This window comes from Merops nubicus, unplaced genomic scaffold (genome assembly GCF_000691845.1).
Source record: "Merops nubicus isolate BGI_N331 unplaced genomic scaffold, ASM69184v1 scaffold384, whole genome shotgun sequence".
NCBI classification, from domain to species: domain Eukaryota; kingdom Metazoa; phylum Chordata; class Aves; order Coraciiformes; family Meropidae; genus Merops; species Merops nubicus.
In genome coordinates, this window is record NW_008603331.1 from 700 (window position 1) to 110,578 (window position 109,879).

Sequence of the window (109,879 nt, forward strand, 5' to 3'; positions counted from 1 at the left end):
AAAAGGTCTCTGTCTGCCGCATGGTGGGAAAATAGGTCAGGCTGTAAAGGTTGTTGCCAAGGTGCTGCTTTTTCCTGCTATGGAAAATGTTTGGGCAGCTTACCTAAAGATACAGGTAGCAGTCCCCCCAGTCATGACCCCTTTTACTATTCCAACCAGTAAATGACACTCTACCACAGACATGATCAGTTTCTTCATTGTGTGAAATTACTTTTACATAAGTTAATAAATTATAGCTTAGCTTAATTAAATCACAGCATGTGTGCCTTTTTTTCCTGTTCTTAAATGGTCAGGAGAGAAGGATTTTCTACTGCCTTTTGAAATGAATGAGAAAATGTTGATTTCTGTTAAAATATGATTTTGTTTAAGGTGTTGGACCAGGCCGTTGACAACAGTGAGCTTGTAGAAATATTAACTGTCACAAAAGAGAAGGACGTGGACGTTGACATGGACAATTTTTTAACACTATGAATGAATCTTGGAAACACTCATTAATGTTAGACTGTTTTAATGAAATGGTACTCATCTCTGTAGCTAAATGAGCTTATTCAGATTTTATAAACATAAATTCTTTGCATCGGAGCTGTCATGGCTTTATGTAGAGCTTCATACTGTTTACAATCTGTAGTAAGAGTTCCTAGGCATTGCTGCAGTACAAGCATTATTCATTTCTTCCTTTCAACAGAAAAAAAAAAAAAAAAAAGGTGGGAAAAATTCTTCTTACAAGAGCAGTTTTGTAGAGAATACAAAAAAAGTTTTAAAAGCTGCAAGGTTCTTGTAGCTGGCTTCAAGAGCGTGAATTTCAAGTCTGATCTGCCTTCCTTAAAAGAAATGCATTTTAGTTTTCTCCCTGGATCCTGTTGTGCAGGGAAGTGTGTACCTTTTCCTGCTTTTAGTTTTGACATGTGGTGAAACATGGATGAAAAGCTTAAAGAAATCCCCAACAACAAAAACAATTATCCCATAAAGACCAATGGTCATATCACAGAAACATTTAGGCACCTTTTGAGGAATTAGATGATTAAGTTCAGCTTTTAGCCAGAGCAAAAATTGAACAATCTGTGCCTGATTTCTCCCCTCCCCCCATGTTCGTTGTGTGTTAGAGTTATAACTTGGTATGTATAGGATATTGATTAAATCAAAAGGTGAGATACATAGAATTAATTTGCAGTGACTTTTTGTATTTTATGTTAACAGCATTCTTTAGATACCTTCATATGGAATTGGATCAGTAGCATTTTAAACTGGTAATGTTTATTCCTGATATGAGTTTATATATTAAACTTTTGTAAATATATTTTCTTTTATTAATAGATTTGATTGAAGCAAAGTTAATAGGTGTACTGGATATTTTGGATGAAGAAAATCGTCTTCCTCAGCCAAGCGACCAGCATTTTACATCAGTTGTGCACCAAAAACACAAAGACCATTTCAGGCTCTCTGTAGGTTTATTTTTGCTGTCTGTCTTGTTTTAATAAAACCGTTCTTGGAGCAGTTGATAGTAACACTTCAGCTTAATGAAAACCTTTCCTAAGAAGTCTTGGACCACACCAGTCTGCGCAATCTGTATTCTTTTGTTAAGGACAAGTTTGGTTATTAGGTTTGTTGGAAAGTTCACTGAAGTCTTAAGTCTTCTAGCAGTTCTAATATCCTGCTGTAACTGAAGCCATATTCTTCACTTACATTTGATGTTTGTAAACAAGTAATGCAGGAAAAGGGTATAAAAACACATTTTAATTTAGATTATTTCATATCAGATGACCTATTTTGTCACTCCTTTCAAAAAACTGCTTGCTTTGGAGTATGTTTGACACATATGCAATGTCTAGCTAGCACTTTAGAGTTGAAAGTGGGGAACAGACAAGGAAAAACTTTTGGTTGTTAATTTTTTAACATGCAGCGCTCTGTGGGATATTAATGCAAGTTATTGCAATTTATATACATGATATGAATGAATGAAAAAAAAAATTAGTTTCCGGCTGAAGAAATGCAAGCAGAGAAAGGCAAATAAAGCTGTCATCCTTTTACCTGCCATTAGATTTCTATTCAGTCTTACTTAACTGGATTGCTCTGCAGTGAAACATTTTTGTTGGTATGTGTGCAATCAGCTTGGTGTTTGCCTTTTAAAATATACCATCTAAAAACGTATTTTAAGCCTCTGTCTAATCCTATTCATATGTTAAGGCCATTCATCAGCTGTGGAATGAAAGGTATAGAAATTGTTGATTAAAAGCAAGAAGAAAATTAACTAACAGGTGTTAGCAATCCTGATGACTTTATTTTGAATGTGAGGTAACTAAGGGTGTAAATGGGAGTGAAAATAGTTTTTTGGAATATGTTGGTTTGAATGGGAATGATGTGGTTGTTATCACAATTGTACTGCAGAAAGTACCATTTTTCACACTTAAGACTTCTGAAAGAGTCATGATGATATTTTAAGAATAAATTTTTTTTTCTTACTCTCCAGTGTAATTTTTCTTTGTAATTCAACTTTTTAATTCCAGATTCCCAGGAAGTCTAAACTGGCTGTTCACAGAAATATCAGAGATGATGAAGGCTTTATTATCCGACATTTTGCAGGAGCAGTTTGCTATGAGACGGTAATTTTACTTAGACAAAACTATTTTTCTTAATGCTTTGTAGTAGTTTCATAGTTTTCAGTGTGTATAGGTTAAACAATATTTCCTTTCATCAGAAGAGAATTTCAGGAGTTGATATGTCTTAGTCTTGTTTGTATGTGACAGAGTCAACAGTTTCTTTTAATTTCTCAGATTACAGACTGTTTTGGTGACATACATTTTGTGTAAGAGTTTGTTACAAATCTGTAGGTAATGGTGTCAATATTAAATATATTGATTTGTGATTTGCAAATCTTAAATCAACACGTTGTTATCTTGAGGAGAGGAATATGCTGCATGATAAAAAGGTTTTATTAGACTAAAGAGTAGCTTTTTGGAAGCATACCTATCCTTGTATGCAATCACTATTTATGTTCTCTTAAAAATTGCATTTTATACTTTTGGTTTTCCATTTCTACTGGTAATAGTCATTTTTGTAGGAATACAGAATACCTGAAATTACTATCCTCAAGATACTTTCCAGATTCTTGTGGTTTTTTGACTATTCATCATACAAAACCACTGAAACACCTGAAGCCAGTATCTAAACCCTAATTTTTATAAAAATATGAGTTTAGGATAAACAGAAAATCCGTAATGCTTTGTTGTTCTGGTCTGTAACTGCAGTGTGTAAGAGCACTGATAGTTCCAAAGATGTATCTTTGTCATTTGAAAATGTGTACTTTAAGGGCTTGTTCTTAGTTACTTCAAAATACTCCAAGAATGATAACAATTGTTATCCTTTTTTGAAGTAGACATATTGTGTAGGTCATTTTACAAATAAGAAAATTGAAGTCTGTGTGTTACCCACCTGAATTTTCTGAGGTCACTCAGGGAATCAATATTAAAAAAACACATGAAATAGAAACAGGTTTGTTCCAAGTGCTCTATATTTAGCTGTGTGCCTCACCATGGTATGTTAATAATACCTTAGAATGTTTTCAGGAACAGAGGAGGCAGATATAAGTGCATAAGTTCTGCTGACAGAGTTAATCAGATATGAGGTAGCTTTTGGTCCAGAAGCTATGCTAATATGCTTGACTTCATTTATCCCTCCCTGAGAGGGACTTGCATAGTCTTAAAAAAAATTTTGGACTATAGTTGTCTTGTACATCACCCATTACTTGTTTCTTCCTCACTGCACTTGTGGCAGTTCTCACAACATGATTTCTGGTAAGGATGCTTGTCTGGCTTCATTCATATTCCAATACTGTATTTTCATAGTCCAAGGGAACTTTGGAGGAATTTTGGAATTTAAGGAATCATAATTCTACTAAAATAATAATTTTTCATGTCATTTTCCAAACTGTACGGATGCACCAATTAAAGTGTGCATGTTAATTCACATTTCACAGTAGATCTTAAGTGATACTGCAAGCAGGGAAGAATTAAGCTTTTCAGAACTCCCAAGTGATGATGTGCTGAGTGCTGGAAGTGGAAACATGGAGAAAAATCACTGACAAAACTACCACTGATCTCTTCAAAGGCACTAAACCTTACCTTAGGTTTATGATTCTAACAAGGTCAATGAGATATTTAAGAATATATTTTCCCTCTGCCATTAGTGTTTTCCATATCCAGTTGAAAAATTGTTTGAAATAATGTATGAATATTTATCCCATATATTCTTGCTGATTTTTTAAGTTAAGTATATAACTTTGTTTTCTTCAGTTTTCCTTAAGACTTAAGTAACTGGAACAGTGAAACAAATGTGGTATTATTTATTGGGTTGTCTTTTTCAGATGCAATTTGTGGAAAAAAACAATGATGCTTTGCACATGTCCCTTGAGTCTCTTATATGTGAATCCAAGGACAAATTTGTTCGACAGCTGTTTGAGTCTAGCACTAACAACAACAAGGATCCCAAACAAAAAGCTGGGAAACTTAGTTTCATCAGTGTAGGAAACAAATTCAAGGTAACATAATATAAAAAAGAATCTGATCTTTTATTGTATGCCACTTTTAAGTTACCTGAAATAAGTAGAACATAAGGTTGGGAGAACTAGTAGTAACTTGAGATTTACACAAAGAAAATTTTTAAAATAGGTGGGTTTTCTGCTGAATTATAAGAAACCAGTATATCCAAGCTACGTGCTAAGCATTTCTGTCAAAAAGATGTTTCAGAATAGTACTTACAGAGATTATACAGTAATTTTGTTAGAATTTTGTGAAGCTACATACAAGTCTTTATTCAAATGGTTTAAAGTCTTGAGATGCAAATTTGGGTTCTGTGGACTTCCAGGGGTTCTAAATCCAACAAAAAAATGTTCTTCCATCCTATCTTAATTGTGCATTCTAGAAGTTATATCAATTGGCTACAGTTTGCCATTCTCAAAATTCAATACCTAACCTAACCACTGTTTTTCCTCTTCTAAAATATAGATAGTCATGGCTTTCACAGAAAGATGTTCCTTGTTTCTCAATACCTGAATCTGATGCTTCTCCTCATTTCTCCTTTCTTCTGCTTGATGTAAAGCTGACCTTCAAACCTTGTCTTCTCCAAATGTTTTCTGCATCCTTTTCTCATTCAGCAATTTTATTTTAGCTGGATTATTCCAGCTCAGGATGGCTAGAAAGAGAGCTATAGGGGAATTAAGAGATGAAAAGCAGGCACAACCGTGGGCTGCAGGTAAATTTTTCAATCTCATGGATTTACTGTTGGTAGAGCTGCTGCAATTTCAGCAAGAGCTCTTCCCAACGCATCTGGGCCAGATCCAATGAAGGATTTGTATGCCTTCAAGTCCAGTGATGTAACATTTTTGGTATGCTGCCCTACCTAGGGCACCTAAAACCCCACTTCTTGTTCCTAGCTAGACTCCTTATGTAGTCCATGGGGAAAGCAGGTATCTCACACAACCCGAGAGCTCTCTTGTAGAGTGGGACACTTCCAATAGCAGAAGAGCATGTCGAGGTTAGGTGCTGAATGAGGACTGCAAGATAAATTCCTTCTTGCATAGTTTTAGCTTGTGGCTTGTGTTTAGAACTGTTCTCTGAAAATGCAGGGACTGAAGAGCAGGAAGTATATGGTAGCAGCAGTTGCTTTTTGTGTGGCAACAGTGTTCTGCTTCAGGTCTATGCTGTATTTGGTGGTTTATGTCTGCTTTATTTCCTATAGTGCCAAGTTATTGGTCAGCCTGACAAAGGGGATTCTCCTTGTGCCCTTCTGTAGCTGGGTTGTTATGTAGCCAGAAATAGAACTTTGATAGGGCCAGGAGAAGTAGGAGACAGAGCCTGACATGTAAGGTCAATAAAACCACAAAAAGTGGTTTTATTATTTAACTGGGAGTTGAGCAGCCTGTTTTCTTGAGTTTAGCTCTGATGATTATTTCCTCCTCCGCCTTATTACATAGTGGTTGTAGAATTAAACTGTAACAATTGGTCCAATATGAAGTGCATGATCAGAAGGCAGACTGAAAAATGCATTTACATACAAGTAAGCCACGTCCTGAGGCAATCCTGCAACCACAAGTCTGTTGTAGGTGAAACTAGAATCCAAATGAAACCAACTGGGATCTTTGAGATGGTTGCCAATTCCTTTCATCTGGGTTTTCAATTCTTCTTTGATTTAGCACCCCACATCCAGTAGATGTGGCCATGTAAATGATACCATTGTTCAAGGAGGGATGAAGTAACAAGGGAAGCATTTTTTAAGTTAAGCAACAATTGAGTGGGGAACTTTTTGGATTGCCTTTTGGACTTTGGTGTTCACCTCTACACCTAGAACATGACTAAAGTCCTCTTTGGATCTGGCCCATCAATCTATAATTCTTTCAGTGTTTTCAAGTTTCATAGCATTTTGAATGTATGTGTTACTTCCAGTAATTCATTTGGTGTTACCTTCCCAGACACAACATGGGCTGCTGATGAACACTAATAGCCTTGAAAATTTCAATTCAGATCACATAAAAATAAGTTCTATTATCTTAGTAGCAATTTAATCTCTTTAAGAATAAGCATTCTTAGTGCATCAGTATGTCAGTCAGTCTCAAATTCCTCTAATTACCTTAATAATTAGATGCTGTTGCAGGGAATTCTGTTTATGAAATCCTTCACACATCCCTTCCTTATAACTAATTAAAATTAATTCTTATAAATCAGTTGAGGAAATAATGATTAATTAGTTCATCAGATCTACTCAAGAATCTTCAGAATTATTTTACCTTACTATGGCAACGATCAGTTAAACTGTAATAATTCAAAGAGCAGTAGACTTAGCAATGTGTTTTATTAATATGATCATTTAATTAGTGAAATTTACCTGAGAATGGCTCTGGCTTATTTCTTGTCAAATGACAGAGTATAAGGAAGGGGTTTTTTTTTCCTCTAGCAGAAATGTATTTTGTTGATGGAAATTAGGCTGTCCCTTCCAAAATTAAGCATTTGTAACTGAAGAAAACATAAAGACTGCATTCGAGTAGAAATATAAAGAGTATGTGTAAGTGAGAACTGAGCAGGAGGTTATTAGTGTTTGTCATGCCTCTTGTGGCACTCCTTTCTTTCTATCCACATCCATGATAAGTTAAAGAAAAAACCCAAATCAATTTTACGCACTGGAAGGACAGCTTGCAGCTGTAGGTGACACACATTGCCTATAGAAATCTGGTTTCTTGGATTCAAAGTAACTGAAAGATCTGGTTAAAAAAAAAAAAAAAGTTCAAAAGTCAGATCCTTTCAATTTTGTTTCCAGTACAGAAAATGAGGAATACATTAGGACATACAGAATTTTGTCTTTCTTCAGGGTATATACTGAAAACTTGCTAGTAATCTAGAAAGGCTGGCACACTAATAATCTATGTGGTAAAACAGACACATCTGTAAGGTAAAAGTACAGCTGTTTTCCTGATGTGGTTCTGGAACATTTCAAGTCCCTACCAATTTCATTTGGTAGCAACTGTAACTCATTTTCCTCGACAGCCTTAAGCTGCTGGTGATTGTTTAAACTTGTCCCCAGAGGGGGCAAATAATCATAGGACCATGGCCCTTTCTCACCACAGTATGTTTAAATCCAGCCTCAGTAAATGTGATTTTAAAATTATAGTCTATCATCATCAACAATTAAAAATTTGGAAGTTTGGAATTTTTTTTTTTTTTTTCTCAAATGAGCTTTCACTTTTTTTGATAACTGCATCATAGTAAGTAACTAGTCCATACAGTGTCTCTGTACAGCTAAACACAAGCAATTTCCTCAGGACCATTCATGCACACTTGCATGATTCTGTCTGTGAACATGTGATTTAATCAGTTCTGTCTGATTTACTAACAATGGACATGCATGCAGTAATGCTGTACCTGTGTATTTCTGTAGCTGTCATGGCAAGACTCTTGAAATATCTGTTTTCTTTTACAGACTCAGTTAAATTTGCTTCTTGAGAAGCTTCACAGTACTGTAAGTATATATACAGATGCAAGTTCATAATTTTCTGACATAAGTCATAATTGATTATCTCAACAATATGGCTTACAATAAATGTGATAAGTAATTGCTTTGGAGTTTGCAGTTATGTGATGCTTTTGAAATGTCTTGCTGTGCAGGTGATGATTATTGAGTTTCTTTTTTGAAAAAAAAAAAAATCACACCACCTTTAGAAAAGTTGTTGTAGAATGAAAGTTACACAATTTGAGTAAACAGTATGAAATCTGTCTGGCCTGCAATCTCCTTTTTTGTCCCTTTTGCTTCCTTCTATTCACTGGTTGTCATTGATGACTAATATGCAGATTTACAGATGTTCTTTAAAAGTAAGGCAGATGATAATTTATTATTAATTACTGTTTTTGGATCCCATAAAGCTGTTAAAAATAAAATGTTTCATTTCACTTTTGTGATAGGCTGTGAATGCACAGATGGTTGAAGAACCTCATTCCCCTAATAAGTTTTACTAATTTAGATGATGTAATTTGATAGTTTGTGAAATTATCATTGTAGTTCAACACACGTTTGAGTTTTTAGAACTTGGTGTTGTAGGAACATATTCCTTTTTCTTGTGGCCACATGTTCTGACTGATTCTAGATATGAGGTTATGTTCTGTCAAAAAAAGAAAAAGGAAGAAAAACATTGGAAACAAACAGGATAGGTTCTGGAGTGTAGCTAACAATCAGATTTTACTGTACTTGTGAGGTCTGAAAGAAAGATGTTCTCTTTCACACAGAATACTCTGCAGCTGAGACCCAGTCCAGGGAAAAAGTGTGGTCAGGCTTCTGCCACTCTGGGCTTAGCTAACCCATGACTAAGGATATATTGTCAGTATAGAGCTCCCTTGGGAGGTGCTCTCTCATTCTCAGCTGAGAGATGTAAAGAAAGAGAAGACACTGCAAACCAGGAGTAATACTGTTTTCTCAGTCCCATTTTTGGTGTAGTATGTAAGGTAGGTTATCATTGGCAGCCACCTGCCATAGGAAAACCTGAATAATTGGGTGGTGTTTTGAAAAATGTCATCATTAATGAATGTGAAACAATCAGAGAAAACAGGAGTCAAACTTGTAGAGATAGCAGGCATGCTGATAAGAGGAGCACAGTGGAAGAACATGAGGGAAAGGAAAGTGAAGCCACAAGCCAAAAAAAAAAAGTAAAAAATAGAAGTTAGAAGAAGGGAAGGTCAGGTTCATCTGGTGTGATTCCAATGTCATGAGACTTGTAGCATGTTTACTCATGTGAACTCTGGAGGCTTGAGGCGTTTAGTTGATGTGACTGTAGAAGATGATGAGCATAGTAGGCTCCTAAATTGTAATTAGACAGTACTAATGTTAAGAACATTTGAGTGAAAACTCAAAAGTTGAGAATTTAATTAATAGCTTGAGTACTGAGATTGGTTACATGGAAACGGAGGCTAGAATGCATTACTGATACATGAGAGAAAAAGAATATCAGCATTTCTCTTCTAGAACACTATTATTTTGTATATTTTTTTCCCCACCCATAGATCTTATATGATTAACTGTGATTTCAGGAGGTTTAAAAATGTGTAGATACTACTAACCTCTTGTTTTGGTAATAGGGATCCAGCTTTATTCGCTGTATCAAACCTAATTTAAAGATGACAAATCACCATTTTGAAGGAGGACAGATCCTCTCTCAGCTTCAGTGTTCAGGTAATATATGCCTCTAATATATTTCCCTCTGTTTATTACTTTGGGCATAATAGATTGACTTAAGTTTGAAATATGTGAGGTGGAAGCAGTATTTCCTTGCTTGAACTGTTGCTTGCTAGGAGGTAGCTTATTTATGCCTTATGAAGAGTTATTTAGATTTTTAGGAACTTAGCTCTCATTTTAATCAATAGGACCCTAGAAATAATTCATCTGAACAGCCATAAAGTCTTCTGTTCACAAGAAGAGTTGATGTAATTTCCATCGACTGTTTTCCCATTGATTATAATGAGAGTTTGGACACGGGGTGCATACATAAGAAGCTGTGTAGCCATATATTGGTACATAAATTTAGATTTCCTGACCCAGAGCTGAATCCTATCACTTTCTATTGCCTACAATGTTAGTAGGGCAGCAGTTCAGAACAATAGAATTCCTTTCAATTACTGTGGCAGTTGCATTAGGAACTCCTGTGTGCATTTAGAGGCAGGGAGTATTGGCTGAGATCTAATAAAAGAAACACACCTGTTTTCTTTGATTTTACAGATACTATTATAGAGTTAATTGTGTTGATGTACTACTTCTAATTTTCTTTATACCACTGTTAATTTGTTTTGGAGCTGAACTTCCAACAAGGGCACTTCAGCATAGTCTTTCCTGTTGCTTTGTATGCTACAGATTGCAGTGCTGCATTTTCATTACTCTTGAAATGGTAGCACTTTCCAATTTTACAGTTATATCTTAAAGAGAGAATATTAACAGTTTTGCTCTTGCCCCACTGAATGGTGGAAGGAACTAGCTTGTTTGGGAATTAGAGTGCTGGTATTGTTGCTCTTCATAGGGTGCTTTTTCATCAAAGTAGTGGTGGGCTGTGTTTTTTTTTTTTTTCCCCTCTCCTTTTCTGCATTTTTGTACGTTAGCTTGTGCTTAATTATTTCTCTTCTTGAAGTCAAGATAATTCCAGATTCTGCAGCAGATATTTTGACAACACCACATGTTTAAAATGTCATGTTATTGTCACAAAAGCTTATCAACTTGTCAGCAACTAGATTTTATTAGCATTATTAATATCAGATTTCTTCAGGTTAATGGCATTTGGCATGTCCAAAAGGAAAAATATAACAAATTAACTCCATCCTGCCCCCAACAATTGTAATGTCTTACAAGCCACTTGAGCAAGAGTAAATGAATATCTCATAAAATAAAGTTCTAACATGTAATATTAAAAGAGCAATATGTAATCCTATACACTAGGTCCTTCCTCCAAAAATATTTTAAACAAATCACATTTCTGTTGAAAGCAAATACACAAAAGATTTAAGTTTAAAGACTACAAGTTAAGGGCTGCCTTACAAACTTAACATGCAAAATCTGTTGATAGGGTTATGTAAAGCAGCAGTCAAAAACTGATGTGGCCTATAATGCTTGAAGTAATTTGAACCTTTTACTGACTTTGTCCTTTACATTTTGGCTGCCACTAGGACATCAGTAGTGTAGTATTTAGGACATTAAAATTACATCTTAGCAGCTGATACCTGGTACTGTAAGTAAAAATGCTCTAGCACGGCATATGAATTTGAACTTGTATCTGCACCACATCTCAAGTATCATTGACATGATGCAAGTAAATGCCTGGTTGGACATTTTTTTTTTTTTAAATGAAAATGTGAAGTCTTCTAAAAAAGAAAAAATATTTAGAAGAAATATTAGAAAAAATTACTCTGTATTGATTAGGTGTTACCTCTGAAACAGAGAAGATTGTCTGGGTGCTTCTCATCTGTACAGTATTAACTTCATGTGAATGATCACTTGATCAAGAAATGTTAGAGGCTGAATCAAAACCCAGCTGAACTTTGTGGTTTAGTCTCTGAGCAAAGTGTTTGAGACTTATGTCATAAACTGCTGGTTATCATAAAAGTCACTGCTTCGTTGGCATTTTACCGATACCAGCATTTGTGCCTGTGTTTCTACGAATTTAGGAATGGTGTCAGTTCTGGATTTGATGCAAGGTGGTTTCCCTTCACGAGCTTCATTTCATGAACTATATAACATGTACAAGAAATACTTGCCTGACAAATTGGCTCGGCTGGATCCTAGGCTCTTTTGCAAGGTAAGAAAGAAATTAATTCTTCTGTACTATCTGGGACAGAAAATATATTTTGATTTTTGAACATATTGTTTGTTTTAAAAATGTGATCCTAACTGTTTTCTGTATTTCAGGCACTATTTAAAGCCTTGGGACTGAATGAAAATGATTACAAATTTGGACTAACCAAAGTGTTTTTTAGACCAGGCAAGGTAATGTTTCTTTTGGAGTTCATGAATGTGAATTTTAGAATAATTTTGGTTGGAAAGGACCTCTGAAAATGAGATTTTTCAGCACATTGGTAATTAAATATGGTTGCCTAGGGTTTTTTTTTTTGTAAATACTGTTCATTTTCTATGAAAAAAAATCAATACTGACATAATTGGTTTCATAGTCTTGTTGCTGATGTTGTTGTATTCTTAATGCAGTGTTTGTGTTCCCAGATGTTCTACCAGTCAGTTAAGACCTATGTTGGATGTTAAAAAGAACAAACCAGAGCAAAGAAAAAGATTTTCTAGTAAAATCTATTTATAGCTGAAATCTCTTTCTGTGATTCTAAGCATTGCTGCTGCTATGCAAAGAAAGGAGATGAAACAGGGAGCTGTTGTGACTAGACAGGAAAATTATTTTAGTCCCATAAGAATGTTCTTACTGTCATAATTACCAAAAAAGAAGTGCAACCAGTAGGACCTTCTGCAAAAAGGTTGCTTTCAGCTGGACTCTTATACAAAGGTTAAAAAGTGAGAAGTACTTTAGGGGTTTTATTTTTTCCCAGATACAGAATTAAAAGTATCTTGAAGTTGTGGAAGGCCAGAGTAATTAGTCTGGATGTAGAGAAACAAATATTTTTTTTAAAATTTGGCAATAAATATTTTTAATGGTTAATAAATGGTTGGATTATTCAAAATGGTGCATTGCCAATCAGTTAAACTAACAAACGAACAAAAAACCCCAGTAGTCATTTCTGTTATCATTAAAGAATAAAGTGATGCCAGACACACCTGCTCACTTGAATTAACTGAAAACTGATCTAATGATGGTATACAGTTTACATTAGAAATATTTTACCTTTTTAACTCCACGTGCTCTTAAGTAATAACATTTAATGCTCTCTATTCTCCTAGTTGGTCAAACGTTTTGGGTTTTTATTATCTAGTTTGCAGAGTTTGATCAGATAATGAAGTCTGACCCGGATCACTTGGCAGAGCTAGTGAAGCGCGTGAATCGCTGGCTGATCTGCAGTCGTTGGAAAAAAGTTCAATGGTGTTCTCTCTCAGTGATTAAATGTGCGTATTTTATGTTTTATTGAGTCAAAAATTTTGTTAAAAAATATTGAAAAACAGTTATTATCACCTCGAAATATGGCCAAGAGTGTGTATAGCAGATGGTTCCATACTAAATTCTGAGTAATTGATTTCAAGGTTGGTGAGATTTTTTTTTTTTTTAGTGCTTTCTGTTAGGTACATAAAGGAGGGTTTTGAGCTGAGTATTTCCTGCTTGCTAGGGCCAGTCACTTTTCACTGAGGTTATTGTTGTCTGTCAGTCTGGGGTGTGTGTGTGGTGTGCACATATATGCTTGATTCTTCCTGTTTGTTTTGGGGGGAAGCCTTTATGGCCTGGCTCAGAATTGAAAATTCTGTTGTCTGCTCTGTCTTATGTGTTGTGGTTCCAGTATAGACCTCGCTCTCAAGCACATGTAGCTAACACGCTGTTTTGAGCCATCAAGTGTGCGAGCAAGGTAGGAGTTGTGTTAAATTGTATACACCATTGATACTCTGTCTCTTCTGTGTGTTTACAGTGAAAAATAAGATAAAATATCGAGCCAGTGCCTGCATTAAAATGCAAAAGACTGTTCGTATGTGGCTTTGCAAGAGAAAGCACAAACCACGGTAAGAGGATGTTCCTTGGCTGAAGGAAACAGATCTTTTTAATAGTATTTTCTTGTGAATGTAAAGAGGAAATTTACTGTGCTTAAGTAAGTACATCTGAAGTCATAGAATAATACTAAGTACAACTGAACGAAACCTGGAGTGGTGCTGTGTTCCTCCTCTCTTGCCCAAAGATGAATAGACTAAATTTAAACCTTTCCACAGATATGTTTATTTAGCTCTTTGTTCATAAAATCCTTCGGTAGTAACCTAGTTACTAGAAATCCAGTCTCTCTAAATGACATCTAAGCTCATTAATTTTTGTCCTTTATCTGTTTACACCTTCCTTTGTAGACCCCCTTTTCTTTTTTATCTTAAAAATAATTGTGTGTCTTGTCTCCTCTTGAAATTAATTCCATTAGGTTTAATCTAACTGTATGGAATACTGATGGAAAAACCACTTCAATCATTAAGCTCTGAAGACACCTTTTTGTTCTTTGATAGTGGGGTTCTTACAAAATGTTTTCTTTTACATCCTTTGATGGCTGTATTTATTTTTGTACCTTAACATTTCTGACCACGGCTCTGTATTTTTAAGCTGTTCTGTACTCATCTTCAATTATTTGACTTAGTTTCTACTTCTTGTGTGTTGTTTTCCTGAATCCTAGTTCAGTGATTTCTTTCTAGGAAAACTGTCTCTACAGACTTTTTAACTTGTATATATGGCCTTGAATAATAATTCTTAAAAAGCTCTGAGTTTTCCTAGATTCTTTTTTTTGGGTCTAACAAAAGTGGGTCTAACAAGTGGGTTCCCTGCTGTGTATTAAATTTTGTCTGGTTCAGTCCCATTATTGCTCTTTGAGTAAGTGGTGAAACTCATCCTTTATCTACTCCAGTCAAAATCATCCCATGGATAGTAATGATTTATTCTTTGAAAAAACCCAAACCCAACAAAACCAACAAACAACCCACATTAATTCTCAAAATAAAAAAGCATTTTTCCATTTGGAGTTGCCATCTGCTTATCAGTTTTAATTATTGTTTGCAAAAGATGCCACTGCTTAGTTACTTCATACAGTAATGTCTGAATTTGAAAAAAAAGAGGGTGAGTTTTATCACAAGGCATAACTTGTCTCCCCTATCCACCTCTTTAATGTGACTGATTAGTGCTGGTTTTAAAAATATCATCTTGTAAAAACAGGTCAAGGTACAAATAAACTGTCTTCCTCCCCAGCATTGATGGCCTGATAAAAGTCCGTACGCTGAAGAAGAGACTCGATAAATTCAATGAAGTAGTGAGTGCTCTGAAGGACGGGAAGGCAGAGACAAGCAAGCAGGTCAAGGAGCTGGAGTATTCTATTGATGCTTCAATGACCAAAATTAAGGTATGGTAATAATTAGAGAAGTAGTTTCTTATTACTGGAGTCTTTTAAAAACTTAATCTAAAGTAGAATGCCAAAGTATTGGTCTTAAGAGAAAATATACTTTAACATAGGGGCCTTAATTTTCAGAGGCACTGGGTAAATCCTGTTTAAAATTTTGAGTGTAACTGAAGTGAATCCTGAAATTGGGTGCATACATCTAGACTTTGGTATTATTATCTGTGTTTCAAAATAGACACTGGAGAATTTAAAATAAAAATGCATGCTGATATTGTGAGACAAGTGTTAATAATTTACTTGTTGTTTTTATTATTGGAACGTGCATATTAGCAATGTTTTGAATTAATCAGGGATGAAATATACATGCATTTATCACAGAGAAAAGAGGTATATATTCCAGTTAAGAGGCTGTGCCAAACAGCATTTCTTTATTGGCTAATTTTATTATGTCTTTTGTGACAACAAACAATAATCCTGTAACACTATCCGTTGGATCTGGGATAGAACTACTATAGAAACTCGTGGAACAGTCTCATCTTGATAAGAGGCAGTATAAAAATGGTTACTTTCATTTTTGGCTGGATTCGCCATCTTGACTTTGCACAGGGACAGTCCAGAGAGCTCCCTTCTCCAATCCCGGGCAAGCAGAGCTTTTGCCTTCCCCTGGGGTTTCAGTGCAGCTAAACGGAGCTACACAGAGCTGTACAGAGCTCTCCAGAGCTAAAAGGGGCTGAGACACCCCAAGCTGAGCCGGCCTGGCCGTATCTCCCCCACCCCGGCTGCTGGGGGTGAAGCTGCAGCTGCCGAGTCCTGCCAGCTGCTGTTGTGACTGTGCACTACATTACCCAGAAGGCAGAAGGCTGCAGCTACCCAGAAGATCCTCGGAATTTCGGTCGGCCATTTTGATGATGTAAAACTACAGACCCCATCATCCTCGGACTTCCTATCGGCGCCATCTGAAGAACTGATCATTTTAAATCTTTGAACTCTCAATCACCAACCAGTGTTAGCCTTTAATAAACCACAAACCCCACATATTGAATATTGGCCTCGATAATAATTCTTGAACGTGACAAAGGACTATTTTCGATCTACCCTGGAGGGACGAACACCACGTGATTGTCTCGACCCCGTCTATAATCCTCTCCAGTCCTGTTGGGCGGAAAGAAAGTCACGAGTATCCTGACCCAGTACCCACTGCTACTGGACCACAACAGAGGCTTTTTCAGACTTCGTAGTTGAGAGAGTTCAGCTTGCTGATTATGCTTCAGGATCTCTAGCTCTCCGTTTCTTACTACAAAGGCAAAATGAAAGCACGCTGGGATTTATTAATATATCAATGTTAGAAGAAACTTAATGTGATGAATTTTTATTTCATGCAATATTATAGCTTTCTTAGGTAGTGTACTATATTAAGATTTTTCTAAAATCATGGTTGGAAAGATGATAAGAGTTAACCTGTCATCTTATCGTTCTTTTTGTCTAATAAAAATAAGATAATATGATTATTAATTGCTATCAATACACCCTTAGAAAAGGTAAACAAACACCCAATATTGCAGTTTTATTAATATACATCAATGTGAGTTGCAAAATGAAGTTAAATTGTATCTGTCAAAGAGGTTTGAAAACATATGTAGCAAAAGCTATTGTTTTAAGCATTTTCAACCTGTTATTTGCTGCTAATACCTTTTAAAAAAAAGTTATTCACAGCACAGTCCAACCCTTTGAGTGCTCACACATAGTTAAAAAAAATCCTATTCTGTGCTATGACATAAAAGGCAGAGCTGTAAATAACCACTATAGCAGCTAAATGCACAACTGCACACAGGAGACCCTTAGTTTTTGTCTTGATGTGGAAAGAATTAGTTTCTGTTGCTTAAAACAGCAAGGTTTAAATATGAAGACATGTTCAATTGCAGTGATAAAATGGAGATTACTTTGTATGGTTTTAGATGAGAGAGGAGAGTATTGGATCCCCAGGATTTTAGGAGGAAAGGGAAGGATGTGTTCAAGCTCCCCTGCCCTGAGGCCTGTCTGTAATTTGGTTGTACTGGTCAACACTCTCATTTCTCTTAATGTTTTTTTTTCAATATACAATTTTAAAAGTGAAGTACAAATGTAAAAGAATATAATTCCTCCTATTTCTTTTTGCAGACCACTATAATGACTAGGGAACAGATACAGAAAGAATATGATGCCCTAGTTAGGAGCTCAGAGCAGCTTCTGAATGCCCTGCAAAAGAAGAAACAGCAAGAGGAGGAAGCAGAGAGGCTACGGCGCATCCAGGAGGAAATGGAAAAAGAAAGGAAGAGACGTGAAGAGGAAGAACAGCAACGAAGGAAGGAAGAAGAAGAAAGACGTCTGTAAGTTGTGAATAAGTTGCTGGTTATAGAATGAGAAGAAAGTAGGAAAGTCACTTTAGTGAGGTTGGCTTTAATACTTGTATGCTTAAAGAGAGGTACTGGGGTTCTGCACCTGGTATGCTATGTAGTGCTAAAGCATTTCTTTTCCCAGTGATTGTAAGGTAAGTGTAGTCAGGATAGAGTATGGAAGAAATGATATGATGCACCTGGAAATACAAATGGACTTGGAAAGTTTAATGACATTGCATGTAGTGTCCTGTCATCAGGACTGTGCTGACTTCTGGATTACCATCCAAGTTTATAGAAGATGCTTTCCTATCTCTTGTTCACTTGCTTCATAATAACATTTTTTCATTTCCTCCTTTTCTTTTGCAATAGGAAATCTGAGATAGAGGCAAAGAGAAAACAGGAAGAGGAAGAGAGGAAAAAGAGAGAAGAGGAAGAAAAGCGCATTCAGGTTAATGTTTCAGCTGCGTAAGGTTTTTTTGGAGGTGGTGGTGGTGTTTGGTGTTTTTTTTCTTAAATTAAAAAAAAAAAAAGTCAACTTTTTCATATCTTAGGTTCTCCACTAGGTCTAATCATTTCATTTTATAAATGTGTGTCTCGGAGTCATTCAGCAATGCTGCTTTAGTAGTAAATGTAAGGCAAAAATCATGATTAGGGCATCCTGAGACAGATCACCTATTTCTAGTTCATGTGCAGGTCTTCTGAAGAGCAGTGAATTTGTTTTTAAAGGGTCTTCAATGTTATTTTAAAATTAAAAATACACTACACTGGAGAATTCTGGTTTAGCCTTTGAAGTTTTTGCAGATATTCTGTGTCAGACAAGTTTGACACACTTTACTAGAAGTCACATCTGGGCTGTCTCTAGTAGCCCCTTTGGCTACATTCATGTAGAATAAATACATGTATTCTGTATTCTCCTGCTTCTCCACTGCTCCCCCTTGATTCCTAACACTTCTTACTGATCCCAGCATGCACTCTCACTCTAAAGTGTGTTTGGCGCCTACACCCTTGTTTTTCTCCTGTCTTGGAGATTGGGTGATGTAGGAGAGCGGTTGCAGAGGGAAAAAGCTTCTCTGTAGGGGAAATTGTAGTAAGTGCAGGACCATGGTCACTGATGTTTACAGACTCTTTTAAGCCATTTCCATGATTATTCAGAAGCAGAATTTTTCTCCTGTATCTTGTTATCCTGGGAGTTAGCCTAGCACTGCTTATCGTCCTTGCATCTGCATGTTTTTCTGTCACCTCATTCTCCTTCTTGACAAACAAGTTAGTGGAACTAACAGAGAAATTATAGCCTAACTTTCATGAAAAATGAATGTTTCGTGTGTTATTTGGCCTGTCACATCTATGAGAATAGTAAGCATTACCAGCTTGCAGAAGTTAAAAATGAAAAGGGTAAGCTGCTATTTGACTTGTGTCTAAATCAGTGTTTGGAGACCATAACAGATGTGCCTGGTGTTTTGTGAGAAATTTGTAGGATAAGTTTCCACTCTGGCACAGTGCAAATGATTAAACTTTGTCCACAGAGGAAGCAAGGTGGCCTGTTGCCAGAAGATTTAGAAACTTGGTCTGGCATCACTGTGAGCATCTCTAGGGATTGTCTTTATTTGTGTGTGGTGTTGGTGTTTTTGTTTTTTTTTTTTTTCGTTAGATGCGGATTTCTACAATGTAGAATGTAATTTACACTTTTACTTAGAAATCCTGCATTTGGATACAAAGCAGATACATAATCTAGTAGGGTATTTCTATAGTTCTACATAGAGTTAATTACTCATTACCTCTCCTCCTAGTGGTTGTTACTATCAGCTAATCTAAAATAGGATTCATAGGGTAAAGTCACTGGTATTGCTGCACTGCTTTAGTGGTGCAAATTCATGGTGATTACTGGGAATTGAATTTTCTCTCCTTTGTTGGCTTCTGGACATCAAGACACACATCGCTAAGACTTGGCATGTATGACTTCCAGAACTGTGAATTGGGTGGTCGGTTTTACTTATTGTGTGTACAACACCCGTTGTTAAATAATGATGGTGAAGTGGAATTAGAGTTTTGCTCTCTAGGGGCAGTATATCTGGATTGCTTCTGGTTTGCAGTAAGTTAGAATTTTACCGTTTGCTGAAATTCAAAGCCAGATCAGGTCCACAGAGGATTCCAGTGTTCGTCTTGAACCCATTTCAAAATGAACCACAGACTTACATGCAACGCAATGCCTGTTGCACAGTGCTGTAATGCCACGTGCAGAAAGTTAGAGGAGTACTGTTAGTGTATCTGTATCATACGAGTTTTAATGAGTCTAAAAACTTTGAAGTCTAATTTTCATAATAGCTAACAAAGCTTCATGTGCGTTTCAAATAAAGAATAATTGTTTGGCCTTTCTAATTTGAAAAGGTAATAAAAGTAGTGGACAATAATGATACAATGAACTATGAAAACTAGGATGCAGTCTGTAGCTGTGTTGTTTTGCTTTGATCAGACCAAATACTGATGCTACCACTGCTTAAATTTTGCATTTTTGGAAAGCTGTAAGTAGACTGCTTGGCATATTTTTCTAATTATTTGCTTATGTAGCATTTTAGCTTTGATTGGATAAGGTTAAAGGTGTGTTTTTATAAAACAGGCTGAAATTGAGGCTCAGCTAGCTAGAGAACGAGAAGAGGAAACTCAGCACCAGGCAGTGCTCGAGCAGGAACGTCGTGACCATGAACTTGCCATGAGAATTGCCCAGAGTGAGGCAGAACTCATCAGTGATGAGGCTCAGCCTGATTTAGGATTGCGCAGGTATGGGATTAAATAGTTACATTTCTCTCTTCTTCTTTTTTTTTTTTTTTTTTTTCCCTTCTTTCTATCCTGATCCCTTTGAGAAGACTTTTTTTTTTTTTTTTGGTTTTTGTATTGATTAATGTTTTTGTATTAATTAAATGGACCTTTTAAGTCAGCGTATTGGAATGTTTTTCAAATTAACATGGGAAATTTGGTAGAAATAGATTGCTTTTACTTAAAGACTTTCTCCATTTTGCATCTTACTACATCAGTAATCTCGTAGGTGCTTTTGAACGTGACTGCAGTTCTTTCACCGAGTTCATATTAGGTAATTTAAATTATGACTTTTATGACTCAAAGCAGTGAATGGGATTTCTTCAGTGGTACAGGTAAGTACATACTCGATGGTTCCAGAAGTATGGTGTCAACTTGTGTGCATGGATTTTTTTAATAAGAAACCCTCTTTGAATGCAGAAATAGTAGTTATTTCTGTGTTATGACTGGTAAGTTCTTTGAAGTGGCATGCATAGATTTAATATAGGTGGGTTTGAAAGTTAAATATTGTCTTAATCGTTTTGTTTTGTGTAAATTTTTTGATGTGTCACAAATAGCACTTGGCTTTGGTATACTGATCCACATTCACTGCAAAGTAAGAGCTCTTCATATGTCAAGGATGATGCCTTAGAAGTAAGTTAGAAGTTCCAGAAAAAAATTATATGATGGTCAAATTGCATAAAGGGACCTATGAACATGTTCACATCATTGGTGACTTCATTAGTGCTAGTCTACCCTGTTGTTGAAAGAAGGGGTGTATGAAAATCCCAAGCGTTCCCATGGAATTTCAAGCTCCCAGACATGTTCTCTTTGTTGTTCAAATTTTATCTAGATGTATTCTTTTTTTGTAATAACTCTATACTTACATGATATAGGTGGATAATCTTTTTGTACCGTACAGTGCTGATTTTTGGACAGTTCCACTAAAATTATTGAGGTTTTGCCCTCAGTTATACTGTTGCAGGTAAGACTAACCTTCTCAATTAAATGTCCAGGTGATTCACAGACAGTGTTCTGGACATTTTTATACTTTCCCTGTTTGGATTTTGGTGCTATACTTTGAAGGTAAACCTGAAATCAATCTAGTGTTTCAACCTGGCAAATTTCTCTCAAATATGAAAGTATGAAGGCAATAGATGTGAAGGGCTCAGAATTCAGTCACTTTTCTGTCAGTGAAGTTCTGATCTGCACAGAGTTTCCTGCTCATGAGTGGTGCAGCTGGTATGCGTCTTCCTTGTGTAGTCCTGGAGTGGATGGTGCACTAACCATCCTGATAGTTATGGCCGCCTGTTTCTCTTCACTGTGTAGCTAGTGGTAGGAGAAGGGAGACTCTTCTGAGTGATTGTAAAGTGCAGAATGGTCTGAACAAGTTCACACAGTGATGGAAATCCTTTCTTGAACAAGATAATATGTAAAACTAGAAAAAAAAAGGTAGCACTGTTCTTCTTATGTGAGATTTTTTTTTAGCTCATTAGCAAATTCTTTCCTTTCTACAGTATACTTCAAAGAATTTTAAGCATGTCCAAAAATTGAAGAAAATGCTTTTATTTTCACCTTAGTTTTGATTTTGTTTTGGTTTATTTGAAAGCAAACTAAACCATTCCCCAGACCCAAATATCTTCTATTGAAATCCAAGGATAGATTTCCTAAGTAACTGCAGCAATCAACTTAAAGGTAGAAGCTGTGGGAATTCTTCTCTGAAATAAAAACTTTATTGTTTTGAAAAAAATCTGTAATTTAATAATTTAAACGTTCTCAGGAGTTATTTTACCTGATACCAATTACACTTTTATTGAAGTCTTAGGAAATTACATTCTGCCATCTTCTGGATTCAAGGCTTCCATTTTACCATATGATACACTCAAATGGCTGTGACTGTTATGTATGTGCATTTCCCTATTCTATTAAATTTAGCTGTGGTAAGTAAGATAAGGCATGTTTCACTCCATGCCAGATACGTGCAATATACTGGTTCTACAGTGTTTTCACACAATTTTGTAAACATTTTGTGCTTACACATTGGCATGAATAAAAGGGTGTTTTCCATTATGCTGTACGAGCTGTGGAGTGAAAATAGTAAGAAAAGTGATTTTTTTTATGTGCTGCTTTGGACTAACTCTTGTTCCTTAAAAATGAGCAAAATACATGTGATGCTTCCATGTTGTTGTATTTGAAAATGGGTAGTCTCTACTCTCTCTCTTTTCTCCTCAATATCTTGCTGCATTCACCATTAGTTTTTGTAGATGTTCAAATGTTCATATGTATTAGTAGTCTCTTTGAAAAATATGCTTGTTGGCTCCTGTCAAAGAACAGTTGTTTGTTCTGGCAGTAGATGCAGCATTTTAATTTGTGCTTATTCTGTGCTGGATATGCTGGACCTGTTCAAGTTTTTTCCAATTTTATTACTCATCCACAATTTGAAACCATGTGTAAAGAAGGATTTACTGCACCTAGGGGTAAATTAGCAGAACTACTTAGCACTCAAATAAAAACTTAAATAATAGGTGTTTTCAACAATGCAATATTTTTAATTTACGTGGCTTATTGAAGCATATAGTTTGGTTTATAGCACCAAAATAAGCTAGCCTCAGGGAAGGTGGTCTGAGTATGTCTGTTCTGAGCACTGCACTGGAACAATCCGAGTAAATTTGAATTTGTAACATATTCAACGCTACATATGTGTACTTGTGGATCTTTAGTAGGACAGGTAGTGTCTTTTCACAGCTTGCATGAAGAAGGTGTCTATTCTGTTCCCAGATTAGCTACATGAGCATTGCTATTATTCGTGATATGTTTACCCAGTCATAAAATACACCACTAGTGTGTACCAAAGTCTTTGATTTTGGAAGGTGGGGGTGGGGGAAGTCTTTGCCGCTACAATGTTTCCAGATTATCTCAATTTAACTTGTAAAAATTATTTTAACACTCATGACTGAATAAGAAAGGTGAAGGAGAAAAGGTATTTATAGTCCTGTTTCTCAGTAACAAAAAAAACCCAAAAACAAACAAACAAACAAAAAAACCCAAACATAAGGTATAAGAGAGCAGTAAATACTATGACCCACCTTTTCTGACTTCAGAATAATAGAAAAGTAACTAGGAAGTAGTCTATCTAACATAAATATCTTCTGTTGCAGAGCCAATGGAACAAAGCTGCAAATGACAGCGTATGGCATTTTTTCCATTTGAATGCTTTAACAGAAAAAAAAGCAACTTATTAATCCAAAGCAAATTGATATTGTCCTCTGGTTTACTAATTCCCCGTAATCACCTTTATTAGCATGCATCTATAAACTTTAAATCAATTTGTAATACTATATATCCATATTTTGCTTATGTCTAATAAACAAGTTAATAATCTAATATACCTAATAATATCTATTTAAAGATGGTTATGTAATTATTGTAACCTTTTTCACATACCATCCATTTTTCACTGCCCTGTGTGATTTATTGTGATTACAGAATCAGGACTGTGTAGATATATATCTGAGTGGAAATTATTATAAATAAGTATCCTTTTTTTTGGTGCACTTGAATTAGCTTCAGTTTGGTTGGCAAGAGACTTTCACAGTTATAAAGGCTGTTGTAAAATTAATATGTTTGGTTTATGCCTATTTATCAATTTTCTTATAGGGAACAAATGGCAACAGAAATGTCAGAAATATTGTCTAGGTAGGTGAGACGACAACATCAAATGAATCATTTTATAAAAAGAAATCACAAATGAAATTATCGATTATGGAATGAAAAATAATGGAATCTGGGGGGGTTTAAGTGCTAAGCAGATCAGTAAATTATTTCTTTCAGGTTCTTTTGTCAACACCTTTCTTCAGCAATTAATTTTCTGCTGTTTTAGTTTATTATATAAAAAAAGAATAAGAATTGTTCACATACCCTGGTATTTTGTGTAATTTTGGTAACATTCCCCCAGCTCTCTTCTCTTTTCACCTTTCTGGTAATGATAACAGAAAACTAGGCTTCACATCTTTAAAATGAGTATTTCTACAGATTCAATACAGACTTAATGCAGGTACTTAATGCTTTTAATAAGAAAATATTCTAGTTATAATTCCCTTCAAATAAAAGCATTTTTGAAAATTATCATGTTAAAAGCATATTAAAACCCTCTCTTAAGACAACAAAACAAAATTCCCTTTGGAGATTTCTTGAAAGCTAACGCAAGATTTTGTGCACAATGCAAAGGGAAAGGAGAATGTTCTACTGGACCAGTCTTGTAACTAGTTTGTGTTAGAATACTAATTATGTGTTGAAAGCAATTGGTGTAATTCCCTCCATATCAGTGAATAGTTAGAAAGAGTTTTATGCAACTTGAGGACAGAAATAACCTGCTGACATTAATTTTCTGAAGCTTACATAAGAAGTGAAATTGCTTTTAAAAGTGAATCTGTTGTTAAACAAACTAATGTGTTGTGTATGTATAGTCTGAAGATGATTGTCTCACATGATTGATGGATTTTATAGTTGTAGTATTGATAATTAGGAATGCAGCTGTTAACTAGATTTGTATCTTGCAGTGGTCTTTTAAGAGTAGGAGTGATCAGCATTGTGTGTAATTAAGTTAGCAAGTGAATTTAAATGGCTGGATTGTATTGCATGTATTGACATAGTTCCAGTAACAGACAGTGACCAATCCTTAGTGTGCAAAAAAACCCCACAAAACTCTGGGGCAAAATTAGAGGCTCTGTGTTTTGGTTGAATTAAAAATGCAATACTTACTGTATGCTTGTTTAGCTAAATATTTTTCACTTTTCTTACACTAGAAACTTTCGAATTGAGATTGATTCTTATTTTTAAGCCTGAAAATACTATTTATGATAGATAACTTTGCCAGATGGAACAGTGAAGAATGTCATACTGACATTGTCCAGTATGATGGTCTTATTGCTGTCAGTGTGTTATGCTTATAGTGTAGAAAACAAAAGAGTGGTGTGCAGAGTGCAGAGTAGTACTGTAATGGTAAAACTAAGCCATTCAATTGGATTAGCATTCTTAAAGATTACTAGTTTAACCAAAGGTCTTACAGCCTAGTTCTGCTGCTCTAAATTATGTAGCAAACTCTTAAAGTGGTGGGTAGTGCTCTAAATAAGGAAAATCCTCAGGATTTGTCAAATTAGATTCAAGAAGGTTAGGCAGTAGGCAGCGGAAATTACATTTAACAGCAATCCTTCAATGTCCTACAGGTGTGACAATGATAAGATATTAAAATATGTATTTTGAAGGAGAGTGTCTAATGATTTGTTTTATGCTTATGAGTAGTACTAAGGGTGAGGAAAAATCCCTATCCCTCAGCTGCGTACTGATTACAAGCCAAAGATGTAATTTTTTTCTGCTAGGCTTCTCACATACCATAACTGGAAGCTGTGTGTTGACTCAGATTAGTAGTATGAGAGGCCATAATTAAGCTGATGCTGCAATAAACAGTAAGATTCTGTAGTCTTAATTACATGTGAAGAGCTGGTTCAGTTGCTGTTAAAAACTTTTGGTTAAACAGATTGTTTTATTTCATGAAACTTAAGTTGTGTTTGTTATCTCTGCTTTCAAAACTGCTCTATCTATGTAGAGAAAATTTTCACAGAAAAATTTATAACCTATTAACTGAAAAGGGAAAATAACATAAAACCACAGTATCACATGAAACCCTTATGAAAACATAAACTTTAAAATAATATTCACTGGATCATAAATAAGGTAAAGGTCCCACAAAGATATTGCTCCATGAACAGAGTTTAAATTAAAAGGCTTGCTTTCTTCTGGTTTTCTGTCTTATGAATTTTTAATGAGACATATTCCATCAAGTACTTTGCCCTGTTTCTTCTGAACAAATCCTCTCAAATCCTGAAAGATAATTCAGTTTGCTTCATATTCTTAGTAATGGGCATTAGCAGAGGTTGTTAAAATCATATTGGCTGTTCTTGAATTCCTTAGTGTTTATAAAGTATTCTGATTGTCACTGAATGTTGGAGTGTTTTGAACTTGGTTTGTATCCAAACAATCCATGGGAAGTTTGCCATTCCTAAGGGGGAGTTCTTCCAGTTCTTATCTGTGTAATTTTTAAGAAAAAAAAATTAAATTTCAGGTTTATATATATATATATATAAAATGTAGTGTTTGGTACATGGATAACCTTATAAACACTGTTAAAGATGAGAGATTTCAGTAGTAATTTCTCACTGGCATTTGCTGTTGACTTTATTGCATACCACCTACATGACAGATACCTTTTGCCTTTGAAAAATGTTTCTTCATGAGTCTTTTTATACTGGTCAGCCTTTCTTCTGAGAGTGGTCTTTTATTGATGATTTGCCCCTCCTCCCTGCATTAAATATTGCTATTCTCAGACAGCTTCTGTACAACTAATACAGAAATAATTTGATTTTTTTCTCTGAAATTAGACTTTCTTCAAAGACGTGGAGTATTTTCTGTAGTCCTGGGACAAGGATTTTCTCCTAATCCAGTTTTAAACAGCAGAGAAACACCTTTTCTTCCTTGTCTACTTTAGAGAAATGTTTTTCCTCGTCTGTTTTTTGAATGGGACTAAAAATATTTATGGCCACTCTTTGTTATCTGTATTCTGCATCTTGACTAATGCTGAGAAAGTCTATATCAGTGTGGGATGAGGTACACATAAAGATAATATGCATGTTTTCACACATAAGCCCTAACTATTAATGACAATTCCTTTTACTCTCAAGGCAACCAATCAGGTTATTATAAGATTTTGGGTGTAAAAGATGCTTTCATTTTCTTTTAATCATTTGAACGTCTTGGAAATAATGCAGTACTTTGCCTTTGAACACAGTCCCTCTGCTGCTGTTTTTCATTGTAATAAGCGTGCTGCAGTGTTGATCATGAGATTCTTTCCATTGTAACAATTCTGATTTCATATGTGAAAAAATACATATATATTTTTTTAAATAATCGTAGGGGTCCTGCAGTTCAAGCCACAAAGTCTGCTGCTGGTACTAAGAAGCACGATCTCACTAAGTGGAAATATGCAGAGCTTCGTGATACAATAAATACATCCTGTGGTAAGTGGTTTCTGGGTTATTTTCCTGATTTGAGAAAGAAGCTGGTTTAGTTGTATGAAAGTTGTTACTTTCTTCCTATGACGAAGATAAAAACTTGCTCATTCATTTTTTTCAGGCATGAATGAATGTCAAATTAAATTTTAAAAGTTCTGTTACCCCAAAGAGAGCAGCAAACTAATCCATTTCCATACTGAGGAAACAGAATTTCCTTTGTTACCTCCTTTACTGATTATACAATTATGATGATAAACTGGTCGGGCCATAAAATACATGTTATAGTTTCTGAATTAAATTTTCTCCATTTTATGTGTTTCCACAAAGGGAATCATAGTGATTATGCTTTACCTACAATTTGTGTGTTCCAAGACAGTTTTTGCTCTCACTTCTTACTGTCACTAAATACAGAAAACGAAATGAGTTATGTAAAGCACAGCGTGAAATAGTTTGTCTTAGATGTTCAGATTATTCTTTAATTTTCAAAATATGTTGCTTCATTAGGGAAGCTCACAGTTGAGACATTAATTACTTTTCCCCCAACATTATGAAGACAGCAAGAGATAAGAATTATTCCTTTATTAAAGATTACTGTTTTTTTCCTGCATCTGACTGAAAGCAATGGGTTAATTTCTGATTTAAGATAATTCAGAATTCCTCCCTGGATGTAGAAACTGGAAAAAAAAACATTTTCTCTAATTGTATTTAAACCCCCAAATGAACTCAAAATTCTAACTCTGTCTGCATTGGTTTTGCATATGCAGGACTGGAGCAATGCTTTCAGCTGTATATGCAGTGCAATAATACATGGTGCTACTGTGGGTTCAGCCCTAGTGAAGCCAGTTTCGATGCTCTTTGGTGTCTAATGAAAAAGCTTTGCAATCATTCAGTCTCTTATTATTCTGAGATTCAGCCAAATCAAAATATATTTAATAAAGGAGAAAAAGAGCCTAGATCTGAGCAGTCAAATTGCCGATTTTCTTTAATTTCAGTTGCAGAAATAAAGTTCAGTGGTGGAATTTTATCAATTCTTGTACTACTTGGCTTATGATAACGTCAAGTGAAAATTTTATTTGTAGCATTTCATTGCTCCAAATCTCTCAGTAGAACAGCCACTTTAGGGACTGCCATTACTTTAAAAGAAAAAAAGGATATATAGCACTCTAGGGGACTTTCCGGGCCATTAAATACAGGCCCTGTTGCTGCAGATCATGAGGGTTCATTAGGATAGAATAGAATAGAATAACATATTAGTGTTACAATGTGATCTAAAATTATTTACCTATTAATATAGAAAAGCATTTAGTAAATAATTTTTCTGATTTTTCTCACTTTTCTCTTCTTTCCTCCTTTTTGAGACAGATATTGAACTGTTGGCGGCTTGCAGAGAAGAGTTTCACAGAAGGCTAAAGGTGTATCATGCTTGGAAATCCAAGAACAAGAAACGCAATGCAGAAACAGAACAGCGTGCTCCCAAATCAGTCACAGACTATGGTGAGGAGAGATAATTCTGTGTTTTGAATAATTTTGGTGACAATATTCTATTAAAAGAGTTAAAAAAAAAAAAAAAATTCTAGAATGAATTTTGGATTTGCTAGGTTGAAGGAAATTCATCTTTCTTTAAAGAGTATTTATTGATTTATGGTAAGTAGTTGGAAAAGATTGGAACTGGTAAATACTTTTCAGGAAGTAGAACACTTTCAGGAGATGCAGATACATGTACTGAATAGCTCTCCCTAAAACTTTCTCATACTGACTCACATCTGCTAAAAATACTCCTTGATTTGCTGTTGGGGTTGCTGACATTTTTGGTAAATGTTCATTGCTGTGCTACTTAAGACTAAAGAAGATCGTTTGCCATATGTGAAACTGTGCTTTGCATTTGGAGACTTTTGAGACTGTTTTTAAGGTTGTTCCTGCTAGTTCTGACCTCTGTATTTACAAATATTATTTTCTGAGAATAGTTAGTGATAGTTCATAACGGAGAGTTATGCTTAAGGATAGATTAGAAGATCATAGAACTGACCTCCCCGTCCCTGCATCCCCTTTCCAGGTAGTTGTAGAGAGTAATAAGGTTTCCCCTGAGCCCCCTTTTCTGCAGGCTACTACAACCTCAGTTCTCTCAGCCACTCCTCATAAGACTTGTCTCTAGACCCTTTACCAGCTTTGTTGCCCTTCTTTGGACACACTTCAGCACCTCAATGTCTTTCTTGTAGTGAGGAACCCAAAACTCAACCCAGTATTTGAGGTGTAGCCTCACCGGTGCTGAGTACAGGGAGACAATCACTTCCCTAGTCCTGCTGGCCACACAGTTGCTGACACAAGCCAGGATGCTGTTGGCCTTGTTGGCCACCTGGGCACACTCCTGGCTCATGTTCAGCCCGCTGTCGACTAACACCCCCAGGTCCTTTTCAACCAGGCAGCATTCCAGGCTTCCCCAAGCCTGCAGCATTGCATGGGGTTGTTGTGACCCAAGGGAAGGAGCCAGCGCTTGGCCTTGGTGAATCTTGTTCCATTGGCCTCAGTCCAGCCTGTCCAGATCTCTCCATAGAGCCTTTCTACCCTCAAGGACATCAACACTGCTGCCCAACTTTGTTCTGTCTGCAATGAGGGTGACCTCAGTCCCCTTCATCAAGATCACTGATAAAGTTATTAAAGAGAGCAGGCACCAATACTGAGCCCTGCGCAACAGCACTTGTGACTGTTCTTCAGAGAACTGCATGTGGCTTGTGTTTGTTGTTATGGTGTGGTGGTGTTTTTTTTTTTTGTGCTATAAAGAGCATGATTGGAAGGAAGATTTCAAGAAGCAAGATTGCTCTATTATGCAATTCAGTATTACATTTGGGGTCCAGACAAAACTAAGTATTACTGATAAGGTTTTTTTCCTCATGCTTTTTCTTTTCATAAAACATAGGTATATGGACATAGACGAAGATACTCTTAAGAGGTGCTAATAATTTCCTCAGTTACATCACTTACTGTGATGTACAGCCTTAGATACTTCAGGGTACATTCACTTTTTTGAAATTTTGTAAGTGTAGATATTGCAGCTTTTGATTATGGGATGATGAATTTTTCATAGTCCCTGCTTTCTTATTAGACTGTTATTCTGCTGATTTCACAGACGAGTGTTTATTGTCAAAACAATGCACTAACGAGAATAACTGACTGCCTTTTAAATTCAACAAGAAGGTTTAGGAGTTACCATATTTAGCACTGACAGACCTGAAAATTAGGTGCCTGGTTACTGGAGTGATATTTCCAGAGCAGATTGTTATTCTTTTCCCCACACCCCACCACCCAAGTCCAGTGATCATCTGTTGCAGAAAGAATCTTAAGAAATTAACAGAATCACAGTGAATGGATGTAATCGTTTAGTCAGGTCTTTCCTGCTGTCTTCTGGTTCTGTGATTCTTGTGTTCCTGACCACACAGCTTATGAGAGAGGCAGAGGAAAAGGAAAATGGGGAGAAGATGGTCTCCCCAAAGTCCCATTAGCCTGGGATTCGAGCATTGTCCTGGGACTTGGGGGATACAGATCCCAGGAAATACAGGTGGCCCTGCTTAGTCCCAGTGTTAGTCCTTATACAGAGGTGTCACCTTCTCCTTGATTAATTTACTGAGTTATGTATTGTTTGAGCATTACTGGAGAATTTGAGCTTTTCAGGCAACTTTGGTACAGATATATGGCAAGTGAAATCTGCCCCCTGGAGAAGATGTTCTCAAAGAATGGGTCCTTGTGGCCATGCCCTCTAATGTGGTTTTAAGTGCTGCAGAAAGCTTATGTTTTAAGGAGCAGGAGAAGGTGTTTGAAGCACTTCTGCAAAGTGGTAAGAGGCTTTGAATTCAAGCTCAAAAATTCTATCCGGAGCTAAATGGTTAAAATAAATATTCATGCACAGTATTGCTGATGGGAAGTATCAAAGAGCAGAAAATCTTACTTATTTGTGCAAATAAAGTTTGGAATATTCATGATCTCATCCCATTTAGGTAGATATTTACAGCATTCTATTCAATGCTTTTCATTGCGTTTTTGTACTTTTCTTGAACTATGGATTCACGTTTGTGAAGGCAAGTTAGAACATTGCAGTTCAGAAGACAGTCACTGACAGTCTTCTGAACTGACAGTCACTTTAGAGACTCTTGTAATGTCAGAAGTAATTCTTCCTATTGCAAATAATTATACTATTTAATATCTTTTTTTATATATGTGTATATATACATATGTGTGTGTGTGTGTTTTATACATATATACATACACACACACACACCTGAGAAGGTAGTAAGGGGGAACTCTGATTTCTTAGATGTTCAAACTGAAAGTCTTTCAGGTGTCAGTGGATGTGTGCTTTGAATTATGCAGTTTTTTCTTTCTATCTTTTCACTGATGTCACACTGTATATGTTCGGTATAGAAGCTAAACTCTAGTTTTTATATTATTACTGGAATAAGCAGGTTTGGAAATTTAGAGGACTGGAAAACTTTTCCTAGCAGAAATGTCAAAAATTAAAAGTACTACGTTAATTAACTAGCAGATTTGTTACAGCAATCTGTGCTTGGCGTGTCCGCGTCTGTGGGTTTATAACAGGCAGCACAGGTCATTGAGGTAATCAAATCCAAAGTTAAACCCTGATGACAACAGAAGCAGTTGGAAATCCATGAAACTTGAGGAGAGGAGACATTTTATATATGTCAGTGAGTGAAAAATGAATAAAACCATTTAGCTCAACATGTGTGTTTATTTTGTAATAGAATTGCCATTTGTCTATCATCAGCATGGGTGAAAATATTGACGTAATGAAACTATAACATAAAGGATCAGCACTTCTATGTTTTGTTCAACATGTAATATTTGTTCACAGATTTTGCACCATTTTTGAGCAACTCACGTAAGTGGGGAGATGGTTACTCTAACCTAGCTTTAAAGAATAGGAACACTTTGAGATCTCTATACTAACATGAATCCAGTGTTTTGCTACACATGTACAATAAACCTAATGGTTAAAAAAAAAAAAATCTGTTATTGAATTGATGGCAATTATACATTCCTTTGGTATGAATGTACTTTACTGCTTATCTTCATGAGATCGTGTCCATGTGAGCAGTCATGAGAAGGGAGAATGAAATAACCTTCCCCCCCATTCCATCCTCACCCCCAAATACTGTGCTTGTTCTCACATTTTTTACTGGCCAAACATGTTGTTTTTGTTGTAGCACAACTCTGGAATCGACTTAACAGCTATTTTCCTAGCACACAAACTAACATTCAGGTGGTGGTTTCTTTTGGATAAAGAACTATGATTCCATAGCTGCGTAAAGTAGAGGCTGTATTGGCTGCTTAGCATTCCTGTCCTCTAGAATTCTTCTTAGGTTTAGGTATGCACAGGGGTAGAAATAAGCCTTAGCAATCAGTGCAAAAAGTGTTTTGACAACACTAAAGCACTGAACTGCTGCAATAGATGTTTAAACTATTTTCAGAATATAGTAATAATATTTCATAAACTGTAAAGTTGTCTCCCTGTAAAATACATCTTTTATCAGAGTTGATGTATAAAAGTAGCATTCATCTATTAAAATCTGTTTTGTTTTTCTTCTTTTCGTTTATGTAGACAGGGAAGAAAAATTGGGGAGTATGATATGTGTAGTACATAGTGGTTTTTTTAAGATTCTACTCTTCACATTTAGAAAAACTATCTGTGGGAGAAATTTAAAAGTGCAGTTGCTAGTCTGTTAATCTTGTTCTCAACTGTAAAAGTACAGTGTTAGAAATTATTGTCATTTGATTTAACATTTTATTAAATGTTAGATCAAAAATGAGATTTGCTGCTTAATAAACAATATACAAAAAAGAATTCACTTTTAATTACTCCCTTTATGCTGAAACATGGAACTGTTAATACTGATTTTCTTTCACAGAGGTGGCATAGATTCACATTCAAATTTTCTTAAACAGTATTTGCTGTTATTTGTAAGCAAGTTTATCTCCAAAGTCTGAAATGTGTGAGACTCTGTGAGAGTCTAAAATTGCACATGGGCAATGTTTGCCAAAAATATAGACGAAGCTTTAAGAGGTTTTGTGTAAATATGACTCTACTAGAAGTTTGGTCTGTTGATCTTAATGGTCTGAAGTAAACATTTTGTTTGAAAAAGGAAACAACCAGAGAGTTCTAATGCTGAAGTTTAACACAGAAATCTAGGCAGAAAGTTGTTTGGTGTGAACTTTTTAATAAGCAGTATATGTTGTCAACGTTTCTATTAACAAATTAGTAATTTCTAACAGTATTACACACACCCTTTTGTGCTGATTGTCAAAAATGTTTAAGTAGTGCTTTGTATTTTTGTAACTGAAAATGCTTCTTTGCACTGTGACCTTGTTTTACAAAGAGGTGGACTGAATTAGAGCAGTTACTGATTAATGTTTCTGGTTGGTAAGAAATTTTATATGGGAAGTTTTACCTTAAATATGATTTAAAGCAGAATGTGTTATTTTACTCACTTTTTTTGGTCTAAAACGTACCTGATGCCATTGAACGACCTATAGAAGAATATGTAGGTACAATATGAGCCTTTCCTCACCACTGTTGTAGCTGTAATGATTAAAAGAGTGCAGATTAAATGAGATGGTAGTCCTTCTCAGGTTTAATGAGACTTTACATGTTCAAAGAGATGTTTCTGTTCAAAAAGAATCTCTCAGGTTTTGGTGGGAGGTGTGGTATATTTTGGGGTTTTGGTTTGGTATTATTTTTTCTTTACTTTGCTGATTAATCAAGCAAGTCATAATATAGTTTTCTTTTTTTATTGTTGTTGGTTGTTTGGTTGGGTTTTTTTTTTATTTTTTTTTTTTTTGTGTGTGATAGCTCAACAGAACCTGGCAACCCAGCTACCAGCCAGACAACAGGAAATTGAAATGAACAGACAGCAGCGCTACTTCCGCATTCCCTTCATCCGTCCTGCGGACCAATACAAAGACCCCCAGAACAAGAAGAAGGGTTGGTGGTATGCACATTTTGATGGGCCATGGATTGCTCGGCAGATGGAACTTCATCCTGACAAGGCACCCATTCTCCTTGTGGCAGGTTGGTATTGAAAGCAAAAATCAAATGCTGAAAAGGTTCAGAGTTGACAACTGAAGGAGAAGCTGATGATACAGGTTTCCCAAGTAGTATCCTCATTTCTTCGTCGGTGGTTCTTGTCTGGGCAGAATTTGAGAATTTGGGAACAAACTGATGGTGGCCAAATCTTATGGAATATCATTTGGAGATGTAACTGGTCCCATCTTGTACTTCTACATGTACTTTAATTTGGGAAATCATAGACAAAGGGGGAATCCAAATGCAACACCCATCCTTGCCTGTTTAGTGTCAAAGCCCACAGCAAAAACTAGCATTGCTGTCATGCATGCCACATCCTCACCTATTAAAAATAAGATTAAAATATAGTGAGTGAGCTACACTCACCATTTCATTAGTGTCAGTCCCATTTGGTAAACACTAATTGTTTAGCATAGGAGGCTGAAATGCTGAAATTTGCAGCTTCCCAAAGCTTGAGAGAGAAATCTAATCGTTGTTAATGGGACTTCTGAATGATGTAAAAGCTTGATAAATATTTTTCCTTTTCCTTTCACCATTTCAGGTAAAGATGACATGGATATGTGTGAGCTTAACCTTGAAGAGACTGGCTTAACTCGCAAGCGGGGTGCTGAAATTTTGCCGAGACAGTTTGAAGAAATTTGGGAGCGCTGTGGAGGTATCCAGTATCTCCAAAATGCAATTGAAAGCAGACAGGCTCGTCCTACGTATGCTACAGCAATGCTGCAGAACCTGTTGAAATAAATGGTCAGTTTTGCACAGCAGCATTCCACATGAGAACCCTTGCCCAAGATACAAAGGGAAGAAGATTTCCTCTGTGCAACAGGGGACGTAAACAGTCTATAATCACATTAGAGATGTTTAATATAAAGTGCACAGATTTTATTAATCATGTGGTTTGTTAATTTGTACTTTATGATGTTTAATTCGTGTAGTGAACTTTACTAGGTATGAGGGCCTTGAAGGAACTTCAGTCAGTGTAGTTTGTTGCATTTTGTTTATATGTTGCATTTTCTTTAACATTTACTGATATAACTCTTAACACTTTGAAGCAATCTGTCTGTACTTGGGTACATATTACAAAGAACTGCATTGCAACCACCTTTTTATAAAATCCTCTCTTTAAAACACTCAAGAGTTGGCTTCAAGTGGTGGCCTAGTAAAGAGGACATGCTATTTCTAATAACTGGAATTGTGAGGCCTTAGCTTTGACTTCTGTTCGGAGAAGTTGGAGTATATTTTTATATAATCTGAGACATTTTATGTCCTGATTTGAAAACTGGTTAGCATCTGTATTTACTGACCTTTTTCAGAAACTGACAAGAAATCTTTCTAAACTTGAGACCCATAAATTCTTATTTAATACATTCTCTGTCTTGTTTGAGGAGAAATGGTTTTCTGTACATTCTGAGAAGACCATTCATATATGTCAATATTACATAATATTGGAGGTACTCAAAGAATGTACTGTTCATTAGGGCTTACACCACATCTCCCTTGGTTTCTTTTTTTCTCTTGAAGTAGAAATTTCCTTTAGGCTTATTTTTCTGACCAAATTGTCATTAGGAATTCTTGGACAGTTTGTTCATCCAGGTAGTGTGATTTCAATACATGAAGCAAAATTGTCCAAGGCTTGTATCTGGAGGCCTATAAGATTAAGGATAGCATAAGGGAAATATGTTCAGCTTTTCGGTGGCAGTGTAACTTAAATGAATACAAACGTCCTGTTTATTTTAATTGTAATGAGATGCACAAGGCCTGTACCTTTTGTTAGATTGAATAAAAATGTGGTCCAATAACATAATGGATCTTAATATACTATCTTAATACTATGTGCTGATGAAACAGCTACCATAGTATACTGGAATATCATAGTGATTTGGACACTGAGCTTTATCTTAATCTCTTCTATCAAGTTTCATAGCTTGTGACAGTTCCCTTACTAAGCCGTTTGTTTTGGGAGTTTTTGTGAGTTGAATTATTAATTTAATACAGTTTTAAGATGTGTTTTGTTCATATGTGTGAACACTGTTTCAACATGCAGGCCATTATTTCAACAAATGAAACTTGGTTATTTATTATCTCTCAGATAGGATTTCAAAATATAAGTAGCTTGATGTCCAATTACTTACTCAACCTGACTTAAAAGTGAAGTCTTGCTCTATGAATTGACAGTTTGCTTACACTATAAAAGAATTTCCTCACTGCTCACTCAGTTTGAAACTTCTTGGAATTTTTTTTTTTTTAAATGCAGAAATATACTTAATTAATACCTTGCAAGAGGTTCAGTTCTGCAGCACAGAGAAAGCTCCTGATGTACCCATCCTTGCTGACCCTAGACTGTGCTTGTGTGCACAGTGGTGTTCTAAATGCACTCCTTACTGTAGTACACGTGGAGGTACTTGAGTAATACATTAACTCTCATTTGAGTTAATCCACTGCATCAGGAAATCTCAGCTTCTGCAGCATACACCCCTCTACTTATTGGTTGTATGACTGCAAGTGAGAAAATGTTTTCATTTTCATAGAATCATAGAATCATAGGGGCTGGAAGGGACCTCGAAAGATCATCTAGTCCAACCCCCCTGCCAGAGCAGGGTCACCTAGAGTACATCACACAGGAAGGCGTCCAGGCGGGTTTTGAATGACTCCAGTGAAGGAGACTCCACAACCTCTCTGGGCAGCCTGTTCCAGTGCTCCGTCACCCTCACAGTAAAAAAATTTTTCCTGATATTCACCTTGAACCTCCTATGCTCCAATTTGCACCCATTTTACCCAAATTCTTCACTGAAGCAATGAATTTTTGGCTGGAAGATGACAGGAGAAGTGCATCAGACTGCTGCCTAGCAAGTCCTGTACAAACCTGCCAAGTGTTGCGTGAATTTAAAGATGCTGTGAAATTTAGATTCCTGGTTTAATGTTGCTGAATTGGAACCTAAGTTTCAGAACTCCAGACTCCAGAAACATAGCACTGCAAGAAGCTGTGATTGTTATTGAGATACAAGGAACTGATACAGGGCTGTGGTGCCCTAACCTGTGTTTATTAGCAACTAGATTTAGCTTCTTGACCTACCACATTGTCTCAATTTTTTTTAATATATATGTATAAAAATGAAAAAAATGTTATGAAACTGAACACGGTAAGCAAAGAACCTCAATACTTAAGTATGTGTGTATGTGGAAGATTAACTTTATTTTTCCAGTCTCTTCCTTTGATTATGCCAGGATTTCCTTGACTGGCATCAGAAAGAAAATTTATTTTCCAGAATGGAATGTATAGGAATTACTGTTAACTAAACGACTAACAAATATGAGCTGTCAGGAATACAAAATTGACTTTGAAATAGTGGAAAATGAACTGGTGGCTGGATGTTCTCAAATAAGGTGTTCCTATCTCTTTGCACAGTCCCAGAAGTATGCCTGAGGCAAGCAGACGGTGCATTCCAAAAATCAGAGTATTGTAGTTTGCACAGTAGCAGGCTTTTTTTATTTCTGCAACAAAGGCAGCATCTGCTTTTAGTTTTACTGATGTTTTTGTACAAAAAACCCCTGTCACTTCATTTCAGATAACTTTTTTTTTTTCTTAAGTTGGGCAATATTCAAGTGCTCACTGGTTGTTTCCGTTGTCCCATCTACTGTGTCAGATAATGATACTGTTGGTTAATTTGGAGAGGAAATAAAAAAGGTGGAGAGGGGATTGATCTGTACGACTGCAGTACTGCCTAATGCCTTTCTGATCTATGATTATAGAGGAAAAAATTAACTTGTTTCTTAAAGCAAAGTGATGAGGTAAACATATTGGCTTGGTTCTGTGTGTTTGATTTAAAACCAAACCAAACCAAACACCAACTTCCTGCCTCTCAGTGAAGCTGCCCATTATAGTTGAGATGTTCTGTATAAAACACTCCACAAAACAAAGGAGGGAAAGTGAATCACCGTGCTGGGCTACATTCTTGAGTAGATGACCCAGGAATATGAATTTTGTAGAGAATGCTACTTTGAAGATCACAAGGTCATTAAATACTTGTCTTTCATACACTGATAAGATTGTTTTTCTTTAGCTAGTCAAATCCTTTGGGTTTTTCTCCAAAATCTTTAAAGTATTTAAATGACCTCCTAACACTGTACTGAAAATAAAAAAATAAATACATTCCATGTTGAAATCTCAGTTGTATCTCTTACCACTTTGTCTTTAAAGATTTAAAGCATAATAAGTAAGGGTAAATTACATTATGAGAAGGATAAAAGAATTTGTGTGCTGGGACTGCCTGAAGCTTTTCTATCAGATGTTTATGATGCTTAAAGCTACTCTAGTAAAGAGTTTGTCTTTACTTTCTGAGGTAAGTGCTCCTGGAAAATAACATTCTGATATTGAATAATTCTGATTCTGTTATCTTTTTATCATACCTCATTTCCCCATTTCTCATTATTTGTTGAAACAAATATCTTTTTACTTCTCTTACTAATTTTTTAACCTTTATTATTATTACTTCAAACGTTTATAATTTTCTATGCTGTATGCTGTTTATATCTTTTTCTGTTTAGACCATGATTATCAGTAACTAGTGAAACCACTTACAATGATTCAACTTTATATGCTGCAGGAAGAGCTTTATGTGCAGGGTGGGGATGTGGTGTTGGATTTTATTTAGTGTCTTAAACCCAGTGTTATCAAACTTTCCTGTCTTAAAGGCCAAAAAAATTTTTTTTTTTAAACTTGAAAACATTGAATTCAGGCTTTGATATCTAGGAGATATAATTTTGTTTCACTATCCTTATGGCCTTCAACTGTAGCTTTACATCAATTTTAAGATAATGTGATGTGTTTTAGTGGGAAATTCAATACCAATTCAATTTCATGTGAAATTTTCAGGTAAATATTTTTATTATATTTTATTGAAATACAAAAGGCTTACATCCAGCAAATATATTTGGTAATTAATAGTTGAGAGCGATAAATACAATCATGAATAATTATTAAAATACACATTTTAAAATTACTTATTTTTTTAATCTGACTAGTGATAACTAGTATGAATTGAAATAGACTAAACACATACAAAAATACATTTGCAATGGAAAAAATTGAATGCTTTCAGCATTCTTAATGTGTTCTTAAGTTACATGAGCAGTAGTGAAAACCTAACATTTCTTGGCAGGGATGACTTCCAGTGCCCTGCAAGAAATATTTTTAAAGTAGAGTTTTATTCTGAAGTTGTTACTGTGTAAAACCCCATTTTAGATTTCTTTTTCTTTGTTTCTCCCCTAGTTAAAGTAAGTAGGTAAAACACTATCTCAGCTGTAGAAACTCAACCTTGTATTCTTGGTGCATTGCCTTCATTTGTACACAGTCACCAGTTTTGCTGGTTTTGGAGGCAAATCTGTGCAGTTAATTGTTTGGAGTTCGTAAACAGTTCTTTTTGCATACATAATAAGTATACATACTAAGGTAAACTAAAACTCGGTCTTTTCCGTGGTAACTGTGGTACAAAGCAAAAAGAATTGTCATTAAAATTGGCTACTGTCCTGAACACATGAAAATAATGTATTTCACTTCTGAAAGAGGAGCTGTGGTCCAGTACAGTCATGAACTTTGCAGAAGCTCAGTTTGAGCTGTAAGTACAACTTCTGGTATGCACCAAGCAGCAGACAGTGCCATTTGCCTGAGCATTGCACAGCACTGATGCAGCATATAATGTAGATATGCTCTAGAAAAACATGTTCAAGGTAAGGTAATGCTCATACTTCCATCAGGATTGTGGCTCCGTAGAGCACAAGTTACTAAACCTATGGAATACTTCATGACTGCCCATCATCTGCTTACATTTCTCCTACAAAAACTAGTAGTGGCCTCTCAAAATTATTTGTGTGTATGCCAAGTTTAAAGTGTATGTGTGACTCTGAAATCGGCTTCCTGCTGGGAGAGTGCTTGTGAATGTAAATCTCATGTTCTGAAAAGATCAAACTGCAGGTATTGTGTCAGCCAAAAGTTTGAAGTCTTGAGATAACCGGGCAGTTTAACTCTCACCAGAAATTAAGCAGTGATATATATATGTACATATGTATACACAAAGTGTTTATTAACAGAAAAGTAGTAATCTGATCCTCATAGGAACCATTAAGAAAAACTAATCCCAACTTCTGCATGATTTGCAGTGTGAGCATTGTAAGGAGAGAATGGAAAAGTTCCCAAACACTTTTAATGTGGCCTTTGGTCATTGGCAGCTCTTATTTTCGTGATTGCCATTTACATTAGTGTATATAAAGAAGGTTAATAAAAGGGTATACAAATGCAATTAAGTTTTATTGACATTTTTACCAGAATGGTTGTGACGTTCGATGTTGAAAATGTCACTTCTCAGCAAAATCTTTCTAGCACTCAGCTCTTAAATGAAAAAAACGGTGTAAGCACTGGATGCTTAATTCATTCATCTTAGCACTGGTGACTTCAGACGAGGCAAGTTTTAGACATCATCAAGTAGCTGGTCAACTTCGTCATGTTTTTATATTTTTTTAATGTGTACTGATTTTAGAGCCAAAACATTATATCTTTAGGAATCCTTGAGTTTTTTTCATATACATAGTCAACCTGAAGTCCAGTCTTGAATAATGCAGGCCTTCTTTTTTGAATACCTGTAAGAGAAAGTCTTATAAGACATTTGAAAAGCATTTTTGAATCTGCAAATGCATTATCTGTGGCTAATAGGTAAGGTGTTGCTAAAATCTGTTGAGATAATCTCCAGTTTATTGTAAGAAGTATTGAGTTAATCATGAAGTTATTTTTTACATACAAATCCATTGAACTCAGAGTAAAATTACTATTTAGAGTAAAATTACTATTTTTCCTTCCTGGTATAACAATGTTGTGTCTCTGTAGGAAATAAGAAAAAAACCCTAGTACCACCACTATTGTAATAATCTGAAGAACATATTTTTGACTGTAAAATAATTAAATACAGTGTGCTACAAAAGACGCTGTATGTAAAGTATCTACAGGGTTCACAGTTACAGGAGACCTGGGATAAAATGACCTTTGGGGCATTCGGCTTCTATGCATTATTCATGTGTAAGAGTGGCAAGTGTGCCAGGCAAACTCATGAATTCATAAAACCTGATACCTCATATTCTTGAGCTAAGAGCACAGAAATTCCATCTCTCTGTGTTATTTTGGGTCTTCTTTCCCCTGTGATTTTTGGGAACAAAATGCGATGTCTCTGATATTGATAGGGGAGACCCAGCAGGCTAACTTGTCTTGTTGTTGTATTATTTTCAATCCCAAATATTGTTTGCTTGATGATCCCTGTGACTGACATGAGGATGAAAAAATAACAGCATTTGAGTTTGCCTCAGATTTAGTTTCAGTCATGTTTCTTGGTGACTGAGAGTCAGTTTTTCAGAGGGTTGTGCTATGTGTCAGTTACTCGTTTTGATGAGCAAATGATGGTGTATTCTACATATTTCTTAAGGACAACCTATAATTACTTTTAGGCTTCATCTAGGTTACGTCAAGTGAAGTGGTATTTGCCCATGCCAATGAGGTTCAGAATTAAGAAACAAATTACCATCTTCTTGTCCAGTGGATTATTTCCAGTGCTGCTGGGCTATTTTGTGTCAAATATTTCTGGATCCTCTAAAGTTTTATCTAAGTCTGTTAAAGCTGATTTTCTGTGGTTTCTGTTGCAGTACAGTTCTTTTGCAAGTTGAGAAAAGTTTGTGAAGACTCTAAACAAAATCCTTTTTCTTTACAAGTGATATCCATTACTGGATTTTGCTGGATAACGCCTTGAAAAAGAAGCCTGCTCAGCCTTGCCATGTATGAGCACAAATAAGGAATGTTTATAAAATAAGATGCATTGGATGAAATGAAGGAGACTTTACCATCAACTTGACATAAGACCCTTACAGCTATAAAGTGCTGTGCTTTTTTTTCTAGCACCTTTTTCGCTGGCCAGAGACTGTCCAGCACAGCCTCTAACAGGGACAGCAGATATTACAAGAGAAAAGTTGCACTTTGAATGAGGTTGTGCCTTCAGCTTTCATCCCAAAGGAGCAGAGAGCAGATGTGTAGGTGAGGCAGGTAGCAGAGAGTCAGGTCAGCTGGATCATTTTTAGAGAACTTGGGCATGTTTGACTCCCAAGCATAGTAGGCCAACTGGCTGTGGACTTCTTGATCTTATGACTCAGTTTGAATGAACTGATCCATTTGAATGTGGAAATTCTAGCTCATTGTCACATTCTGCTTTGGCCCAAAGAAAGATGACTTTCTCATGAGAGAGGAGTCATTCCTCATTGTGCTATTCATAGAGCAAGACACACCAAGTTCCCAGAGACTTAGCCATGTAGAGAGCTATCTGTGGTTTTCAGCTGCTTGCGAGAACTAGTGTTTTCTACTGAGCTCAGAGAGGAGGAGGAGCAAGTTCTTCACCTGGATGTGAAACATGTTTGTTGGTTCCTGGATGACTGATTGGGTAACAACCCAACCAAACCAAACCCGCTCTGGTGGCTAAGTTTTGCAATCATTGTCAGTGTAGAGACCCTGTAACTAAACTGGAGACATTTTTCATGCTTAGGAAGGAATTGAAGGTTATTTCAGTTTCTGCTAGAATTTTATGCTTATTTTCACATACGCATTTATAAATACAGAGCTGTACTTACTATAGCTAATATGTCCTAAAAAGCTGTCACTGCTGTCATTACACATTGCAGAACAGAATTTAAGGACTGGCATTTTCAATTTGGCCTATGAGTTCTAAATATCTACTTCCTTCTGAAAATCAATTCAAGTGCCATATTATGTTTTAAGTCTTAGTCCAAAAGGAGTTTTCTAGATTGTGATGTGGAAGTGGTGCTCTTAGCTTCAGTTAAAGAAAGCTGTGGTCTACATCTAGCTTTCTTCATCAACTTTTTTTCAAATAATTAAAAACATGTTCAACATAAAGGCTTTGATGTAAACACACACTTTGATCTGAAGTAATTGTGAAAAAGTCACCAAACCCACCTAATTTCTTTTCTTAAACATGTGGCTGTTTTGTGGTTGATTCACTTATACCTGAATCAATTTCCTTAACTAGATCTTGAGAAGAGCTTTGTCAATATGCTTTTGACAATTCAGATACAATCTAGATGATACTTTTATTTTGCCATTTGTGTCATTTTATTCCTTTCATAAAATATTTAATGCTTTTATCACTAGTAATTTTAAATAGTTCAGCTGATATGAAAGTTTATTGGTCTGCAGTTACCCACAGTCCCATTTCTTTTAAGATGGGTGTAAAATACTAACTGCATATATCTGTGCTCTTGTTTTTGTCAGCAGTGAAGCCAACTCATTCTTGAGCTTTTCTGAACTGCTGCTCCCTGCTGACTTGTCAATCTCTGTCACTGTGTTCAAATTCCCCCATTGTCAGCTCAGTCCATAACTATGACCTGGATTATGTGAAGAGAACAGACCTGGGTATGATGAAGATCAGTGAAAATGAATTTTTCTATGTGGTATCATTATTTGTTCCCTTATTTACACAACAGTGTACTGGCTTAAGCCAAAGATGGATGTAGGCCCGTATCCTGTCACCTATACTATATATAACTAGTGCCAGTATCTTCTTCCCCAAACATAAAAGAGTTTTCAAGTTGCATATCTTGAAATAATGTTTGATATGAGCAGTATTCTGCTCAGATTGGAATTCCTCTGCTTTCAAACTATACGTAGCTTAAACAGACACAAGATATTTTTAAACGATCTGTTACTGCTCTTCAAAAACTCCCCTTTGATTTGCACTTTGTGTTGCTTTCTCATTTTATTCTTTCTTCCTTCATGCGTTTCATTGACTACCACATTAGCAAATGGGTATACAATGGAACTTCGTTGCAAAAAAGCACTTAAGAAGGGATCGTTGTTGTCCTATCAAGGACAAAAAAAACCAAACCAAACAACCCTGAAAAAAAAAACCCTGAGCTTTTATTTGTATGGAATTAGTACAAAGAGGCTTCCTGGTAACACTGAGAAACAGGAAAATCACGTTTTTTTAAAAGCTCTTGAAAATAGTCACCAACCTTGGTTTTGTCTGTCTGATGCTGGAAACGAAGAATTTTGGAGACTAACTGGTCAGTCTTGGCTTTGTAAACTGGTCTGGTGGCCTACAGCAGTTAAAAAAGAAAAAAAAACAATCAAGAGTGGATTTGATTATTTCACTGAATCACAAAAAGCACTCGGATAGGAAGGACCACCGAAGCCATGCAAGAGAGCTGTAAGAAAAGCAGTTCTACAGTCCTGTTGTGAAACCTACACAGCGTAAATGTGGAAAGCAAATAAATGAGTTAGTATTTTTAGTTCTGAAATTGCCGAGTAAGAGAACAAAATTGGATTTAGTTGAATTAATACACGAAGATGGACCTGTTATTCGAGATAGGGCTGTTTGTTGAGGGGTAAGAAAAGGATTTGCATGCGTTTTACCTCCATGCTGAATTGTGTTTTCAAGCTCATGTAACGCTTCGTGATCAGTGATCTCTGAGGAACTGACACAAGCACTTACACTACAAGTCGTGTGACAAAAGCTAGTAATGGGTTCATCGTGTTCAAAAGCAGGATTAATCCTTACAGTATTTTCTGAATTGCAGCTGTTGAGAGTAGGACTTCTACAATACAGAACATTTTTGTTTAGGTAAGATTTTAAATTGCAAAAGAATGAAAGGAATATTTTGAAATGTGAAAAAAAAAAAAAAAAGATTGTGAGCGGCTTACAGCAAATTAGAATTTCTTTTGCTTTTTCTTCTTAACTTAATAATTAAAATGATGACAAGAAAAACAAGGCTTATTAAGCCAAGAGTGAGAGGTCTAAAAATGAAGGGTTGTTTGGGTTCTGGAGCAAACTTTGCACAGCGCTGTCCTTGGTAAAGCTGGTGTCTACGTGCAGGGCATCTAAAGTAGGGAGAGGAAGAGAAAAATATACAGAACTTGAAGGCAGAAAATACAGAGTACCTCAAATGAAAACAAAGGAAAATCTGCAATTACATATAAGCACAGTATTCCCAATACAAGTCATTGTTATATGTCTGTATGAAATTATGGGATTGATAATAGAGGGAAGATAATATTCTTAGGTTCGTGAGAGTTGAGTGTTAAATAAAAAGACACCTACACATTCTTTGCCAACCTACAGTTTTTAAGGAAATGATGCATTTGGAACATCTCTGACCAATTTCTGGCTCCACAAATGAAGCTGAAATAAGATTTGTGGTTTAGAACCTTAAAAGTTCAGGTGTGTTTTGGGCTAATGTCTAAACACATCTTTGAAGCCTGTGTTGTGTTTATTTGTGTCTGGAATATGAGTTCTATTATAAATAGCTCCCTTTAAAGCAAGGGAGAAGATTGCTTTATTTTATACGAGAATGCAGGGGTTCCAGTTAGTGGAAAAACTAGGTGTGGTTCAGAGTAAATTCACAAGCAAAACCAGCACTTACCCAAAGCTAATAATAAGCCATAGTTTTCTCTGTGTTGACTATACAAGTTTTCACAAGTTGTCAGTCTGAAACTGGTGGTAAATTTGTAACTTACTATAATTCACAAAAATAAAAAATCATTTATTTTAATACTGCTATCATTACAAATGATGGTCTGGTTATTACTGTACTGGTCAGGGCTTTTCTGAAATAGAAACGTATCATATTCCCTCGTGTGTTGGTCTTGGAGGAGCAGGCTGTACGCTCTGCTACTGCGATAAATTTTTGAAGAGGACCTCTAGCTCACAGGCTGATTTCTAGTACAAAATACTGCAGACGCAGTACTGTAGCTCCACAAGTCATGAGCTTAGCAGTAACTGCAGCAAATTCAATATAATCTATTATAGTTTCTGTGACGCCCACCGCAGAAGATGAATTATGGCAGTTAAGTTGTTACAGTGAAATTGTGGTATGAATAATTTGCATGGTAGTCTTATTTTTTGACATTTTTCCTAAGTACTCTAAAAGACATAGCATTAACCTGGTAAAGTCAATATTAAGAGGGAATAAACAAATGCAAGAACTGTAACTTGTGTCTTGTTTATACATGTGGCTGGCCAACTCCTGTGAGCCAGTCTATTATAGTTTCACGTAACACTCTGGATAGTGCAGTCTTGCAATGAGATGAACTTTGATACTTTTAAAAGAGAATTAATACATTCAAGTACTATGGTAGTTCTCAATATTGGCTTAACATGATCTTGTGTAAAAATCCTTACGTAATATATTTGCAGTTAGGAGGAGCTGCTAATTTTCAAGTCTTTCCCAGGAAGTTCTGAAAGCAGCCTCAGCCTTTGTATGCTTTATTGGGTGGTCTGGAATGAAAATGATGCTCACAGGTGTGTTTATAACTATAAAATTTCCCTTTTTAATACACAATAGAAAATTATACTTTCTTAAAATACTACATTAATAGCAAAAATGGGAATGTGCTATTTCATTTTTACAAGATGTCTTTGGAAACCTGAAAATAATGCGTGGTTTTGTATGTCTTCTCTATCAGTGATACTGAATTTCTAATAAATTTCTAAAGCATCTCTAAAAAATAACTAATCTGATGTTCTGCATTTACTAACATGTAGAAATGGATTTATCCATAGTGAGTCTGTGTTGAAGAAGGGTATTACAATGTAGCTTAAAGTGTCTGAATGTTGATGTCTGGGCTTATTAGCATAGTTTGTACTGTTGAGAAGTATATACTCAGCCCTGCTTGTTCACACAATAGACTTATAGGGGTCTGTTAACAGAATGCTTGTTAATCCCCATTTATTTACCTGCAGACAGCTCCTCTTCCTGGAACTAACTCGCATTTCCCACCATTGGTGCAGAGATGTGGTTCCAGCTCGCAGAGGCTCCGGCAGGGTGACCCGTCTTGGCTGGCGTAGCCGGGTTTACAGAGGCAGTCGGCCTCTTTTGTCCACTCGTTCGTTATGCATTCAGAGAACTCATCACACGCCATGAATTTGCATGGGTCTGCCTGATCAGCTGTAAAGGATGGGCAAATCATTAATTGATGTGTTACCCCAGAGTAACTCGGCAGGCTTTGTGGCAGCTAGAGACAACAGTTCACATTCACTGGCCTGCTACTCATGTGCCTTAATAGGAAGGTGTAGTCAGGCATAAAAGGACACGCATCCATCTTGCTGTAGATGACAAAACAAGCATGCAAGCTTATGTTTACTTCCACATTTGTTTACCTCATTATTATTAAGCTGTGATTTTATTTTCACCTCACTTACAAGGATTTTCACATTTGGATACTTTTATCCTTTTTATTTTTATTTTTATTTTTTTTACTGTAAGAGCATGGATAATATGTTACAACCATGCATATGTTTAAGAAATAATTTTGGCTGTAATGATCTTAAACATATAACTCAGAACATGACAAGGGAGGGAAATAGGTTATTGAATATTGCACAGTACTACAAGGACTACAACCTAGAAATATTAACAGCCTAGTGAAAACACATGCTTGCAGGTTTTGTTTTGTTTTGGTTTTTTTAAATGATGTGTTAGCATTACATTAGGAAAACATGATGGGTTTTGTTTGGTTGGTTTTGATTTCTAAATAATAGTAAGGAATGGCTCTGGGAGATTAAAGGAAAATGAGCCTGCTGATGTTCATAAGAAGGCCAAAATGAGGGACAACTTAAAGTTATAACTCCAGCTGTCACACAAGTCTACTTCTCCTGTCCTGTTCTTTGTTTCTTACTGGAAATGAAAATAGACCCAGAAGGAGTCCTTTCAAACCACTGCCCTGCTCAGTTTGTGCTGATAAGGCAAAGAGGAGCAGGGCTGCATCTTGTCTCATGGAGGCAGTTTCCTGGATACTATGGGGTAAGGCCCTTAAAAGGCAAAAGATGAGAAGCAGGCCTGGGGGTACAAACAGTTTCAATAAGATGTGTGAATTCGAAAGGCAAAACGCCCAATATGTGCAAAAATGAGAAAAGAAAGCGCAGAGAAGGAAATGAGAGCAGATACACAGATATGAGGTGGGATTTGTGGGCCTTTTTAGTTATGTCCTGGCTTGTATTAGAAACAGAGTGGCCTGCAGGACTAGGGAAGGGATTGTTCCCCTCTACTCAGCACTGGTGAGGCCACACCTCAAATTCTGGGTTCAGTTTTGGGTCCTTCACTACAAGAAAGTCATTGAGGTGTTGGAGGTGTCCAAAGAAGGGCAATAAACCTGGTGAAGGGCCCAGAGCACAAGCCTCATGAAGAGTGGCTGAACTGAAAGGAGAACGGGGGTTGTGGTAGCCTGCACAAAAGGGGGCTCGGGGGAGACCTTACCACTCTCTACAACTGCCTGGAAGGAGGATGTAGCGAGGTGGGGGCTGCTCTCTTCTCACAAGTAACAACTGATAGGACAAGAAGAAAAAGGCCTCAATCTGTGCCAGGGAAGGTTTACGTTTGATAATATTAGGAAAAAATTTTTAATTGAAAGAGTTGTGGAGCGCTGGAACAGGCTGCCCAGGGAAGTGATGGAGTCATTATCCCTAGTGGTATTTAAAAGACAGGTAGATGAATTGCTGAAGAATGTGGTTTAGTAGTGACCAGGCAGTGCTGGGTTAACAGTTGGACATGATAATCTGAAAGGTCTGTTCCAACCAAAATGATTCTATATTTCTATTTTATCATTCTATGTGGGCTTAAAATTTCTTAGGAAGAAAAATTTGTAGTAAAAAAGAAGATTCATACTGGATATTGCAGCTAGTACCCGTAGGTACTAACTGGTTGAGAATTTTCTGCCAAAGCGACTTTGTGCTCTGTTGTAGATACTCAGGAATACTAATTTCAGTGAAAAACGAGCATTACATTTTTTATAGTAGTACTAGAAATTTCGGACACATGCTAGGATATGCTTAATTGGTAGAAATGAATCCAACAAAGCTGTTTATTTTTAACCTTTTTATAATTTCATGGTTGCCTTTTTTTTTTTTCCTTTTCCCCTTTAAATTTTAGACTAGTGAGTTTTATTGTGCTCTGTTTGCCTTTGCTATATACAATGTGCATGTTGATTTGGGATCTACTTTGCGCCTGTAAATGTACGTCCATGTAAACTCTAACAACTGGGTAACTTTATTGTCAGCCGGACCCTTATTTATATGATATGTTAAAACCAACAAACCTCAAGTTAAAAAAAAAAAAAAAAATCCAAGTACTTTGCTCTGGTCATTGATACTACTATTGGGAATTACTAAGTTTAGTCTGCAATGGAACAAAACCATATGACAAATCAAAGGGGACTATTAAATCTTACAGATTGATTTCTCACCCCACACAAAATTGCACTACAAACAAAACCAGAACACTTCTAAAGGAAAAATGGTCAAAGTGACAAAGTGTTTGTTGATAAAACAGTTATTTTTGTTTGTACAAAAATAATTCATACAGGTATTTTTAAAAGCCCACCATGCTATAATTTATGGTATTATTTATGACTCTTTGTGGCTGCTGATTCTTGATATCTCTCTCTATATATATATTTTGGACTGTCAGTTCATTTGGGTTTCAATCCAATTATTACCACTAGATGGCTCTTACTTTCACATGAAATAGAAATTTGCTTAAATTACCTTAATTTACTAAACAGGCTGGGGTTTTTTTTGGGGTTTGTTTGTTTGTTTTGGTGTTTTTTTTTTATTTGTTTGCTTGTTTTTTTAAATTTCTTTGTTTTCTGAAATGAAAAGACAACAAAGCTTTGAAACATGTATGGAAATATACAGGCCTTCTAAACATAATTTCTTCTATTTTTACATTTTGCTGCTTGTCAATAAGCCTTGAAGGAACATCTCTCTCAGCAAACTCATTGTGATATCATTTTCTTGATGCCACAAGAAAAATCACATCAGTAAAGCAGCCAATATGGATGAAGATGAAAGATTTTTAATTTTTTTTGTTTGCATTTTAGCAATTTTCTCATTTTAGTTTTTATTTAATGAAAATTTATTGCCAAAACAGAGAACCTGTGGTAGCCCCAAGTTCATTCTTTCTAATGAACTAATTTAATACTTATTCAGCAAAACATCACTTTATCATGGCAGTTGAGGGTTTGACTATTCTGATTTTGTGAACTTCCTTTACCACACACTATATATGCTGTTAGTGGTCACAAGGAGATACGTAAAATGACAACAGATTAGAAACCACCTGAATGAATTATAAATAGATTTTTGTTCTGGAATTGTCAGAGATCTGTACATAAGAATACAGCTTAACCAAAACTGCCAAAGGTTTCTGCAGGCTAAGGTACTGATATTATTCTTCTTCATGCCAATTCAATTAAATTCAGCCCTGAAATAATTACCAGAACCTGAAAATAGACCCAGGCTTTAGTATTATAAAACAGTATAGTTTTAGAAAACTTCAAGCTTCTGGCATTGCAGTAGTGTCCAGATATGTTGTTACTGACTGTCTACTGTTTAACAAAGGCAACAGATTTATTTGAAAAGTATTAACTAAGGAAGAATTCTGGAATTACAACTATATGGAATGTTACATATAGTTATGCTCTGATTAGTAAGTGTCTGTAGAATCTATTTATTCCTAGAAACTATCTCCTGTCTTGAACTCTGCAGCCCTTTAATGATGTTGTAAGCTATGCTTTGCTTACAACATTGCAGAAATAATCACAAGTTTTGATTATATACTTGGGTGTAAGATTTGCATAGTCACTCCTTTAAACTTCACATGGGCATTCTTTATACCTGTCTTTGCCCAGCCTTTATTCTAGAGAGGTTTTGGTTCACTATATTTGACTCTGAAAAGCAGTTAGTGTACATCCATAGATCAACACCTCCACCCAGCCTTTCATTACAGTACAAAAATATGTCTGCAAATAATTTGCAGCATCTTGTTTTTTTCTTATTCCTCCCGATCACTGGGAGGCTATTGTTAAAGTTGTTACTTCCAAAACAGTAATACTTCTGAAGCTGTAGCACACTGGAAAAGATTATCTGCTTAGTTTTGATTTTGCACATACATTAATAATATGATCGTACCTGGCTCAATATCCAGGGAGTAGCTGTCAATCTCCAGATTGAGGTGTTGGGCTGCAGCATCACAGAAATCTTCCAAAACACAGTGTACTGCTTCTGTGATGTTGTATGGCACTGTCCTGGCAAATTTCATTTTGCTATTCACAATCACACTTCCATTCCTGAAGTTAAGTATTTCGAGCTGCTTAAAGCCTGTAAGGTTGGACTGAAGGTATGGAAGTAGCTGCAAAACAGAAATTTGCCGTGAGTTTACCTTACTGTCAATGTCTATCTCTTAATAATTTACCTTAGAGTCTCAGTTCATTATCAAGTACACACATCACACACTTATTTCTCTGAATATAATACAATTGTTTATCTCTACCACTGTGTTCACTTTTCTATATAGTAATATCTTCTTCTGGACTTTTGAGTCTTTCTTAATAATATATTGAGATGGATGGGCAGCAATTTCCCCTTGTAATGAAATGCAGAGCAGCTGGGGAATTTATTCATCTGGAAGAGAAAAAAATCACCTCACTCAAAAGCCAACTTTAATTATTTTCAAATATTCCATCCAGGCAGGTTAGGGCATAGCATAATAGGCATGTTACTGAGCTGACCTGCTGCCCTATTGTACCCACAGAGAAAATCCATATATAATCACTTTCCACTGCTAAACTATGATATGTTTTAAAAGGCCTATTTTTAAACCCAGCATATAGACACAAGCCTTAGATGTAATCAGCACTGCTATACTGTTGATGTGATTCTAAGAAAAAGCCAAATAAAAGACATGCCAGGCACGTATCTGGAATCTCTTGAACAAGTGAGAACTTTCATCACTGACTTCATAAACTCTTTCCTCATAACCTGAGAGTATCCCTGGCTTATAGATCCCTCAAAAATACAGCTTATCAGATTGAATTATACTAGGGTGTGGTACTGTTAAAACGCTGTGCTCTTCAGTGCTTTTCTTTAAACTGTGCCTGACTATTGCATACATTGTTCAAGTTGATTTGCACCCACCAATTGCATGAACTGTTGTTCTAGTGCTTTGTATTCTGTAGAGCTCCTATTGAAGAGGTCATCAGAGAAGTGCATGTTGGTTACCCTCAGGCTGAAGAAAACCACCAGCTCTTTGCCTTTGCCTGCGGTTGTCATGGAGCTGGTAGTTACATACTTCAGCGTAGGAGCTGCGGTGGCTTCTGCAGGCTCAGTTATCAGCACTGAGATATAACCACTGCCATGCTCCACTTCATCCAGCGCTGCTGTGCTCACCACGCCGATGTGATCTAACTCGTCAGCAATATCCTGCACTCCTGTCCCAGTGCCATCAGGAGGAACGCTCTCAGATGAGGGCACTGGGGCATCTGGTACTCCAGGGGACTGTTCGATGATCTCAGAGTGGCTGTAGGATGGGCTGGTTGCTGCAGGCAGCAGTCCTATTTGGTCTGATGGTAGCACATATGTAATAACATCTTCAGGCTGTGTGGTAGAGAGATCACTTGAACCAATAAAGAAAGGCAACGTGTTGTAAATGCTGGCTGTAGCTACAATGTCATCGCCCGAGGATTCCGGTTCTTCCATTATCTTAACTGCTGCAGAAAAACAAGGGAAAAACAAACAGCTATTTTGAGAAGCAAGCATCACAAACATGGAAACATGTACGTTGTATTTCAACAAACCATTTTTAAAGACAAGCTTTACCATTATCTAAACATGAAAATGTCATTTCCATCACCAAGGAATGACTACTGGAATAAAACACCTCATCCAGATGTTTGAGTGATGAGCTTTCTGTGGGTGCTGTGTTTAAATAATAATTATACTTGGTAAGTATTTCCTGAGCTGTTCCAGAGTGCATTCTTATTTTGAAGATACATAATCACACTGTCAGTTTATATTGACTGGAAGAGTAGATTGCAGCTTTGCGCTGTCTGCTCGAATCAGTTGTATGCCAGAGTCATTCTGCTCCCCTCTGCTAGAGGTTAAAGCTATTACTTGCCAGTAATCATAAAACGTGGCTACAAAAACCAGTACAGCCTCTTCAGATGCAATGTGTGTTGAGTTACCTAAAAGACAACAGCACCTGTCAAATTCAGATCTTAGAGAAATCTGCACCTGAAGCAGCCATTCCATCCAGATGCTGAACTTCTATGAGGTTCCCCATTGTGACTTGGCATGCATCTAGGATGTGTGATAGCTGAAGCTGAAATCCAAATCTAAAGCACGGTGAATGAGACTCTCTGAATTTGGCTTGCAGCTACACGGCCACAATGAAAGTGATGGCCTCCAAGTAACATGCATCTACCCAGGCTGACAACTTCATCCTTTTCCAGTGATAAGCTTGTGTATGCGTTTCACGTGGGAATTTTAACAGCCCTTTGCAGGCAAAATTACTTATCAGCTGAGAGCAAAGAAGTTTCTCTCCAACTGATTAAGTATTCAATTCCCTGTGCACCAATTTCCCTAAAAGGAGAGCTAACTTTTTTGTCGGGAATAACCTCAACTGAAGGAGCTGGCAACTATCCTGTCCATAGCACAGGAGCTGCCTTTGGGTGTTCTTTGTCTCCTTTTCTGTTTCCTTGCTTCTAAACGAATGAGGCCCAATCTTCTGCTTATTTAATTGCCATTGTTAGGAATAAATATACATTTTCAACAAAGAAAAGCTTAATATGAGATAGATGTCTATTTTCTTGATAGTGTTAACAGCACATACTAGCTTGTATGATGCAATGCCTTGGTATTGTGTGGATTATTTTCTATATAGCCATACGTGGCCTTATTCTACTAAGGAGACCAAATTCTTGAAACAGTAAAGAATTGTTCTAAGGCACAGTATGTGTTTTTACTAGAATTCAATGCTTATAAAGAATTTTCTCCCAACTGGTTGCCACTTTGCATAAATTTATGCTAAGAGCTGCTACATACATTTCTTCTCCCATTTACCATTTGGTTTATTATGTATGTTGTTGTATATATATGGTTACTCTGTGATGCTAGGATACAGAGATAAAATATGTGCTAATAAATAAGCTAGTATAAAAATAATAGTATCATATAAAAATATATAATTAATATAAAAAATAATAAATAGGATCAGTAATAAAATAAGTGAAACATAACAGACTGACAAGTGGTTAAGCTATCAGAGTAGGTTGTGAGAGACATATATTTACTTTTTGGTTCTGCTTCAAGCTCCTCAGGAGTCTTAAGAATACACTTTTGTGTGGTATTTATCTCACTTCTTCAAATCATTTAAAAGTGAGATGCATCCTCTAAACCAGTTAGCTTTGCTCCATAATAGAGAGACATTTATCTCACTTCAAGAAAACCATTCAAACACATGCTGGATTTTTTGAAGTGCGTGCATCTTTCTGTTGACATCAGAACATACACAATGAATTTATGTAAGAAGCCGGTTTTCCCCTTACAGAATTTCTGTATCTAAATCAATCTCTCCAGCTCCTTGTAACATTGTTGAAGTTCATGGATTTCTCCGAGGTACTCAAGTACTAGACGGATAAAGGACTATTAAAGTTTTTTGAAAAATGGAAACACTTTCCGTTGTGTCGTAGTTTGACACTCCCAGCGGGGCAGTGTGGTTCTGGCTCTGGTCAAGGGTCAGTAAATGTTACTCCGGAATACACCAGTGACATGGTGATACTGCAGAGTTCCTCCTCCCCCTCTCAGCTCTAAGGTTCCATTTGTTACAAACGTTTTGCATGCCTTGGCTAAAGGAAGAGCTAGAGTTTTTTGTCTGTTCTGTGGGGAATTGAACTTCTAGAAACGAGTTCAAAAAACATCCTGGTTACTCTGAGGCAGAACTCCTCAGATAAAGCATCATGGAAGGGTCACTGCTGCATCTGCTTCTCTTTATGCAGTCACTACATCAGTAACTAGTACAACTGTTATACTGTTACACATAAACCCATCTGAGAGCACAACATATTTTGAGTCTCAAATTTTTAACAGGTATTGATTAACAGATGCTAATATTTCAGCAAGGTGCTAAGGAATATCAGGCAAACTCTTGTTAGAGCAGAGTTTATCACAGCAACAGTGCATGTTCTCCTAACTACACGTGATAAAGCATTCTAGAAACAAGATGTGGACTACTCTGACAGGGGTAATCAGGGAAAGGACACCTTTCACATTTACTGCTTTCTGGCCACACAAAATACTTCAAGTTTGTAAGGCAACTGCCTTGCAAGATGCTCGTCCTCTTTGAAGACCAAGTTATTAGCCACTGCTACATGCTCTTGCAGGATTCCCCTACTATCTTGCAACTCAAAACAGCGTAGTCATCAAAGACAGTTCCCAAACTGACCTGGACAGCTGATGATGATGGACAAACTTTTAAAAAATATTTTGGGGTATTGGAACAAATCAGTAGAATCCAAGGTTTTCCAGGAACCAATTATTAGGGCAGGAAACTGCATAAGAGTGACGTGCCACAGGGGGTGCCTATTTTGCCTTTAATTCTAGCTGGCTCATGGTAAGTCATTGAAGACCATTCATCTCTGTCAATGTTGGTACCTTTTTCCCATATTGGACGAGGTAAATTTTTATAGTAAATTTTGTTGCCTTCATCTGCATGCATGAAAACATCTTCCACCAAGTGCTTCATTTTAACTGGCAGAATATTTGGAAACCAGAATGATTTAGATGATAAAAATTCCCACTTGATAAGAAACTATATTTCACTTATTTTGGGTTTGATATTTAGGGTTGAGGCCTAATCCCATATTCGTCATCAATGAATTTACTGAAATCAATGGAGCTGTGGTAGCATAAAACTGGAGCAAGTGAGATCAGGATATTTGGATTTGCCCTGAGGATCAGGAGTGCCCAGTCCTGTGGCTCACAGGAGAAAAGCTTTCTGCCAGATTATATGATGAGTTTCTCCCACATCCCCAGTGGCTGCTCATGACTGAAGTGTACAGAATAACAAGTGAGCTTAGAGTATGGATGATTGTGAAGAGAGATGCGGAGACTCTGAAGAACAATGACAGAACATATGAAGTGTCTCTGTTGTCTGGAATGCAGAAAAAAGACCAAGTGCTGCGTTCTCCTTTACTGCAAGACCAGACTGTGGTGATCCGGAAGCACAACAGGACCACAAAGTGGGTGCAGCAAATTCCCATTTAAACTAGCACAAGTTGTACAGTCTCCTTTTATTTACTGTGGTATGTAATTTGCACTGCTGACAGTATATACAGGGCCTACAGTCCTACTCTCTACAGTCCTAAAAAGCAGCCAAAAGAGAATAACAAAGTGCTGCATGGAACTGAGGTTGTGCACGCAGGACATAATGCCAAATGTTTCACCACAACTTGATGCCCTAATACTTCATTGAGAACTTACTTGAGATGATTTTCTCTTGCTGTGTCCTTGTGTTTCTTGTGTAATCAAGGATGTGGACAGATTAGAAAAACAAAGCCTAGTGATGTTCTCTGTTTACAAAGCTCTTACTGTTACTTATTATGCTGATAAGGAGTGAGAGTCACCTGTCAGTTAAGAGAACTCAGAACAGATTTCTTAGCTTTAGTGCTGGAGGCATTAATGCAGGATGAGCTACTGATGGGATGAACCTGCAACTCCACAGAGCAACCTTCTCTTGGCATGACAACGTACACTCAAGCAAATGATTGTGATGGTATCTGTTAGGCAGATTATTTTTTAGATAGAAGAAAGAAGTACAGAAATGGTTTTGACCTTGCAGCAAGTATAGATACAGAACATGTTACACTTTTGGTATATAGTTGTGTATATCTCTGTGTGTGTGTGTGTGTGTATAGGCTATACATAGACTATAAAGGTCTCCTGGCATCCTCTTATTACAAGTAAAGTAACTTAAAAGGCCTTGAGGGCATACCAAGATGATCTCTGTGCACGTATCACTGTTTTCATAAGCTGCCCATTCTTCTTTATCAGTCACTGTCTCTGCAGTGGAGACAGTGACTGACCACGGAGGTGGTGTTAGTCCCTTGCCATATGAAACAGGCTCACCAAAAAGGCTGCAGAGCATTTGCTGAAGCACAGCACCAGTCCCAAGCCCAGAAGTTACTGACCCCTTCTGTTGGTTGTGCTTTAATGTGTCTCATGTTACTGCTGCAAGACATGCCTGCAGAAGTGCCATGTTGAAATAAGCTGTAAAATGATTTGCATCTGATTTTGCCAAGATTTTCCACTGTCTACATGAGACTTTAACAAAAATAACCCTAAGGAGTTCAAAAGTATGGATGAAACAAAGAAAGCCCAGACATTTGGAATGAAAACCCCCTATCTTTTAAATTTAAATTATTGGTTTTCAGGCTAGATATATGGAAGAAATTTTTTATAATGAGGGTGGTGGAACACTGGAACATGTTACTCAGAGAGACTGTAGATGCTTCAGTCCTTGGAGTGCTTGAGATCGGGTTGGACAGGGCTCTGAGCAACCTGATCTAGTTGCAATATGTCCCTGTTTACTTCTGGGTGGTTGGACTAGATGATGTTTAAAGGTCCCTTCCGACCCAAATGGTTCTATATGCACATATATATAATTTTGAAATGGAACACAAAATATGCTTAAACGGGTTCATCATAAAGCAATTGTTTGTAATACTTCACACAGTTTGCTTTGTAGATGAGATTTTTACGGCAGAGTGCTAGAGAAAACACAGGCAATTATTTTATGAAACCTCTTAAATTACAAACACTGAAGATTTAGACATTCTTAGCTCAGCATATTTCATTTCCATATTACAGTTTCGTTTACAACACTATCATTCAGCTGTTGCGAACCTGCAGTGAGCATGAAATAAGATGTTGAACTCAGATATACCCCCAGAGTAACCACAGTGAAGATTAAACAATGGTATGGAATTAAAAACTATTGTCAGCAATAAAAAATTCAGTTCTAACTCTCAATCACCACTTACCTTCCCATAAAGATGTTCACTGAACTCTCCAGATGTTGGCTTGTTTGATTTTTTTTATTACATGAGCAAGGTAGGACAATGTTCTGAGGAGAGTTTTAGATCTAAAATTAAACTGCTGTTGGCAAAGATTTGTAAACACTAAGTTAAGAGGCAATTTCCTGGGTGCATTGCTATATTAAATCTTTGTAAAAAGAGTGCTGCATGCATGCTTTTATTCCCAGGTGAGGGAGTAAAACATACAGGTTTGACCTACCTGAAAAAATTAGCTGCCATTTCACTAACTTTATTTTAGGTATCTAATTAGTTTGTCCTCTTACATTTTTTTTAAGTGAGGAAAACTCTCCTAATTGACCATGAATAAGGAATTATTGTTTGGGAAAGTCAAATTATAATGAAATTTTTTTTTAGTGGACTTACATTAATAAGCAGGCCCAGAAGGTTACACATGAAGAGGCCTGGCATTTAATTTCACTCATGAGCTAAATAAGCACTGACATTTCCCATTGGCGACGGCCAAATTTTCCAAGTCCATTGGCAGATACGGTTCTGTATATGAAAATTACAGTACTGCAATGTGAATGTATTTATTTGTATCCAGCCTGGCTGAAGAAAATAACCACCAAAGGAAAAAGCGTACAATTAAGAGATCGGTCCATAATGCAGGGTGAGAATCTCCTTATGGGCATTTCTGCTGATATAAATACAAGATGGACTGGTACAGCAAGTAGCTGGATTCAAATGTACATATTTTGTTAGTGCCTGAAATGCCATGAAATCCCTGTTTACAGGACTGTGGTACACAAGAAAATTGATAATGTGCCAAATTTGTGTTTGAGGTATTTAATTTTTAACTAGGGCACAAGTAAGATGAGGATTAAGAGAATTAAGGGAAGAGGATCATCAACCTAATGTGTCACAACAAATGTCCCACAGCACATAATTACTGATTAAGTTTGGCTTTTTAACTCTCAGGCCAAGCCAGAAGAGCCAGAATGATCTATGGCTGTCATTCTCTCTGTCTGTATGAGCTCCCTAGAAGCCAGGTCCAGTCTCTGGTGTCACCAACAGAACTCCTTCACCACTGACTTCAGTGAATCTCATTTCATCAGGAGCAAACCCCATCTCTTCACCATCTCCAGGCCTAAAAATTCCTGTATCTCTTGACTTTTCCTCTTTAGCATCCTGGCTAATTTTTCACAGAGCAGTCTCATAGCTGCAAGTCTAACCTCAGTACAATTTAGTGCTCTGCATAACTTCAGTTTATAATGAAAATTTTCATACTTTGCAGCTGTGCTTTGTCATGTTCTCACAAACAAAGATGCAAACAAATGTCATTCTGACACGATGGCACAAGAGGAGTACTTTATACCCCAATAAAATACTTCTCAGTAATGACAATCATCTCCCATTATTCTCAGAACAATTCAGTTCTACCTTACGCTCTGAAAACTAAAAGGATAAAATAAAATTTGCAAAATCAAGACCTGAAAAGCTGAAACACTGCAGAGTTCAGAGTGCTGAGTAACTATAGTTTACTAATCTTGTGTATGTTCATTATGAAAAATTCTTCCAAGGGTGCTTCTTTAGTTGGATGCCACACACTGGCACCTATTCGGTTACAACTGGACAATCTGGACAACCTTGCTTTACTGACTTTCATGTTTAGCTGATTAATTTGGCCAGGGCAACAGATAATGTGTTTGATTTGAGACAAGTTTGCTCCCAAATAGAAGTATGACATGGCCCTCATCATCTCACTTCAGAATCTTTACCATGGTTCCTTTTATTGGTTGTCAGTAATGTAATATACTTCTGAAATTACTTAAAAAACAACTGAAAAGGAAAGAATTTTTCACTTGTTCTTCAAAGACGCATAAACTGAAAAAGCACTTTTTTAAAACAGCTTTGAAATAATGCAATAAATGCATTTTTTTCTTATAAAAAGCTTTTTTCAGCTTCAAAGTAGTAATTTAAGTACAGCAGCTAGATATATAACAGATATTTGGGCAAGATTACTTTACAGGTCTCTGTCAAATTCGTATGCTGAGAGACTTGACTGTTAACTTTTAACAACTGTCTTTGGCATTCTCATGTTTCAGAAGTTCTAAAGAATTAAGCATTACAGGAACACCTAAGTACTTCTAACAACACAGGAATAGCTGGTGTTTAAAACATCCCTGAAGCTATGCAATGGAATTATGTGTGGAAAAGGGACCAGAGAAGAGTCAATAATAATCTGTTAAACCATCACCTCACTACAGTCTTTCCACAGACTTCAAGAGCTGCTGCACCTGGATACTGGTCTGCTTCTCTAAGATAAGACTCAGAAAAGATACAGAAACGTCCATTTGCCTCAGCTCTCTTCTGACTACAACAGAAGAAAAGTCAATATTTCAATATTAACAGTATTCGCACTCATAATTAAGGGATTATGAAGCTGGATGTTGAAACAGTATTCCTGCATTTTGTGAGAATACTATACAGGCAGGTGTATAATTAGATACCTTGTATGGACAGCAGGTCTGTGGTAGGTTATTTTCATAACATGACAAGTCACTTTTAACATTTACAGAAACTTTACCTCATCTGCTACTGAGATTGCCAGATAAAATGACATACTAGTGTTCAAGCCCCCTGGAAGTCGGTTTTCTGATTAAAGTCCTTGCTAAAGAAATTATTCAGCTGAGATTAGAATACTCTTGTGAGGTAAGGGAATTAGGAAGTACATTTGCAATGAAAACATGTTAAAAATGCCAGAGCCTGCTGTGGCAATGACTTATTGTAAGTTATTTTGTACTGAAGTTCTGCACTCCTTGCAACCATAGTAAAATCATGGCAAAATGTATCTTACACAAGTAAGATACCATGATAAACTGTGAAGTCTGGATGTCATTGCTATTCACATAAATTAATTACATAAAGTTGCAACCCTGAAAAGCAGTGAATTTACAAATAGGAATACACTTCTACATAGGAATGGAATCAGAGCGAGTAAGAAACATCTTGCTTAAAACCATAGCTTCAGGAGGATGAACCACTTTTATTTCCATTGTTGACTGTTCTGGAATTAAAGCTTATAAATTATTTCTTCAGTTCAAAATATTTGATTAAATATTTCCTCAGATCAAAATAAAGAATTCTGTGTGAAAATAACCAAAAGATTTACAAACACCTTGAAACATAAAGAAGCGTCCATCTAAATTTTGCAAGCACTCCTGCATGTCACTGTAACAATTTTAGAGGATCCCAAATGGAGAATCTGGAATACTATTTTTGATTTATTTTACTTTAGAATTATTAGAAATAAAATGTGACAGGTTACAATACTTATCCTTCAGAATTGAAAGTACCCTCCACATCCCTGCCCACTTTATTTTTTGCAACTGTGTGATAAAACAAAAATGAGCAAATTTTGGCAGGTGATGGAACCAAACCAGCAGACAGTTTTGTGGCATTTAAGTTTATTAGATTGCAAAATGGCAAAAACAAAATAAAAGTTACATGATATAAATTCAAGCAGTGTGTTAATCCGAGGACCTGAAAGCAGAAAAGACAAACATGAAATTAGAAAGTTAAAACTCATTACTCACTCAGGATCTTCGTATCAGATCAGTACTTGTAAAGTAAAAAGGAAACACTGAATATACTTTTTTTTTTTTTTTTCTTTTAATACTATCTGGTCACTTGTATGTGAAAACCATGGAATTAATGCAATGAAGGTCACAGAATGAGCAGTATTTTATTCTGCTAAATACCTTTGGGTGTGGATAATATGATTTTACTCATAGTTTTGAAATGGAAGAAATAACTCTTTTAGAGATAGAAGGAGATATTTAACTGGGAAGATTCTGCTCATTTTACACTGTTTCATTGTTAGAATACATTTCTGTTTTATTGATATTAATAATGACTTTGGGCTAAATGCTTTGGCGCTAACTTGGCTTGTTAAATTCATCCATCATGACTGGATTCTGAATCTTGAGCAGCTCATGATAGCACTGTTGTCAGGGAACAGGCAGTTTAAATGCTAAAATGAACTATAACTCCACAGTACAGTAAAATGGATCCATACAGCCTTTAGTTGTTTGTTTGCTTTGAAATTCCCTAAGAGACCTTCATATAACACTGGGAAGCAGAAGTCTTAAGACATATGGTAGTTTCTCAAAAAAAATTACATTTAAATAAATATTTGGGATTGTTCTCACATAAAAAGTTTGGATTGGTACGTGAATTTCATTTAACTGTTTTGAATGTTGTTGAGTAGTGGAAATAATACAAAGATGAAACTTTATTTGTTGCTGTAACAAAATGAAAGAGTAACTGCTCATAGAACTTACAAATGTGGGAAAATAAAAGAAGGAAAAAATAAATAGTTATCTGTCCATAAACTAACCTCCTCCCTGCACATGAAAGAAATATTAAGTATAACTAATACTAACCTTCTTAGAATAGTTTAAAAAGAACGTGTCAATAAGAGGGGAGAAAACTGGACTGCAGGAAGAAAAATGATACTATTTTGTAGCAGCATTTAATGCTGAGTGTATTCTCTACTGCCCTGCCATGGATGACCAGCACAGCTGTCTGTCCTGATGTTTTCAGGCACTCATTCTCCTCAAGCCACACTACTTTTCCCTTTTTTGGGGCTTTGCAGTGTCATGTAGGCATACTGTGAAGTCCTTCAAGAATTGTTCGGCGTGATTTTGGTTTTATTGTTTCATTTTAGAGTGTCAGTTAGTGCCTGATTGGGCAATAAGATATTTAATAGGAATGAGAATGGAACTTTGGCCTTATCTTAACAATCGAAAACAACTTTAGCAAGGTCTTCTGTCACTGCTCTAAACTACATACACATTTGGGGGAAAGGACTGAAATGTATTAACTGCTGCAGTATTATTCCAAGTTAATTCCTTCTGTTCTCTAGAAAAACAAATCAAAACAGTAGCGAGTTTCATTGAAAGGTGGAGTTTAGGAACTGAAATCCTCAGGTATGAAGATGCCATTCATGAACAATACTTTTTGTTTTCTCAGTCAACTCCTGGCAGGTTTTGCTATGCCAACAATACCATCCTCCCACTCTGCTTGAAAGGCCGTTGTTCCAAATCGCATAGCAATAAAGATGGTTACTAGAGGAATGTTTGGCCATATATAAAATTTTGGTTGTAAAGTCAGTTATTTGTTATTGGCAACACTATTCTACAAGTATTTATTCTAAATATATTAACTAAAAAAAAAAAAAAATCCACTAACTGGAAAATAAACCTAAACATGTAGATGAAATAAAATGAACAAGATACATTATCTTTAACCAGAAGTGTTTGTGTTTTTTTTTTGTTTTTTTTTTTTTTTTTTTTTTTTTGTTTTTTTTTTGTTTTTTTCTTTTATTTTTCTTTTTTAACCTTTCTTTTTTTTTCACAGTGTGCAAATAGATGAGATCTGTTCTGGCAGGAGTTTTGCACATTCTAGATTTTCACAAACATAAAACCTATTAAATTCAGTATAAACATTATTGTAAATGTGCCTTCATTTATGATTTTTATGTATCTTTGTTTGTTAGGATTAAATACTGTGCCATCTTTCAAACTGAAGAACAAGCAGCTTAAATTGGTATTAGCATCAGTGCCATCTATGTGAGGCACCTCAGGTATGGCTGAGAGAATCAAAGTTGGAAGGTCAAGGCTTCTCTGTAGATAGAGACATGAAACTCTATTCAGAGATGTGATTCAGAGCGCTCAAGTTACAACTTGCTTATAATAGTCTAGTGCAGGTGGCATGAGTCAACCCCTAACAATTAATTGACTGTTGAAAATTCCAGGTTGAGCTCAGATGGACTTTTTTTATGCAGGAAAGATACTGATTCCTCCAAAGAGAGGACTGTAATAATTTTAGAAATGCAAAATTTTAGTACCATTTGATCACGACACATTATTTCTCAAAGCCAGCATCTCTAACAAGACCAGGGATGGTCTTAATGAGTGAGGGACATGCATTATTTAGGGCATGTTAGTCTCAGCAGTGCCACTTTACCTGATATTTGTTCTAGCTGGACTACATGGCATGTAAACTTCATTAGTTTAATTCATTTGTGATCTGGCAAAGGGTAGTCTTACACCCTCAACCCAAAAGATTGTATTATTTGTTTTAAAATATTTTCCTTATTTTACTACTGCATTGATTTTAAAACAATTTCACGATAAAATAATTTCATGTGGGGCATTAATATATTAATTTGTGATACTGGCTCATCAAATTCTGAATTTCTGTCTTTTCATATTCCTTTTTTATTAGAGGATTAGAACTACTGTAATTGTGTCTGAAGACTGTAAGCATCCTCAAAAAAGATTTTAGCTCTTTAGTTCTAAAGAAAACTTATTTTCTGAAACAAAGTGTAGCCACAGCTATATGCCTCTTCTGGAGGGAGAACTCCTTCATGTACAGTAACAAAAATGCAGAAGATTTAAGGATGGGTTGTAGACCTCCAGTTTTCCATGTTATCATGTGGCCAGTACTCCTTCCCTCCTCTCCTCTGAGTCTCTGTAGCCTTTGTGGCTGCTCCTGTCTTCCTAGGCAGCAGGCAAAAGAACTTTCCAATTTTTCAGCTTTAGATGTTGTCTTTGCACACAGGCAGGTTTGGTTTTAACACAAGATGGGATCTGAGACTGAAATGCATGCAAGCTTGTATTACATATGTTACATCTCACTCCTAGTGGAGGGTTGCCTGCTTGTGAAAAGCACATGAATGGAAAAGTTTTGGCTAGTGAAGTGATTTTAAGTCAACAACATTTGAAGGAAGGAAGATAATTAGTTTGGAGCAAAATAGCATTGAACACTGAAGGGGACAATCATCAGGGTAATACTAATTATAGAAGTGCTAATGTTTAGGAAACAGAGGTATTGGAGAATGGTTAGCTTTGAGAGTCTAAAGGTGAGATACATGAGAATTAAATGCAGGAGCAATGGAGTTGGCTAGCAATATATGGTGATGACTGTGTGAGAGAGAAAGTCCAACTGTGTGTGTAGAATATGAGCATTTGGCCTAGGTGTGCACATATGGAAACAAAGGGGCAGCAATGTGTGCCTGTGGCTGGGGGAGAAGCTTAAGAGTAAAAAGGATGAGTTGAAAAACTGACAGAGCACTGCGGTATATCTTCCTGCTATCTATAAAGGTGGAGGAATGAGGTGTTATATTTTTTCATTTTACAAGTGGCTTAGAAGATTTGCCTCTGGATAAGCAAATTTTCTTAGCAGAAATAGAAATTGCTTTTTGTACTTCACATAGTAATTTCAATGTGTCATTGGAATTACCAGTTGCACATATATAAGGTTTGACTTGTTTTTGTTAGCATGTATTTGTATTGCACATTTGGAGGGTATGAATAAGGAATCATATTTGAAGGAAGCAAAGACTAACTTTAGAGTAAAACTGACCTAAAAGGATCAGACAGCTTAATAATTTAAACAAGTGATGTATTAAATTGGGAAAATAGAGAGTACACTGTTTCTCTCGTACTGTTTTGCTTGGATTAGTCATTTCATTTTAGCATTTTAAAGTATATTTTCTTGATATGATGCAAGCTTTGTTCTTTTCAGGTTGTTCCTGCTGATCCCATCATACCAAGCAGCAGGCTATCATTACATTTTGGACATAAGCTAATCACTCTGATATGTTTAAGACTGTTCAGGATACCTGTAGTACTCCAAGTATGCAATTCTAACTTTATCAAAACAGTGAACATACCATGAACGTCTTAACTCTGAGGTATTGTACTGTGGGTCTGCTGAAATTTTTGCATTCTGCCTCATCTTCAGTTCACAAATAATAACTTCTTGGCTAATCAATATTGTAAATAATGCTTGAGAAAATTACATTGCTAGACCTACCTGTTCACTTCTCCAAGCTGAACTCCAGTCAGACTGAAGCAGCACCTCCATGAAAAGCATTCTTTGCACGTCTGAAGCAGCAAACAAGTGAAAGGGTGCAGAGAGAAGCTGATGGGCAAAAATGTTGAGAAAATCCTGTCAGTTTCTGATCAAAGAAAATATAAGGAAAACATAAAAACATGCAAAGAAACAGAGAAATTCTTACCCTTTATATCCATGGATGTGAAAAAAACTGGTGAGCATTCCAGGGAGAAAGAATGGGTGAATTCCAATCCTGGGAACTTCCGGAGTGGTTCTTTCAAGGAGCAACGGTGCTTTCTTTTCTATGCCAAGGCTGTTTGTGCCAAATAGAAAGCTGTGCTAAGCACAGAAGGTGCTTAGGCAGCTAGGGATAAGGCAGAAGCAGAAAAAATCCCCAAACATCCAGAAAACTGAGTTTTTCTAGAGGTTGCTTAGAAGTAGCAGTGAGTGAGGGGTGCTCAAGTAACTGTTGAGCAGGAGGAACATGTTAAAGGGGACCACTCACAACAATGCTGTGTGAACATGAGAGCAATAATGGAAATTAATGAGGCTTCTATTGGTTATACACACAGGTGTTACCACCACCTACTCCTTATCAGTTTTTTTTTCTTCCAGAAAAAGCTCTGTGATACACCCTGCTGAGTCTTCTCTCAGAGTCTTTCTTGAGAGCTTGAGGATGATCCGGGCTAGTGAGACCAAGATGTAGGACAACAGAATAGCTGAAGGATTTTACTGCTAGCTTTATTTTGTCCTGTGCATCTGGAATAGGTTCTCCAGAAATAATGCTTCCTCCATGATGGTCAGGATTTTGAGATAATAATTTTCCTGGATTGTATAATTTGTTGGTAGTTACAAGTAAAACAAATTAAAACTCTTCTTACTCTTTAGGAAGCAAAAGTATACAACTGTTGTTGCAGACTTGATGCAATTTTATCTGTTTATACATTTGTTTACACTTGTTTTACTGATGAAATTATCTTAATTTTTGAAATAACTAACCATCTAATACATCACACAAGTGGCGTCCTTTCTGAGTGGTCATATTTTTCAGGTAGAATCACAGGAAGAGTGCAAGAAGCGGGAGGAGAAATTTAACCATACAGAAGAGATATTGATGAGTTACCTCCAGAGGGGGGAAAAATATGAAGAAGAAAGAGCAATACTACAGAACAGTGAACAGGTACCACCTCAGACAATACAAAAAAGTAGGGGTTTGGCACTAGTTGTAAGTGGAAAATGGAAATAGCCTAGATTTTGCAGATGCTACAGCAAAGAAAAACCTTTTTCAGTAGTAAAATGTTTAAATCATGACATCTGACCCAGGCTTTTCAGAACTTTTCAGTAGGAGGTCTGGAAATTTGCACCAGAGTTTTTTGTTTTAATTCTAGTGTGAAATCTCAAAAGGGAATTTGAAATTCAAAGGTTAAGCTTATTTTATAGACAGCTTAGCATCTGCCTAGTAGTTCTGGGCTACTCTAAGGGGTGGAGTAACTGCCATCACTGTTTGACCAGCACAGCTGTCTTATCCTCACTGGCCTGGTCTTTGCTGCCCATGGACAGCATCACTGTCCAGACTGAGCACAATGCCACCTGAAAGAAGCTTCACACCTGCTCCTGGCTCATTCCTCCCACTGGCTGCTCAAGCCTAACAAATCCCCTCCTGCCTGTCTTAAAAGGACACCTCTCATTAGTGTGATGACTCATCCCTCATTCGTTTTTACTTTCTCTAGATGCTGTATGCAGAGCTTTCTGTGTATTTGTGTGTGTGAGGCTGACACTGATCTCTTTTTGGGAGCTGCAAAATAATATTCTTTATTATTTTGCTCAGTGACCTTAGGTAGGCACAATTAAAGTAGCTGGCATAGGTTGTAGACATTCAGTGCTCAGGAGTCTGTAGTAATGTCCAGCCTGTTGTTGCACACACATAATAATCAGTGCAGTAGTCCATCTGTGAAACATATAGCTGATGGGAATACCTAAAAGAATCTCAGACTATGTTATTTCTGGTAGCCAGCTCTTCCTTTCATGGTTAAGAAGAGTGAATTTAAAGTTCTAAACATACGATGAAGAAAATTTGCTCCATATTTTGGACTGCAGGGTGGGGAAATGGCTGCAAATTAATGTAGTAGAATTGCAGGCAACTGTTTAGACCCTAACCCTCTGTCCAAACTCATACAGTATTGTCTAAATAGTTTCTGCCATTTCACACCAGCAACAGTTAATAGTTGTTTTTTGTTTGTTTGTTTGTTTGTTTGTTTGTTTGTTTTTAAATTAATAAGAAACACAACAGGCACAAAGTGTGAACAATTCTGTACCTGCAAGTGGGGCATTCTGGCTGCCATATTAAAATTAATATCACAGATACAGTTGACTTAAGTAAAACCTCTCTCATGAATGTTGTTAAGTCCTGAATTTCCAAATCAGATTCTGTCAGTTCCTATGAAATACACAACATCTAGGGAAATAAAAGAATACAGGGAATGTTGTACACAGGACTGCCAGAATTGAAAAAAGCTATGAAAAAAAGGTACATTTTTCAAGAGTATACACTATTTGCTCTTTAAAAGACTCAGTAAATAGATTTTGAACACCTTTCTTCTTTTAAGCATGCAGTATGTTTTGCAGTTTTGATTTTAAGCAAATATAATAACTACAGCTTTGAGCCATTACTGACACAGCAACCCTTCTTTTTAGACAGGGAACAATTATTTTTCTCCTGCTGCTCAGCTGCAGAGATAATGATGGCATTCTTATATTCTAGTGCTTGTTTTAGACATAACTGGTGTTCAACAGGGAGGAACAAGGTAGTGGGCCTTATTTTGGAGCAGCTTTTTTTTTACAGCTCTAGACAGTTTGTTCTGTCTTACATATTGACAAGTTCCAGCCCAAATGCACAACAAATAATTTCTTAAAGTAGGGTTTAAAGGGTCAGTACCAGGTGTTTAAAGGATCAAACCGACATTTACAGACTATCTACATCTCTTCAAGTGAATAATTCCATTCTCTGTGGGCACAGATAATAATGGCTTTAGGAAAAAGAAAACTCCATGTATTATTTTACTGAATTTCAAATTATATGAGGAAAATTTGGTGAAGAAATCTGTGTTAGCAAATGGTGAACTTTCCATTTGTATTTTCCTTCCTAAAATTTCCCTCGGTCCTGATATTTGCCTGACAACATTGAAACTCATGAAACTATGCAATGCATTGTCTTTCAGGATCATTTAGAAAAACAGATTCTAACCCCTCATTTTGAACTGAGGTGTCAGAGCCTGTGTGAGAGTCAAGTGAACTGTGGCCCTACACTGGTACTAGTGAACAATCAAGCAAGCTTGAACCTTCGTGTCAGAGAGAGATTCACCTCCTGTATCCCTCCTTCCACCCAATGGAAACCAGTCAGTCAGTAACTGTAATAAATTGCAATAAACAAATTCTTTACAAATTTAGATCTGAAGAAAAAGAATCGAGCTAGTATTTTCAGCATAAGTTGCTCCAGTTTTTTGGTGAGTCAGATACCCTCTGTGCCTTCTCTTTGGTCATTTGGAGCTGTCAGGCTACAAGGTTTTTCAGCTATTTAGCAAATTGTGAAATAGATATGTGTCTTTATGTGGGTTTTATGACATCAAATCCCTAACTGAATGAGTGAATAGAATGAAAAAAAGTATCTGACTATTTTTCCCCTGCAAGTGTAACACTTTCCCACAGATATGATTAATGTTATCTAAAGGCCCACGGTACTGTGAAAGTATGCTTTGCTTTTATCAGTAGCATTGCAAGACTTCCCAGCATGCATATGAATACAGTTATGCTTAAAGCTTTTCATCATCAGCTTTGTTTTCAGGAACACCTGACAATTGATTCTTATAAGAAGTGATTTTCTAATGTTTAAGTCACTCTGCTACTCATAGAGTGTTTGCCTTTCTCTCACTTTAGAACTCTGTGTTTAAAGGCAAGACTACAGAATGGGAAGTTTTTATTCAGTACATAAACTACCAGGTGCAACACTATGACCACAGAGTCTGTGTTGCTTTTCCTTGTCTAGACCTGACTAGTGTATGATCCAAAAGCAGATTTCACATTCTATATTCTTTAAAATGCCAATCTTATTATTTACTGGATCCAGAAAGACCAAGTACACTATGTGGGGATTCTCCCCTCTCTAGAGAGAGGTTCACTTTGCTCCCCCCAAGAGGCTTCTAGAGTGCAGGGTGGGACATGAAAGGCCAAGGACTGAGCAAGGAGGGAGCTGGTGGAACAAGAGCAGATTAGAGCCTCCTACAGGAGCAGGGGACCTTCCTGCAGCAAGGAGCAAACTTACAAGCTTTGAGGATGACATTCGCGGGGATCCAGAAATGCTGAGTGAGGTTGTGCAAGCTAATACATCTTGTGGGAATTGTGCCCCCAATTTTTTTGTGTGTATGTTTTTTGTTTTTCTCTGCAGAGTTTTTAGTATCCCTTAGAGACTGTACAAGGACTTTAGAGAATCCTTCTGATTCCTACAAAGTTCTTATCTGCCCTCTGCTTTTCTGTTGAGAGGGTCAGTCAAAAATCTGAGACAAAACACATCTGAATAGTCATCCAAGAACTAATTCTTCCCATGGGTTTGTAGTGATCCCTTGCACTTCATACAGCTAGCACAGGCTTCTTGGAAGTGTAGGAAAAATCAGAGTTTACTGACCTAATGGTGAGACGGTGAGGCTGGACTGGGGAGCAGGAGAGGGAACAAAGAGCTGGGACACATGGAGGGCAACCTCAGACACCTGCTGCAGTAGAGGCTGCTGCCCAACACAATCCAGTTACCTGCACACCTTAGTTCTCCATTGTCTAATACAGTTTTCCAAGCCACTGTTGGGGGTGGTGTAAGCAACAACCTTACTGACACTTTGCTATTCTAGGATAAAGCCTGATTTGCCTGTGCCCTAAAGCTGACCCTACTATCTTTGTCTGAACTTTTTTCATCTTCAGGGTCAACACTTTTCTGATAACCGTGTGACACAAGTCTATAATATATTTTTCATTTTAAAGTCTAAATTATACAGACTCTTTTCCACCCAGATGTATGTATGTATACACTATTTTGATTTATTTTTTGGTTTTTTTCTAATATATCTTGGTCCCTGTAAAAAACCCTACTATACGGACAAAACTGAATAAACAAACATGGACAATAGAAATTTTTAAAAGTTATTCTCATTCATCAGACCTACAGATATATAAACTGTTCTGAGCCACGGTACTCCTTAAATGGAATAAATTATTTCCTCATCTTGCTGTTATCCACATCTGTCTGTAGAAAGCAAAGTAATTTACCTTCCATGTTTTAAATACCATTTTTTTTTGTGTGTGTGTTAAGCTGTTTTTTGGTTTTTTTTCCTGATATGTCTTTTTGCTTTGCCTTTTTGAATTTTTACCATAACACCCTGTACAAAATATGTCTTATCCTTTGGCATTTGTTGCTGGTTTGTTCTTTTTTTTCCCTTGAGAACGTTGAAGTCAGGTACACAAGGATTTTCCTAAAATGTGCATGAGAAATGTAAATTTTTCACCTTTGGTAGTCCAGAAATATTTCTGTCACGACTGAAAGGAATGCTTACTGTACTTACACATGACTGTACACATAATAACAACTGGATCTTTCCGGCTTTCTTTTATGGAAAAATCTTTTGTGTCTTACCTTGTCCAGACAGACTATCTTGGTCAGCTTCCTTGAAAGGTGGTTCTGTTATATCAGCCAGTTCTTTCTTCTCTTCAGCTTCACTACTCTCATCTCTGGTTTGCAGGAGAGTAGGTGGGGTAAAACTACCTGTGGTATAAACTGGAGACCCATAGCCATCAGTGATTAAGTCATTGCTGGCAGAATCATCTGCAGAAGGAGGCAAATAAGAATCCTCTGGTTTTGGGTGAGTGCTAGTGCTACCCAGAGCACTGAAAGGCACTGTGAAAATTTGGTGGTCAGTAGTAATATCTTCTGGAGGAGATTTGTCCTGAAACGGTCCTCTGGAGGGTTTGGTAGGGAACACAGGTTCGGATGAAACAAAATTATTAAAGTCTTCAGGGGCACTGATTTCTCCACTTAGTACAGGGATTCCAGTTGTAAATTCACTGACCAAAATGTCTCCTGTTTGGTCCGAAGTTGCTGGGCTGGGGTAACCTAATGGGAGTTCCACAGTCATGGAGTCCTCCTGAAAAAGTTTTTAAAAAGCAATTTTAATTATTATGTTTAACTTTCATTGCTAAAAAGGCCAGTGATCCTTAGTCATGGGAGCTTGCAGTTAACTCGGCATGAAATCATGGGGTGTATAAAATGTTTGGCATGTGCATGTGATCCTAGTCACATTGCCTGTAATTTTAAAAATGGTCACAGAAAGGTGACTTTCACTAGCCCTGTCATTGAGATGTACTACCTAACTGGTGAGGCATCGTTTATTTTGTAATTCAATTCAAACTGGAAAAGGTAATCAAGTAGTAATATTCACCTATAAATGCTCTAAACAGTATTTCTGTTGCAGTATAACTACACAAACATTCATTCTTACAGCATTTATAGAAGGAAGATACACGTATTTTAACATAAGAGCCTTTTTCTGTGTATTTATGTATCTTAACACTGTAATTTATTTTGCCTTGCCGAAATAAATAAATAAATATAACAATCATTATTAACTTACCAAATCAGGGCCTGCCAGAGGAATAGTGACCACGGTCTGGATATCATTGTCAAAATCACTAGGTGATACAACAGACTCTGAAAAGAACGAATAAAATAGAGAGAGAGAGCAATATTTCATCAGTGACACACTGAAAACTGATCAAACCCCATGAACTCAGTAAAAAACAGTATCAAAACTACTCTCCAGCAAAAAAAAAAAAAAAAAAAAATCAATTGTGGGAATTTTATATGTGGTATTCTTTGTACTCTCTTTAAGCATTAATGGGATAGGTTGCAGAACTGAGCCGTGGAAGATGCTTAAAATCAGCTGAAGTATGAATTGCTAAGTTAAATCCACACAGGCTCTGGTGAGTCATTATATTGTCTTGTTTATTAAGCCTAAATTATTTTCAGTTTTAGCCAAAGTCCACACCATATTTATACTTCATGTTTTGGCTTTATTGCCCCGTTCTTTCCTTCACCCCCTCAGCTCAGCTCTTTAAATGTACTTGCATGTAGGCTGTTCTTCTAAAGCTGGTTATTAAAATAACTAGTGTGGAAAAATTGATTAAAATAGTTATTAAAATTTTCTTTGTCCAGGAATTTTTTCTCTTAGGACTTCTAATTTCCATTCAGATATGGCATTCTCCTTTTACAGAAAGTATTAGCTCACCTAAATATATATTTTTATTTAAGAAAATGATGCTGTTTGTAAATGAAACACTACAGCTAAAATTTGGTGTGTGTTTTAAGATTATTTTGGTAAATACACACATGAAAAAGTAGTTTAAATTATTTTTCCCCATTTTTAACCCACCTCCACGAAACTGGGGCTATGTTGTCCTTGAAAAATTCATTGTTGGGCTAGAAGGGAATATTTATTAGCTAGATTATTGAATGGGATGCAGCCCTTCAACATTGTTTGGAGAACTTCACATATAGTTTGTCAACTACACTTTCTCTGTGTTTCAAAGTATAAAATGAATCACACCACCAATTTTAGCTTGGGATCAAATGCACTTTAAGGTGTCTGCCCTCTGACTTCATTAGGAGGTTAGATGGTTTGCTTACAGTCAAGAGAGCTTTCAGAAACCTAAATTTGTGCTAAGGAAGGCCTCAGTTTTTATCTTATTAAAGAAAGGAGACTGTGCATACTGGGAAATTAAAATTATACAGGAAACATTCATAGCATATTTTTTCTTCCACCTTTTATTTGTCTTGGTGTGTAAAATATCCAAGTTTTCTAAACAAACAACCAAGGAAAATAAATCCTCCAATACCTTTGGAAGTTAGGAATTATAATTAAAAAGGCACATTTTGCTGTAACATTTAACTTAGATTGGTGCATCCTTTGGATGCTATGCAACACTTGGGAAAATGGGACGCACCAAATGAAAACAATCTGTTAGAGAAGCAAAGAAGACGTTACTTAAATTGCATCAGTTTGAAAGGACAAGGTTCAGCCTTGTGTCTGGCATCAGCCTGACTACTGACCGTCAGTAAACTGAAGTGTTCCAAGGTCCATTGGCAGCGATTGGTCTTCATGGAGCGCTATGGCAACCAGTTGCTGAAGGTCTGTTACTGTGAGTTTAGTTGCTGACGTCTCTCTCTCTTCCTTCGGAGAAAGTGGAATTTTTTCATTTTCAACTTTATTAGATCCAATAGTTGAGATGTCATCCGCTGTGCTTCTGAGTTCTGAGCCATCTCTCTCAAAGTTTACCACGTATCTTGCTATAGTGCTGCTTGATCTGCAAGGGGAAGATGCAAAAATGTCCAGTGCAGCAAAATCAGTCACCGCCTGAGGACTGATTTAACAAACACACAAAGGCAAATGCATGCAACTACAACTTATTATCTTCTGTAAAAATAAAGCACTTACACTTCTTTTTAATGAGACTGTCATCTTCAAACTACTTTTGCTATACCTAAACGTTTTTCTTCTGTGCATAATTTTAAATAAAAATTCCAGTATGGAAGAAAATTATAAACCTATTGTAACATAACCCGGTTTAATCTGGCTACTAAGAGACCTGTAGAACTTGTTATATGGTTTGAAGTGAATAATTATTGATTCAAATACTCATAAATGCGTGCTGGAGTTACTAGAAGCTGTAATTGCCTATTTATGCAGGAACCTATGAAAATCGATTCAACAGTTCATAAAGCTATAGATAAGCACAAGTCCCATCATATCTGGGGCAATTTTTTATTTTTTGAAGAATAGCAAGAAAGTTAGCTAACATGGCAAGCAAATCACTTGTCATAATGGGAGCTAGCTTTTCCAAGTCCAAGTGAATGTGTATAGCTTTTCCCTAGATGCAATTCTTAACAGAAATCTCAGATTTAATTCACCATTAATACAATATCTTTCATAAATGTTGAATTCACCTATTAAAATGAAAAATAAAGAGTACATTGTAAAACATTTGTAGTCTACTATGTTGCTTTTTAAAATGCAAAATAATCGGAGAGAGAGTTTAACTTCATCTAGTATGTTCTATGTATTTACATTTATATGACATTGCAAGAATTCAAGAAGAGCATTAGACAGTTCTCCCTTTTAAACTATGAGTAAAAGAAAAATTCTGGGACCTGCTAGACAAATTATTCCCCAGCACTACTTTCAAGCAACAACAGACTCTGTAGCTGCTCGAATTACCTCGTAAAAGCTCCCTACATTTTATCAAGGTAGTAACTGGTCTCATTGCTATTCTATCTGGCCTGATAATGGAGATAACAAATCAAATCCTACACACTTATTGAAAGTAATGTGTATATGGGAATACAACTAGAAAACAGCAGATCAAAAATGAAAATTTAAATATGAAGTTTCCCTATCTTTTTCACTTTCATTTTATGACTGATGGAGATCTTTACTCATCTGAATGTGAATTTTCTTAGGTCAAACAATTTTCATTCCTTCAGAGACCCTGACAAAATTTGATTACATGAACCTTTCAGATAAAGGTAGAAGATGTCCCTGTGGCTTTATATCACAGATTTTGTACTTAGTCAGAACACAAATCTATTCACTCTGTCACATCAAGATAAAGAACATTTATTGATGTACTCATGTATATCTAATAGTCTATAAAATGATTAATCTTAATTATGAATTACAGACAAATTACCCATCTTTCTCCTTCTTCTGTCTTCATTTCATCACAGAAGAAAGTATGTGATAAAGGATTGCAAAAGAAAGAAAAACAAAGATTCATGTATACTGGTAAATCAATCAGTCACACATCAAAAACATCTTTTGGCAATTTATCTTATCTTCTATGTATTGTCTATAATTTTTATCTCTGTGTAAAAATGACAGCCTACTGTCCATCATTCCAGTTTTACCCTTCCAAAAAATAGGAACCTCCATGTTTTGAGTGGGGAAACAGGAATTTTACTTTACCATGTTTGTTTGAAATATCTGCTTTCCTATTTCCCACTACAAATGCTGTAATTTGAGAACTGTTGTTGCTAGTCTATGTCTTTATGGTGACAATGGACACCTGTGACAGTAGTAGCAACTACTACGGTTATTTTCCCTGATGAATTCTCTAGCATGTCTCTAATGTTATCCTTCCATATTGCCTTGTGGGAAGTTCTGCTAATGTATGTAGCAATATGGCTGAGGAGGGACAGCAACACCTGTCCTTGCTGATTGGTAATTCTCAGGAGATAACTAAATTACTAGATGATGGGAAGCAATCCTTGTCTCCCATATTTATAAATGTACTTTCATATAAGTTCCTAAGACCAAGACACTAACCACAAATGGATCCCAGATTTCATGGAGTCAAAACTGAAAGAGGTTAGTTATTGCAGGTTGTAACTATGAGATGTTACTACAGATTTTCTCTGCTTGTTCTGCAGTAGCCAGGTTTTGGTTTCTTATTTTCATTACCAAAATCTAAGCAGCTTATTTTTGCTCTATTTTGCTCCTCTTTCTCCTTTTACCTAGCAATTTTGCAGAGAGAAAAGCTAGAAAGTATGCTCTTTTCTAAAATTGCATTGCTATATGAATGTTCTTCAAAGTGTATTAGATATTACTAGAAGGAATTAATGTTCCTCGTGCTATGTCATAAGCCCACATGTATTTGTGTCTTTTTCCCCTGCTTTGTATTCCCCTTTAAACTTATGTTATTTCTTACTATTAGTAATTAGGTTTCCCTTTGATTCTTTACATAAAATGCTCTTATATATAGAAGTATAATCATATCAAATGCTCAGATTTTGTTCCCCTCCTCACCTGTAGATTCACTACTGAAAAAAATACACAGTAGCTTGTATTAGCAATAAACATACAATGAATCTAAACTTAAAATAAATGGTAAGACAGAAATTTATTAAAATTTAAACACTTTTAATTGTTGGAAACACCTGGGAAACACCTATTGGAAAAGTTTCAGATGTGTGAACACATATTCTCCTGAAACCTTCTCCTGCCAAGGTACCTTCACTGTGATATATGAAGGGCACAGGACCCATACTCGAAAAAGTAGCCACCTAAACAATCATACTGCTAACTTTATTTGTCATTTAAGAAAGTCCTTAATAACAATATCACTAGCAAACAATTTCAAAGGATTTATTGATTACTTCACCCCTCAGGGACTCAAAGCTACTTCTACTTAGTAATTTGAAACGTCACAGTCTTGTTTGGAATGTGCACTTCTTTCCATAATATCTCTCTGTTGTTCCCAGAAAACTATTTTCTGTTTATAGCAATACACACCCCACTATTATGGGGTCTCTTTCATGTTGGAGGGTAAGAAGGAAGAGGAGAATCCTAGTTAGTAGCCAATAAAAAAATTAATCCCGTTTTCTTACTTACTTAAATCCTAATACGTGTATTTCTTTGAAACCTGGAAGTTTCTCAAATATTTTTTGCATCTAGAGAAAATCATAAAATCATTAATTCAGTTTAAGTTCTATCACTAAAAATCAAGCACAGGTTGACAACTTAGACAATGTGTTTCATATTTCAGAAAGAATTTTAGGTCTCAACTAAACAGTCTCAACTGCTCTCTTTGTGGTATCATCATCACTCAACCCAAACACAATATTTGGTTTGTCTATGTTGCCTGTATTACCTCTTGATAGCAAAATCAGGTAAAAAATACATCTTTTTTTAGTGAAGTAATTATGTAAATCAGTGATACTCTAGTTCATAACAGAGTAAGTCCAACAACATGAATCAAATGAGTTTCTCAATCTCAGCTGTTTCGGTTCATGCATAGTTTTGTGATTCAGGTCACCTTAACTGTAAATTGTTAATTATTTAGAAATATTAATCAAATGCAGATGGATTTCAATTATTTGACAAACCATTTATAAATTCAACATTTTCACTGTCTTCTACAAATAGAATAACTTTATATATTTTTAGTTCTAATGTAAACAATTGTACAATTACCTGATTTTTAACAGAAGAGGCAGTGTAGAGAATAAACAATGAGGAGAAAAGGTGAATGCTGTATACACTTTTCAGACTTAAGGATAAAAAATGTTTTTATCAACACCTCAAGAATTAACAATGTTTTGAGATCCAGCTGACTTATCTTTTGGTCTTTTCCAATTGTAGCAGCCTTTATACAGCTAAGTCAAATGAAATATTTTAAGTACATCTACTATGTCAGAGGAACGGGATTTTCTTTAAACACACAGTTCCACAGTTCCCTTCTGATTCACATCCTGGTCCTATTAAGGACCAACCAAGCAACACAGTGTCTAAGCCTTTCATCTGAAAGCAAAGCCTGTGGAGCTGAGGGAATTCAGCACTTGAAAGAAAGTGAAAAAACTTTTTGAGGAATCAGGTCTTTTAATTCAGCATATCACTTAAAAATTATATGAATAAATGCAGTGATCTTTCCTCTTCTTTAGCGATATGATTTTGTCCAAACCCAGCATATATTTAAAACTCATTCATTCATGCATAAGATTTTCTCAGAACTGGTAGGGAGTGGGTGGTCAGACCCACAACTTTCTCTGCATCTCTAGTGCAGGTTAAGTGAAGAAGTGGCAGATCAGTTGCTAGCACAATACTGGGTTATCAGACATGCCATACAAGCCTAGATGTCTTTTTCATTGGAGCAAAAGAGAAGACAATGTCTAGTGCAGAAAAAGCCCTACCATCTACACTCCCCTTGCCCATTTCTCACAAGAGGACAGTGTGAAAGGAACTAAGATAAACACTTCATTCTTGAGCTTGGTCTAACTTAGTAAAAGTGGTGCAGAAGTAGCAATTAGAATGAGGGAAGATTTTAAATGTTATTCATGTATCTAATGCTCACTGAAAGTAACAGAGATTAGGGGCCTAAATCACTAGAATGCAACTAATTTTCCTAAACTTAGGCAACCACTATCATTTTAGAAGCCTTAAGGTCATTTTCTGCTCAGCTGCTGGTTCAAAAGAGTGCAGCTGTCTCATACTTGAGAGGCTCTTGCAGATGTGTTGGATAACCCAGGGCACCTGAAGTGGTACCAGTTATCCATGTTTAGATAACTGAATCCTCTTTTAGCCATGTTCTGCCAGTTGGCTGTTCACATGGGGCCTGTTCAGTCTCTTCATCATTCTCTTTACATCTTAATGAAGTTATTAGTTTCTTTTAACTGTATACACATGTGTAACTTCCTATGTCCTTTTGCCAAATGAGTCTTGATTTACTGAATAACATCAGCATCTGAATCTGCATTCTATTTAATGTGATTTTAAATTTATGTTGTAGTATATAGATGTAGTTCTGAACATCTGCACTGTAACGTCTGCTGCAACTCTTCCCTCTTGGTGTGTTCTGCTATGAATTAGGAACTGAGCTTGGAACTGCAAGGCCTCAATCTTTGCAAAGGCTTCTCTGGAATTTATACAGGAGCTCATGTGGCTGGACAAGGTTTTAATTCTGAATCTAACCTCCTCACTCCTACCCTTTGAATGCATTCGTAAAACTGCCTTGTATCAAGATTGCCCTCTGCCTCTTCCATGAGATATCTTTGGAGGAAAGCATGTCAGGTGTAATTCATGGCACTGGGCTACAAATAATCTTCTGTTCAACACTGCATGTCAAGAACAGCTTTGGACTCTTTAAGGTGACACATAAAATTTGAAGACAATGGAAAATAATTTAACAATCAAGGAACTTTGCATTTCTACCCATCTGACTAATGAAATAACTTAAAATTCAATTGCTGGATTACATCACTGTATGTGTAGTAAACAATGCCTACAAGAAGTTCTGTTTGAGGATAATACTGGAAATCTCCAGAGAAAGAATGTTTTATCAGTTCTGCTAACACTTCCTTCACCATTTTTCTTTGCATCTCTGAAACTGAACCAGGATAGTAAAAAAGCTGGCACTGAGGAATGCTCATGAAACTGATGAGAAGCTTTTGGTAGTTGTACTAAGGAAACCTTACTTTTGGTAACCTCAAGTCATTATTTGTTATCTATTAAATAGATAGCTGAACATTCAGTTAATATTATTAATCATACAAAAACACCACAGATGTTCTAGTTCTTACGGAGACTATGGTAATGCACAACAAAAAGAGTGGAAGTTCTTTAAAGAGCAGTTCATACAACAGTAGCTAATTTCTTGGAACATTTATATTACATTTCTCATTAGATTTACTGAAGAAATTAAATTATGACAAAGTACTGTCTATGAATTCCTGATTAAGCTCAAATTATATTTTGTAACTTACTCTGTTCATCTATTATCTGAGGCTCTACTGCTGACAAAGACATTGGCTTGTTAGCTTGGTTGCTGAACAGATGGCCAGAAGGAGGGGAAAAGCTTACTACACATGAAGGAAAACAGTGTCTTGAGACAACAGAAATTACCTGTTTCAAGTGAAGGCAGTAGATTCTAATTCTGTTTCATGGTGGAGGTAGTTTCATAGTATGAATCTCAGCCAAGGTACAAAGCCAACATTTTGGCATCCACTTAGCCTCCTTACCTGTAGTTGGAATTTAGCAGCTAGTTGTAGGTACTGTGGAGAGGTGGGATCGCTAAGTTCAGGTGTGTACTCCTGATCAGTGAGAGTGACACTGAACTCTACCATTTGCTCCACAGGCAGTTCTGGAACTGTATTTGTTGCCAGCTCCTGGAAAAGAAGGGGAGAAATAAAACTGATTCTCTCCCCCCACATTTCATTATTCAATAGGTAGAAGGTTCCCTTTTAAGCCTATCCCCAAAATAACTTTCTGAACAATATTCTGCACAAGGCAAGGATTCTTTGAGAGAAAATAAGATCATAATATAAGCCAGGAAAGAACAGTTTCTGCACAACTTGTCTCTGCTAAGTCATTCCTTAGGATGCCTCAGTTTTAGGGGAATGTGTATAAAATAGGGCTCATCAGTTAGAGAAAGAGCATTCTGTAACATTCTGTCACATAAACAGAAGATTAAGGAATATGCACTTTCTATATAGCTGCCCTATGACTTTTGAGGAGCCAACCTTTAGAGAGCTGGTCACAAAGGACAGGGCCTAGTAAGAACGAGACCTATAACACAGAGGAAGTAGTTAATACCAATTTCTTAGTACACATTAAACATCACAAATAAACAATTATAAAACCATTTTATCTGGGGTCACTCCAGTGCAATTCCTGTACTGGAGCTGAGAAGCTTGCAAAGGGACTGTGGAGAATGGTGGCGATTTGCCAGGGTTGTGTTGGGCAAGGCTTCAGCCAGCACTTCTGTCCTCAAATTCTTGATGGCAACAGCGCCAAGACCTGGAGCTCACCCAAGTGGGGAGGAGGCAGCATGAGCCTCTTCCTACAGCCAGTATGTCCGAACAACAAAAGAAACCCAGAGCAGCTTTTGAGGAGCTGCTCCAGAAGGGCAATTCTTTTCAGAAAATGAAAAAATTCTCAGAGGGGAAATGCAAGGGGTCAGGTTCCAGCTGGGGCTCCTCAGCAGTGTTATCCATGCTGGTCCCTTGGGCCCTGGTGAGGCTTTAGTCTCTCTCCAGAGGGAGGTTCTGGAAGGTTCCCAGAACCTATGAAACTGTGCTGAGACCAGGGCTGCCTCCCTGCCACCCCCAGGAGCAGCAGCAAGGACAGGGAAAATAACAGCCCCTCCTATCACCCCTACCCCTGCTATCTCAGAGATAACCCATGGCCTGCAGTAGCTGCTGTAAACCTGCAGAGGAGGGTGCCCTGATGCCATGGCTGTTCTGAGGAGACATCAGTGGAGATTCTCTGTTTCACAGCTGGCTGGCTGGTAGGAAAAATGCAAGAAAGTCCATTCCTATCCCCTGTCTTGTCAAAAGCTCAGAAGGTATAAATTTTTACATTATTTAATGAAGAACAAGATTACAAAACAGTGCAAAGTAGGCAATAGGACCCTCGTTAAAAGAATGAAGGCTCTGCCTAAAAGCTGTTTGCCTTATTTTTATATATTCCACCACATATGCAAGAAATACTATGTACTATTTCAGTACAGAGCAGATGCTAATAAAACCCTTCAGTCCTAATAGAAGTAGCGGAGGGGAACACTCATGGTTTATAAGCACCAAGTGTCTATAAAGAGTTTACTCTCTTTTCTGCTAGCTGAGGTCAAAAAGAAGAGATGCGTGAAAATGTGGGATAAGACAACAGGCTGCTCTCACCTTCACAGGAGTCTTTGTGTCGTTGACAATTTCGTTGAGCAGTGTGCCATTGGCTACTGGTGCATATGGAGAGAGGGATGCGCCAGGGGAGCCTGGGGAGGTTTAAAGTAAAATCAGGCAAGAACAAGTTTGCACACCAAAAATCTACACCTTTCTCTGTTGATCAGGTGTGAGCTCACTGGAGAGGATTTCCTTATGGTGGGTGTGTTTATGCCAGTGAAAGGTGGTCAAGACTTATGGCATTGGGGGTTGCACTAGATGATCTTTTGAGGTCCCTTTCAACCCCTAACACTCTGTGAATCTCTGAATGGGTAAAGCTGCTGCTTTTTATACAATAGATGACCATTTTTCCAGGTCAAAACATCAGTAGTGTTGCATCTGTGTGTCTGAAGGCAAAAATTTGATAATTTCCTGCTGTGCTACCTTATATATCGACAAATATTTAAGCTTAATTTTGCCAGTTGAGATTTTTGTGTCTATGACAGCCACCTTTCTTTAGGGCTGAATTTAAAATAACAAGAAGCTTTGACAGAGTTTTCCAGCTAGAGGCAAAATTACCATGCTGGAAATCACTAAGATTCTGTCATATTTGTCCCCCATAAATATATATGTGCAGGATGTTGTTCTTTGAACCAAAATGCTCATATTTACAGTTTCTTGTCTCTGCATAAATTTCTAACAATTTTAAAGAAGTTGTATTACACAACAGTGTTGGTAGATCTAATTGGAATATTCTGCTCGAATTAATGTCTTGGCATCACTGTGACTTTTTGGGTAAAGTGATTTTTTATTTCATGCAATTGCTGCTTCTGGCTAACAAAATGAAGCAGCTGACAATCTAAATGTTATTTCATATCTGAAGCAAAATTAGCTCTACTGTCTACAGAGGAAACTAGGGAAACGTGCATTTAAAGACTGTGAAATAAACTTGGAATGTGACATTTGAGTAGCACACATGCTATAAAGAACTTAAAAAATGCTTCTTGTAGATTATTTTGTTAAAGCATTTTCATTGTACTTCACTGAACTTGTCCTTTTACTGCATTCATTAAATTATATCCTTCTAAGGTTTGTGAATTGTTTGTTTTAGCAATTCTATTTAATGGGCAGACACACAACAAGCAGATTTGATTTTACCTGTAGAAATGGAAGGAATATCTTCCAGCTTTTTGCCACCTGTTTTCTCTGTGGATATTTCATCTTTCCTATCAAATAGAAATGAGTGATTTAATGATCAGCATGCTGTACTGGCAATGGCAAAGGTATAAAAAATAATGTAGAAATGACCCCTATACTAAGTGTACTTTAAATAAGAGGAGTTTTTTCTATTGGTTAAACACCAGAGAAACAGTAGATCATATTTTATATTCAACAGTTTATGTATTTCCTTTCCTCTCCTTCAATATGGTGGTTGCTCTTACAAGGAACAAAAATACTGATTTGATATATAGTTCCACTAAGGGCCACCAATTCTGTCAGGAGTCTGTTCATGAGCTTTTGTGACTGATTTTTTCCAAGCAATCAAAGGGATGGAGCCACAGAGATTAAATCAGTGCACAGGACCTGCTTCTTCTCTCTTTGACATCTATGTATTGTTGATCACTGGCTAAAATGAAAGCAAGACTTCTCGTACGTTAGCTAAATGAACTATTGTCTCCTTAGCTATATCTCATCCTAATGAGATAGAACAGTGAGGGCTTTCGGCTTCTTCTAATTTTAGAGGTGATGGACATTTCATAATTCCAAGGGTGTTTTGTATGGTTTGGTGGGAGGACAGGATGGGTGGATTTTTCATTTGTCTGCCTCCATTGTAATATCATAAGGATACTTCCAACTAATGACCATTTCAAATCAGGTTCTTGGATGAAGATTATTATGAATTGTAGGAATGTGCACATTTGGATCTGGATGTTAGATTAATGAGTTAATGCCTACCATTGTCCCCATGTCAGAGAGCTGAAAACCTAGTAAGAATATGGTGGGTGTGACGTACAGATTGTTTGCCTTGCGTCTCAGGATTTATTTTTGTATTGTTGATATTATTTATTGTTGTAAGTTTTACAGTTATATGCTGATGAATAAATTTTGTAACTGCGACTGTTAGCTTGCCAGAAAAGCAGTAGTAGTATGTATATATAAGTACATTTTATTATAGATGTATTAAAGATTCATGCAGTTCAGGCTTTAGAATAATTTCTGCTCTAAAACAAAAATTTTATTCATTTGTAGCTTTTGGAAACATTTAGATTTTTAGATAAGAATCTCCTAAGTGACATTTTGAGATTTTTCTTTCCTGAAATTATGGGGTGAAGAATGTCAGTTGTTTCAAGTTTTAAGTAGAATGTGGGGAAAAAAAAAAAACCAAACCAAATCCAAACCAGCATAAAATAAAAAGCACAGTCACAGAAATAAATGAGGATAGATTTCCTCAAAATTTCTATAGAGATAGCTATGATTAAGGCAGTGCACACAGGTGAAGTGTTTGTGAAAACTGCCATAGCTGAAAGAACTAATGGCACTGCAAATGAGTAGTTTTGTGTTAACTGAGAGAACGTGAACCTTGTAGCATAGACAAAAGTAACGGCTGGGCTGCTTTTCTAGATGGGTCCAAATTAGAAGTTTAATTATGTAAATAAAGAACCTGAACAACTCCTGATTTACCACATTGTTTGGATATCTTGTGTGATGAGAACGTAAGTATTATTTGTAATGTTTTCACAAAGTTAACTGATTATGTGTTTTGTCCTTAACTGGAGACTGATCCCTCCACATGGTATCCACAGAAGACACAAAATGTTTCTCAAACTACACAGTAGTAAAGATGAAGTCCAGCAATGCATAGTCACGTCTGCCTCTATTTCCAGCTAAAATATGAGTAATTTCATAGATTTTTCTTCACCTACTGAGTTGTGTCTAGGGAAAACCATACTGTTCACAAAGAGCGTAAGAACTCCGAGATCAGTCACTTCACTTATTGCCTCGCTGCTGCTGTTTGCACTAGACTGAGTGCAAAGACCTCCCTCTGGGTTTCCAGGGGAGTTTAATTAGGCCCTACATTATTAAAAATCCATTTCTGAGAAAGAAGAACACTCAAAGCTCCCATGTCATAATGAATAATGATACCTAAGACCTCTGTGATCATGAGACAGTATAAATCATGAACGGAAAAGATTATTTGCTATATCTGAAAATGCAAGAAAATTTAAAGAAAAAAAAATTACAATAATCAGAGAAAACATGGGCAGTGATTTGTTAGGCTGTACTGTAATATTTCTGTGCAGAGAGGCAGATTCAGTATGTAACCAATCCTGCTATTCTCAAACTTCTGAGACTTACTAAAAGCATACTTTTTCCCAAGAGTTTACGGAATAAAGCATCAGATTAGTTAACACTATCACAACATGTAAAAATACAGGGGAAAGCTAAAATGAAGGCATAGAATCATATTATTGCTTAATGTAGCCTCCCTGATTATTTTTTGTTAAGCTCTCGGAGTTTCCTTAGGAGAACTATAGCAATTTAGGTCATCTTTTGTCATGGTCCTGATCAACACAAGTCTAGTGTAAATCTGTGGCTCTGCCAGAATTTCATGATCACAATAATCTAAGAAGACATTCTGTGGTGTCTCAAAGTGAACAGGCAGCTTTGAAATTTGGCCATTTTCATTATTTGTGATTCAGTTACTGTGTACTATGATACAGTTTATACACCTCTTACAGCACACACCAAATACATCACAATGCTATCTGTCTATCTGTTCACATCCACACACATCTACATGTATCTTTTTCAAAAGAGGCAGTAACATCAAGGTTCTACTTGTGCTACTTACCTTTCCTGGAAGGTTCTATGTTTTACCCGCTGCAAAAAGATTAAGAAAAACAGCATTTTACTAGTGGGTGTATCCAACCAGAGAGCAGAAGCCTGTTAGCTCTTTTGTTTACTGTACTTTTATGTTTTCCTTCTAACACATGCCCCCTCCTCTTCCTGAGCAATACTTTGCACTTATATAAGGAGGGACTTGGAAGTCTCCCCCAGTTTCTAAACAAATGTCAGTAATCCTTACCCGCTGGATTATTTCCAGGTGCTCTTGGGAATTGCTGAAGTTCTTGCCAATGTCGAATATGCAGAAGGTTTCCCTCTGACAGGCAGTAACCCAGTTTTGATATTCAGAAGTATCAGGAATCCGATCCAGAAAAATACGAAAGGCTTCCCACACAGCTTCCTGGCAGACTGAGTAAGAAGAAAAGGGCTGGGAATGGATGTTTTGTGCTAACAAATAAACCTGAAAGCCTTTTCTAAAGCGATTTGGGATTTACACATTTTACTTTACTCAGTAAACAAATCCAGCTTCTAGGTATTTTTAGATATTTAGGTCTTTTAGGTATTTTTGAATTGACAGTCATTTGCCTTCAAGCCAAAGCATTAACTGCCTTTGAGTTAAGGACTACTAATTTCCGTCGTTTTAAAAGAAACATTTATTTGGCTTGACATGGTCGTGAATAAGAAGAAAACACAAAGTGCACCTTCTTCACCTCAGAGGTACATACATACAAAGATACATACTGGATGAGATACATACTAGTGACAGCATACAGAGAGCTGAAGAAAAAAGATTAATCTAGCAGTCATCATACTTGAATAATCATAATTTTAACTGTACACAAAGGTTTTGTATATTAGTATGGCTACCTGTGCATAGAACAAGCTAAACGGAACATATGTAATAGTCTTATAGTCCCTACATATATAGCAAAATATTTAAATGGATTTTTTTTTTTTAATACTGCAGGCTGAAATTATTTATGTTCCAAATTTTCAGTGTAATTCATCTTTTCAAAATCTTTTGGACTTTCTGCAGCAAGTACATGTTTTGATGTTTCTTTAAACACTTTTGGAAAAAAATGTATCTTCTCCACACAACTGTGCATGGTCATTCATTTCATGTGTCCTGGTTTAGGCTGGGATAGTAAATTTTTCTTCCTAGTAGCCAGTACAATGCTGTATTTTGGATTTAATGTGAGAATAATATTGATAATACATGGATGTTTTAATTGTTGCTAAGTAGTGCTTATCCAAAGTGAAAGACCTTCCAGTTTCCCATGCTCTGCTGGCAAAGGGGTACTCAAGAAGCTGGGAGGGAGCACAGCCAGGACAGTTGACCTGGACTAACCAAAGGGATGTTCCATATCATAGGGCATTGTACCCAGTATATAAATGGGGAGGTGTTGGCTGGGATGGGGGCAGATCGCTGTTCGGGCATCAGTCAGCAGAAATTGCATTGTGCATCACTTGTTTCTCTTGAGTTTTATTTACCTCTCTTTTTGTTACATTCTTTTTCATCATCATTATTATTATAATAATATTATATTTTGGTTATTAAACTGTTCTAAACTCAACACACAAATTTTAATTTTTTTTAAATTTATTTTTCCCCCAATTCCCCTTCCCATCGCACTGGGGCAGGAGGCAGGGCAGCAGTGAGCCAGCGGCTGCATGGTGCTTAGTTGCTGGCTAGAGTTAAACCATCTCACAGTGTAAATATCTCCTCCATGGTGATGAATCATCCAGTTAAATTGCAGGCAACATCAGACAAGACTGGCTGCAGTGAGAACAGTAGTGTTCTGCATCATTTGGGGAAATGAAAATAAATATAAAGAGAATAAGACAGTGGGGAAGATTTTGATAAGGTGTTATTCAGGAATGGTTATAAGGAAACTTCATTTACTGGATGCAAATTGACTTAACTATATGAGATTATGTAAAACACAGTAATGGAGACATATATTCTGTTGGCTCACTTGTTATGCAAGAAAGGTGTGAAGTTCAGCTGTAGTATACTACAAAATATATTACAATGCTTATTTGGGCTTGGCATCCAGTTTATTGATCTGTTTTCTAGCGGTCAGAACTCTGCCAGGCAGAGGGAAAACTTGTAAAAGGTGAGCTCCTGCTGCAAAGACTTTGCTCTCCAACACTGTGACCGAGGATCATGACATGCAGGAGTATGTGAGGGAAGGGAGAAAGCAGCAGCAGCTGGGTTATAAAACAACTGCTGCGAAATACTTGATAGGGTTTACTTTCCCTTGCTGATTCTGCTAACACGGGTCTTAGATTAGTCTGCAGAAGCAAGTTTTTGAGAGTCAAAGATGGCCAGGTGTGGCTACACTTCTAAGTGCACTTTTACCAAGAACTTGCTAAAGTCTCTTCTTTTTTGTGAGTTGAAACCTTTTATAAAAGATTCCGGGGGATAAACTGTTCCCTCCTCCAGACAGCTATTGCCCACCTGGCTAATTATACTAACATGTCTTTGGATTCTGTTCAGGTAACAGCCCTAATGGTATAGAACCCAAAATATTTGGCTTTCAGGTAACTCATTTTGCACTGCCTCAAACTAAACATAAAACTAATCCTGGCTGCACCTGAGTCATGTTTAAAATCACTGAATGGTCCAAAGAGATCCACAGCCAGCACAGAGCCAGCCAGGAAGCTTTGTTCTGTGTGGACTTCCCTGTTTAACCACAGAAATCACAGGTTGTCTTCCACAGAGTCTGTGAAGTCAGTTGTGTAGGCTAACCAGCACAGCTCGGTGGCTGCTAGAACCAGTGTGTTTTGTACAGAACCTGTACAGTTTAACTCAGCTGTTGCTATACCTTCCCATTCACAGGTGACTGCCTCTGTTACCACTTGTTGGTTCCTATCATAGTGCTAGAATCAACAAAGCCAGCTGTATTTTTGGCTTTGTGAAAATGTAATGTACACTCACTCAGGATGAAGGGATATACTTCATCAAAATGTTCTTTAAAGTTTAAATGCTTTTAGAGAAAGGGATTTTCAAACATACTAGGAAAACTATTCTAACAAAAACTTGCTAGTAATTTAAAAGCTGTTGCCTTCAGCACTTTACAAAGTTCATTACTGTGAGGTGGGACATTTATTTTCCGTACTTGATACCTGCTTTGACTCAGAATGAGATAATTATCTGCATTATCTAAAATACCAGTGTCTCTGAAATTAGAGCAATCAGTTTCTCTAGGTAGTCTCTAAACTTGCTGTAGGGATGTACTCACCTAGCTGTGTTAGGGCACCTCAATAATACCTCAGGAATGACCTGCCCTCCCAGTAGAGCAGCTCCATGTGGAGCAGATGTGGTCAGATTATTAAAAAGGAACAGGCTGTCTTTTGAAGAGATGTATTCATTATGAGCTAGCAGTTAAGGCTACCTCTTATCATCTTTTTCTCACAGTTCTTGCTGGTATCTATTTTTCTGAGCAGTAACTGCTGAGTAAAGATATATTACCTGGTAAAAAGTAAGCCAGTTACCAGGGTTTAGATACACATGACACATGACCAGCTGAGAAGGCAAAGTCGCTGGTTCCATGCATGCTTTCAGTTTACCAGCATGAGGAACTGTCCTTATGGTGACTTAAGCTACGATGTGTTATTTCAGAGTTTGCATAGGGTCACAATAGGCTCAGGTTATCCAGCAGCAACAGTCCGAGCTCCTAGACCTGAGCTGCCTGTCTTGTGTGCTCATTCCTGAATAACAGCTACTCAGAGTGTAGGACATTCTACTGGGAAAAAGTAGATTTAAGTCTAAGTCTGTTTGCACTGCAAGACTTAAAAAGCCCAGTATCCCAGGCGATGTGCTGCTCTGCAAAAAGGTGGTAGGATTGTCACCGTAATTTTTTAAACAAAAATGTCATAGTTGCAGTTCTTTGAGTTCAGGTCAATAATACAAGCCTGTCCCATTATAGCTTGTTTTCAGCCCAATCAGGGATGTGACCAGTGAGTTTTATGGACTTTCTGTCTTAATTAGTATTTAAGAGAGAATTTTTGGGTCGACCCCTGTAACATGTTTCAGAATTCTGTCAATGCCCATGAGGTTGAAATTCAGCCCTACAAAGGAAACCAAATAGGTTTGTATCTATAGGAACAGTTATACACATTGGTGTAGTTTGCCCATGTTGCCTATAGCAAGTGGCTGCTGAAGTAAAATTTTTGCAGCTCTATATGCAGGTTTCATTACAGAGAGGAATAGCTGGTTCCCTGAAAGAGAGCTGAGGAGCAGCAAAGTCACATACGTGTATGTGAGTGGTTATAGAGTAATGTAGAGGACAAACAGATAAGCAAAGTTGATTTAGAGAGTAGATGTTACCTTAGATACTTGTGTCCCAGAAGTGCTGACTAGGTTTTAGAATTAGCTTTGAACTGTTGAGCTGCAGCACAAAAAAGTGCATTTTTCTAATGCAGATTGGAAGAGCCATAGCATGAAAGAAGAGGCAGAGGGAAGAAGAGAGGAAATATAAAAACCAGAAGGCTGTTTATAACATGCTCTGTAGGGACCTAAAGTTGGAGCGGTAATTCTAGAGGCTTGCTATGGTCAGGGAAGGTAAAGAAAGGGGAATTAACTGGGAAAGGGTAGAAAAAACATTCTAGATTTTTTTATAAATAACACTAAGGTCTTTCCATGAGCTGCTGGCAATTATCTGAGTGTTCATAGCATACCAACACTTCCACAGACTTACTTAACTACAGATACACCAACAGTGTGCAGTGACAAATGAATAGTTTCTTTACTTGAGCTGGTGGGTTTAATTATGAGTAGCAGTGATGGTGCCCGCTACGCTTTTGAGAAAGGTGGTGCCTCTTTACACAGTAGTGAAAGCATAATTTGGTTTTCGTGTTCTGCCATGGTAGAACACCACACAATTACACTGAGTTCATTAGTCCTTTGAGTACATTGTTTTATTCTGTTCTGGTAAGTGTGTATCTTGAACCATGCTGATGTACAGGTGACAATTGATTATCTATGTAAAAATAAAGCACAAAGCAAATAGCATATGCACTGCCTAGAGTTAAAGAACAAGATTGTGTTTCCTCAATTGAAAGACATACTTTCAAGGAGGAAATACATGCTACAATCATCATCTTACCTCTTAATCTGTAGTAAGCTTGGTGACTGGCTAAAATCTGCTTCACTGATTCTTGTGGACAAACTTTCACACCAGTTGAGAGAAAAGATGACCGCTTTGTTCGGTGTTTTGCCATGTCAAATATCCGCCTTATGGTTGACACTCTGGACCTCTTTGTTGTTCTTTCTGTTTTGTCTGACCCTGAGGCATCTGCAAGATGTTTGGCTTCACCACGGTTTATTTTATTAGGGATTTCTGGAAAAGATAAAAATCAAGCAGGTACATAAATACACATTGCATAACCAGTAGGTGTTCTATGCAAGATCATGTCTGGAAAACAGGCATGATCTTGAGTTCTTCTTCCTCCGTTATATTGGTGCCAATGCCCTGACTGAACTAGTGGGCTGAGGAGAAACATCCTGTGGTCACATGGGGCAACTGGGACTGAAGTGCTGGGGTTAAACCCCCAGCCATGAATGAGGGTTGGCATATGGATGATGTCCACAATTAGGCAAGAAAAACCCTCCTCACTGGTTTCTACCCAGGCCAGCCTAAGGTGGAAACTAATTAGGAGATCACCACCAGGTGCCCCTGCCTTTCACATTAACTTGGAGGTTCACTGGTTGCTACCCAGGGTCTGGCCAGCCTAAGGTGGAAACTAATTAGGAGATCACCACCAGGTGCCCCTGCCTTTCACATTAACTTGGAGGTGGGGCAAGAAGCCACCTCTGTAAGAGCTGACTCTGCTTGTTTACGCTGTATATGTGTTGTGTGGGGATTTTGGCTGTTGAAAGGGCTCGCTGACTTCCTAGGAAATGGAGTTTCCAGCATGGCTCAAGAAGATCATGAGTCTCTCTTCTGGCAGTTACTATACGATTGGGATTAGACTGATTGCTTGGGTCCTTCCTTCCCCCATGGCCTGGTCTTGGTATTGACCTGCTCCCTTCTTTGCTATCACGTGTTGTGAGTGAGTAGATTGGTCTCTTCATTCCTCCAGTGGTGGGCCACTGGAGGATTTTTGGTGTGTGGTTTAAGAGTGGGGGGAGGACTTTGGTTACTGGTCTGCCTGTTAATGGTACTATCCTTCCTAGCTGGGCATGTGGTCAGCAGAAGAGGGACTCAAGAGATTTGGTAACCAATTTCCTTATATTTCAACGTGTGACCCCTAGGTTACACAGGTATCAATTTCAGAATCCCTAAGTCTTGTTTTCAGAAGTGACTTTGGGATAGATCCACAAAGGACACTGAAGTGCTTGAACTCTGTGCTACAGCAGCTCACTGGTAAGCATATCAACCTGTATGGAAATTTCCAATACAGTGATATGTAACAGTCTGGAGCCTGGGGAAAGTGAAGCATCTCTGTATCAGCTTGCAGAGTAATGAAGGTCTCTATTCTAGCAGATAAGTAAAATGAGAAATAGTTGTGCCCTTTTAAGATACTCTTATTTCCTTTGGGCTTCAAGTTTCATGTTGCTTCACATCAGGTTCATAGTCCTGATCCTATCCTAAGAACTGGATGCTGAAACGCTCTTTCAGAAGCCAAACAGGAGTTTGATTGTCTTTGGGGAAAGAACGATGGGTTTCCAGTCTCTCTCTTTTACGCCACAGTACACTCCTCTATCCTTCCCTGATGTAAACAGAAGTAGTAATCAGAACAGACCCCAAAAATGTTTCGTCGCTTTGGATGATAGATGTTATGAATGCTCTGGCACTGTATCTCAGTAGATCCTTAGCTATTCCTGGCAAAGTGAAGCAGCTACAGTAGCAAAAACTGAAATCACTGAGTAGGAATTGCAGGTCTAGGTTTAAGTTTTACTTATGGAGCTATTTGGTTATGAAAAATGGAAATACTTCCAGGGTGTCAAAATAGCCTCAAGCATAGGAAACCCCAAATTAAAAGGCACACAAAAAATCAGGACTCATTTGGTTCCACTTTTAAAGTATTTGTGATGCAGTATTACATGATATGGCATCTAAGTTTAACACAAAGACGTTAATAAAAACAGCATATAAGGTACACATTTAAATGAGCTGAAATATGGCATTTTACAGGATCATGTGACAGTAGGTCACATTTGCATGAATTTGATGCATCATATATGAAAAATAACTAAAAATGTAAACAATAAAAGACATTTTGAAAGAGCTGCTTTGAAAGAAAAGTGTAAAAATTGGAGATACTTGGAAAAACTTAAGGGAGAAATTGTCCTAAAGACATGGCTTATATGTACCTCAATGCTGATGAATCAACTGAAAAGATTTATTTGAAGAATGTTTTAAAAACTTGTAAAAGAAGAAAAAAAGTAATAGGGTTCAAAAGAAACAAGTTCAGTGAGAGTAATACTTTAAAAAAAACTGAGTAAAAAAAATTGACAGTTTGATGGAGAAAGAAATGTCATAATGCATATAACAACATTAAACACTAATTATCATGTTCTTAGTCAAATCAAGAGAAAATAAGGAAGCCAAAGATACATTATCATGACAATTTGGAACTGTGTTAATCAAATGTTTAAAGATAAGTAGGCAGATAAATGATATGGGGAAAAATAATTGAAATGCATACTGTTATGAAAAGAATAGTACTTGAAGTAAAAAATAGGGAAAGTTCTAACATATATGTCAGTAGACATATGTATGTCTATATATATGTCTCAGTTCTTATTTAAGTTCAAAATGAAGGTAGGAAGTTACACAATGAAGGTAACAGGTGACTGTTAGTGCTTTGTAAAGCTTGCTAAATGCAGCAACCCTTAGGCCTGTAATTGTCTAATTGTTGCAATGTAATTTAAAATGATGATGCAGTCAATACAGTGTTTGTCATTAAATGAAAAGGTAGCAATTTTCCCACAGTAATGTCAGATCATGAATGATAAACTGCATCAAAGGAATTCCCCCTCTGAAAACATGGCTGTGGGTTTATCAGAAACCTGAAAGTGGCCAAACATTGAGTCAGTGGAAACACTGAATTTTTTTGAATGATAGAAAAGATCGAGTTCCATTGAAGTCCCTGAAATTCTCTAGAAGAAAACATCAAAAATCCACATGGAAAGTATCCAGTTGTAAGTCTATTACCTTTTACAAGGTATATTAACTCTGATAGACCTGCTGCCCAGGCAGCCTGACCAGCTGAGGTGGAGGATTTTGTCACTAAGCTCTTTGATAGTTTTTGTATGGAGCAGAGGCCTTTCTTGAAGGATTTGCTTCTTCCCCAGGACTTACCCCTAAGTCATTACCTTGAATTAAGAATTATGTTACTAATGAGACTGACAAAGGAGATTCTTCTCCAATGATTGTTGTAATGATACTTAGTTATCACTGTTCTGGTAGCCTATTCAAGGTAGGTGTAAATAGTTTCTCTTTTCATTCTTTCCCTTCAATTTCTGCTTTTTTGCTTTTTTTTTTTTTTTTTTTTTGTGGGAGGGATCTGTTGATTGAGTGTGTTTACTGTAACAGGTTTCATTTCATTTCACTTATATCTTGTAGTTAGTAAATTCCCCTTGCTAGAGTAATTCTTTTCAGTTCTTGAAATCACAAGAATCTGAATTGGAGAAAGCATCAGTCACTCTCCCCTCATGATTGTCCACTATTTATTTCCTGGTATTTACTGAACATGAATGGAAGAAACCCTGTCTTCTGGTATAAAAAATTATTTGTTCATAATTACTCAGATCTGTGCTTTCCCCTGTGTCTGTGAAAATTCTGAACTGAGAAATTTTAACCTAAGTCTTCCAGATGTTTTGGCCATGTATAATATGCCTTCAACTACAACTTTTTAGATGTTTTGCTTTGTTTGTCCTGCATTGGAAAAAAAAAAAAAAAAAAAAACCAAACTAAAAAAACCTGTGTTATTATGAAATTAAACCCATATATAGTAACTGATCTCTTTGTTTTTTTACCATGCAACATAGTAACCAAATAAACTGGAGTGGTGCAAATGTTACAGAATACCTGATTAGTTCATGTAAAAAATCCCCAAAATACTAAGCCATTTTCTTAAAATATTTTTGTCATTTTTTTCCCCTTGTTCTCTTTTCTGAAACGAACATGCACAATTAATATATTTAGTGTTTTCTTAGCCCAATTTGACTTTTTAAAATTTAACTCATTTCACAAAGGTAACTGTCTCAGTTTTACCTTTAAAAGCTATGTCTAAGATTTTTAGTTTTCTTTGATAGTTCTAGAGCAGAAGGGCAGGTAACTGTCAAATCTGGTAACATTTTACTGTACTTTAGCTTAATCTCCAAGGTGCCTTAAAGCTGTAACTGTCCTTTATTCTCACATGAAAGAATCTGCATCATTGTCTCCATTTTCCAGGTGACATACTTCAGGAAAAAAGTCGAGGTAGTTTTACCAGGGTGATGCACAGGGTCACTGTCAGCCATTATCAGAATTTGGATTTCCTGACCTCTATTCCTAAACTTAGATGAATATAACAAAAGATTGTTACATGATATTTTGAAAATCACTTTATCATATTTTGACAATCTTATTTGTATATGAGTTAGCAAAAGTGCTTTGATGACCATATGGGTGTCTCAAGCACAGTAGTGTTTTTCAGGCAGATAAAAATTATTCATTTCTCAAATTAAAAATCTGAAATTCTCGGAATGAGGACAGGCCTGTGTCTCTTAAGACCTGTGTTATCAAATTTATTCCCACGTTAAAGAAAAAAGGCATGAGAAATAGATTTCAAAGGTGAGAGTTCCTGTGTGTTTTTAATAATCTGCATGAGGAAGAAGGGAAAGTATATAATTATTTAACTGGATTCTAGAGAAAAAAAAAAAAAAGTTTAAAGGCATGCAGACAATTGGTCAGCATTTCTTTTTAAATTTGCTTTTTATAAAAGAGCAAGAAACTTGTATTATCATTTTTGTATAACTGTAGTGGATGCTTTTCTCTACAGCTTTATTCATTTTTAGCTGCTAATAGTACCAGCCTGGGGAGTCCTACAATTTGGGGGTAAGTTATTTGATTTTTTTCATCACTGTAGGCAATCCCTGTGTAGGAACATTTACCTACAGCTTTAACTTGTAAGCAAAACATTTGTTTTATTTGACCTTAGAAAATAAACATGTCATTGTATACAAGAGGAAGAATTTAAAATACAGCAAGTAAAGTTTTCAACAGCAGAAGGTGACATTAGGACAAAACTGTTGAAGTCTGAATAATTTACAAGGTTTGACATGTATGAAAAAGCAGATTAATCTGAAAAAGACGTCTGAAAAAATAAGGGTAGAGAGGAGTTCTAGACTGATAAATGAGACGTGTTGCCTGCACAATAAAATAATTATCAATTAAAAGACAATGCTTATTTAAGGGGAGCTGCTGAAATAGAAGAAGGAGAACTTATCAAAGAGAGATGGTTTAACAAAGATCCCATAAATGTGTTGTGATCCAATTCAAAATACACCAGGGCCAACAGCCCCTGTGTTGATAATTCAACCAGTAACTACAGGAAGGATGACTAGTCATGGGAAGTTGATCTTGAGATCTCTGAAAAGTCTGATCAATGTAAACATCAGATGGAGCACAAAAAGTACAAAGAGAATTAATATCCTGGTTTATTCCCTTAGAGTCAGTCTCCTCCTGTTATGGGAGTAGTGAGGACCCCAAATTCTAACAGGACTTGCCAGTGACAGACAGGGTGCCTATAACATTCTCTCCTTATGGTCCTTTAAAAATCTTTTTTATGCCACATTGCCTCAGTCCCAATTGCATGGGAAGGGTCTGACTGGATTGAAGTGGTTTAGGTGAGCTGGGACAGATTAAAATATGGCATGGCTTTATCATGAAATGTAGCCTAGATCCTGCATATGAGTACTAGAGGCAGCAACTATCTTCTCCTACAGAGGTGTGCAACAACCTCTACCTTCCCATGCAGATGTGGAAGTAGAGGCCCTTTCCTTGCACTGTTGCTGATGTCTGGGGCTGCTTTGCCAGAGTTTTGTCAGACACTGTAGCTCTGACTGTGCTTGCATTATGTTTCCAAGCTTGTTTTCACAACCATGAAGGTTCACAGCTTTAAAAACCTGAGAGCATGGAGTTCTGTATTAGAAAAATTAATAATAGGGTTTAATTTGCTCAAGTTCTGTCTCTGAGAACTCAATGCCCTTAAACACAAAACAAGTCTTGCTTGTACTTCTCTTTTGGTCCAATATATTTACCTATTTCTAATGCACACAGTGAAAGAACTTTGAGAGGAATTGCTTAGGGGACTCAACCCCAGAAGTTGTTGCACCCTGGTAGACTAGTGGGTCTTATCTGGGAGCTAGCTGGGCTATTTGAGGCACAGGAGAGAGCTGCTTGCATCGCACTTTTTCACGTCTGGTGCACTTAGCCAGTAAACTGCTGGGTAAGAGAGGAGCATCCACTGCTGTGGGGATGCTGAAAAACAAGGAGCTGACATTGATGCCCAGCTTCAGAAGAACATAAACACTGGCCAGAGGAGAATGCCTGTGTTCTGAAAAGAGAGAAAGAGGACTAAGGCATTTATGTTAAAAATAACTAATTTTAATTCCTCAAAATGAATATTGATGATGAGCTTGATAATTCCTGCTTGATGTGTCAACTTGTATGAATGCTGTTTCTAAATGTTATTAAATAGCAACGTTACAGATGGAATGAGGCCTGGGTATCTAATTGTAGCAAAGACCCATGGGGACCTGGCCCAGGCCTCCAGCTTGGAGGAGCCTGTGTTCAGCTGACTGATGTCCACTAGCAAACTTCCTGCATGAATACCACAAAGCTGGTGTCTACACAGCTGACACTATAGAACCCTATAGGTACCTACTAATATCTTGTGTTATGCAAGACTCAGCATCATCTTTACCTGTCAGGTCTTAGACCCTGCCTGTGTAGCTGGGACATTATATTGAAGAAAAAATACATTTGATCTCTTGCTTGGATTCAGCATGATAAATCATCACCTGCACTTGCTTACAAGTGATGCATAAGTTCTCCATGACACAATAGAAGCTCCAGGCTTTTGCTTAAAAGGCAAGTTCTGTAATTTTCAAAATTTTAAAGTCTAATCATTGTTTTGAAGTAGATCTGTACCAAAAGATTTTCCTTCTTGGGAATTTGGGAACGTGGTGAGTTCTCACAAATCCTGCTTGTTGAGGGGAATGCATGATTATGCTCCTTTAAACATTTATGGAAGATGAAGTATTGAGTTGCTGTTATAGTACTCAAATATGGCAAGGCTCCCATGAATCCTAAAGTGATATATTCCTGTTGTTATATTTATGTTAAAAACACTAAATGTTTGTTTTATAATGAAGCAATGTATACCTCAGAACATACATGGAATTAAATCTGGGGAAGAATATGATAAATTATTTTGAAATGTATGGCATAGAAATTACAGTAGTAAAGGTAATTTTTTTAAAAAAGAAACCCAAAAGCTTCTCTTTTATTTGTTATATGCAAAGCTAAGAGATGACATTAGCTAATAGTTCTTTTGCACAGCCTTTAAATTAAGCTCGATTTACATTTTTGGTACCAAACATCACTGTTGTCATCAACCAATGTGCTTTGGAATTTCAGTAAGTGTGAAGAATTTAATTTCAGTGCATAGGTAACACTGAGAAACTAAAATAGGTATCACAATCCCTCAGCTGTTCCCTTCCTCTCAGACACTCACTCAAATCTGTGTGTTTTTCCTATGCCAAGTGGATAAACACAATTGTTAAATCAACCAGCTTCAGAAAGAAGGCTAAGAATATAATTTTAAACAAAGTTAATTTTTCATTTGTTTATAAGCACAAGCAGGAAAGCTAACTTTAACTTAGTAACTCTTATTTTATGAATGAAAGTAGAAAGTAATAGTCTAAAAAGCACATGGCTTTTTCTTTCTTTGATGCTTTATGTTCTTTGACTTCCCTTTCCCTTTGGCACAAATTAGCTTAACCCTTTTTTCAAGGGCAAATTACATTAATGAAGTTCTGCAACGCTTGTTGCTGAACTGGAACAGCCAAACGGGAAGGGGTGAGTCAGAATGAATTAAAATGATTTCACAGAGCACACACAAAGACTCTGTGTCCGAAAGAATGTCTGAGTAAATAGCAGATACTTGCTTACTGAATAAAAAAAAAAAAACAAACCAAAACAACAACAACAAAAACACTACACAGCCTTGAACACTCTCTGGGTTCCTTACATTCTCAGTATCAAGTGGTAGGATGTACCCAGCATGAATATATACTTTTGGGAGTTCAAAGTTCCTCTGTATTTTGCTAGTCAGTCTGGATTTTCAGTGGGTTTCAATTCAACAGTTAAAAATTGCTGTACTGTCTTATTGTGCGCAGAGATCTTTTGCCATCTCAAAGGTTTTATCCCACTCACTTTCCCTTCCCTTAGAGACAGTTTGTGTCAGGACAGTGACAAAGACCTGAGTTCAAGTGCTGAGGTCATTTCCTGAATTCTGGCACTAGTCATGGCCAGAGATAAACACTCTATCTCTAAGGTCTTTATTTTGCTCCCTACAGTTTTTTGTTTACTATAGTATTGGAAGGACTCCTTGATAGCCTTCAAACGGCTGGGAGAAGAATTCTTTTGGTCCTAAAATCAGGACAGAGAAGAAGGACCAAAGGATGTTATTAAGCAAGCCCCACTTTTGGTAACCCAATTTTTCTTAAATAGAGATGAAGCATTCCTACTCTGGTAAAGAAGTTTCTTAACAAAAGCATTATGTATTTTGAGATCTGTGTGCATATGTTTGAGATAAAGTAGTTTTAAAATATATATGACATGACTACATGGCAATAAAAAGTAATTATTATGCATTCACACATACCACATGCACATTCTAAAACCTCTGGGAAAGAATTTTTCCAATTATCATTCTCATGCACTTATAGAAAAAATATTTTTCCTCTGAAGGTCATTCAAAATGAGAAAATTCTGGTGCTACTACATCAGCAAGATCCTATATGAAGGTTATTATTGGTTGTTGTTTTGTTAGTGTTGATAAACATTTTATGCACCGAGTCTTCTGCTACATGTGTTAGAGAGGTAATATGTAGTTCTGGATTTTTGTAACTTCTAATTACAATTTGCTATGGCTCAAACTGCATGACCCCCCTTTTTGACACTGGTACTTTCTTAGTCCATAATTATAAATATAGACTGTGCATCAAGCATGCATAAATTACCTAGAATTCATCCTCTTTCCATCATAGAATATGCAACTTAAATGTAAAAGAAGTGCATTTTGATGTCACTTTTCTTATTGTCAAACACAAACTACCACTCATTTTCTCATTTTTTTTTTTTTTCAAAAAAATCATTAAATCTTAAATGACACTATTTACATGGAATTAAAAAGCAAAATCGAAGAGCAAAAAGAATATAAACCTGGTTTTGACTAATACTTCTCTGTAATTGTCCGCTAGAGATGTATCTCACAGAAATGAGATAAAAGAACTATGTTCTTTATTGTTTAAAACAAGTCTACGCAAAGAAAAGCAAGGCAAAAAGGAAAAAAAAGTGTAAATAAACCTTTCTGAGTAGTATTGACAGCGGAGTATGTTTCACAATGTCTCTTTAACAAATATTTAAATACTATTGAGGAGTCTTCTCTTTTAACAATTTACATTCTTTGCATTTAATTAACATGCCTGAGATTGACTCAAAATAGGAGGACATTGATTTGGGAAAGCATGAAGCAGTTGTAATAATGGCTTTTAATTCAATTACGTCAATATCAAAGCATAGATAAAGTTAGTAAGAACCCTATCCCAAAACTAAGCGTGTTCCCCAAAGCTCTGAACATATTGACTGTTGAACCAAGCAGGAAAAAATCCCATCACCATCTTTTCTTTTTTTGTTGTTAAAGAAACCACAAAGCTTCTTTTTATAAAGCTAACTTTTTTTTTTTTTTTTAAAAATATTTGCTAGTATGATTTATTCCTCCAGAATCTGTATATCTAAAAGTTTTTGTAGTTGTTTCTGGAAATAGCTAGCAAATACAAAGGTATACTTTTTTTCCCCTCTGCATTTCAAGGATAACAGAGCATCTTTAACAATGTCAGTGTTTAGATGTTATTTTAACTATTTTGCCCCTTCCATACAACTGTTTTTGAAATGATATTTTTTCATAACCGAACAAATGCAGATAAATCAAAACTAAATGGCATCTCTTAGAGATTGTAAAGCCTGGGAAGCACACTTAAGAAATCTTGTCAGTGTTTCCTTTTCCAGTTTTATAGCCGTGTCAGTAACTGTACTATGTCTAGGTGAATTATCTAAACACCAAACATTCCAAAGAATTCTGTAATGTGAAAACATCCTGATCTTTCAGGGTTTTTTTTTTTTCAACATATGCAATGTAAATTCATATAAACCTTTAATATCTGAACTTACCTCTGTTTCCCTGAACTTGGAGAGCAAGGCAAATGATCAGAAATATTAATCCAGTTCTCAAATGCATGCTGTCTATTGATCATTCACGGTGTTCGAGATCAGTCATGAAGGAAATAAGAATATTTAGGTTGCGTAGAAGAATTTTGTTTTCTTAAAGAACTAAAATCCCCAAACTTCTTTCCTCTTGTTATTTTTCAGGTGTCCCAAGTCTTGGACTGCATTGAATTGCAACTAAGCAAAGGGTGCCATAGGTGCCAGAGTGCAGGAGCTGGACAAACCCCTCCAACACACACACTTCTAGCCTGGGGGACTGCAGTGGTAAAACAAGGGTGACGAAGTTTTTAAAAAAAAGCAGTGTCTGTTTCTGGAATAATCTGTTTATCTGCTGCTCAGACATAATCCCTCTTACGGTCCAGCTGGAAGAGCTTTCTTCATCTTATTAACCTTCTGGAGCAGCATCTGTCAACCCCAGAAGACTTCAGCAGAACCATGATAAACAACGGAAGTCTCGTCTAGTGCCCATTGCCTTCAAATGTTGATCCTCTGGGCATTCTGCAGGTACAAGCACGTGACCAGGGGTGAAATCATGGAGGGAGCTAATGGTTCTGTTTCCAAATCAGTGATCATAAAACCCAGAGAACTTCCTTTGAACATGAAGGCAGCTTTGTCTTAAAGAGCATACTATACTCAGCTTTTCCACTGCGTAGGTCTTGGAAGCCTCTCTCCCTTCTCGCAGCAAAGGTTGCTGGTTGCAATGTTCCTATCAGTGATGATGATATTCTGTGACAGTGATAAAGCGATGACTCAGCAGTGAATTGCAGCAGTGTTCGGAGCTGGCACAATCTGATGCCAAACTAAGAGTGGGGGAGGGAAGGTGCTGCATGGAGGGAGAATAAGAAATGGTGGTGGGAAATGCTGCTTCGAGCACATAGCTATAACCAGGCCAAGAACTGGCAGTGAGTGAATACACTTTTTAAACAGCTCTGTTTCAGTTTCCCAAATAACTATTCCAGTTACATATTTGACATGTGTAAGTGTCCTGTACTTTTATTTTTACACAACGTTTTTCAGTGTTGCCTTACACCTAAAAAGCTACCAAATGGGCATTTGCCATGGTTTGTCCCCTTTAGAGATTTTTGTGCAACTGTGCTTTAACACAGGAAGCATCGGGACTGGCAGCACGACTCGGTAAGTACAAGTTACTTTAAGAACAACCTGCATTTGAACTCAATCAATATTCTATTTTTACTCAGGATCTAAACAACAGTAACCTCCCTCTCTTCCCGAGAGTGCCTAATTTTAACTGCTCAGACCAGTCAGTACATAGACTGGACTGGGACCAAACAAGATCTGCCTTTTTTGTTTTTACATTCTATTCTGATTTTCAGGACTCATTTTAATTGTTTATGTGTATCGTTTCATGTACATTGTTGTATTGTTCTAACAAAACAAATTGGGAATACCTTGCCAGTAACCCAATGAAAAACAACAAAGGAGATAATCAGGATTCCTACTAGGGAAAATTTGTACGGACCAATCTTTAGTAGTACCAATATTAGTCTTCATATCTTTTGTATATCATAATCATATGGTATACAGGGTAGCCATATAAGTACTACCTTACCTAGGTAAGCTTTAGTATTTATAAGCATGTTATAGTTGAAAGATGAAGTTTCCTCTAATATATTATCTTATTTTTAGTTACTTCGCCTTTCAGTTTGCAACAATTGGAATTATGAGGAATTTTTCTGAGGAGAATCTGCTGGTTCTCATGGCATCTGCAAGTACAGGATTAGAAAAAGTAAGATTATTTCCTCAGAGACACCCTAGGTACTAAACTTCCTATGGAATTTGGTAGGAATGTGATCCTTTAATTCCATTTGGAATCTAATTTAAGCATCACTCTACATTTTGAAAATATGCAATGAAGAGATTTAGTTAATTACTATGCAGGCCCTCGTTAGTGAAGCCTGAGCCAGCAAAGCTTTCATTTAAAAATGTATTTTTGAGCCCTTTGCATGATGGAGTAGACAAACATTTACTAAAACATACTCTTATCTTTCAGAGATAAAGGAACAGAGCAATCCCAGAACACGTCAGTGATGTTTAGTGTCAAGGTATGGCTTAAAGAAAACATTGTGCTCCGTAGGTAAACCGATAAAAAAAAATATAGGGCAGGAGTTTGAATACTTTGAGACAATGCTTAAGTCATGAATATTTCAAGTTGTTTTCTTTTAAGGCAGTACCTTCTATGTATTTCCATTTAATTAAGAAGTTTTGTAACTAACCTTGGTAACTGTCACAGGGGAAGCAAAAAAAATTATAAACACTCATTAAAGCTAAAGCACTATTATCTAGAGACCACTCCATCTCTAAGTACTGTACGGTTTAATTATAGGTCACTGTTAATTAATCTAGAAGTGTTTCTTCTATTTGGTTTTCTGTCAACAATGATTATATATTGTTAAAGAGGTGATTAAAAAACTTCTACTGAAATTCAATAGTGCATTGCAAATATACTACCAAGACATGGGGGGGGCAAAACTATATGCTAAAATATCTGTTTAGCCAGGATAAATGGTTTAATCAGACTTGTTAATGGTCACCTCAGTGAATCACTGCACATATCTATAATAATACACTCATGTGCTTCTTAAATACAACTAAAGGTCTTTGCTTGAAAAAAAATGGCAGTTTAGGCCATCAAGGACTCTGTTTAGAAGATGATGTAAATTGTTGGCAAGTTTAGGGCTCAAGGCATTGTCACAGAGATGACCTAAAAGCTGCTCAGCATAGTGCTGAATTTTAGGCACCCTATGTAGGTATATAAATCAAGGCACCAGCCAAGTCATGTTTACCCATAAAAGCAAGCCAGGTTCTATATTGTCAGAGTCTCTGCTATCTAAGCTTGACTTCTGCTTTTAGTTGTCCTGAGTAATTTCCCCTTCTGGTCTAGCCAACTGTTTTCCTTCTAACTTCCCCTCTGCATTTACCTAGGAGACCTGTCCCATCTTGAAGAAGGGGATATATATAATTATGAAGTACATTTTAAATAACTTCAAGTCTTTCTGCTGTATTCATTATTTCTATAGGACCCATATTGGTACCTGTCAGCCAGTCTGCACCAGGCACAAACTTTAGGCTTCTGGTTAAAAGTGAAGGAACCTGGGTTCTTCTGCTCCTTTAATGTTGAGTTGGGTCAAACCAAGCCCTGTCTCTCAGCCTTTGTATTTGCAAATGAAGAGGATGATCCTGAAAGAGCTAAAAAGGCCTTTGTAGGAAATAAAAAAGATAATATCTTTAAGGAAGAATGTTGTTTTTTTTCCTCTCTTCGTCATGCATTAAAATGTAGATAAAATATTTCACAAATTATTTTCAATTTTAAAAATAATATTTTATATGTTCTAGTTTGCATGTCAGAGTTAGGCATTGGCAGTAGTCCTGTAGTGACTTTAAAGGATTTGTCATGGAGAACACAAATAGGTTTTTTTGCTCTTTGAGCTTTTCCAGTTGGACAGTATTTCTATTTTGACCTCTACTGTTGCTTTTACTGTTCTTTTTCTTACTGAACTAATACAAGGTTTATATTTAATCAGTAAAGAAAATCAAATAAAAAAAGAAAAATAAACACATCTCTCAGGACAGTTAAAAATACCTATGTTTTGTTTAGTGGTTTTATTTGTATTTCATTGACAATTCCTCTTTCTGGTCTCTCCTTAGTAGCAGGGACCAAATATAATCACTTCACAGAAAACCAGTCTGAAACTAAGCAAAATGTTTTCTCCCTGAAAGAAGATCATTGTCCAGACAGTGTTTGTATATGTTCTCTTGTTTTTGAGACTAATTGTTTTTTAAAACCTATTTCTTCTGGAAATTCTTACATTCTTGCTTCAAAACTGAGCTCAGCCAGTATATCCCGGTGGAATGCTGTACAGGTCGCTTTGATGATGGCCGTAGACAGTGCTAGCACTGGGATAATATACTACATTTCTGTTGTGGGGTCATTAAAACAAGAGTAATGCAACGAATGCTGTAGAAATGAAGTTGGTTTTCTTCTGAGTAAATGCCAGGAGTAATAAATTGGTTTAGAATAAAGCAGTAAACCTGAATTGCGAAAACTAGCCAATTACAGGAATCAAGGACCCAGGAATTTGAAAGAAACTCAGAGATTAAGGTTTTGAGTGGCTGACAGTAACTGAGTGTTTAAATTGGCCTCTATATCAAAAGAGCTTTCAGGAAGGCTTCAGTACAAATCTGGAGAATCGTGCTTCACCAAGTCTAACTTCTGAACTAGGCAAATTGCTGGGCACCATAATAAAAAAAAAACAAACCACACAATAACAAGAATTATATGGCAGATACAATATCCTTGAACAGCTAACAGTTTTTAATGAGATCTGCTCTTAAATATACTAAGCTGTCATGGTGTAAAAAGGCAAATTTTCTCTTTAACTAACTTGTTAAGAGATGCTTATTCTTTCCTCTTTCTCATTTCAAAAGCTAGGTGTTACCATTAGCTTTTATGCTTGAAGAGGGGGCAAATACTAAGGTGACAAAAATTGCTGATGGTACAGAATTGCTTGGAATCATTAAGATTTACACTAATAAGGATGCAGACCTGTGTTGTGTTGCTGAATGTGGGTAACAAAGCTGCAGATAAAATCTATCCATTGGAAAAAAATAATGCTATTAATGAACATAGTAATTTCCTCTAAATTAGTAATGGCTATTTGGCAAGAAGAGTTAAAACGAATGATTTTCTGATAATGGCAGCTCAATCTTTAGCAATGATTAAAAGGACGATAGAGTATTAGTAGTTTATTAGACAGGAACAGAAGGGAAAGAATTTTTTTTTAAATAAAATTATATGTTATGTATATTTAATGATGCTTTGGTCCACCATCAATAATACCTAGTAAAGCTAGAAACATTAATGGGATGGTGGCAAAGATAACCAGAGGAATATTTCCGTATAAAGAAGTATTGCACAGGCTAGGAGTCTTTGGCCTGAAAGAGAGATGACAGAAAGGTGGGGGAAATTATTAAATTACTTAGCTTTTCTTGTAATATGAGAATGGGAAACTACTGTATTTAATTTTCAGGTGCCCATTGTCTATCTGCTTTCTGCACCTTCTATAATTTTGGTCTTTGCAGCTTGATGGATTTTCCAATTTGATTATGTATTTTATGAAAATTTAATTTTTTATATAAAAATAAGGAGGAATGTGACAAATTCATGAACACTTGGTCCATCAAGGAATGGGATAGACTTGCTTTTCCATTTGCAGCCTTTTGCACAAAGTCTGTTAGTCACTGGTTTTCAAACACTAGGGGCAAGATAGGAACTAGATAATTTTTTCTTGCCTTTCCCTTACATTATTTCCCTATCCATTCATTTGCCATAAATGTAGCTAAGATAGTAGATTAACTAGGTCTTTGATTTGATTCAACATGACTGCTGATAAACACTGAGCTGTAGTCCCTAACTCAGACTAACCTGCTATTAAAGTCAAGCTTACCCAGGAGTTACAACAATTCCTGCTCATCCTGAATGGTGCAGCAAACTCATCCATTTTCTGTGGTACCTCTCTCCTCCAAAACAAGGAGCCTGATGCTCTGCTCTGCAGTTGCAGCAAACATTGTGGAATTCTAGTCTGAACGCAAAATTGAAGCTGGTGTTGTGTTAATGCAATTCTTTGTCTCCTTTCATGAATATAAGCCTAGACCTTTTCTGCAATAGAAAGATATCTCCAGGATTCTCTGGGGTCCTTAAAAAGCTTTACTGTTTTGTTGTTGCAAACACAGTTATGAAATACTAGCACCCCTTATTATTTAGAATGGGAAAAAGTATTGTGTGGATACATATACATGACAAGTTACAGATATATCTCTGACTACTTGACCCCAGCATCTGTGCTCTCTTCTGAAACTTTTCTTACTGTACAGTCTTAAAAGGATTAATGCATTTAAATCCTGCTTAGTGTGATAAGGGAGATAAGGGTATGAAAAAACCATGGTATTAAATGTGTTATTCAGTATGATTTTGAGAAACATACCCTAGCCTGACTGCTGCTGATGATCACTGATAAACTAATTATGATCTTCCTTTGGTATGATGAAACATTTAAATGGGATTACAATGATTTTATTTTAGTGGGCAGTGATAGAATAAGCTGACCATTAGCTTCCAGTCAGTAGAGATAAAGGCCAAAGTACATCTGCTGGAACAGATTATCATGTACTTGCTTGCATACCAGTACACAACTTTCTGTTATTCCTGGAGCTGTTTAGGCTTATATCATGTGGAGCCATAATGAGCTGAAACATGTTTCTTCCCATGCCTGACAAGTTGTTTTTCTCTTGATGCTCAGAAAGGATCTTTCTAGATTTAGCTCACAGGGTTAACTGATTGATTTACTAGTCACAAAAATGTCCTCAGTGTAGTAAATTAAGTTGAATAGTGTCATTGTCTGCTTTAAAAAATTCAAGCTATCAAATATGCCTCTATACATGAAGCAAGCCTGAGCAATGTGGTCTGTTAAAATATTTGCCTAATCAAAAGCAAGAAATATAGCTATAGCTGGTAGCTCAGTTTCTTATTATAGTAATGGGAAAAAATTTCTAGTAGTGTAAAAAGACAAGAAGGGAGATCTCTGAAATGTTAGGTGTGCTTGTATCTTTATATTAGTTTAGTTTTTCCCTCTTTGAGAGGTTTGCCCTGAGATAATAGTTACTCTCTATTGCTTAACACTGTTAAGATTTTTCTTTAACAATTTTTTTTTCAATTATTTCTTGTCCTGCATAGTGATGTCATTAGTTCCTCAATGTCTTACTTTCTATACTTACCATGTGAGTGTGAAGTATTAAATGACTGTATTTCCTGTGCATAGGACTGATCTGGTAGGCAAGAGGTTTTGTCTCAGAAAAGGTCTTGCACAAAACCCTAGCATATGCACCAGTGTTGTATGGCACAGAAGCTGTTGAAAGAAGAGGAATCAAAAACGTACCTGGAAATATGTACAAATGGGTAGAAATGTAATATCTTTTTACTGGAAAGGATATACTTCAAAATATAGATCTTAACAGCTTCTTACTTTCCTTTTTCAGGAGAGATGGGTGTTACTTTTGTTTTCAGAAAGAGAGAGGTGACAGTAGCAGCACTCTTACGGGCTTGACCACACCCTGGAACTTCCTGTTCTATATATGTGATAATAACTGTTACTAACAAAGTTAATGGCTGTAACAAAATGTAGTTCCAGCAAAAGTAAATATCAAAAATTAATTCCAATATTTTCTTAACAAAATGTAGGAATACTGGAAGAAAGAAGTAGTGTGAAGGTTGCATTTAACTGTGTCTGGCAAGGCCTGGAGAATAATTTAAGTAATTTGAACATTGCTGTTATCTATATTATTGGTCTTTTTGCTTCAGTTACTTTCAGTAATAAACCCCCTGTATTTGAACTTGGAGGAATGCTGGGAAAAAAACTCTTCCATCAATGATGTTTTGAGAAGGAGGTTATATGTCAGCTTTACAAGTATTGACCTCTCATCTAACAATCTTGTTCTATGCTTTTGATAGATTCCTACCTCTTTAGAATTGACATTATCATAGTAGTCATTGTTTACATAATGGATTCTGTGTATGTGTAGAAGCTGCTTTTCCCAGTGCTTGCTGTTGCTGCTGGATCCCTCCATGGGATCTCACACAGTTAATACTGATGTTGTTGTTACCACTAATAAAATCCTTTATGGTTTATTCATTATAACATCACCAGTGTGACATTACCATTGTTCACATCATGCTTTGTTCCTTCCATCTTTATTTTTTACTTTGTTCCTAGGCTTCTTTTTATAAATAAAGGATTATTCTTTTACATTCTTTCCAAAGGGCTCTGTATCAGCTGGACTTAGTTCTTCATCTCATAGCTACACTTTTTGAAATGCAGCTGATGTAGACTAAGGATATGGAAATATTTGCTCTAGTTCTTTCACAGCATGTTGAAGTTCTTGTTTGTATCCCTCAGTTGCTCTTTCTCATTTTGATATTTTGGTATTGGTAAGCTTTAAGGGCAAAATCAATTAGATGAGTTCCAAGTCTATTCCAAACAGAGAAATTTTGAATATATTTTGGCTATTTTCTGTGACGACAGCTATAAGAATCATAGAATCATAGGGGT

The 109,879-nt window shown here is 36.6% G+C and overlaps 2 protein-coding genes across 2 annotated transcripts; one reads left to right on the plus strand and one right to left on the minus strand.

The window, feature by feature from the left end:
- Positions 1-1,314: 1,314 nt before the first annotated feature.
- On the plus strand, positions 1,315-35,658 carry MYO6 (myosin VI; the record flags this gene model as incomplete). The annotated part of the gene is made up of 19 exons (XM_008938605.1): positions 1,315-1,442; positions 2,505-2,600; positions 4,361-4,534; positions 7,966-8,004; positions 9,612-9,705; positions 11,682-11,812; positions 11,923-12,000; positions 12,945-13,074; positions 13,587-13,677; positions 14,891-15,041; positions 17,196-17,404; positions 17,783-17,861; positions 20,028-20,188; positions 23,362-23,391; positions 23,861-23,899; positions 27,173-27,276; positions 28,633-28,764; positions 34,127-34,345; positions 34,902-35,658. Coding segments are annotated over 19 exons (2,285 nt in total), but the record flags the coding sequence as incomplete, so codon positions are not given.
- Positions 35,659-44,454: 8,796 nt separating this feature from the next.
- On the minus strand, positions 44,455-101,769 carry IMPG1 (interphotoreceptor matrix proteoglycan 1). The gene is made up of 16 exons (XM_008938604.1): positions 101,703-101,769; positions 91,359-91,592; positions 86,489-86,655; positions 86,255-86,283; positions 83,560-83,627; positions 82,423-82,514; positions 80,767-80,913; positions 77,645-77,703; positions 75,945-75,965; positions 74,308-74,561; positions 72,833-72,909; positions 71,839-72,346; positions 52,366-52,937; positions 51,361-51,580; positions 47,131-47,341; positions 44,455-44,494 (listed from the first exon to the last, which is right to left on the minus strand). The coding sequence occupies exons 1-16, from the start codon at positions 101,767-101,769 to the stop codon at positions 44,455-44,457; spliced, it is 2,766 nt and encodes a 921-aa protein (XP_008936852.1).
- Positions 101,770-109,879: the final 8,110 nt, after the last annotated feature.

Bases quoted from the DNA above. Each gene is read 5' to 3' on its own strand.
- IMPG1 (XM_008938604.1), bottom strand. From the start codon at position 101,769: ATGCATTTGAGAACTGGATTAATATTTCTGATCATTTGCCTTGCTCTC. The intron at 91,593-101,702 runs GTAAGTTCAGAT...TATCTTTTCCAG, and splicing joins CCAAGTTCAGGGAAACAGAG to AAATCCCTAATAAAATAAAC. The intron at 72,910-74,307 runs GTCAGTAGTCAG...CGTTCTTTTCAG, and splicing joins AACACTTCAGTTTACTGACG to AGTCTGTTGTATCACCTAGT.